The sequence below is a fragment of the Humulus lupulus genome, chromosome 2 (genome assembly GCF_963169125.1).
Source record: "Humulus lupulus chromosome 2, drHumLupu1.1, whole genome shotgun sequence".
In the NCBI taxonomy this organism is placed as follows: domain Eukaryota; kingdom Viridiplantae; phylum Streptophyta; class Magnoliopsida; order Rosales; family Cannabaceae; genus Humulus; species Humulus lupulus.
Window position 1 is genome coordinate 137,343,229 of NC_084794.1, and position 144,179 is coordinate 137,487,407.

Sequence of the window (144,179 nt, forward strand, 5' to 3'; positions counted from 1 at the left end):
CTCCCTCCACATCTCAGTAGTGTAGAATGGGGAACACAGTGAGTAAATGTTAAAATCACGGTCGATGGCTGCAGCCATTGCATGAACACAAGGTATCCCTATAATATGAAACATGCCACAGGAGCATGATTTGGTCATCAAATTCACCTCACCATCACCATTTGGGTATACCATATGAAATTCGAACTATCCAAGAGCGTGGACTTTCAAGTACCTTGCATCAGCTGCAATACTTGCCAAATCTTTCTCCATTAGTAGTGATAATTTGGATTTTCACTTCTCTACCTCATCACGTCGCCAAGCAAACAATGAATGAAGTGTAAAATGAATGAACTCCACAAAAGTAGTGACTGGGAAGGTTCTTGCATCTCTGGTTTTGTTGTTAAAGCTTTCAGCGTAGTTGCTTGTCAATATATTGTATCGATTCCCAGGAGAGTAAGCACGAGTCCACTTATCGAAGCCAATACCCTTGAGATATTAACCTATGGCAGGATCCATTTGCTTTATATTGTTAAAGAACCTATGAAATTTTGACTTCTGAAATGCATATGCTGCATTCCACATCTCCGTGTGACAGTGATCAGTATTGAACTTAGCGATTACATTCATACTTATATGATGGTAGCATGCATCGTGGTAGGCATCAAGGAAGACAACCTCAAGAGCATGAATAATGCTAGCATGCTTGTCTAATACAAAAGCTAGATTATCAACAACTTTAATGGTTTCCTTCAATTTCATCATGAAATACTTCCAAGAATTGTGATTCTCACTGTCCACCAACGCGAACGCAATTGGATAAATGTGGCTATTCGCATCCAATGCAACAACACACAACATGTGACCATCATATCTCGTCTTTAAGAAAGTGCCATCATCACATATCACAGGACGACATGATGTAAATCCCCTTCTACAAACTCCAAGTGAGAAGAAGTATTAAAGAAAGCAACCATCCTCTATGACAAAATCGGTTATGGTACCTATATTCTTTTGTTGCAGAATGTGCAAGTAACAAGGTAACTTGGAGTAGGATTCTTCAAGTGTCCCCTTGACATAACTGAATGCCTTCTCTCTTCATCTCCATGCCTTCATATAACTCATATCGATCCCAAAAGATTTCTTCATATCCTCTTTTATGTTGTTTGCCATGTAGCTAGTGCCATCAGTAGCATATTTGTTCTTGATAAGGTGCCCAATGACCCAAGGTGCTGCTTGACGGTGGTCTTTCTATCACACTTCTAGTGAGCACGTATGTACACTATTGTAAACAGTGATCTCAAACATGGAATACCACACTACTTTTTCCCTCTTAATCTCCAACCACAGCCCAGATCCTTGTAGGTGATATACCACACATCAATACCAGACTTCTTTGCCACAAGCTCAAAATTATTCTTCATTGCGAAGAGAGCCGCTTTGGTTTTCAAATCTATCTTGTTCTCAAAAGTGTTCCCAAGGTGTATTTCTCCCAACAGTGCAGTAGAATAAGAGGTATGTGATTGAGCAGAAGCCATAATATCTTCTTTAGTAAACATGGGAGCACTCCATCTTCTGTGATCTTCTGTTGAAAATATTGGAATGTTCCCTTCTATTCCACAAGGACAACTAGAGTTGGTCCCTAGTGTCCAGAGTCCTTGACTTGGTAGGTTCACTCGTGCAATAGGGTGTACTGCCTGTTCTTGTACTTGTTCTACTTGCAAATCATCAAACTTATCAATCGACACTTCTGTACTATAATACGCCTCAACATCGTACCCCAACCCCTCATTAAATTCAGCTACCATATCTTCATTCACATAGGTGTCGTATTCATACTTGTTGTCCCTCAGGTTGCCAATAGGACCTCCCACAGGATCTCCCTCAAGTCCAATAGTACTCACAAGATCAACACCAACAGTACCCACAGGTGCACCCACAAGATCTCCTTCTGGAACAAAAGTGCGCACCTCACTATGAACTTTATTAACACTAGGATCGGGAGTGGAATATGGATCTGAAATGACAATCTTTTTAATAAGAGTGAGACACAAGGCAATCCTTTTTTTCTCTATTACTCCTAAGAATGCACAGACACCAGGATCATTTTGAACATGAACGAGAGTAAACGGTTGGTCACCGAATGTGAAAGGAACCTCTGATTTCAACTCAAACATCCTTTTATCAACACCAAGTTCCTTGTGCAATATGTCAAGAAGTTGCAAGTATGTTATGTCATTCTCCATCGGTATCACTATGCATTGAGCATCCTTAAAAATACACTTCCTCCCTTTTATTTCCCAAACACAATTGTAAGATAGAAAAACATAAACAATGGAACCTGTGATAAAAAAATATTATTAAAAAAATAGTCATTTTTTTTAGATTTATCTATCAAGCTCTATCAAGCTTCTACCGAGCTGTAATCGAACCTACATCGAGCTCTATCAAGCTTCTATTGATCCTACATCGAGCAACAAGTTTTTAAACCAAACACAACCCTAACCAAACATTTCATCGAGCCCCAATCGAGCACTAATCAAGCACCATATATCAAGCCACAATCGAGTAGCATCGAGAACTTAACAGAACCTACACCATCTGCATATTATTGAACCCCAATCGAGTTTTCATTGAGCACATATCAAGAAACTACTAAACCAAATAGTCTAGGATCCAATCGAACCCATATCGAGTTCCTATCGTGCACCATTAAGAAATAAATTCTATACATATCCAGCTATCATCGAGCCACTATCGAGCTCACAACTTAACCATCTTCTACATAGTATCAAGCACCTATCAAGCTATTATCGAGCTCCCATCAATATGCAGAAAACCCAGAAAAATGCATATCGCAAAATCTCTCTAACAAACCCAAAACACACACCAATATGAACTCAGATCTGTTCGTAATAGCCAACAAAAAAAGTAAACAAACATTACCTAACACAAAAAAAAATGAGAAATATTCTTACCCATTGTTTTTCTCCTTCAAAATCCCTCAAAATGGATGTTGCATTTAATATTGTGATCTTTACAGAGACAATAGAGATGGCTAACAACGATTTTAGAAAGAAATGAGGCACAAACCGTGGGTTTTGGTGATGGTTTTGTGAGAGAGAGTGTAGAGTCCAAGAACTTTACTTAGCTAAGTTAGATAGTAGTATAATAGTAATAATAGTATTGTCTTTATAACTGTGGATTTTTCGTTCAGACCGGGATTTATTTGGACACTCATAGTAGTACTTGTAGATTTTCTAAGTTTAACCTATAGTTTAGGAATATTAATTTTAACCTAAGGTTTGATTAATATGACTGATATTGAGGATAATATTTATTACACTATAAGGTTTAGATAAGAACCAATAAGATAATAGCACATGTTATGTATAGGTTTATTAATGATTAAGTATTTTGAGGATTAAATTTATTAAGGGTAAAATTTGAATACTCTAAGGTCAGTCATCAGCTTTGAAAACGTTAAACGGCTTAGTCAAGGTTGTTTACTCAATTCAAATTAAGCTAAAAATGTGTAATTTCGTGTTTAAATAATCAGCGTATGCCGACATATCACAGGTATAGGGGGCGATATATCGCAGCACGAAGATACGAAAAACCCGAAACGATGCACGACTGCCTTGGGCATACTGGCCCAAGCAATATATCGCCCCTCTCAGCATAATTTGAAATTTTTTGAAATCGTTTTCCATTCAAACCTTCAACCTCTTGATAAGTCCAGCACCTTTCTGAACGAGTCTTCAGCCTCTGCTGAACGATAATTCAAATTATTTTCACTTAAAAAGCCATTATTTTTATTCAAGTTAAATAAGATCTTTCATTCCTAAACTCTATAAATAGGACCTAGTACCCAGCCATTTATTCATCTATTACTCTAAGTTCAGAGGCTGCAAGTCGCTAGGTGAGTGTGAGAGTGTAAACACTTGGGTTGGGAATCATAAGCTTGATCATCATAAGCTTATCAAACACTTGGGAAGTAAGGTTTTATAGCATTTCGGGTCAAGGTTTAGATTGGTCTTATAAGCCTTCAAGGTATTTCCACACTCTAGTTCAATTGATATTATTTTATTTAAGTTCTCATAGTCTTCTACTCAGCCTTCTAACCTTATTCTTTATTTTGGTTAGGAAATCTAAGAACTTGCACATAGGTTTTTGGTAAGTATATTCTCAATGGTATAGTCCTTCCATTATTTTCATCCCTTTTCTTCAATTTACTCACCCTGTTATAAATGGTTTTTAGGAGTGTTCCAAAGTCCCAACTCTGTCCTCATATCCCGGTATTTTGGTAAGGAAAATAGGATAGAATTTATATGTTATATGCTTTTATATGTTATCTTATGATTTTGTGTTATGAAATATGTTATGATAAGTATGATTGTAGACTTGGGCATATGACCTGTATGACTAACAAGCCCCAAATAGATTATGGGCATATGACTTGCTTAGCTAGCAAGACCCCACTAACCTATTGGGCATATGACTTGTTTAGTTTATGGGACGCCAAGTAATAATGGCCATTATAGTATGTATGTGACATAAGTGTTATAGTATGTTTTATGTTACCTTATGAATTTTATGTGTATGGTTATATGTTAGATTTTCCTTGCTGGGCATTAGGCTCACTCCTTTTTGTTTATATGTGCAGGAAAATAGTCTTAGTGGCGGGAAAGGTTCTTGGAAGCTTGGAGAATGTGTATTGAGGCGGAATGGATTCAAGAGCAGAGCGTTTCGATTCGAGGATGTAGTTTGTTTCTTATGGTTTTTACATGTATTTTTCCGCATTTTATTATGTAAATCTCTTTTTAATTATGTCATGTTTTGATTTTAAAACAATGGGATCCCATATCCTAACTTGAATTTTATGTAAGTTTAACTTTTATTTTTTACAAGTTTCTTAATAAAGTTATGGTATTTTTCAATTGTAAAATTTTATTAAGGATTAGTGTTTATGTATAGTTTTCGTTAATGGTCCAAAAGTCTAGAGTAGTTGGGTCATTACAGAGAGAGAAAGAGAGAGAAGAGAGAGGAAGAGAGGGAAAATGTTTTGGTGTTCTTGATATAACGAGAAGGTGAATAGTCCTAGTATTTTTTTGTAATATGACACACTATCATGAATAGATAGTGAAATTTCCCTTGTCATTTTAGAATGATTTTTATCATATATGATACATGATAATCATTAATGCATGGATTTTAGATCTTGATTTTATTATCTATGTTACTTATTCTTCCATATATATTAAAATTTTATTTTACTTTGAGTATTTAACTATCATATCATAACTAGAATATTGAAGTGCTTGGAATCATAAGCTTGAATATATATATATATATATATATAATGAATGGTTATCAAAAAGTGTAATATGTAAAGTCCAAAATTATTGTTATGTTACGAGGAAAAGCTCCAAAAACTCACATGCAGACTCGACTCTGGGCATAGGCCGGCTTGGAGTGTGCCTAATTCCCCACACAATGAGTCCTCAAAATTTATAAAAATGTCATCTTTCTACATATATAAAGATCCCAAAATTTTGAAATGTGTTACTTTATATATACTTTTTCAAAAAAATAACATATTTTGTATAGGGCCTCCCACAAGCCACGGTCGACCCTGCTCACATGGTCTATAGAACTAAAAGATAATAATTTTGTTCTTACCAAACAAATTTTCTCATTAAGACAAAGAAAAGAACACTACAAAAAATGTTTTTGCTAGCATGTTTTTTCACCGGAAAAAGTCGTTTGGCCTTTGCCGACACATTTAAGCATCAGGAAAGGGGGATGGAAAAGCTTCATCAGTACTAAGATTTTTTCCAACACAAAATGAACTACGTTGGAAAAAATATTTTTGTCAACGCAATTTTACACTAGCAAAAGTCATACCCTTTGTCGGCGCAACATCACACCAGAAAAAGTCTACCTTTGGCCAGCGTAAAAATGCACCGGTAGTAGTCATCACTTTTTCTTGGGAAAAATTGTGCGTGCAATAGTTTGATAATTGCGCCGGCAAATGTTTGCATTTTACTAACGCAAAATAAAAGTTTTTTTTAATTTGATTAAATTATAAATATTAAATCATTTATTATTTAATAATTTTAATCTAAATATATATTTTTATTATATTAATTATTTTTAAAATAAATGAAAAATATATTTGTGCTAAATTAAAATTAAAACTATTAATTAGTTAATTGTCTCCACTAAACATAAAAAGAGGTAGTCTACTAAATTAAAACTAATTAAGAGACACATTGTCTGTAATAATATAAACTTGAAATAAAGAAAAAAAAGTCTACAAATGGGTACTTGTGTCCTCATCCCTGCCCCTATCAGCTGCATCATCGTCATCGTCATGATCCTTTTCTGGCGAGTCCACAGTAAAATCAGGAGTCATAATGTCTAATCGCTTCAACAAAACATTGATCAAGGTCTCCTGACGCCGCAAACTACTCTCAAGTCCTTGATTATGCTTGAGTATTGCCTCAATGTGAGGTGGCACTTGCTCAGACATTTGTGAAGATGAGGATGAAGGTCCTGCCCTCTTCCCACCAATTGCCTTAAGCCTAGTCAATGCCCCAAAACCTTTCTTGTAGCGTGAGTGGGGCCTAAGGACATCAGTGAAAATGTCCATATCAGGCGGGAACTCATTCTCGACGTGATCACTAATACATGAAGTAGTAGATGAGCAGGTGTACTCTGCGATGCTTAACGCTCGGTCATCTCAGTCTGCACAATAAAAAACACATATATTAGATTCCAATATAATATTATAAGAAAATCCAACTTAGAAAGAAAATAACTAACAATATGAACATTTCTAAAGCAAACTTATCGATTATTTTGTTTCAAAGTAGAACTTTATTATCTATCTGCCAACACTCCATCATAAATGATGTTAGTTGTTATAACTTAGGTGGTCATAAACATGTGCAATGATGGATTTGGAGTCGTGTCCTCCTGGTATGGGCATTTTTGCCTGAGCCTCTTTATTTCTCTTCAATATATACTTCAAACACAAAATATTACTCATTAATTTAGATTGTAAAATTATAATAAAACATTAATTTAAAAACTAAACTATACATGATGTGCATCAGAGCCCAATAATCGCATAGAATTGCCCAATCAGGAGGAGTAACACAAGTATAAGGTTTGGCCTTTGCTCCCTCGTTGTCCATGTCTCCCCAACCTTACACAATTGCTTCTTCATCATATGACACCATTCACTCAGATGCTTCTGCATCAGCCTTCCCATGGCATCGTTGATTTTGAATTTGTTAAAATGTTATGGAGATGGGAAAATAATAAATTAAAATTTCTTCAAAATTTATTAAGATACTTACAAATAGCCTACACCGAATAACTTCTCGATCAATTATCGTTACTTGTTCCCAAGTTAGTGTAGTTGGGGGTATGGTCTCACACAGATAATGAGCCATGGAGTTATTGAATTACTTGTTGTACGTTTGAACAACTTTACCAGTTTGTTCATCAAACTCAACTTTCAAGTGGCTAACATTTTTGGAGGCGAGCTCCTTCTCAATATTGGCGCCATAATATCCTATCTTTGACAAAAATACATATTCATAATTACCAAAGAAAATGTAATTAATTATTATCTTTTATTTTCAAAACAACAAATTATGATGTATTAAGGAAGAATAAATTATTATGTCTTATGCAATTTTTTTTGGCTTATGAGTAAATTAGTAATATTATATTATAATTAAACTTTTTCACTTAATTATTTAGTTATTTATTAATTAATTACAATATTTTTTAAATTATTTTATGATTTATTACTTTTATTTTTTATTTATAATTAAAGTTTTACTTATTTAATTAGTTCAATTATATTTATTTTTTAATTACAATTAAACTTTTACTTAATTAACCAGTTAATTAGTAATTAACAACAATTTTATTTTTAAATTTATTACCATTTTTACTATTTTTTTAGTTCTAATTAAACTTTTACTTATTTATTTAATTAAATAATTATTATTATTTTCAATTAAAATTAATTTAGAAATGTTTTTTATTTGTTTAAGTAATTAATTTGTCAAAATTACTTAAAGATAATAATTAATTTTTTCATTAATGTTAATTTTTCTAAGTCTAATAAAATTTGGACATCATAACGATTATATTTTTAACTACCCCAAAATTTTAAAACCTACAAATTACACAGAGAAAAATCCAAAATATTCTTAGAACATGCAAAACATAACAAATAACAATTTCACACAACAAAATATAAACTTCATTCAATACACCATTTCACAAAACAAAAACAATACTTATGCTAATAGTTTTTATTTAAATAAATTATACCATATTGTAATTTACACCCAAAATCATATGTATACATAAACATATATACACATATTTATCTAAAAATATATATATACAAAATCTGTTTTTTTTTTAATAACACCAAAACATCCTACATATACAACTTTTTAATACAAACTTCCCAAAATAACGCATTTTCACAAATAAAAAATTATAATATTAAAAACATACTGTGCGCACCAATTTTATTTATTTATTTAATTAATTAATTATTATTTATTTGTTGTTTGTATGTTATTTTGAATTGATTTTCTAATTGGATTGTTTTTACTTGTTTGAAATGTTTGAAATTAGTTGCTTTGTGAATTATTAGTTTACTATAAAGTTTAAAATATAAATTAAGTGTGACATAACATGAGAATGAATGTTGAGACTTTTTCTAGCATTGTCTTGTGTGTGCACATGTAGTAGTGACCAAGACACCCAAATTTTCTATCTTTAGAATCATTTGAATATTAGATGTAATAATTGGATTATATTGCAATCAAGGTAAAATGAATAATTATGTTGTTTCTATTTTTAGATTATTTTCCTTGATTCAAGCCAATAGAAATTTCCTTGATCATTTCTCTAGATTTTTAAAGTTACCTTTTTCTTGTAATTATTTTATTAATTGGAAAATAAAGGAATTGATTGTTTCCTCTATGAGTGCTAGCTGAATGTGAGAGTGTGCAAGGTATGTGTGGGTGTTGGTCAAGCCTTAGATTATCCATTTGTAGTGGTTTCTAGTTTTATAGATAATTTTGTAATGCCCTACTAATCAGGACTGTTACACTGTGTATTTTAAACAGTGCTAGACTCTCTAAACGTGTGACTAAATGTGATTAACGATTTAGGGTTAAAATTTTTGGTAAAAAGGAATAACTATTTCATTACAACGTTTAATTCCATACATGGGATCCCAAAATAAACATTTAAAAGATTATTTACAACTCAAAAGTTACAACAAACCAACATAAGCGAAAAAATAGGGTTTGTCCCTAGTTCCTCTTAGAAACCCCGACCGTGGTGGTCAAGCAGCCGCATATGTACACGTCGCCACCGAAGCTCTCCAACTCATGGGTAGTCCAGCTTTCCTTTCCTCTTACCTGCACCACACAGCACCTATGAGCCAAGGCTCAGTAAGAAAACCTCACAAGGTATAACAATATACTCAAATATTCAAAAGCCCTAAACCCATGCTTCACAGATATCAGATACATTCATTCCCATCATATAACATATAAACTGATTCCACAATTTACATATAAAATATTCATTTAAATCATACAATTGATTATTCGGCCTAGGATATCAGTCGTGCTGAGCGGCCCAACTGAGTGAGGTGCATACTCAAGCACCCTGCCTACAGTTCATGCCGAGTAATGGGGACCACACCCTCATATTGGACGTGTTCTCAGTCACACGGTCCAGAAAACAATCCTACCGAATGGCCCAACTAAGTAAGTGTGTACTCAAGCGCTCAACTCTTTGCTCATGTCGGGCAAGTGGGGACCACAGCCTCAGATTACGCTTGCCTTTCGGTCTGCGTTCTACACGCATTGCTGAGCGATATGCGTACTTAGGCATTCAGCTCGAGGTTCTTGCTAAGTGAGTAGGGACTACACCCTTATCGAGGACTCGCCTTTACGACCTACGTTCCACATCCATTGTCGAGCAACCCAACAGAGCAACATACGTACTCAGGCATTCCGCTCGCGGTTCTTGTCGGGCGAGTAGCGACTACACCCTTATCCATGACTCGCCTTTCGACCAACGCTCAGCACGCTATTGCTACCCTTGACTTATAAGTCAATGCTTTCATTAGCGCTCAGCGCGCTACTACTGCCCTTGCCTTATACGTCAATGCTTTTCAATAAGATAATTCAAACAAGCATACATCATTTAACAATTATCCAGAAACGGAGCATTCAAACATGCTTAATCAACAATCACAGGCATAATTATAATCATGCTCATTCACAAGGGCCTGAGCCCTAATCATAACTATGTCTAACAACTGGGCCAAGCCCTAATGACATATATCAGGTATTGGGTGCAATTTTCTTACCTGTGGTCCAAGCACAGGATAGATAGAACGACCCTCAAACATGATCCTGCCCCGAGCCGTAGCGGTAACCTAGTCACAAGCATAAATAATATACTCATTAAGATTCAATCCCAAAACCAAACTCTGGGACCAATCTGGAGCTCTCAAGTCTTCCATTCCCACCCAACGGGGTGGTGGAACCATCCCCCGAGCCCTCAAAAACTTCCCAAGCTCTAAAAATGGGGTTTCTGAAGTTTTCATAGGGCATGGGCGCCCAAACAAAATAGAAAGCCCCCAAGAACTCCCCTGCATAGCGCAAGGGCACCCATTACACAGGTAGCAGTGCCCAAACCTAAACAGAGAGCCCCCAAGCCCTCCTCTGCTTAGCATAGGGGCACTCAATGCAAACCCAAAATTATGGGTTCCGTTTTCCACAATTTCTCCGACCTAAGCTTGACAACCTCTGACCCAAGACCCCTAAGGGTCACCAAACCCAACTCTTGACTCAATTCTAACAACACCTTGACCCACAAGATGGTTATCCAAGTGACCATGAGCTCACAAAGAACCTCAAAGCTCTCAAAAAACAAGAAATGCCAAAAATCACACTTTGAGTTCTAAAGCTCATTCTCTAACCAAAACCAGAAATCAAGAGCTCCAACTCATGATTCAAACCACCACAAGCCCTTAAATTATTTTATAAACCAATTCCTATCCTCAAATCAATCTTCAAACAACACCAAAAGCACCAAAAATAAAAATGAAGATTCAAAATCCATTTATTCTTAAGAACACCAAGAACACATCATGAACTCAAGAGGAGGTTGAGAAATTCTTACCTCAACTGCCCAAATCAAAAAATCCAAGGGAGGAAATGACAAAGCTAGCTGCAATCTCCACTTCCCCAACCTTTTACTCTCCCTTCCATGTCTCCAAATTCCAAATGAAAGCTGAAGTTGCTCCTTAGCTCCAAAACTCTTCCAAGAAGGTAACCAAGAATAAGAGAGAAAGAGAGAGAATAACGTGAATGAGCCAGAGTGCTCTGCTTTGTCCAACTTAACTCATCCCAATGGTCAAAATGACCAATTTACCTTCACCCAAACTAATGTCCCTTTAACCAAACCAAGGGCATTTTGGTCTTTTCTCAAGATTCCCACTAATCTCAAATATCACTCTATTTCCCAATTAATTCCAATATTCCCAAGTGATTACCAAAAAATTCCCATTACCTGATAAATTCTGGTAATGTACCAAAATACCCCTAGGCTAATCCCGAGCTGGGTATTTTGCCCTGTTGTGACTAAACTGCTACTTTTCTCACTAGGATCGCCTTATGTCGAACAACCCAAATGTATTCACATAAAAATGTGGTCTCAATCAATATGCACATATATATATATATATAAATATGCCCTCAATTGGCCAAGATTACAAAAATGCCATTCTTATAAGAAACGGGCCCACATGCATGCTTAATACACCTAAACATGCAACACATAGTCATATTATATTATAACTCACATAATTCATATAATAATTCAATTATTGCCCTACTGGGCCCCTAATCAAGGCACTAAGCCTTATTATGGAAATTGGGACATTACAAATTCCATCAATCATTAGATGTCATTTTGCGTGATAATAGAAGAGGGAATCAAGGGAACTAATTTGTCTATGAATGGGAATGAGCTAGAGGGGCAGGGGACGACTAGGATAAGGATTTAAGTGTTTCGTTTCCCTTTTCTTTTCCTTATTTTCTTCTTCGTCCTCTCAACACCTTAGTGTTCGCCCAACTCCATAGAGAGAAGTTTGTCTCTCATTTCGTTCTTGCCATCAACACTAGGGAGGCTAGGGTTTTCAAATCCCAAGGAGGTAGCGGTAAAGGTATGATGGTAATCCTTTTTTTTGTTTTGTTTTTCCCATCTCTTTTTCTTCCAAGATTTCTAAGATATGGATATTTGGGGTATTTCGCATCTAGGTTCTTGTGATAAGTGGTGAGGGTGTCAAGAGACACAATTCTTGAGTTTTGGCTAAGCATGGTTATCAAGAGGTATTGTGAATTGTTTAATTGGATTTTTGTCTCATTGTGTTTTTTGATGATTGTCCTCCATTTTGTTAAATTCATAAAGACATGAAAAGGGTATATATATCGTTTATGTATGAGTAGTTTTCTATGAAGAATTTGTTTATGAATATGTGTATTCATGCATGTGGCATATGCATGTGTGGTTCTTATGTTTGTGCGTGTGTGTGTTTGGACAAGCATAAAGAGTTAAGAATAAACATATGAATGTGGTGAAGGATGTATAATCTTATTTAGGTTATATGATTTTATATGTGAGTAAGGCATGTAAGTAAATATGGATATGTGTTGCGATGTATATATATACGTGTGTGTGTTAAATTTGATGTTTTGGTAATAGAGGTTAGCATTGGAATATGGTTGTTCTTTAAATCATGATGTTTGAGTAATCAAAATAGAAATTTAATTAGACACGTGCATAGGGTTTCGGCCTAAGGTTCTTTGTAGCAAGTTTTATTTTTCTTATTTGTGTTACTTTTGATCTTAGAAGCATGCTAAGGATTGAATTGTTCAGATTATGTTTAGAATTTCTTTCTTGGAATGCATGAAATGGTAGAAACATGATAGATCATTGTTTAAACATCATTAAAGGTATATTTTAAATAAATATTGCTTGCTGTATTTTTCTTATTTTTGTTGTTGTAATTAATCAAAGATTTAAAAAATGCACTAGTTATGCCTGAAAATTTTATTTTAGAACTTTGGTAAATAAGTGATATTTTTTTCACATTTCAATTGGATTTTATTTAATTAAAAACATGCAGTTTTTTTATACTTTTGTGAATGAAAAATATGTTTTGTCCAATTATGTGAATTTAAACAAATAAAAGGTTTGCTGAAATTTTTAAGTTAATGAAGGAAAATGTCTTTTAAATACAATATGTAAAACACATGCTCAAAAAAATTAAGCTTTAGACTTTATTTATGAAAAATGAGATTTTACGTACTTTAATTATGGAACATTTAATTAAAAATAATGCAGTTTTTGTTTTTAAAATAATGAACTAAGTAGCATCATTTTTATGATACTACATATTTTATTTGAGTAAAATGATGGAATAAAGAGACTTTTTCAACTTAACTAAAGTTATGATATTTATAAAAATGTGGTAACCTTGAGGAATTATTGTTTTAACAAAGTTAAATATGTAATTTTTTATTTATCCATAGGGTAAAGGGAGTGAGTACCAAAATTGTAACGCCCTAACTTCCCTAATATGTCTTGGTGCCTTGATTAGGAAGCCAGGAAGCAATAATTGAGTTAATTATGTGTCTATGAGTTGTGAGCGTGTTATTATGTGAACTATATGAATTGTATGATGTTATAATTATGCTTGCATGTTAAGTGTATTAAATATACATGTGGACCCGTTTCTTATTAGAAGGGCATTTTCGTAATTTTGACTTGTTGAGGGTATAATTGTAAATATATATGATTTATAATTGTGACAACATTATTATGTGGATATATTTGAGCTATCTAGCATGAGGCGATCCTAGTGAGCAAGTTAACGGAAAAGTCACAATGGGGTCAAATACCCAGCTTGGGATGAGCTTAGGGGTATTTTTGTAATTTGGTAAATTACTGAGAATTGCCGAGTAACGAGAATTATTGATGAGTATTTGGTTTGAAAGATTTATTTGGGATTATGAGGGATAATTTGAGATTAGTGGGATTATGTGGGGAAAGGGGCAATGTGGTCATTTGACCACATTAGATAGCAATAGGCAGTTGAACACTTAGTCATGTTCAAGCACTTTCTATTGGGTTTTTGGAGCATTTTGGAAGAGCAATCAAGGAGAGTTAGTCTTGTGGAAGGGACTTGAGGTTGCTAGGAGTATTTTCACTTAAGGAGTTCGGATTTTCTTGGGAAAATTCAGAGGTAAGACCCCCTATTTTGGCATTCTAATGGTCTTCTTATGTTCTTTTAATTTTTGATTCCTAGTGGTTAGTTTATGGGTGTTTTGGGGTGAGGTGAGAGTTGAGTTTGGTATAGTTGAGCTTTGTTGGGTGTTTTGTGATTGGAATCTTGCTGGAAACACTTGCGTTGGTTGAATTCGAAGTTAGATTTTGTAGGAAATTGCAAGGTTGGGGAAGAACACCTATGTTCTGGGATCAATTTCTGTTTTTGGCGACCTAGCACAACCGCGCTAGGTCGGGTGTAACAACGCTAGTGTCCTAGAAAGGGGGAAATTGAACTTCAATTTGGGGCTCAAGTTGAGGGGCGTGACCGCGCCAAGGGTTGGCCCAATGCCCTGGAAACCCCAAACTTTCTATGGGTGCAACCATGCCAGGTGCCTAGAATGGCCGATTTGCTTAATTTTAAGAATAAGGCCCGGGGGGCTCGAGAATCCAGTTTTGGAGCCCACTTGGGGGCTCGGGGGACATTTGTAGTGCCTGTTATCTAGGAATAGGGTTCTAAGAGTTAGAGTTTAGATTGGGACTCGGGATCTGGGGTTGATTCCTGATGAACGTATACTTATTGTTTGAGTAGGGTTCTACCAAGCTCGAGTCAGTGATAGCGCTCTGGATCATTTCTTTATTCATACGAAGCTCATGATAAGAAAACTGCACCCAATGCGTGAGATATGTTATTAGGGCTTGGCCTAGTTGTCAAATGTAAATATGATTATTGCTTTGCCCGGTTGTGAAATGTAAACATGATTAGGGCTCGGGCCCCTGCCAATAAGCATGATTATAATTATGCATGTGGATATTTGATTAAGTATTCTAGAATGTACTGCATTTGTTTATATGATTAATGTACTATATGTATGATCATTCTGGATTGGAAGCTCAGCCTATAAGCCGTGGTCGACACTATGCGTGCGGAATACAGGCCGCTATGGCTAGGCTACCCTGGGAGAGTATTATGCACTTGACTGGCTCGGACGCCACTTGAATACATAGAAGTATGATACGCACTTGTGTTACTCAGTGCTTAGTTACAGTTATTATTGCTAAGCATGATGTTTATACTATGTTGACTATCTGAATTTGCTTAATTAAGTTTTCTTGTTGAGTCGTGGATCACGGGTGCTATATGGTGCATGTAAGGGTAAGCAGAAGCTTGGCCAAGCATGAGTTGGAAATTGTAACGACCCGAATTTCCTAATAAGGCTTAGGGCCTTGATTAGGGGGCCAGGATGGCAAGTCTTGGAATTATTTGATTATGTGATATTTATGTGTATCATTATGTGATTATGTGAGTTATATCATAATATGACTTGATATGCATGTTTAGGTGTATTACATATGCATGTGGGCCCATTTCTGAGTAATTGGGAAATTTTCATAATTTGGCCTGTTTAGGGTATATTTGGCACATATGTGGATCTGTATGGTGCTTTATCATTATTTTGTTATGCTAGGGTTACTCAGCACAAGACGATCCTAGGAGCCAAGCTAGTGGGAAAGTCACAACAGGATCCATACTTGACTTGGAATGAGTCAAGGGGAATTTTGGGTATTTAGCACATTACCGGGATATTGGTAAATGGGGATAAATATTTGATGATAAATTGGGAGTTAGTGAGATCAGGGGGAAATTCTGAGAATTTTGACTATTTTACCCCCGGAGCGTCTATGGGACCCCGAGCATTAGGATTTGCTTGAGGTTACTTAAGTTTGAAGTAACCTGTTAAGAAACATAAAAAGAACGTTCAGAATGTTCGCTCCCTTCTATTCCTTTTTCAACACCTGATCGCATTTTCGAAGGAAACTTGAGTTTTAGGACTCAGATTCAGGCAAGGATCGAGGCATAGCGATTCTAGGGAAGATGTGAAGCTTTTTAGCTGGAGAATTTAGTCGGGAAACGACTCAATCTAAGGTAATCCAAGTTTTAAGTTTTGAAGTTTTTAAGCTTTGATTGGATTTAATGTTTTGATGAATTTTTGGATGAATTGAAGCTTGGGTTTTATTGGTTAAGGGAGATTAGGATGTTTGGGATTTTTTATTTTGAGATTTGGAGATGTTTGGATAGGTTTTTGGAAGGTTTTCAAATGAAGAAATTGAGGAAAAATGGCTCGGTTGAAGTCGGGTCGCGGCCCTGTTCTAGGGCACTACGGCCCAACCTTGATGAAGAGGATAAAGTTGGATGATGGCCAGATAGGGGCGCAGTACAAGGTAGGTGTGCTGTGGCGCAAGGTGCAGGCAGAGAGGTGGTCTGGCTTCTGTTTGAAGGTGGGCTGTGGCTCAGGGTTTGGGGCCGCGATGCTTAAGGGTAGTTTTGCCCAAATTTTGTTTTTAAGCGTGCGAACTTAATTCTAAGGGCCTGGGATCGATCCTACTACCTAGTTGAGTAGGATTCGACGTCCCGGAGGCTAGGACTTGGTTAAGAAGTATTTATTTACTCATTTTGATGGGGTTTTATATTATGGTTGTGACTAGGTTATCGCTAGGGGCTTGGAAACAAGATCGTGCTTAAGGATCATTTATTTGTAACCTGTGCTTGGACAAAAGGTAAGAAAACTGCACCCAGTATGTGACATGCATGGTTATTGATGAGGCGTGTTTAGTGCTCTATATGTGGACATTGATTTCATATTAAATGCTTAGCAGTATTGCTTATCTGTGAATGGTACTGACTTATTAGTCTGAAACGGCAATAGTGTCAATATAGATTGTGAAGCTGTGGCTTATTAGTAATGTTCGGTAGTAGTACTGAGCACTGGTCATATGATATTGGCTTATGAGTCAAGAACAATATTAGCATGTTTAACAAAAACTGAAAATATTAGATCTAATTGACATAAGCATTATCATCATAAGCATGAAATGCTTGACCGACCTTAAGTTGGATGAAAACTAAAAACTCTTGTCTAGTCTAAAGGCTAGTGACATAGAGTCAGGGCTATAAGCTCAGGTGACTGAAACGTCACATGGATAGGAGGGCATGAGACCTCAGAGATAGACTTATCAGTCATCTACTCAGAGATAAAATTATCAGTCATCTACTCAAAGATAGACTTATCATTCATCTGTACAGAGATAGACTTATCAGTCATCTATTTTGAGATTGACTTATTAATCAACTATTTATAAAAAAACTTATTATTTGTCTACCTCAGAGAGACTTATCAGTCCTCTACCTCAAAGAGAGAGACTTATTAGTCATCTACTACGAGCGCAGGATCTCACAATTATTGTTTTGTACGTGTATGCATGCATGAATAGGGCTATTATTGCTAGACATAGCTATTATTATTTAGTAACATGTTATTACCTGTTTATGATCATTTTTAAGTTTTCTTGTTGAGCATCAGCTCACAGGTGCAATGTGGTGCAGGTAAAGGCAAAAGAAAGTTGGACCATCCTTGAGTTGGAGAGCTTAGGTGACGATGTGTACATATGCGTCTACTCGACCACCAGGGCCGAGGGTTTAAAGAGAAAATAGTGTTAAACTTTATTTTTTCGCTTATGTAGGTTGGATGTAAATCATTTTAGCACAGTTTAAAATGTACAACGTAATGATCCCTGGTAGTAGGGCATTACAAACTTGGTATTAGAGCAAACCAAGGTTAATGGTTCCTGAAGACAAGCTAGGCATGTACACTCTTCACTAAAGAAAGCTTCACTCAGGGTATGGTAACTATTTATGTAGCTATGTGCTTAACTGCTTAAATAGAATGTAAATGTTTTACCTACATATTATATTAAGGAGCATGAGATCATGATAGGGCCAGTCTTTTGATTATTGATATGATTATATAATTACATGCTCCGTGAATATATATGTGATATTTGCATGCTGGAGTTAGAGACATGGTATGTATGTTGGAAGAGTAGGGATTATGATTGATGTATTAATGCTATGGGCATGTTTTTAGCACTACAGGGATTATAGTATGACCAATGCACACATGTAGTATGTATGTTGGATTGGCCTAGTCTTATTTGATATTGAGACAAATGTTTTGTTGTGATTCTAGACTCATTGTAAAGCACACCGCTATTTATTTTTCTTTTGCTATTGGACTTGATTTTGATATTATTTTATTTATTTATAGTCCCGTCCCTTGGTAAATGGTCGAAATATTTGTCTATGGAACACCATTCCATTTAAACAAAGTAGGGGATAAGATGTCTTGCACCAATCTAGCCATGATGTTGTTGAACCATGTTCCATACTTATACATGGATCTTCCAGTCGTTGGATCAAACTGCAATTGCATATGGGTAATCCCCTTGGATCGCAACTTTGTGATCTCTCTCTCAACATTAGCACCATAGTAAGATCCTCTTACTTTTTTCTTACCCTAACTGTTGCTAGATTCTGGAGCTGACATGCTACACATTCAAATCATCATTAAATATTATGTAATTAATATGTTGGCTTTTAGTCATTTGTCTAATAAATAAATACTTCATTAATAAAAAAGAATTTGAAATGAAATTTATTGGATTAAAAAACAGTTTACAAGATTTGTTTGTATATTACAAGTCACCATCCTCGTCATCATCATTAACCACAACATGATCATTTTCTCTATCACTATCAACAAGTATATTTTCTTCCTCATTATCTCCATTGTCAGATAAACCCCCTTCATTACATTCATCATCATCAACAACAAAATTATAAGAGGTTGTGTCGACTAATTCATTAAAATAGTGTACTTCAGTTGGATTGACATCATCACTGTTATACTGAACATTGTCTACCCATAACTGGAATCCAGAAGAATTATCTTCTTACAATATTGGTATATCATTTGCAATGTCAATCTCATCGACATCTATGTCTAAAAAAACCTACACATTCCTTGGAATATAAGTGTTTACCAGTCTCTAATCATCCCTGTTTTTGTCGTCTTTTAGATAATGCACCAATTTTTCTTGGGATGCAAGTATAAAAGGATCATCCTTGTAAGTTACATCATCCACACTTGGAGCCATAATACTACTATTCTGTGTTTTACGCTTTAGACCCAACTATGAACAATATATTTCACCCCATTAACAATTATACCCAGATAGGAAAATACGGTAGAACTAGCTTTGTTTGCAAGAGCTTACAATTCATCTGAGACCCCTAAAGGTGTTGACTATCGTAGTTGATTGATGTACAATATAAAAATACAATTAAATTGATAAATATTTATTAATGAATATAATTTTAAGAAACTAATGAAATACTAACCCGAGTTTTAACAACTCAGGAAACTCAACTTCTTGTTCGTGTTGCATATTCGAACCACCTTGTCTTTTTAACTTATTCATATGCTCATTCATATAATTCTCGATTTCAGTACAATTGTTCAAGATGTACCATTCGGCATTTCTCTTCAACTGTGAGTCCATCAGTGTAACTATTCTTTTGCCGAAAGGACAACCGATGACCTTAAATATAGATTATTTTCGGTTGGGCCGAGAGTCAACCCGATCATCATTCCTTTCGGGTCAGTTGAATATTGTTTAAATACCTCGTAATTGCATTGAGTAAAAATTTATTTCCTCATTCATGACGTAAGCTTTAACAATTGAGTCTTTGGGACATGCATGATTTCGAAGATATCGTTTGTACACCACCATTGACCGTTCTATTGGGTACATCAAGTGTACAAGGTCACCAAGAATTGCCTCTTCCGGAAGATGAAGAACTAAGTCCACCATTACATCAAAAAATGCAGGAAGAACAATCATCTCTAATTTGCCCAAGATAATTATAATATCTTTTTGCATCTTCTCGAGATCTTTAACATTCAAATTTCGAGAACATAGTTGCTTGAAAAAGAGGCACAACTCAGTAATCTCCTTCCAGACTTCTGTTCCCAAAAATGGTTGGACACTAGCTAGAAACAACCAATGAAATAATACATGACAATCGTGTGAGCTAAGCCCTGAAATCTTACCATCGAGAACATTCACATTCTTTGATAAGTTTGCAACAAAACCATCTTTAAATTTAACTGATTTCTCAAACTGACCTGATTGACACTCCCCAGCATTAAGTGTGAAAGACGCAGGGGGTTTCTTCCACTTGTTCCCATCCTTATATAGATGAAGATTATTTCTAATTTTCATATTAGTTGGATCAAATCTTGCCTTATCTGTATCTTTTGATTTTCCATCGATACTTAACAAAGTACCCAAAACACTATCACAGACATTCTTCTTAATATGTATTACATCCAAATTTTATCTAAGTGACAAGTTTTTCCAATATTCAAGTTCAAAAAGTATGTTTCTCTTTGACCAGTTAAGCTCAGTTTGAGACTGTTTATGCCTCACACCCCCATATTCTTTGTGTTTCCCTGGTTGGGTTTTGAATATTTTTCATTTATTCCAAGATGTCATCCCCCAAGTAGCCCTTAGGTGGAGGTCAGAGCTCATTGTTACCATCAAATAATTTAGGTTTATTCCTCCATTCATGATCCATATCAAGAAATCTTATGTGCCCAATATATGCAATTTTACTTCGGATTCCTATCGAAGGAGTTTCCTCATAACATGTCAGGCATGCCTTATATCTATTTGTGCTCCAACCAAACATCATAGCATAAGCTAGAAAATCATGAATAGTCCACATGACGGAGCACGCATAGTGAATAATCAATTATTATATATGTTTACCGAGTTTTTCAGAAACTATAAATATATTGAGAGATAAGAGCTAGAAAGAAAGGCTAAGAAATGAACAAGATCACAGTTTTTACGTGGTTGGGGCGTTAATGAGTTGTAGTCCATGAGTCACTAGTATTAGGCTTTAGTGAGTTTAACTATGGAGGTTTTCTACAAGTTCAATAGCGTTTATGCATACAAGAGAAAATCAGGGATCCCCACTATAGTGAATTAATGACCTTATTTATACGCAGTCATGTGACTTGGGCCAGACTAATCCGGGCCCAATCAGGATATAATTATAAGTGCTCGCTAATGGAGCCATAATACAAGGGTGTAACATGATTATAAGTTGTTAATCTAGGCCCATTGAGTCGACTTAAGGGTAGTAGAGCCTTACAACAACCCTTTGTACATTGGCACAGACTGATCTGCGTGGGCTACCAGAAGGATCCTGGGGACAAGATTTGTAAGAGTAGTGGCAGTACCGTTTTCCTAGGAACATTTTACGTTCCATACTTACCCGATTCTGCAGGTTAGTTAGGGAGACAAGCTGTTGGATTTCTCGGGGACACGTCAGCTGTAGGAAGGACTGAGCTTTTTCTACCCAAATACCTAATATGCGTTCATTTAACGATGCCCATGTTCATTTACCAAGACCCGGGTTCATTTACTAGGGTGGACATCGTAATACAATAATAGATCGGACATCCTGATGCGGGCCAGAGCATTGGCGATGGACCTAGAGACTTCGCCTGGATCACACTCGATGGGATCCATCTCCTAGAATTGATTGTTTGCCACCATAATCTAAATCCCAGAGGATAGGGATTGGGTACACCCGGGAAGGTGGTTCGAGCCTGCATCCCAGTTCTGGCCTCCTTACTATGATCATGCTACTCGCTAGTTATTGGGATCGGCATGGTTCAGGGAGATAGGGTTCGATTGGTCATTGTTCACTGGGCCCTGGTTGGGCCCGAGCCTCTCACGAGAGCCCATGTAAACCATCTAGCCATGCCACATGTCCAATGTGGAAAATATGGATAACAATATGCATCTCGCGTCTCAACATTGTCATCCCACAATTCTTTCAAATTTGCAACTATAGGCTTCATATATACATCAATATCTTTTTCAGGTGATGTACAACCTAGAATCGATAGTGCAACATTAAAAACTCTGATTTCATGCACTTCCAAGGAGGCAAGTTGTATCCGTGGTAAGTTGTATGGGACTAGAATAACATGGCACAACTGTAAGAGTTGCTCTAGTTACCAAATGGATTGAAACCATTTGTAGCCAAACCCAATCTCACATTTGTGGGTTCTGAAGCAAAATATGTGTACGACTGATCAAGCTGCTTCCACGCCTTACTATCAGCAGGATGTCTCATCACACCATCTTCATTAGGCCTCTTAGAATAGTATTTCCACCTCATATCCTCTGCAATATATTGAGAGCTATACATCTTCTTCAGTCATGGTATCACTGGAAGGTAACACAATACCTTATGGGGAACTTTCTTCCCTTTCCCACTAGAATCTTTCCAACGACATTCACGACAAATAGGAAAAAATCTCAAACTCAAATTCTCTTTCCAAAAGAGTGCACAATCATGTTTCCAAGAATCTATCGTCTCATATCCTAATCTAAGACTTCGCAACTTAACTTTGGACATTGCATGTTTCCAAGAATCTATCCTCGTATCTTTGGTGAGATTTTTCCCACAAACATTGCATCAATTAAAAATTTGAGAAAACCATCAAAATAATGGTTGCCACACTTATTAATCACTTTCAAATGCATGAGCTTCACTAAAAAGTTCAAAGCCGAATACTTTGTACAACCAAGGTATAACTCACTTGACATCTCCCTCAACAAATTATTGTACTTGTCAAAATTATTGTCATGATCTATGTGGGGGGGGGGGGGGGGGGGGGGGATCATTAAATCTTCCAGTTGGAGCAGTACTTGGCTCTCTGTCGATGTCGTCTTCTGCTAAAATATTAGCCAACACAGCTACCATCTTGTCACCATCCTCCATTGAGATTGCATCTGGTTCCCTACTTATCGAGCATTCCCACATTTCTTACACAGACAATGACTTAGACCCCAATAATCAATGTGATTATTAGTAGCTTCAATAAACTTGAAGACACCATTTTTATATTCAACTGATAGGCGATTCCGAGCACTCAGCCAGCTTCGGTCAGGTGGCATCTTCTATAAGAACAATTTCAAAATTTTATAATTTCAGTTAATTTATAATTAACTTTTATCAATTAGTTAAGTCACTAAAAAGTTACTAATTAGTATTTAATTTTTAATAATTAATTAATTAAATCTCTAATTAATAATTTAACACATCAAAATTTATAATCTCTGTGTCTATATCACTATCATTGATGAGGGTGGTCTACACCCATCAATCATAGGAATATCGAGATAGAGATCATAAAGTAATTGATTAGTTTAACATATAATTAAATTCCTTTAAAATTAAAAGTTCACTTAATGACTTAATTTTGACTATTCCAAAAAATTTAAATCACGTACTCAGAAAATTCCAGAACATTCACAATTACACATAAAATATTTTTAACTCATCAATTACTATTAATTTATATTATGACTACCAATCACATATTTTCTAAACATACACATAAAACTATTTATATTTTAAATTTACAAAATCCAAACATGATAAAAATTTATAACATAGATGCATAAAATATACAAATCACCTACAAAAAAAATACAAAATACATATTACTTCACAAATGAAAATTTATGATATCTCCTTGTTCAAAGCAAGGCAACGTCAGTGGCGGACTCAGACCAGAGGTGGAGTTGCTTGGGACACATATAGAGAGTGTATTATATATTTACATAATAATAAAAAAAATAGTACATTAAAAATTAAAAATACCTTTTTGTGGTGGCTGCAGTGGGAGAGTCGGAGGCTGGCGGTGGAGGCTACGGTGGGCCTCGACGATGGGTGTGTAGGACTCGGTGTAGGGGTCTCGGTGTGTAGCACACACAATTTTCTTTTTAGTTTAATTCATTTTGTTTTTTGTTTCATTATTAATTATTAAATGTTAGAATTTTATTTTTAATTGTTTGAATTGTTTGGTGAGGAAATATGTGAATTTATTTTGTTAGTTGTTTATTTTAATTTGTAAGTAATTGAGTTTTGATTGAATGCACCAAGGTGCATGGTAAGTAGTGATGCACATGAACTATTGTGTGTGTGCATGTGCATGGTGAGGATGCAATAGATGATCATGTATTTTCTCATTTTATTATTTATTTATGTATTCTATTAAAAAAGAGGAATAAGAAAGGAAAAATGGCAAGGATTTGTAGCAATTCTAGGAAAGTTAAAATTGGAGTAATGAAGTTTGAAAGGCCTTGAGTTGGCCAAGTATGAGAGATAGAGAAGGAGAGTGTTCAGTCAAAAAGGGCTAGTGAATGTTTCCATACTTATTCATGTCATCTTTTCCTTGAATTATTCTTTTTATTATTTATTTGATTTTAGGAAAAATTAATGGAAATGGAAATGAGATTGTTACCCATTCACATTACGAGGATAGGGTTAGACTATTAGGGTAAATAAAAGGAAAAGAATCATGAGCTTGAACTCATTTTGGCTTGTGGCTGCCGAGTTTAGAGAGAGAGAGAGAGCAAGGGAGAGGGCATGAGAAAGAGAAAGAGAGAGAGAAAGAAGGAGAAGGACAAGAGGAGTAGTGTTTCGAAACCCCTAGGTATGTGTTCATGTATTGGTGTTTTGAATCCTTAGTTATGAATTCTCTTCTTCTTAATTCTAAGAGTTTTCTCATTTCTTTTTCTATGTGGTTTCGAAAACCCCTAGGGTACCCAAGGTCTCTTGTGTTCTTGAACACAATCAAGGAAGGTAATAAAATGTTTCTCAATGTCTTGTTGTTTTGATGATTGTAATCTCTTGGGTCATGTTTTGGTTTTGTTTCATAAGAATGATTATAATCTATGGAGATCTCAATGTTTGGTTATTTTGATGATGTTGATATGTTTTCGTTCTTGCATGAATTTTTCTAGATTTCTGTAGAGTCCCAGAACTTTGCTTAGCTAGTTAGATAGTAGTAGTAGTAGTAGTAGTAATAGCTAGTAGTAGTTATAGTATGTTTATTACTGTAGTTTTGGTTCAAGCCGAGACTTAGTTGAACACTCGTAGCAACACTTATAGATTTTATAAGTTTAACCTTATAGTTTAGGAATATTAATTATAACATAAGGTTTGATTAATATCACTGATTATAAAGATGTCATTTATTATATTACAAGGTTTAGATAGAATTAATAAGATCATGACACTTTTCGTGTGCATGTTTATTTAAGGGTTTAACTATAGTTTAAATAAAAGAAAGTTCTAGAAACTCTAGAATCTTCCAAGACCATTAAGAGCATGACACTTATCACAATCTTGTTTATTTGAGGATTTAAGCATTTTAAGTAAATAATTCAAAAATATAAGTTTCTAGAAGCTTTAGACCCTTACAGAACTTGATGGAATCTAGTATTACTCAGTCAAACCTGATTAATCAATTCAAATTATGCTGAAAAAGTGCAATTACGTGTTTAATATATTCACGTATGCCGATATATCGCAGCTTAGGGGCTGATATATCGCCTACGGAAGATACGAAAAACACATCGATTTTGCACGAACGATCGAACCAGCCTCGGGAATATTGGGAGAGGCAATATATCGCCTATAGGGGGCAATATATCAGCCCCACCTATGTATTTTTGAAAGTTCGGTTTTTAATTTTAAAAATAGCCTTAACCTCTTGACTTGCCTCTAAACCTTTTTGACCGAGTTTTAAGCAACTGTAGAATGAATATTCAAATATTTTTCAATTAATATTCATTATTTTATTCAAGCTAAAAGAAGATATTTTCACACCTTGAACTCTATAAATAGGACCTAGTACCTTGCCATTTCTCTCATTCTTTAAGCTGTGTTCAGAGCCTTCAAGCTGCTAGGATTACTATAGAGTGATACACTTGGGTTTGGGAAAGAGAGATATAGAGTGTGTTTTTAATATCGAGGTTTAGATCAGTTCTAGTACATACAAAGGTATTCTTATTCTTAAGTTCATTTCTATATGATTCTTTAGTTTCTTTTAGTTTTCTTTACTCAAATCCTAACTTGTTGTTTCCATTCTTGGTTAGGTATTTAAGTTCTTTGAACTTAAGGTTTCTTTTCGGTAAGCTTCTTCTTGGTGGTTTAGTTCTCTTCTTTATCATCTCTTATCTTTAGAAATACTCACCATTTTTATTGTTGGTTTTAGGAGTGTTCCAAATCCCGTCCTTGTTCTCAAATATCCCGGTGTTGGTAAGGAAAATATAATAGATTTTGTATGCTTTTATGTTTGATATGTTTATGCTATGATATGTTTTTAGTTTTTAGCACATGATTTGTTTAGATAACAAATATATAACTTGTTTAGATAACAAGTCCCAATAATGTATTCCTTGAGCATATGATTGTTTAGATAACGAGCCCCATAAATTTATTTGACTTGTTTAGATAACTAAACCCCGTAAATTTATGGTCATATGATTGCTTAGCTAGCAAGCCCCAAGAAGTATGATGGCCATTATAATACATGTTTTTATAGTCATATGTTTTGTAGTCTTATGTTTATGTTTTATGCTGTATGTGCTAGTAGATATTTCTTGCTGGGCATTAGGCTCACTCCTTTATTTTTAATGTATGCAGGAAAATAGATATGGGCAGAAGGATTCGTGGTAGCTCGACTTGTGTATTAAGAATGAAGGGATTCAATGAACTGCATGATGGTTTGAGGATGACATTATTTTATTTTTAGTCTCTTTAAATTATGTTTTTATGTATTTTCCGCATTCATCTTTGTAAACAATGTCCTTTAGTTTAAAGTTATGTTTTATTTTAAACAATGGGATCCCAAACCGCTCATTTATGTATTTCAATATTTACTTTGGAGTTTTTAATAATGTTGTTAATATTTCTTATATATGTTTTCTCAAAAATAGTAGCTATGGCTAGTAGTTTTAATGGTCCAATGTCATAGAATTAGTTGGGTCATTACAGTTGGTATCAAAGCAACGGTTCATTCGCATGAAGTTCTCCTTGATACACACGCTCAAGCTCTGAATCTAACCGCCAATGTAAGTGTTTATGTTATAGTTAATATGTTTATATGTATAGCTAACATTTTTAGCCTTTATGTTTTCAGTTAAGAATGAATGGAGTCTTGACTTATGAGGATATCTTAGCCATTAAGACCTTGAAAAGAATTAGAGAGCCAAGAAACAGCGTAGGAGTGCTAGAAATAATCACTCGGATATTACTTTTTTTCCACAAGGAGATAGGTCACCTCCAAGCAACTAAGCAAATCATGATGAGAGCTACGGAGCAATATGTTTTAGTGATTAGACTTTTTAAAGATTATCCTACTGTAATTGCAACTTTAGAAGATATATGGGAGACAATAGATGATGAAGATGAATTATCAGTAGCTATGAGATATTATTTTCTCATACTTAGGTTTACCTCTAAGATGGAATTCCAATTCACAAATGAGCAAAAACATATAATTTTTACGAATCTTCCGCGAGGGCATTTTGAGGCTCAAGATAATGATGACTACGAGGAGATAGATGATGATATGTTAGATGAAGGATCAGATGTAGAAGATCTTGATTTTTAGAATAGATTAGTTTCTTTATTTATTTTATTTATTTGCATTTATGATTATAAATAGTGAAAACCTTTTTCCAAATAAATATCATTGTTATTTTCATGACATGTAAGAGTTTGATTTTTCTTTTGCAATCATAATAAATAATAAATATAATAAATAATGACTAAGTTTGGTGAGGGTGGATACAAATCAATGGACCAGGTTCCATATTGAGAGTTAGGGGGCCATAATAGTGGGAATGATTTTACTGATCCCAGCCCTCCCTCAATATGGTTAACTTTGGAACAGCGACGAGTTTCGAGCCTGAGAATTTAGTCATATAGGATGATTAGAAACTGACTTAGAAAATAATAAAGATGGCTTATTTTTCTAAGTATATAAACCCACTCTAATTATAAAGAAGGCTTATATAATTTTCATAAGAAATCATAATTAATAGGTCTGAGTTATGTTTGCTTAGATTAAGTTTTTTCCTTAGAGCCTATTAGGGTAAAGTTCTAACATGTTTTTCTCAATTGTTAGAACTCTACTGAAGATGTGGCTTAGAAGGTCTGCTTGCACCAATTTCAGTACCTCCAATGCCGCTCCTGAGAGCAATGAAGCACCTCCAGTTCGCAGAAGGGGAGTGCGTGCTACTGCTAACCGAAATGTGCCGCCGCCGGTTGACAACACTACGGAAATTGCCAGACTACGACAGCAAGTTGATGAATTATTGCAGCAATAGCGACAACATGCTCAACCTCAGACTCAGCCTCTGCCTCCGCCGCAACCATAGCCTCAGCAAATGGCCCCAGTACCCCAACAAGTTGGTCCATATAGGGGATGGCCAATGGCGAACTATGCGTCATACCCAGCTCAGCACATGGAATCAATTTATGAGCAGTTTTGTAAGCAACATGCTCCAAAATTTGAAAAGAAAACAGACCCCTTTGAGGCGGAAGAATGGCTAAGGAATGGGGAGTCGATCCTAGCGCACATGAATCTCGGCAACGCAAACCGCATATCGTGCGTTTCGTCTCTGCTTAAGAAAGATGCTAGAATATGGTGGGACTTAGTTTAGCAGACTCACGATGTCACCACCATGACTTGGACCAGATTTGTGGAGTTGTTCCACAAAAAGTACTATAATTCGGCAGTCATCGCTTCAAAGGTCGAGGAGTTCGCTGGTCTGAAGCAAGGGAATTTATCAGTAACAGAATATGCTCGGAAGTTTGACTGATTAGCCAAGTTTGCACCAGAAATGGTTCGAACTGACTTTCTGAGGGTGACCAAGTTTGTTAGAGGACTTTGACCAAAGATTGAGCTAGGGGTTAAGCAATCAAACTCGGGAAATACTACATATGCCGATGTTCTAGAAACGGCAATAAAAGTAGAAAGGCTACATGTGAATGTTAGTAATGAGGAGGCCAGTAAGCCTAAGCCTAAACAGCAAAGACAACCTCAGAATAGTTGGAACAACATCCACAATAACAACAACAATCAGCCTAGCAACAATAATGGTCAGAAGAGAAGGCATCCTGACAACAAGCAATCTGACAACGATAAAAGGGCACGAACGAATAACGGAGGTAATAGGTCGGGTTATGTAGAATACCCACAATGTGCTAAGTTCCAAAAGAAACATCCTAGTGAGTGTTGTGCAAACACCAAGGGATTCTTCAACTGTGGTCAGGAAGGTCACCAAAAGAGGCAGTGTCCCCAACTCCAGCCAGAGGGGAAAAGGGAAGACAAGATGGTTCCGACTAGGGTATTTGCCTTAACCCAAGGAGAAGCTTATGCTAGCAATAAAATGGTCACAGGTCAGATTTCTATCATCAATAATATATGTTCTGTATTATTTGATTCGGGAGCCACTCATTTGTATATCTCGTTAGGAATGATAGAGAAATTAGACAAACCTTGTGAAAGATTTAGAACTAGGTTTGTAACTGAGTTGCCTTCGGGCGAAGTAGTCCTATCATCACGGATAGTACGAGGCGTACCGATCAAGATTGAGGACGTAGAATTAAAAGGAGACCTGATAGAACTGGAGATCAAAGACTTCGACGTGATACTAGGCATGGACTGGCTAGCAAAACATGGCGCAACCATCGACTGCAGATGTAAGAAAGTGATATTCGAGACTCCCGATGGTCATAGATTATTCTTTATGGGACAAGTTTCAGGACTACGCACTCCGCTTATATCATCTCTCAAAGCTCAGAGGATGATAGAAAAAGGATGTCACACATTTTTATCCAGTGTCACGGATGTGGTAAAGGAAACACCACTAAAAGTTGGAGACGTCCGCATTGTAAAAGAATTCCCAGAAGTATTTCCTGACGACTTTCCAGGGTTGTCACCGACTCGAGAAATTGACTTCAATATTGAACTAGTACCGGGCACCGAGCCTATCTCCAAGGCACCATAACAGATGGCACCTACCGAACTCAACGAGTTATAGACGCAGCTACAAGAACTCATAGACTTGGGTTTCATTAGACCTAGCCATTCGCCATGGGGAGCACCGGTTATATTTGTGAAGAAAAAGGACGGAAGCATGCGAATGTGCATAGATTACCGCGAGCTGAATAAGGTGGAGATTAAGAATAAGTACCCGCTACCTCGGATTGACTACTTGTTTGATCAACTCCGAGGAGCGACCTTGTTCTCAAAGATTGATCTACGGTCTAGGTATCATCAGCTCAAGGTATGGAAAGAGGATATTCCCAAGACAGCCTTTAGAACTTGTTATGGGCATTACGAGTTTTTAGTTATGTCTTTCGATCTTACCAACACTCCAGTCGCGTTTATGGATTTAATGAATAGGGTCTTTAAGGACTACTTAGAGAAATTCATCATAGTGTTCATCGACGATATCTTGGTGTACTCAAAGGACAAATTCCAGCACGAGGAACATTTAAGGTTGATCTTGTTGAGACTAAAGGAGCATCAACTTTACGCCAAGTTCAAGAAGTACGAATTTTGGCTTTCAAAAGTAGCATTACTTGGGCACATTGTGTCCAAGGACGGAGTTGCAGTAGACCCATCTAAGGTAGAGGCTGTGAAGGAATGGCCAAGACCAAAGAACGCATCAGAGGTAAGAAGCTTTCTGGGATTAGCAGGTTATTATCGAAGGTTTGTAGAAGGCTTTTCTAAGATAGACACTCCGCTTACCAACTTGACCCGGAAACAGCAAAGGTTCAACTGGACTGATAAATGTGAAGAGAGCTTCCAGTTTCTTAAAGATAAGCTGTGCTTAGCACTAGTACTTTGTGTACCGACACCCAACGACAAGTTTGTAGTCTACTGTGATGCGTCTAAGTAAGGGTTGGGTTGTGTGCTGATGTAGAATGATAAGGTGATAGCCTACGCCTCAAGGCAGTTGAAGGAATACGATCAACACTATCCAACACACGATATGGAGTTGGCAGCGATGGTTTTTGTGTTAAAGATCTGATGCCATTATCTTTATGGAGAACTGTGTGAGATTTATACAAACCACAAAAGCTTAAAGTATTTCTTCACTCAGAAGGAGCTTAACATGAGGCAACGCAGGTGGTTAGAACTAGTTAAGGATTATGACTGCAAAATCCTATACCATTCGGAGAAGGCAAACGTAGTTGCTGATGCACTAAGTAGAAAAAGTTATGGAAGTTAAGCAGCATTAGCTGGAATAGAAAAGCTGCTACAATAAGAGCTGATCAGTGCTAGTATATAAGTAGTCATTGGTAAGCTGGCTAACTTGTCTATCTAGTCAAGTTTGTTATAAGAAATACGGATTGGGAAAGGGCATGATGACCCATTAGTAGCACATATGGATGCAGTTAGAAAAGGTAAGGCCACCGATTTCTCAATATCAGGACAGGGGTTATTGAGATATAAGGATCGGGTATGTGTGCTGAATGATTAAGGGATTAAGATGAAGATTTTAGACGAAGCGCGCAGTACCTCGTACTCAGTTCACCCAGGGTCGACCAAGATGACTCACGACATTAAGGCAATATATTGGTGGCCAGGAATGAAGAAGGATATAGCGGAATTTGTGTCTAAATGTTTAGTATGCCAGCAAGTGAAAACAGAACATCAGCAGCCTGCAGGCTTATTGCAACCACTTAGCATTCCATAATGGAAATATGACGATATCTCCATGGATTTCGTGACGGGTTTGCCATGAACGAATAAGCAGCATGATTCGGCTTGGGTAGTAATAGATAGACTAACCAAGTCAGCTCATTTCCTACGTGTTAAGACTTCATACACAGCGGATCAATACGCAGACATTTATGTCCAAGAAATTGTACGACTTCATGGAATCCCTAAGACAATAGTATCCAATAGAGGATCAGTGTTTACATCGAGATTTTGGGGAAGTTTGCAGCAAGCCATGGGTACCAAGTTAAGTCTTAGTATAGCATTTCATCATCAGACAGACGGTCAGTGCGAGCGTGCCATACAGATTTGAGGAGGATCATGGAGTAAGTATTTCCCGCTAATAGAATTCTCCTACAACAATAGCTACCAGTCAATGATCGAGATGGCTCCTTATGAGTTACTTTATGGAAGAAGTTTCCAATCGTCGTTACTTTGGGACGAGATAGGAGAAAGGCAACTTCTTGGTCCCGAAGCTGTTAAAAAAGCTCAGGAAGCAGTAGCGCTGATTAGAAAGTGTATGCTCACTGCTCAAAGTTGTCAGAAAAGTTATGCCGATGCCAAGCGGCGTGATGTGGAATTCAAATTCAGAGATCAAGTCTTCCTAAAGATATCTCCAATGAAAGGTGTGAACCGGTTTGGGAAGAAAGGCAAGCTTAGTCCCTGGTTTATAGGTCCTTTTGAGATATAGGACAAAGTGAGAGCAGATGCATATAGATTAGCCCTACCGCCAGCTCTAGCAGATAGCCACAATGTGTTCCACATCTCGATGCTGCGTAAATATGTCTCAGACTCATCTCACGTCCTCAAGTACGATACAATAACACTCCAGAAAGACTTGAGTTATGAGGAACGACCGGTTAGCATCCTAGATAGAGGGATAGAGGAATTACGATCCAAAACTATTCTGATAGTCAAAGTCCTATGGAGTAATAGTTCTGAAAGGGAAGCAACGGTAATAGGACATGTTAGCCCGGTATCCGGAATTGTTTGGTAAGTAACTTTCGAGGACGAAATTCTTTTTAATAAGGGAGAATTGTAGAGTCCCAGAACTTTGCAATACTTATAGTAGTAGTAGTAGTAGTAGTATGTTTATTACTGTAGTTTTTGGTTCAAGCCGGGACTTATTTGAACACTCGTAGCAACACTTATAGATTTTATAAGTTTAACGTATAGTTACAGAATATTAATTATAACATAAGGTTTGATTAATATAGCTGATTATAAAGATGTCATTTATTATACTATAAGGTTTAGATAGAATTAATAAGATCATGACACTTGTCGTGTGCATGTTTATTTAAGGATTTAACTATAGTTTAAATAAAAGAAAGTTCTAGAAGCTCTAGAATCTTCCAAGACCATTAAGAGCATGACACTTGTCACAATCTTGTTTATTTGAGGATTTAAGCATTTTAAGTGGATAATTCAAAAATAGAAGTTTCTAGAAGCTCTAGACCCTTCTAGAACTTGCTAGAATCTCGTATTACTCAGTCAAACCTGATTAATCAATTCAAATTATGCTGAAAAAGTGCAATTATGTGTTTAATATATTCACGTATGCCGATATATCGCAGCTTAGGGACCAATATATCACAGCTTAGGGACCAATATATCGCCTACGGAAGATACGAAAAACACCTCGACTTTGCACGAACAATCGAACCAGCCTCTGGAATACTGGGAGAGGCGATATATCTCTTATAGGGGGTGATATATCGGCCCCACCTATGTATTTTTGAAAGTTCGGTTTTTCAATTTTAAAAATAGCCTTAACCTCTTGACTTGCCTCTGAACGTTTTTGACCAAGTTTAAGCACCTGTAGAACGAATATTCAAATATTTTTCAATTAATATTCATTATTTTATTCAAGCTAAAAGAAGATATTTTCACACCTTGAACTCTATAAATAGGACCTAGTACCCAGCCATTTCTCTCATTCTTCAAGATGTGTTCAGAGCCTTCAAGTTGCTAGGATTACTATAGAGTGATACACTTGGGTTTGGGATAAAAAGCTTTATAAACACTTGGGAAAGTGAGATATAGAGTGTGTTTTTAATATCGTGGTATAGATAAGTTCTAGTATATCCAAAGGTATTCCTATTCTTAAGTTCATTTATGTATGATTCTTTAGTTTCCTTTACTCAAATCCTAACTCGTTGTTTCCATTATTAGTTAGGTATTTAAGTTCTTTGTACTTAAGGTTTCTTTTCAGTAAGCTTCTTCTTGGTGATTTAGTTCTCTTCTTTATCATCTCTTATCTTTAGAAATACTCACCATTCTTATTGTTGGTTTTAGGAGTGTTTCAAATCCCATCCTTGTTCACAAATATCCCTGTGTTCGTAAGGAAAATAGGATAGATTTTGTATGATTTTATGTTTGATATGTTTATGCTATGATATATGTATGATATGTTTTTAGTTTTTAGCACATAATTTGTTTAGATAAAAAACATAGAACTTGTTTAGATAACAAGTCCCAATAATGTATTCCTTGGGCATATAATTGTTTAGATAACGAGCCCCATAAATTTATATGACTTGTTTAGATAACTAAGCCCCGTAAATTTATGGGCATATGATTGCTTAGCTAGCAAGCCCCAAGAAGTATGATGGCCATTATAATACATGTTTTTATAGTCATATGTTTTGTAGTCTTATGTTTATGTTTTATGCTATATGTGCTAGTAGATTTTCCTTGTTGGGCATTAGGCTCACTCCTTTATTTTTAATGTATGCAGGAAAATTGATATGGGCGAAAGGATTCGTGGTAGCTCGGCTTGTGTATTAAGGATTAAGGGATTCGATGGACTGCGTGACGATTCGAGGATGACGTTATTTTATTTTTAGTCTCATTAAATTATGTTTTTAGGTATTTTCCGCATTTAGCTTTGTGAACAATGTCCTTTAGTTTAAAGTTATGTTTTATTTTAAACAACGGGATCCCATACCGCTCATTTATGTATTTCAATATTTACTTTGGAGTTTTTAATAAAGTTGTGAATATTTCTTATGTATGTTTTCTCAAAAATAGTAGCTATGTCTAGTAGTTTTAATTGTCCAATGTCATAGAATTAATTGGGTCATTACAATTTCTTGAAGGGCATATGCAAATTGTTGTGATTGTTTTATTTCACATGATGAGTATATTGTTTGTTAATAAGACCCATGAGAATATTTGGGAGATTATGTGTTTGATAATATCTATGTGGGGATTTTTATGTTTATGTTGCTATGATCATTTTGAAATAAATCATTTATGTAAAGGTATGCAAAGATGTTAATAGGGGCATTCTAGGGCATAAGTTTGTATTTTTGTCTACTCTATGTTAATGATTTTTCTTTTCTTGTAAACATGCAAAAGAGATTTGAGTTGTTGTGTGGGCATATAGGGTTCGGCTATGTCATGTCTCTACAAGAAAAAATACTTTTAATAACACCGAAAATGTGTTATCAAAACATACGATAACACTTTCTGATGTGTTAAGACCGACTATGTTATCGTAGGTCAGGGTACTTTACATAACACTTTATCAGTGTTATACAGATGTGTTATTGTACTGTCAACGATAACACAATTTCTGTGTTATTTTAATATATAGATAAGTGTTGAATTATGTTATTTATAGTCGATTATAAAACACTTTTTTTGTGTTATACTACACTTTAGTATAACACATTTTTTGTGTTATACTACACTTTAGTATAAACACATGTGTTATATTAGCTTAGAGAAACATAATCTTTTTTTACTTACACAAAACTAGGAAAACAAATATGAAAGTTGAAGCCAAATAAGGTAACATAAATAGATTTTTATTAATTACTCAAATGTAATTACAATATTTAGTCTACTGGTCTAGGTTTAAGAAATCATATTACAACATAATTTATGCCCAATTCAGATTCCTTTATCACTAAATACAAAACAAGAAATGTATACAAAAATTAGTGAAATACATTCTTCCATTCTAAAGGCCTCAACTACAAATGTTGTCAAGAATTGCTCCAAAGAAATCATCTCAATATACCTGCACATTGTAAAAAAAAAGTCCTTTTATTATTAAGAACATAAGACTTAAGCTAGTTTCCACCTGTAAGCATATAAAGTTTAAATTAAATTCGTCAATATCCATACTCAAGAGCCTTTTCTTACTTTCTTCTTCATTCTTCTCTTCTTTAAAAAGTTCCTCTGCTCCAAATCTCAAGATAGCTGAAAGCTCATTCTGCAATGGTGTAATAGAAAATGGCAATTAGAGAAGACATGAGAGAGAAAAATAGTATAGAAACTCTACATTGCATTTTTTTAAAAAACTAAGTTTCCTGCCTAACCCTACAATATTTGGGGACCAGAAAACTATAGCAATTGCAATTGCAACGTAGGTACCCAAGAGGGACTCAACCTTGTGGAAGCAAACCACATGCTTGACCATTGGAGCAACCCCTCTTGGGTTACTCTACATTAAATTTTGATGTACAGAGAAAGAGAATTAGGGGCCTGGGAAAGGAGTTGAAAGGCCAGGGGAAAGATAACCACAACTAATCACCCACTGATAATCTACTTTATCATTTTTTAACAGAAAAAAAAAATTTGTACGTAATCCAACTAATTCAAGAAACTATTTCAAAACACCCCCATAGGACCCGTACCTTGTTAAAATAACTCCCCTTCTTTGCTTCTTTCTTCTCCAATCTGCCTTCTGCATTCAATTTCTGGATCACCAGGTGGTCAAGAACCTAAATGATACATGTAGAGATGTAAGTAAAACTTGTGAGAGAAAAAAAAAGGCATTATTAGACTCTATAAAGCAAACAAATTTCTCAAGAATTTGAAGAGAATATCATCAACCATCTTTTTCTTAGCTCGCTCCAAGATATCTTCCTCAGCACTTTTGCTTGTGACAAATCTGTAGATGTTCACAACTTCTTGTTGGCCGATTCTATGAGCTCTACTCATTGCCTGAAAATAAACGCATTAATTAAGTAAAACCATTTTCTCTGATTATATTCTGCAATGAAAAAACCCATAAAAAATAACATAAAATACCCAAAAGAAATTAAAAAATTAAAAGGAGATTTCATTTCAATCAAACCTGTAGGTCATTTTGAGGGTTCCAGTCCGAATCAAATATGATAACTGTATCTGCTGTTGCAAGGTTGATACCTAGGTCACCTGCCCGAGTTGAAAGAAGGAAGCAGAAATCATCAATACCAGGTGCATTAAAATGATCCATTGCTTGCTGACGCAGTTCAGCCTTATTGCTGCCATCTAGCCTTTGAAATTGAAACCCTCTATATGACATATATTCTGCTAGTATATCCAACATTCTTACCATCTGCAATAAATCAGTATTATTAATTTAACCATCAGCAAATACTTATCTGGACATTGAGTAATACAATATACTGCGAAGACATAATCACAGTCTTAGATAGATAACTCCCATACTACAATAGTAAAGATACAGGAACACTGAAAATCGGCAACATGCCTTTTATTTATCTGGATATATTGGCATTATAATTTTCTTCAGTATGAAAGAAAACTAACATGGTCATCAAAATGAAGATAACAATTAAAAGAGCGTAGAATAACAAGTCTCGCCTTTTCAAAATAAGTAAAGAAATAAATCACAACTCTCACAAAGTAACCCAAGGAACCAAAAAACCATACACTCAGAAAAACAATAACTTATTTTATCAAACCAAACTGAAGAAATAATCTGAATTGGCCAGCGGCCATGCAAGGAGGAAATATGAGAAAGGGAAAAGAAACACAAACAAACATAACATGGGAGAACCAAACAAAACACTCAATCTCAGACACACAATCGAAGAACCAAACACTTGAATCTTGTCTCAAGTAACTAAGAATTTAATGCTATCTAACATTATCTTCAAAATCTACAAAGATTTCTATTATTCCTCTCCAACCAAGTATCCATCTACTTCCTAATTCTGAAGCCTTAATTACTAAATAACTGCGGCTGGATTAGCAAACAAGCCTGACAAAAAAAAAATAGCCCATTTAGGAAATGAAAAATAAAACTTACATAGATAATTTATATATTTATTGACATAAATGTCCAGTTGGGGATTCCATCAACTTCTAAGGTCTAAAATAATAGCATACTCCACAAATGCTAGTACCATAAATAAACTTACAACATTTCTTCATGCTCAATTTTACTTATAAATCATATACATGACAAAGTCATAGCATCAAGAAACATAATTCCAGATACTGTTCTAACATAACAAGTTAACTACAAGTTAAGTTTTGTTAATTTTGACAAAAGAGCATAGAAAAAAAATTCTTATACTGCTTTGATGCCTACAAAAAACCATCTACTTTGGATTCCTCCATTGAATGTCGAATGAAAATATGAAACCAGAGTGCTTTGAAGCCTAAAAAAAACCATGTACTTTAGGATTCTTTTACTGAATGTCAAATGAAGAATGAAACCAAAGTGCTTTGATGCTTACAAAAAATCATGTACTTTGGACACCATGGTTCAAGAACTGGACATAAAGTGAGGAACACATAATTCATAGAGAGACATAAGCATGTTGGTGTAACATGCCAATTGAAAAAAGACATGCCATTATTACAAAATAACAGAAGAACAATGTTGCTAATACTTGGAACGTTGGTACATCAAAAAATTATGGCTTTAATATTAACGTTACAAGCATTTTGGCTTGCTTAGATACAGAGTGCCCTATGACTACGAGACACTACAATTCCTAGAATATAGTAAGAAAAATGGTAAAAGTAAATAAAGAATTATATCCAAATGAAAAACAAAGCAGACGTTTAAGCACAACAAGTGTTGCACTCTAATCAAGCTTCATAGCTTCAAGCAACCTCTCAAAAAACATATCAAGCACAATAGCATCTTAAACAAACCTGGGAAAAAATTAAAACACGATGCTTTGTCTCATGCAACCTAACAAGTAGCTTATCGAGTATAACTAACTTCCCACTGCTCAAAATAATTCTCTCAAGTTTACTGCTATCATTGGTTCTTGAGTCGCCACCATAACCATGGTCTGCACTCTCAAACAGGAGGGGTGATTGCAGCACTTCTTCAACTCAACCACAATATTTAAAAGTGAAACCTGAAAATAATTATTACACAAATGTTTCAGCAATTGCTTAATACGAAAACTAGAACCACACTATGATGTTGATATGGAATGGTGAAGTTTTATCCATGGTAAACTTATGAGTAATAACATATCAAATTTCCAGTAGACACTAACAGAACATGGACACTAGAATCACAATACTAGCATTGCTAAAGAATATTAATTTATTAAAACAAAAAACTCTAGAAAGAAAAATCTCTTCCACCAATATTAATTTGACATTTCCATGGAAGCATTATGTTATACATAAGAAGTTACAAAGACACCCATAAAATATGTACATTAAATTCCCTGTCAAAGCAAATTCAATAATAAAACCAAAATCAATTGAAAACCAACAGGATAGAATAAATCAAAAAGAGGAGTTCCAGAAGTAAAGAAAGGCAAATGATAGGTCCCAGTACATTAATAGAATATAGATAGTAGAAAGGTTTGTGGGTAATTGTAGTGATGGATAGTGGATGCGCTAAAATAGTCTAGTATATACAAAGTAGAAGAATGAAGGAAGCATGATGATCGTACTGAATTGAGCAGTAGCTCTTGAGAGTGCTCTGGGGGTGAATTCCACCACCACTTGTGGCTAAAAATGATCAAACTAACAAAAGAAGCAATTGGGCAAGAGTTGCTTGTGCTTTTTCCCTATATTCAAAGTCACCCTGTCTCGTATCATATACATCATTGGGGTTGGCTCAATAGTCCAGCTTTTAACGGATCATGCCTTTATATTTTGGCCAAAAGTCAACTTTTCTTTAAAGAAACATCAACTTGTATTAATGCTAAAATAATACAAGAGTAAAGTGAGTGAGAAAACACCCAGATCATCAAACAAGCAAAAGGAGAAGAGCTAAACTGTCACCCCTACTTATGATAAACCACATCCATCAAAAACTACCAATAGACATATAATACCTCTAAATTCTTCAAAAAATATTTGCAACACATAATACCTAATTCCCACGAACTCCTTTGTTCAAGTCATGGAAGTTGCGTTCCAATATCCACTTATAGTACCTAAATGAAATATGTTAGCATCAAACATGCAGAGAGTAAATTGACTGATATTATAGAGATTCCTGTCTATAAATTAACAATAGAACTTACTGTTTCTGAAGTGGAGACATCTCAACCCTAAGAATTCGCTCAATTTTTGGAGGCAAAGATTTCTCTACATCCTTAATAACTCTTCGGAGAATGTGAGGTCTTAATTCCGTATGAAGATTAGCAAGCTATAAATATTCAAATGCAAATATTACTTTTAGAGTACGGACAATCAGCCAAAAAGAAATAAAGAGCAATGAAATCAATATTAAGTACCTAATCATAAATATTCTATGATGACTAAGCAAGATAAGTTGTATACCTCATTCTCATTAAAAGAGCCAAGATTCTTGTAATTCTGAACAAAATCATCTTTACTCCTGAACTTATCTGGATCAAGGAAATGAAGCAGGGCCCTACAAGAAAACAAAAGGTGAATATGGAAAATCAATAAGCATGAGTAGGAAGGTAAGACAAGTTAAGCGAAGCTTCCCTCATCGACACAATAAAAATTTATTCAGAAAAATCGTGATAATAATTCGGCTTTCCTATATATTTTTCAGTCTCAAGATCTACTTCTTAAGCTGTTTCTCGGAGCTCTAACAAGGTCAATAAAATGGTGGTCTAAAAAATTGCAAAAGTATAAAGCAGGCAAGTGAGGCACCTGACATAACAAGGGTTAGGATATTTATATGTATATATATACATATAAATCTATATATTGTTTATTTTATTTCAGGAAATCAAATAATCAATAAAGCAAGGGTTTTCAAGAATTTATCCACCTCCCTTTTTCTATATTTCCATAATCTCCTTTCTAGATTATTATCAGTCACAATATAAGCTGTAATTGTACAACTATGTTATGCATTTTCTTGTTTATAATAACAAAATTTTATTGAAGAATTCAAATAAGAAGAACATCTGGGAATTGAAGCTAATTCAGAGAATGATTATGATAACTAAAATGTAATAAAAGCCAAGAGAAGACAGAAGAGTCAACAACATTGTAAGAATAAAAAAGAATAGTACTTGAAACAGGAGTAGTTTAGAAATATATTATTAAAATGATATCTAGACACCAGATGAAATTGATGATGGTTCCACTATAACAGCTAACAAAACAGTTGCCCAACATCAAAATTTTAGCATATCTAGAAACTGTAGCTGCTTCAACCTCTCCACACATAATTAAAGATGCCAAAAATTATCAAATAGAACATAAGAAATTCAAATTTAATAATTCAATATTTCTGCAAATTTAAACATTAAAGGAATTACTAAGCACAGAGTTTAAACCCGTCCAACAGCTAAAAGATTTGGTATATGTGCTCATAATCACAATTGGTGGAGGGAGAAGAACAAAAATTATTCCCATACTTCCCACTTCCCAGGCACCATAATCAGCTCTAAACATAAAACTCCAACAAGCTGGACTGTTTTGTTAAATGGGTAATCACATGCATGTATAGCAAATTAACAACAATGCAGAACACATAAAATCTTATATGTCTGTGTTAGTGAAAAAGAGAAATTATTTACCACAACTCTTCCACACTGTTCTGTAATGGAGTACCAGTAATCAACAACTTGTTCTTGGTGCTAAATTCATGTCAATCACAACACTAGCAAATGGTAACAAACTAAACTTGAAAAGGAAAGATAAAATGGGCAGTTGTAAATTCAATTGCCATGGTTAACCTACTGAAAGTGTTGTATACAACTGTGCTTCACTATTTTTTAACCTGTGTGCTTCATCAACCATCAGATAGCACCACTTGATCTTTGAAAGGACAGTTTTATCTTTCAGAACTACTTCATATGTAGTCAATAGTGCATTAAACTTTATTGGCCTGCCAACATTTTTGTTATTGTAGAATTCATGCTGCTGACAAACCTGCATCCAATAGAAAACTTTTAAGAAAAAATGAGGCACTAATTATGATAGCACTAAAAGAGACAATGGTCACATGTCCGTGACCTCCTCCCAAGTTATTAAAAAACCCTCACTTATGATGGGCACTTTTTGACATAGAAAAAGTAATCATAATGCAGCATGTAGACTGTTACTAATATTAAAATATTTACATTAAACATCTATGTGACATATACCGATATACATGTAATGGAAAAACTTAAACTCACCTCTCGACTTGCACGAGTACCAACATATACAATAATATTCATCTCAGGTAGCCACTTCCTAAATTCTTTTGCCCAGTTTGACAATGTGGATAATGGTACAACAACAAGAAATGGCCCATGGATATGTTGAGCATTCTGTAAAGAGAACAAACAAAACCTTGATCTCAAGTCTAGCTCTAAAGAAAAACTCATGACCTCAAATTTCAAGAAATTTTCAAAATAACTACATTTACACCTGTAAAAACCCAAGCATGGATACTGACTGAACAGTTTTACCAAGACCCATCTCATCAGCTAAAATAACATTAGTATCATTTCGCCAACTGCAAAAAGAAAGAGATTTTAAACAGATAACTGCCAAAGTATAATACTTTTACGGTAACACTTAATCATGGAAAAACAGTTCCAAATAAAATGACATACCTATTAACAAGAAAATTCAGACCCTCAAGTTGATAATCACGCATCTTTCCTCCCCTCAACCATTCAGGCTGCTCATCAAGCTTCCATAAACTTGCTAAACATTAAAAATGCACCCATTATGTCTGTTGCATATGAAAAACCAAATTCTAGACAAAGATACAATGTTTAAAAGCATAGTTGAAATAAAAATCATAGTAGAAATAAGCTGTGTTTAGCAAACCAATGTCTGGAGATAAGTGCACAATTAAAATGTACTCCTCCCACGTATAAAATAAAGATAGTATTTACATTACTAAAAAGTTTGCCTATATTTCTTTGTATAAAATACCAACGTGTTCTTTATATTTCATATTTTCTATCTGAATAAAACTGGTTCATTAAAAAAATAATGAAATGTTTGCCAATACAGAAGAAATGGCAAGATCACAAAGTTGATGCATATGAGCATCAAAATGGTTGTATTTACCTACTTTTGTTCATATTTAGTAGAAAAGAATGACATTGGAACTTTCATAGGCCACTCAAATTTGAGCACACCATTGTTCAAGTTTTTAAAACTCCAAAGAAATACCAACCTTTGCTCTTTTTGTGCTGGGGATCTACCAATTTCCCCTGTATAGAAATTTCAGCCTCACGGGCCTGCTCATAGATGACACACTACAAGCATTAGTAAAATATAGAAGCACCTTCTACTTGAGTGAGAATTTGTGTCTGCATACAATCAAAACCTAGTGAAGTAAACTACCCAATGAGCTCAAGGCCAAAACAATGAAGAAAATCAACCCTGAAAAGCAAGAGCAGAAACAACACAAACTAGGGATCCAAATGCATATTCATCTGATGCTAACAAATGATGCATTGCATGATAGCCTTGGTTGAGGATCAAAATGCTGGATAAGCCTACACAGTTTTAGGAATGTAAAAGGCTCAAGGGTAGAAAACTACTTATGGAACCATCGGTTGACATCTAATGCAGTGAATACATACTTGAGCAGAATACCAATATTTTCCATAAAAAAGAAAAATAAAACGTTCCTATGTCAATTTTTGTTTTCTTTCAATCAATTGTTAGAAAGATACAGTTTTTCAAGACAGAGGCTCCGGATAATGAAAATCGCAAGCTAAAACTTAAATTCACATGCATATATGCTATGCACTTAAAATTAGTAAAGAGAACAAAAGGGCTAGGAACAAGATGATGATGATAATGATCAAACAATTATGTTGTTGTGACTTTTACAATTAATGAAAACAATTTAAATGTCAGAAAAGTACCTGGCATCCATATATGGTTTAAGATCAATTATTCCTCAGAAAGTAACATGGCCATTCAATTTACTTAAGCGACCCCGAGCATCTTGGCTGAACCTCTTAAGATGAATGGTCAAAATAGGCGGAGCTTTATTAATAAGGACCCTCTTAGTGGCATCCCTCTTGACCTTCACCGATTCAGAATTTAATTCATCATCACCATTTTCCTCAATTTCAGGGTTCGGGGCTAATATCTTAGACTCGCTCTGCTGAAATTTATTGCCGATAGATCCAGCACTACTAGCTTCGTCAACACAGCATGAATCTATTGCTTGACCAATTAAACTTTCTTGCTTGCAAGTGTGAAAGGAGCCTGAAGAACCTGATTGCTCTTGTGCATATTTCATCACAAGAAATATAGAAAAAATAAGTCTTAAATACGGAAAAGAATTCTTAATCTTCTCGTAATTACCAAGAATAAGAAAACTATCAGTAAGAGTCTTGCTCAATACCTTCAGTGCTTCTAAATCAGATCCAACTGTAGTAATTTCTTCTTGAATCAGAGAAACCCTTGACTCGAATTTGGTGAAGCCCTTCTCAGGATTTGTCTTTCGTGAAGGGGAGTGAGAGACTGAGAGAGCTACTAGCCTACGGGAAAGACCGAGAGAGATAGACCGAGAGAGACCAGGAAGAGAAAGATTGAAGAAATGGGTAAGGGGAAATGGGTACACGGGAAAGGTAGAAAAAACTTAGTCATTTTGGCAGTATTTTATTTTACTTTGCCGCCTGAAATTTTTCACATATACAATAACTCTTTTTAAATACTATTATAATGATGTGTTATGGTAATGGGTGTTTGGTGCAGTGTGTTAAGTTTAGGGTTACTTTATTTTATCTAATTATGGCCATTTTGAAATATTAAATGATATTTAGGCTTGTTGAATTTCTTTTATTGCTTGAGATTGTAAAATTGCAAAAATTGTTTAAAAGAGATTAATTTATGCCATGAGTCACGCTATATGTTAGAATGAGAAGAAGGATAAATTTTGTACATGTGTTATTGCACGTGTTTGAAAAACCCTATAATTTTATGAGAGAATGCATGTTTTAAAGGATAAGAAAATTTAATACACATGTTGTGAGTAGATTAAAATGGTTTAATAGTATTTTTTTTTAGTTATGAATAGTATTGTCTACTGAATTTTGTTTAGTATTATGGTAAATTTCTTTTATTAAAAAGGAGATAAACATATGTTTTGAAAACTCATGCCTTAGAATTTATGTAATATAATGTTTGCTCAAATTTTTAGGTTCATGGATGTTACAGCATGTATATAGTTGTCAATTAGTTAACAATTAGAATAATTGTAGAGATCCTAATTGACATAGTTTCCTAAGATAGCTATACTAGTTTGTACATAAATATGTATCATTTTTCAATAAAAAGTAAATGAATACAATTCTTTTCAACTCAGATAACATGGTATCAAAGAAGAGTCAGGTTCTAGGTTCGAGATTCAAAATTCGAAATTAGAGTTCATCACAAATTGGGGTTTGCAATTAGGGTTTAATTTTCTTTCATTTTTAGGGTTCCTATTTCGGAAACCCTATTTAGAGTGTTCTTTTGTTCTCACCACCGACACAGAAGGACTGCCCAGTGTTAGAGAATATTATTTTATTGCTCAATGGAAAAGTGGAAAAACCAAAAAATACAACTCTATGCAAAAATACAATGGACAAGATAATATTGATTAAATAAATATTACAACTCAATTGCTTCAAAATACAAGTAAATAGAAAGATGTAGAAGAAGAAGATTACAAACTCAATACTATAACAATACAAGTAAATAAGAAAGAACAAGAGGAACAAAAGAATGAAAACACAAACTAACTCTCACACAACCAAAGTGTAGAGTAGTGGGGATCACCAACTTGACACAAGGTTCAAGACCTTTGTCCAAAAGCTTATTTCCCCCTATTCTCTAAGCACTAAGGGATCTCTCTAGGAAATAGCTCTCTGGAATTATCAAGCCTTTTGGTGTATTTTTCAGCCAAATGCTTTGTGGATGAAAAATGGTGTGTCATACAAGTGAGCATTAGGCTCCTATTTATAGAGTTTAGAGACACCCTTTGAATTTCAAATTCCACCAACCCCATGGTTGTTACCAATGATTAATTGGGTGTTTTATGGAATTAAAATAGAGATTTGGGAGTTACTTGGCTGTTGGAATCGTTCAAAATTGGATAAAAACTGAAATTATATGAAGTTGTCAGCCATTAGGGCCGCAGCGCTTGTTCTAGGCGTCGCGGCGCTCAGTCAAGTTCAGCCACTAGGGCCGCGGCGCTTGTTCCAGGTGCCGCGGCGCTCAGTTAATTTCAGCAACAAATTTTTTCAGTTTTTTCCAAAACGTTCCAATTTATTCGCACTTGATTTTGTAACTTCCATACACAATATGGGAGTTAAAATCATATCTCTATCAGCCATTTTTCATATGGCTTTATGAAATCCAATCTCAAATGTGTAACATATAATATACACATTATTGGGTAATATTTGGGAGTTACAAATTTGTAACTGATTTTGTAACTCCAAAATATGTCACATTTGGACACACACATGTGTCCAATTTTGTGACTCTCAATAATATGTTACAAGATGTGACAAATCACATTTGTGTGACAAATCACATTTTGTCACATTATTTAATCTAATATTATATTATATGAAATAATATAACATTCCCCCACTAGATTAAATAATCACTTTTTTGTAACACTTATTTAATCAATCAAACATTATATTAAAATATAATATTCCCCCACTTGATTAAATAATCACTCTCTATAGAAACCTTTGCATTGGTACATAAAGTAAAATGTCTTTCGACTTGAATTTTACCTTAGTGTAATTATCACAAAGTTTGTTGAAATTTTGGTTGCTGAAGCATTGAACCACTATCCCTTGATAACAAACCGGTGATAACACACACACCTTTGTTGTGTTCACTTGAGACCTCAATGTCTCGCTTTTGCACCGTTAATGGCCATGTGCACATTCCATTCATAGACTTTTCTTGAGAATGACTCCTGATTCTCATGAGGGGCGGCACCACCCCTAGGTCTATATAGGTAGAACTCTTACAGTATTTTGTTACCGTAAAATACTTGTCTTTTCAAGACTGAGTTCTATTAAAAAACCTTTCGGTTTTAACCCTCTTTTTGGTAACACACTAGAACTCATATCTCAGATGGGACAAAATTTGAGTACTACTATCTATTCACTTGATTGACTTGTTATTACCTATTGAACCTAATACTAGTTTGGTTACTAGTATTAAGATAGGTTACCATCAACCGTGAATCTCTTTCGGGAGTCTAAGTCCCACCCCTTGAGATAGTTTGGTTAATACTAGTAACCAAACTAGTATTAAGATAGGTTACCATCAACCGTGAATCTCTTTAGGGAGTCTAAGTCCCACCCCTTGAGATGTAGAAATGATTCCATTTGAATCATTTCTTTTCTCATGTATGCATACTTAGACACTCTCATTATTTTATTCAAACTTTGTTGCTAGCCATAGTTTGATTAAAATAGTTACCCCTTTAAAATAGTGATTTTGACCATAGTCAACACCCCCACTATTTTATAGTTTTATATCCAAGATAAACATTTTCCTTGAATATTAATTCTAGAAACCTCTTTGTTTCTAAAATTCTCCTTTATGTTTAAATTGATTCCTTCTTGAATCAAAATATTACAAACAATGACTTTAGACACCAAACATGTCTAGATTTGTTCATTCTATACACATATAGCCAATATGATTTAGAATGTGGAATTCCAAATCACCTATTTGATAGGATAACCAAATTAATCAATTGATTAACAACAAAATAAATTGATTAACTTTGGAGCATCACCCCCACATTTCTCACATAGTGATAATCAAATATCGCTTTAAAATAGAAATCTCTTCATTTCTAATAAGTCATTTATCCTCCAAGATAAATCTATGCCTATGATTCTCAAAGTTCATCATGGGTCCTTAAGCTTCATGATAAACACTCAATAGATCAAGATAAAAAACCTCAATGTTTATCTTGATTCATTTACTTGCTAAAGCAAGGCACACTTATTTGAAAGTAACTTTCACTTAGTTGCTTTCTTTTATATATTTCACAAAATAAAATGTGAACACAAGTGTAATGTGAGAATTTCTCAAACAAATAATCACAAATTTTCAATTTTAGTTGTCTAAATAATCTCAAAATCACTTAAACAACTTTTGGGTATTTCTTAAGAGTCTTTGAGATTCTTTTGAAAACACCAATTTTACATCCATTGTTTTCTCATAAAAATCAAAATGAAGATGTCAATTTTAAAACACTTTAAATCAAAGAAAATAAACCCTCATTGATTTATTTAAACACTTTGATTTCTTTTGTTTAAAATTATCTCCTCATTGAGATTAATTTAAACATATCACCATCTTTTACCAAAATGAATAAAGTTCTCTTTAATTCATCATTGGTGTAAAGATTCAAAATTGCTTCTCCAATTTTGAAAATGTCTCCTCATTGAATATTTAAGAATTATTATCACTAAATAATTCTCAAATATATTTTATTTGACCACACTATAGATTATAACTCTATTGAGTCAATATGTCATCCCACAATTTTTGAATCCACTTTGATTCATTTTCCTTGCAATGGCAAGACACAACCATTAAAAAATGTAACCCCCTTAGGTTCATCTTTTCTTATCTCATAAAAATGAGATGGTCAACACTTAAATGAGAAGTTTAATTTCTAAAATAATTCTCTTTATTTACCAAATAAATGGTAACTCATCACATTGCAATGATAATCATATTTACATTATTATCACCTTAATAATCATATTATATGGCATGTCATAATAATCATGATAAATCTCATGTATGTATCAATATACATTTATATATTAACATAATTATGTCTCAAAGAAATTTCACACAATTTGTCAACATATATCCATCATATTAGCATGCATTGTTAATCTCATAATGATATTGTAAATATATCACAAATATCATACAATATGGCTCTTTATTAATATGAAAACATGAGTTACAAATATCATACACATATGATTTCACATTTCTATTGATTCACAAAAATCAATATATAGGCATGTCATATAAAACTCATAAATTTTCATCTCAATAATTTATCATTATCTCATAATAAGACAATTCTATAACATGCTTATCATATTACCCAATAATCTACTATATTATTTACATATTAAACACATATAACAAAAACTCAACATATTGAATTATCTTCTAATCTAACCATTATAAAACAAAGGAGATTAGAAAACAATGAATCTCATTTATAAACTTTTCTTCTTCTCATTTCTATCACTATATAAAAACCATTAGATCTTCTAAGAAAACCAAAGAAGAGCATTACCTTATCTTACCATCTTTTCAAAGTTGGATCCTCATATGATCTCCATGGTTTCTCCTTCCATTGAAAAGGAAACTAAGCTTTTGATTGTTAAAGAATATTATTTTATTGCTCAATGGAAAAGTGGAAAAACCAAAAAATACAACTCTATGCAAAAATACAATGGACAAGATAATATTGATTAAATAAATATTACAACTCAATTGCTTCAAAATACAAGTAAATAGAAAGATGTAGAAGAAGAAGATTACAAACTCAATACTATAACAATACAAGTAAATAAGAAAGAACAAGAGGAACAAAAGAATGAAAACACAAACTAACTCTCACACAACCAAAGTGTAGAGTAGTGGGGATCACCAACTTGAACAAGGTTCAAGACCTTTGTCCAAAAGCTTATTTCCCCCTATTCTCTAAGCACTAAGGGATCTCTCTAGGAAATAGCTCTCTGGAATTATCAAGCCTTTTGGTGTATTTTTCAGCCAAGTGCTTTGTGGATGAAAAATGGTGTGTCTTACAAGTGAGCATTAGGCTCCTATTTATAGAGTTTAGAGACACCCTTTGAATTTCAAATTCCACCAACCCCATGGCTGTTACCAATGATTAATTGGGTGTTTTATGGAATTAAAATAGAGATTTGGGAGTTACTTGGCTGTTGGAATCGTTCAAAATTGGATAAAAACCGAAATTATATGAAGCTGTCAGCCATTAGGGCCGCGGCGCTTGTTCTAGGCGCCGCGGCGCTCAGTCAAGTTCAGCCACTAGGGTCGCGGCGCTCAGTTAATTTCAGCAACAATTTTTTTCAGTTTTTTCCAAAACGTTCCAATTTATTCCCACTTGATTTTGTAACTTCCATACACAATATGGGAGTTAAAATCATAACTCTATCAGCCATTTCTCATATGGCTTTATGAAATCCAATCTCAAATGTGTAACATATAATATACACATTATTGGGTAATATTTGGGAGTTACAAATTTGTAACTGATTTTGTAACTCCAAAATATGTCACATTTGGACACACACATGTGTCCAATTTTGTGACTCTCAATAATATGTTACAAGATGTGACAAATCACATTTGTGTGACAAATCACATTTTGTCACATTATTTAATCTAATATTATATTATATGAAATAATATAACACACAGCTGCCGACAAACCAGACCCCGCCATCTGAGGTCCAAAAACGCCGCGAGTGGAGCCCACGCGCTACCGTAGCCCACTGCCCAGTCTCCCATACGTCGATGGGTGCATGCACGTGCGTCGTTCAGCCGCTGTGCTTTCGACTCCGGTTGGTCCCCACGTCCTTCTCGACACTTTTCTGCCCAGTTTGTGTTCTTCTCCGGTCATTTTCAAATATGTTTTTGTTCTGATCTTGTGTTTAGAAAGTTCCTTTTCTTGGCTTTGTTTAAATGTTTTCTCCATATTTGCTTTTGAGGTTATGGCTGAGACAAAATCCGTCGTATCTGATGTGGTTCCCGTGAAGTCTAAACTCGCGGACCATAAACTGAATGGTTCAAATTATTTGGATTCGAGTAAGACTATCCGGCTTTATTTATGAAGTATCAACAAAGATGACCATTTGACTGATGATCCTCCTAAAGACAAAGGTGATTCGAAACAAGCATGGCTCAAGGAGGATGCTCGCTTATTCCTTCAGATTCGAAATTCCATTAATGGTGAGGTAATTGGTTTGATCAATCATTGTGAGTTTGTTAAAGAACTAATGGATTATTTAGAATTTTTGTATTCTGGAAAAGGGAATCTCTCCCGCATGTATGAAGTTTGCAAAGCCTTTTACCGTGTGGACAAACAAGACCAGTCCCTCATAAACTATTTTATGACGTTCAAGAAGACGTATGAGGAGCTTAATATGTTGCTGCCTTTTAGTCCTGATGTGAAGGTTCAACAATGCCAACGGGAGAAGATGGCTATTATGAGTTTTTTGGCTGGCCTTTCGTCTGATTTTGAGTCTGCTAAGTCACAAACTTCTCCGGTTCTAAGATCTCCTCTCTCAAAGATGTCTTTAGTCGCCTTTTACGCACAGAAAGTCCTCCACATGCTCCAGTTAGTGGTGCTTTAGTCGGTCGAAATAGTACTTATGCTCCTGGGAGATCAAATAATCATACTGGCAACAAGGGAGGTGGCTCGTACGGATTTGAAACTCGAACGTCGAACTCTGGAACCATTATGTGCAACCACTGTAAAAAGCCAGGCCATACGAAGTTTGAGTATCAAAAGCTTCAGTACAAAAATAAGCAAAAACACTTGGCCAACGTTGCCTCTACTGATGATACCTCTGAAAAATCAGTCCTTATTTCTACCGATGAATTTGCCAAGTTCTCACAATATTAGGAATCACTCAAGCCTTCATCTTCTTCTTTCACTGCTATTGCTAATTCAGGTTAATCCAATGCGTGTCATCTTTCCTCATCCTCCAAATGGATCATTGATTCTGGTGCCACAGATCATATGACAGGTTATTCTAATCTCTGTTCCACTTTTCAATCACATGCTTCCACTCATACCGTTACTTTAGCTGACGGGTCGTCATCTTGTGTTCGTGGATCTGGCACTATCAATCCTACCCCTTTGCTTTCTTTGTCCTCTGTCTTACAATTACCTAGTTTATCCTTCAATTTGCTTTCTGTTAGTCAACTCACTCGTAATCTTAACTGTTGCATCTCATTTTTTCCATTATTATTTTTTATTTCAGGATCTTATGACGAAGAAGATTATTGGTAAAGGACATGAGTCCGGAGGCCTCTATGTTCTTGATCCACTGCCATCAACTTCTATTGCTTGCTCTAGTGTCACTTCCACTTTCGAGGCTCATTGTCGATTGGGTCACCCATCTCTTACTTTGCTCAAGAAGCTTTGTCCTCAGTATAGTAAGGTGTCTTCGTTAGATTGTGAGTCGTGTCAATTTTCCAAACACCATCGTCTTAGTTCGAGTCCTAGAATTAATAAATGTGCTAGTGTCCCTTTTTAATTAGTTCATTCTGATGTTTGGGGTCCTTCACCTATTTTTTCTAAACCTGTATTCAGATATTTTGTTACTTTTGTGGATGATTATTCTCGTGTAACTTGGTTATTCTTAATGAAAAATCGTTCTGAGTTTTTTTCTATATTTTGTGCATTTTGTGCTGAGATCAAAACTCAATTCAATGTTTCTATTCATACTTTGCGAAGTGATAATGCCAAAGAATATACATCACATTTATTTCACTCATACATGGTTCAGAATGGTATGCTTCATGAAACTTCTTGTGTTGATACTGCATCTCAAAATGGCGTCGCATAACGTAAAAATAGACATCTTGAAACTGCATGAGCCCTCTTATTTCAAATGAATATTCCTAAACTTTTTTGGGCCGATGCCGTTTCTACAGCATGTTTTCTCATTAATCGCATGCCATCTTCCGTTCTTAATGGTGAGATTCCTTATAAGGTCCTTTTTCCCAATAAGTCATTGTTTCTAGTTAATCTTAAGATATTTGGTAGTACTTGTTTCGTTCGAGATGTTCGTCCGCAAGTCACTAAATTATATTCAAAGTCATTAAAATGTGTATTCCTTGGTTATTCTCATCTTCAGAAAGGGTATAGGTGTTATTGTCCCAGTCTTAACAAATATCTCTTCTCAATTGATGTTACCTTCATGGAAGACACACCTTACTTTCCATCCACACCTATTTCTACTAGTCAGGGGGAGGATGATGATTTGTTGGTATACTCTATCACATCTTCTGATCCTGTCTCAGCCACAAACATAGCTCCAATCAGGCCTCCTATTACGCAAGTCTACTACAGGTGTCCACCTCCTGATTCATGTCCTGCACCTGCTCCTTCGTCATCAGATCCGGTCCAAAATGATGATCTTCCTATTGCCTTGAGCAAAGGTAAATGTCAGTGCACTTACCCTATTTCTTCTTTTGTTTCTTATAATCACTTGTCATCTTTGTCTTGTTCTTTTATTGCTTCTCTTGATTCTGACCCTATTCCTAAAACGGTTCGTGAATCCATATCTCATCCTGGTTGGCATAATGCAATGATAGAGGAGATGAATGCTTTAGATGACAATGGTACTTGGGATTTGGTCAATTTACCTTTAGGGAAACGGACTATTGGATGCAAATGGGTATTTGCCGTTAAGGTTAATCTGGATGGGTCAGTTGCTCAATTGAAAGCTCGTCTTGTCGCTAAGGGCTATGCTCAAACTTATGGAGTGGATTATTTTGACACTTTTTCCCCGGTTGCGAAATTGACATTTGTTCGATTGTTCATTTCAATGGCAGCAACTCATCACTGGCCTTTGCATCAACTTGATATAAAGAATGTGTTTCTTCATGGTGATCTTCAGGAGGAGGTGTATATGGAGCAACCTCCTGGTTTTGTTGCTCAGGGGGAGTATGGCCGAGTTTTTCATCTTTGAAAGTCTTTGTATGGTTTGAAACAGAGTCCCCAGGCTTGGTTTGGTAAATTTAGTTAGGCTGTTGAAAATTTTGGCATGATGAAAAGTAAGTTAGATCATTCTGTGTTCCACAAACAATTAGAATTTGGTATCATTTTGTTAGTTGTGTATGTGGATGATATTATGATTACTGGAAGTGATACTGTGGAAATCTTATCTCTCAAGTCTTTTCTTCCTACTCAGTTTTATACAAAGGACTTAGGGATGCTAAAGTATTTCTTGGGTGTTGAAGTCACAAGGAGTAAGAAAGGTATTTTTTTGTCTTAGAGAAAGTATGTTCTTGACTTGTTAACTGAGACAGGAAAATTGGGAGCAAAGCCTTGTAGTGCTCCAATGACACCGAACATGCACCTTACAAAAGATGGAGAACTATTTGAGGATTCTGAGAGATATTGAAGGTTGGTTGGAAAGCTGAATTACCTTACTGTGACTAGTCCACATATTACATATTCAGTGAGTGTTGTCGGCCAGTTTATGACATCCCTAACAATTCATCATTGGGCAGCGTTAGAGCAAATTTTGTGTTATTTGAAGGGAGCACCAGGACAAGGTATCTTATATGCAAATCATGATCACTCTCATATTGAATGTTTTTCAGATGCAGATTGGGCAGGTTCCAAAATGGATAGAAGATCCACTTCAGGTTATTGTGTTTTCGTTGGTGGAAATTTGGCTTTTTGGAAGAGTAAGAAGCAGAATGTTGTGTCAAGATCCAGTGCATAATAAAAATATAGGGCTATGGCCCAATCTGTGTGCGAGATAATATGGATTTATCAGCTCTTCACTGAAGTAGGTCTTAAAACTTCAGTACCCGCAAAATTATGGTGTGATAATCAAGCTGTCCTTCATATTGCATCCAATATGAAATTGATTGTCATTTTGTCCATGAGAAAATTCAGCAAGGTTTGATTTCTACTGGGTATGTGAAGACAGGAGAACAATGAGGAGATCTCTTCTCAAAAGCGTTGAATGGGGTTCGGGTTGATTATCTTTGTAACAAGCTGGGCATGATTAATATTTATGCTCCAGCTTGAGGGGGAGTGTTACAGCATGTATATAGTTGTCAATTAGTTATTAATTAGATTAATTGTAGAGATCCTAATTTACATAGTTTCCTGAGATAGCTATACTAGTTTGTATATAAATATGTAACATTTTTCAATGAAAAGTAAGTGAATACAATTCTTTTCACCTCAGATAACAATGGAAAAAAGTCTCTTTAAAATAAAAGATATAAAATATATATGTTTGATTAATTTAGACCTTAGTCCTTATATGTGAAAAAATGCATTTTCCCACACTTTTAAAAATGTAATTTCTTATTCTTATTAATGCAGTTTTTATTTATTTATTAATTACTATTATTTGTAAATAATTAATTAAGTAGAGCTATTTTTAAAATGGGAATAAGAAATTTATTTAAGTAAATGGGAGTATAAATTGTACTGTCCAACTTATTTTTAAAATTTATGACTTAGATGTATGATTAGTGCTCAAAAATATCATTTTACTGGTTTTAAAAGTTTAAAATAAATTAACTTTTAATTAATATTTTCATGGATTTATTGCAATATATTTTATGGGGAATTCTTCTATAGGGGCTTCACTTTAAGCCCTATCGGTAGGGCTTTTAGTGTTTCTCGACCTGTGAACAGTTTTTGGCGCGACTTTTTTTTATGACCGTGTATATTGTAGCTATTTAGAGCATCCTGCAAATTTTCATAAAATTCCGAATAGTTTACAGTACCGAAAACTAGGTTCAAACATGTTGTTGCACACGTGACTAATTTTTTTTATGCGAGTGGAAAACAACATGTTTGAACCTAGTTTTAGATACTGTAAACTATTCGGAATTTTCTAAAAATTTGCAAGATGCTCTAAATAGCTACAATATACATGGTCATAAAAATAAGTCGCGCCGAAAACTGTTCACAGGTCGAGAAACACTGAAAGCCCTACCGATAGGGCTTAAAGTAAAGCACCTGTAGAAGAATTGTCCTATATTTTATATTTGAAAATATTAATTTTAATTTAATTTGTGTTCAATTTTAAGGAAATAAATTTATTTTAATACAAAGAAAAAGAAAGAATAAAAAAATGGCATTTTCGACAAATTGTAGGAAGCCCAAGTGAAAATGAGGCCTGAATCAGGCCCATTCCGGCCCAGCTTCCCTTCCACTCCAGCCGAGCCACTCAAGCCACTCCAGCCTAAAACGCCTAAGCCACGCGAACCAAGCTGAAACCCCTACCAACCGAACTGCCATGCCGCTTGCCACCTGTAGCCACTTCACTTGCCATGCCTGACACAGCGGGCCCCACTCCGGCTAACGCACTCCTTGCTGAGCCACTCTAGAGACACCATTTGTTCCACTCACCTGGGAGCTGTCCCCCACGCCCCAACACCATCTCTGCCGAGCCAACCAGCGCAAGACACGTGTCAAACGTGTCTCCCTCATTACTGCAACTTGTGTCCCACTTCCATCAATATTTGTAGCCATGTTTCCCACTCTTTTGTACACAATTTTACACATATTGGGTCTTATTTTCACTATAAATAAAGAGTCAAATGTAGGGAAAAATCATTCAATGGTGGAAACAAAAGTGGAGAGTAGAGTTAGAGAGAAATACACTTATTTCCTTTTTTTTTTAATTTCTTTTGTACTTTTTGAGTGGAAACAATGCTTATTTTAGGTTAAATTCTCTTGAGGAAAGGCTAGAGCGAAGTTCATGTTTTACATTATAATGTTAATATATTGATTCTTTTTTGTTCTTCATTTCTATATATTTGTTTCAATTAAAATTATTGGTGTCTTTTACATATGTCTAGTCATGCTCTTCTTATGTAATTTAGGCTCTTGATTTAATTTAGGATATTTATTATATTATATGATTTTTACTGCATTCTGCCATTGGTATTTTGTCGCTCTAAGGTATATAATATGATAAGTTTTTAAAATTAGAAGTTAGTATAATTTAATTAAGAACATATTTTTAGGTGAGCTTTATTATATGTATTTGCCAACTATAATTAATGGTGTAGAATTATAATTGAGTAGAATGAATCAAATTTATTAAAATATAGATATGTTTGCATGAATGAAACTTGTGCCTTCCATATTTTATTTCAAATTCTAATTCTTTAATTTAGTTTATTTACTATTTAAAAATTATTTTTTTTGAAGTTACACTATTTCTAAGTTCATTATTTCTAATTTACTAATATTTCTTTTTACTTGTATTTTACCTCTCTTTGGATACGACATAGCCTGATTACTACTGTGAGCGCTTAGGAGTTTCTTGGGCGATGTCAATTTTTGGCACCGTTGCCGGGGAGGTAATTTTACAATTAAAGGTTTGCATAGTGAATTATTTTTATTTTAGAAAAAATATATAATTTTTTTAAGTTTTTTTTCCCACTAATTTTCATTTTTAGTTTCTTTTCATTTATTCATGTTTGTTATTATTTTATTTTATTTATTTATTTTCTCTTACTTTCAGATTTAGGATTTTATTTTCTAGATTTAGGCTTTTTTAAAAAAAAAGCATAAAACTTTGAATCAAAAAATTTTAAAGCATAAAAAAAACAAATTATTGAGAACATTTGTGTAATTTTGGAAATCAGTAAAAACCAAATTTGTTTTGTCTTAGAAAAATTGGTTGTTAAATAAGGTTTGTATTAATGTTACCCTCCAACCTTTTCTAAGAACCTCCGAGAGTTCTAGAAAAGCTCTTGGGCCTAAAATGGTACCTTGGCAGCCTTCCTAATTGGCCTAAGAACATTTTTTGTGTATATTTATTACACTATTAGACACTTACGCTTATAATACTTACAAAAAAAATATTACTCCACGAAAGAGAGACGCACTAGGGAGATTCGTGAGACAACAAGTAGAAGCTTTAGAGAAATCTCCTATTTCATCATCTTCTTCCATTCTTTCACATTCACCCAATTCATCAAGACTTCCTAAACCACCCACGATAGCTCATCAAGATGAAGTCCAACCAATAACGCTACAAGATTATTTACATCCTACATGTACAACCACACCTTCATGCATAATATATCCCAACAATATTCCGAATTTTGATTTCAAACACGGGATGATTAACCTCTTACCAACCTTCCATGGTTTGGAAAATGACAGTCCGTTCGTGCATATATGGGAATTCAAAGAGGTGGTGCCTACATTCAAAAACTGAGCTGATGTCACCAACATTGTGAGATTGAAGTTCTTTCCTTTCTCTCTCAAAGACAAAGCAAAAAGCTTGTTGTATTCCCTAAGGCCTAGATCTATCAAAAAATGGGACGAAATGACAAAAGCATTCTTCGCAAAATATTTTCCACCCTATAAGACTAGCAACCTTAAGAGGAAAATCTCTACCTTCATCTAGAAAGACCATGAAACTTTCCATCAGGTCTGGGAGAGGTTTAGAGATTTGATAAATCAATGGCCACATCATGGATACGAAAGCTGGCGTCTGGTCAACTATTTCTATGATGGTCTAACAACCGGACAAAGATAATTGGTACAAATGATGTGCAATGGTGAATTTCTTCAAAAAGATCCCAAGTACCTCGACGATCTCACTGAAAAGTCCTACACATGGAATGGACCGAGTCCGATGGACAAGCCACGATCAACAAGAATCTACCAATTGAGGGAAGATGACAATATCAAAATCCACATTGAATCATTGAGAAAACAATTCGAGGCTTTCAAAACTCAAAAAGGTAAAGGAATCCACATGGTCGCAAAAGTCGAGATACGAGATCCATGCTTCATCTGTGGAGGGACGTAACATCAACTGGAAGAGTGCCCTGCTCTTGGTGAGTTAAGAGGAGGAAATGAGGAACGATGCAATGCTTTAAGTAATTACAAAAAAGCCTTATAACCCTTTCTTAAACACTTATAATCCCTGTTGGCGCAACCATCTAAATTTCAGCTGGAAGGATTCAAACAAAGCATCTGGGTGCCAATGGAGGCCTGAGCAGCAACAACCACCAAAAGCGTACATTGCTCCTCAAAATAACACGTAGTCAAGGAATTCTCTTGAGCATACCTTGAAAATGCTTGTAGAAACACAAATAGCCTCAACTCAAGAGCTCATATCTTGTCTCACACAAATGGTGGAGGAAATGAAAGACATAAAAAGCCAAATGACAAAGTTAGACACTACTTTGACAATTCAAGAGCATTGTAGGCTTCTCACTCAACCTCTAATCTATCAAAAAGGGCAACACATGGCACAAACCTCCTCTTCTACAGATACAAATCTCAAAGAGGTTAATGCCATCACTACTCAAAGTGGTCAAAGTACAGTTTCATTGTTAACTAAGACAACGAGTATGTCAATGTCTGCTCTAGATGATGATGTGCCAATAAGCATTCCAGTAAAGACACCATTTCCTCAAGCTTTGAAATCCACTTGAAAAGGTATTGCAAAATCATGGTGAAATCCTAGACCTTTCAACACAAGTGAAGATCAACTTACTATTGTTGCATGTGATCAAACAAGTGCCAGCTTATGCCAAGGTTATCAAGGATTTGTGCACCGTTAAAAGAAAGCACCATGTCAAGAAAAATGCGTTCATGGCAGAAAAAGCTAGTGTGGTAATTGACTACAAGACACCGCCTAAGTACAAAGATCTTGGTTGTCCCACCATCTCATTTCAAATTGGGGAACAGGAATTTGGTCAAGCACTTCTAGACTTAGGAGCAAGTAAATCTCATGCCATATTCAATATACTTGCAATTAGGTCTAGGAGAACTCAAGCCCACATCTGTGGTGCTACAACTGGCCGGTCGATCACTCAAGAAACCTTAGGGAATAGTTGAAGACGTTCAGATTCAAATTGAAAATTTCTATTACCCCATTGATTTTCTCATCTTGGACACTCAATCTGAAGTGAGTATAGAGTCCAAAATTCCCATCATTCTCGGTAGACCTTTCCTTGCAACAGCAAATGCACTCATTAACTGTAGGAATGGTCTCATGAAAATCTCTTTCGGGAACATGACTCTAGAAATGAATGTTTTCTGCATTGGCAAACAACCACCTGATAATGATGAGTGTTTCCAATCATATCTGATCGATACACTCATTTAAGAAGATGTCAAATTGAAATACACTTCTAATCATTTTAATCACCTCTTCCAAAATTTTGAAAGTTTTGAGCCCAGCGAGTCTGAAATCAACCCTGAAAACATCAAACACTCACAAGCTAGAAGAACCATGTTTTGGAATCCAATCTTTGAGGAACTCCCTCAAGATCGAGAAACACCAAAACCCTCCACTAAAGAAGCTCCTCAACCAAAGTTGGCCTAACTTCTTGATGGCCTTAAGCATGTTTCCCTGGGAGCTGGCAACACTTTTCCTGTCATAATATCTTCCAAGATCAACGCCACACAAGAGCACCAACTCATCAATGTGTTGCAAGAACAAAGATGGGGCTATACCATGTCGTGACCCTCAAAGAAGATTAAACCCAACGATGAAGGAAGTAGTTAAGACTGAAGCCTTGAAACTTATTGATTCTGGAATAATCTATCCTGTTGGTGATAGTAAATGGGTTAGCCCAACTCAGGTTGCTCCCAAGAAATCATAAATAAAAGTGGTACACAACGAGCTGCCATGTTGCCTGCCACGCTTGACACACCTGCAGCCACTCCACCTACCACGCCTAACGCAGCGGGCCACACTCTGCCTGACGCACTCCATGGAGAGCCACTCAAGAGACGCCACTTGTCCCACTCGCTTGGTAGTTGTCACCCACGCCCCAACACCATCTCTGCCGAGCCAACCGGCATAAGACACTTGTTAAACGTGTCTCCCTCATTACTGCAGCTTGTGTCCCACTTCCATCAGTTTTTGTAGCTATTTTTCCCACTCTTTTGTACACGATTTTACATATTTTGGGTCCTATTTCCACTATAAATAGAGAGCCAAATGTAGGGAAAAAAATCATCAAATGGTGGAAACAAAAGTAGAGAGTAGAGTTAGCGAGAAATACACTTATTTCGTATTTTTTTTCTTTCATGTCTTTTATAGTTTTTGAGTGGAAACAATGCCTATTTTAGGATAAATTCTCTTGTGGAAAGGCTAGAGTGAAGTTCATGTTTCACATTATAATTTTAATATATTGATTCTTTTCTATTCTTCATTTCTATATATTTGTTTCAATTAAGTTGATTTTCTTCTAATTTTTATTCTAAGTTTATTGGTGCCTTTTACATAAGTCTAGTCATGCTCTTCTTATGTAATTTAGGCTCTTGATTTAATTTAGGATATTTATTATATTATATGCATTTTACTACATTCTGTCATTGGTATTTTGTCACTCTAAGGTATATAATATGATAGGTTCTCAAAATTAGAAGTTAGCATAATTCAATTAAGAACCTATTTTAAGGTGAGGTTTATTATATGAGTAATGATATGTGCACCCAAGATATGCATCCAAACATTATACACAGTGATGTATCTCTATTTTTTAAAATAATGGGTCCCAGTTTTAATAAATGTGATTGGCTAAGCTAAACTGCCACATCACTGTGTGTAATGTTTGAGTGTATATTTTGGGTGCACATATCATTATTCTTATTATATATATTTTCCAACTATAATTAATGTGTAGAACTATAGTTGAGTAGAATGAATCAAATTTATAAAAATGGTAAATGAAGTATGTTGCTGAATTTTGTTTGAAAATGGCAAGGAATAAGCATGTAGAAATTATCGTTTTAAAACATTAAAGTTTAAGAACGCTCTCACATATGCATGTCGCATGCAAATGCATTTTTACGTTCAAATATATGCCTATTGTTTAAACACATGACTTTTACTTTGTAACCATGAAGGGTTAATAGGTATAATTAACATTATTGTTTTACGATTTTATGTGGAAATGTTGTATTTTTGCAATTATTGAGCAATTTATTCCACGCGTGCGTGGCCCATGCACACGTGGGGTTGTGTGTTGGGCATGAGTAGTCTTATGTGATTCTAAGAAATGAACGTTTGGTTATGATTATAGGCTCGTTGTGATGTATTGTCATTTTTGCTTTGCTCGAACCTGAGGTAAGGATGTTAGATAGAATTTTCATGTTTATGCTATGAAATGGTAAGACTTGTAAGTACAAGAAATAATGTACTATGTAAATGATGATGTTATGTTTTGATGATAGACCAAGTGATATGGAAAGGTAGAATTCTATCTTGATATGTTATGATAAGTAATATGCAGCATGTATTTTCTTTGCTTTAATGTGAACAGGATTACATGTGTTTGTATGATGAATGAAAAGATAAGGTTGCTAGCATGTTGAACGCAATGCAACAAAGGAGTTACTAAGGATATGATGTAACTCAAAGGGCGGACGTGCCGAGGTTATTTAAGGACCTGAGATCCTGTTTACCTCATAGAGGAGGTTTTACCAGTCCAGTTATATTGGTTACCTCAAAAATGTGACAAGGACAACAGAGGTGCCATGATCACAAAGAGTATGCTTATGTTGTATGTATGTGATGTATGACTATGTTTCATTTATGATTATGAAATATGACCTGTTATATTGTACATGTATTTCTTGTCTTTTCTTTGATTTTGTTGTACTTCCTTACTGGGCTTTTAGCTCACCTCCTTAGTTTCCTCCTTTTAGGTAATAAATAGGATTTCTCTCTAGCACGCACAGTGATGTGAGGGGTTTCGACGTCTGAGTATGGATGGGGTGAGGGTTTCTTATGAGCGAACAAACGATCAATATGAGCGCCGAGATTTAAAGAACTTATGTTGTGAATTTTATTTCCAATTACGATAGTGGGACTTAATTTTTCTAAATATTGCATAAAGACACATTATTTTATTTTTAACTATTGGGCCCAAACTTGCATGTTTTATCAAGGCCCCACTGAGTTTTTCCTGAAAGTGGTATTTTTCTATTACGACAGTGTGTATTGCGTGGGGGTTTCCTGTGAACAAATAAACGATCAACATAAGCGTCGAGATTTAAGGAAACTTTGTTATGGACTTTATTTTTAAATACTCCAGTGGGACTTAAACTTTTATTTTTCTTTAAACATTGCATATGAATAATTTATTTTTATTTTAAACTATTGGGCCCAAACATGCATGTGTTTATCAAGGCACCACTGAGTTAATTTTTTAAGTGGTAATTTTCTAATTATCTATGAGATAATTGACGTTTTTACAAAATAATATAATAGGGCGCTTTACACAGTGACAGGTGTGGGGCTCGGGGAGGAGGCGATTGATGGGGAGGTTTTGGTGGTAGGGGAAGTGGGTGGGAGGGGCTCGGTGTATGGGTCTCGGCAATGGGTGTGGGGCTCGGGTTCTGTCGACGTGGAGGGCCTCGGGGGGAAGGCAGTCGGTGTGGGGGCTCAGTGGTTGTGGCGGTGGGTGGGATGGGCTTGGTGGTGGGAAGAAAATGCGGAGGGAGAAGGAAAAAAGGAAGAAAAAGAAAAAAAAAATGGGGGAGGAGGCAGACTGGGCCTCTGATATCATTAACACTTTTTCCAGTGAGTTTAGGCTCGTCGAAAAAAGTATAATGCTCACCGGTAAAAGTCTCCATTTAAACCTTAAATCAAAATGACATGTTTTGTTTAGTGAAACCTTTTTTTGATGTGCAATGCACTTTTCACGGCGCATAATGGCTCACCAGCAAAATTCCGTGAGACCCTTGCCGGCGAGGTTCACCTACCTCACCAGAAAAAGGTTCAATGTGTTAATTGAGGCAGATGAGACTTTTGTCGTCGCTTTATATCATTGGGAAAAGTTTTCTCTCTGGCAAAAGTTGCATTAACCCTAAAATATATTACTGATATTTGTAACTTCAAAGATCTGATAGATAATTGTATGGTTCATTCAGTTCAAAAATACTCATCAATTCATAGGGTTGGAGTTGATCAGAAATTTATGGTGAGATCGAGATCAAATATTAGAAATCAAAACACTTTAACATTCAACATTCAATAAGAATAGTGGTACTTACTTTTATTGTTGATATTTAAACACTCGAAACTCAATCAAACCATTTATTACGTTTTATCTAACTAATAATTCGCTAACGTTGGAAGAAGTTACTAATTCGTAGTTTGATTAACAAAGTTACACACATATCATAACACTTTAAGTGCTAACAGTTAATAAGAACACTTATTAATGTTAGAGAATATCTATCTTAAAACACTATACGTATAATCAAACCATTGATTAGTTATAAAATAACATTTAATTAGAAAATGTTACTACAAACTATGATACCATGGTGTGATCAGCACCGATCAAACCAGTTTAACTTCAAATAATTAAGAAAATACTATTAATAAGTTTATATGTTAATCTCAGAACAATCTGGAAGAAATTGATATTTCCAAACTCAAAACATATAAAACGATGCAAGTTAAACGAAAAATAATGTCTACAAGTTCAAAAAAAAAATTGATAATTCAAACTAAAAAACTTTTGCCGGCGCAAAATAATATTTTTCCTAACGAGGTTAAGACAATTTCTAGTGAATGTTGGAGACTTTTCTCGACAATATACACATTTTCCCCACCAAAATTTTACACAAAACTCCCACTTAAAATTTGATTACCCTTTGTCACCGCGTTTGGTAAACAGCGTTGGCAAAACAATCTTTCACCGACGACAAAAAGCGCCGATATAAAATCGGCCTTCCCCCGGTGAGTATCGATAAACGCATCGACAAAAGTGAACTTTTTCTGATGAAACAGTGAGACACTAGTACAAAATACTCTTTACAAGTCACATTTTTAGGACACACACCTAAATGTAAGTCCTAAAAAATTTCTCTAGAGATTTTAGGACTCTAATTGAGAATCCTTAAAAATCACATTTTAGGACTCGCGATGAGTATCTTAAAAACATATGTGAGTCCTAAAAAACCTGAATAGAAAATTTAAGAGTGGTGATGTAATGCCCCAACTCCAGGGACCGTTACGGTGCACATTGCAAACAGTGCTAAACTCGTTAATCGAGTCACTTTGAGGTTCTGTTGTGACTGACAAGCAAGTCACTATGGGGCTCGGTTCCCATAGTCGTGTAACGAAACTGTTACCTAGCCTTTCCTGCAATGGCTCTAATCAGATGAATGACTGATGGGTAGTCACTAGCTTAAACAAATGAGTGACTGTTGGGTAAGTCACTAGCTTGAACAGATGAGAGACTGAAGGGTAAGTCTTTAACTCAATAGATGAGTGACTGATGGGTAAGTCACACAAGCGCTTTTAGTTTTCACCAAACTTCAGGTCGGTCCGCCATTAATGCTCTTGTTGAGTCATCTAATGCAGAATGTCGATTAGATCTAATCTTTTATCGGCCCAGCGTTCATGACGCTTATGCCGTTACTTGCTCCCAGGTCGGTAACACACAACCAATGCCAAATCTGAGTGATCAGGGCCATGCACAAGTAAGCAATGCTACCAACATATATCATATGTCTAATATCCAAATACAGGACATTCAGCATGCTTACTCAACAATACTAGCACAATTAAAATCATGCATACACACAGAGGCTCAAGCTCTGAACAATCTCATATTCAATATTCATAGCATGCCCTAATCATATATTTCTCGTGCACCACATGCATCACACTTAATCATCCAGCATGCCTCAATAATAACCATATGCAAATGAGCAAGATTTCTAAGCATTCAATATGCTATCAATGTTTACCTTTAAACATCCAACATGCATCAAGAATAACCATGCATGTCACATATGGGGTGCAGTTTTCTTACCTTTGGTCCAAGCACAGGTTACCAATAAACGAGCCACAAGCACGACCCTGATTCCAAGTCTCTAGTGATAACTTAGGCACAACCATAATATAAAACCTCATCAAAATGAGTAGATAAATACTTCCAAACCCAACCCAATCCTCTGGGACATCAAATCCCACTCAACTAAGTAGTAGGATCGATCCCAGGCCCTTAGAGTTAAGTTTCCATCACAAAAACACACTTTTGGGCAACTTTTCCCTTAAGGGTCGCGGCCCTCCAAGGACCATGCCGCGGCCCGCCCCCCTGGCAGAGCCTCCTCCACCTTCATCAAACTAGGGTCGCGGCCCAACTTCGCACCAGCCACTTTTCTTCGTTTTTCCACTTTTAAAATCTTCCAAAAACCTATCCAAACATTTCCAAATCCCAAAATCAAAGTTCCCAAACATCTCCATGATCCAAAACCCATAAAACCCAAGTCTCAATTCAATCAAAAACTCATCAAAACACAAAATCTAATTCAAGCTTAAAAACTTTTAAAAACTTGAATTACCTCCAATTGAGTTGTTTCTAACTAAATCCTTCGGTTAATAAGCTTCTAATCTTTCCTAGGATCACTATACCTCGATCCTCGCTTGAATCCAAGTCCTAGAACTCAAGTTACCTTCGAAAATGCAATCGGGAGACGAAAAGGAACTTAGAGGAAGAGAGAACGTACAGAACGTTCTTTTTATTCTTTTAAAAGGTTACTTCAAGCTTAAGTAGTCTCAACCTCATCCTAACACTCGGAGTCCCGAAAACACCCCCAGGGACAAAATAGTCAAAACCTCCAGAATTTCCCCATGATCTTACTAACTCCCAATTTATCACCAAATATTAATTCCCATTACCCAATAACCCGGTAATGCTCTAAATACCCCTTGACTCACTCCGAGTCAAGAATAAATCCCGTTGTGACTTTCCCACTAGCTTACCTCCTAGGATCGTCTTGTGCTGAGTAACTCTAGCATAACCAAACAATAATAAAGCACCACACACATATCACATATATGCCAAATATGCCCAAAATGGCCAAAATATGAAAATCACCAAATTACTCAGAAGTGAGTCCACATGCATATTTAATACACCTAAACATGCATATTATCAATTAATAACATAATAAAGCAATAATGGCCCTCCCAGCCTCCTAATCAAAGTCCTAAACCTTATTAAGAAATTTAGGGCATTACAGGTGACTTTTAAGGGCTCACTTTGGGTGTCCTAAAATCTCTTTCAGGACACCCAAAGTGAGCCCTATTTTTTTTTTAATTAAAATTGGGTGAAAAAACTATAAGTGGGTTGAATTGGGGGCTGCTTATACCATTTTCTCAGCAAGCAAGAGAAAAAAAAAAAAGAACCTTCGAATTAGGGCTTAGGGTTTTCAACGAAAACTTTGGGCTGGTGAAGGCGACGGCGCAATGGATTTGATGGTAGTGAAGGCAACATTGGTGGCTGGGGTTTGAGGGCGTCAACGCCGGCAACAGTAGCATGCTGGGTTCTCGGCAGTTGGAGGGTTCTCGGCACCCTTGGGCTTCTCTTCTCCAGTAGCGGCACTTGGGCTTCTCGGCTCCGGCAACGGCATTGGGGTCTTTGCTCTGGTGGCGGTAATGTCTCTCTAGCACAGGTGAGTCTTTCATAAATTTATATGAGGAAGAAATTGTTTGATAGAATCTAGATATATGATGAAATCTAAGTTCGTTTCCATGTTTGGGTCTTAATTTTACTTTTGATAAAATCTGACTGTTAATAGGACTAAATATATATGTTCATAGAGTGTTCCAAGTACTAATTAGTTAAGATTAAGACTTAGTTGAACTGAGCTTACAATTTTCCTAACAAGAGACTTTATTTTTTTATTTTTTAATGTTAATTAGATGTGCTTGGTATGTAAATTATTAAACTTGTAGAATGTAGGCAGGTGGAGCTATTCTTGGATCCATTGTTGGAGGATCTGATGTTGAAAACGTGAATGGTGCGCACAAGAGGTAGCCACGAGAAGTGTTTTAGGTCCCAACTTTTCTAACTTGTGCAAATAATTTACTTAAGAGATTACTAAACTTTTTGAATTATGATATTATGTATTACATACTTCCAACAAGCAATTAGTAGCTTTAGTTGCTAATGATAATCAAATTATGAAGAAAGCATGTTCATTACAAATTATATAGCAACTTTGTAATTTATAGATCACAACAATTATATCATGGTAACATTATTTTGATTGAATAATACATGCTCTTGGTCGTTTTTGTGGTTAGCTTATCCATGTAATATACATAATTGTTTATATAGTTGACAGGAGATGAAGAGAATATAAGGTTTATATTTTCAATCTAATTTTTTATTTTTACCAATTCTAGTTTTGTTGTTTTGCTCCTCTCTCTCTTTATTTAAATATATATATATATATAATTTTTTATATGTTCTCTCTATTTTTGTTTATAGAGTCAAGTGCTTATGATTATCATTAATTTAGCTTTAGTTTTTTTTTTTTTTGCATTTTGATTTCAAATTAATGCAGTTTTTAAATTTTATTTCATCAATCAACAATTCATAGTTAATTTTGCTTATGAAATAGGTGGATCCATTAATATCAGCAAGAATTGGATCTGGAGTATGTTGAGAAAGTAATGCATCTTCTTCATAGGATACTATAGACCTAATTGGTATAAATTATTACCATTATAGTTTTATGCTCTACATTGTGTATCATTATATCATTTTGTCTTGCTTTTCAAATATATATATATGTATATATATATCACTTTATTTTGTTCTCTTAAATCAATTTTTTTTTAATATACTTCATTTTTTAAGGGTGTGGTGCTGATGCCTTGGTGATGTGTTGTGGAAGTGTGTGTGGTGATTATTTTTGAAGAGTTATGCACATGTGGCTCTATTTGAATGCTCATTTATGGTTTTGAAAGCTTTAAGACTAAATGATAAGTTGCAACAACATTTCCATAAGGTAGTTTCTTAGGTCTCTACTTTTCCTCTTCTATTTTGCATTTATACATGATAAGCAGGCCTTACATTTATATAAATATAGGTAGTAGTAATAGTCATGATAAAAAAAATATTGGATTTCACATGACACTTTTGTTTCATCGTTTTCATTACTCAAGATTGAAAGCTTTCTGCAAATGTTGTACGCTAATGTGGTTCATTTATATTATCCTTAAACAGACTTTAGAAATATAAAAGGATAAAAAAAATCATGATTTTGAGAAAATAATAGATATGGTGCAGAACAATTATTGAAAAAAAAACCATTTTTCTTTTCTAAATGAAATGCTTACTTGTATGTCTATCTTGCATGGCTTTGCGTAATATATTGACTCTGTTTTTCTTTCATTAGATTCTTACAGTTACATATTCATCAATTTTGCATTTTCTTTTATGTTTTATTGACATGATGTATTAATAGTTTATTCTATGTTACGTTTCAAAGTTATAAAGGATGGCACGCTTAGTATAGTTAAGTCTTTATGTGTTGTTTTATGGTTCAATATAAATTTCTTAATAGTCATTAGCTTTTTTTTTCTATGTACTCCGTTTTGTTTTATGGTTCAATATAAATTTCTTAATAGCCATTAGCTGTTTTTCTATGTTTTCTATGAGTCCAAAGAATGGTTGGTTTAATTATAATAATGTTGATAATAATGTTTAGGTTAATATTTGAATTGGTCTTAAAGTATTGGGTTGGTAGCAAATTACAAGAGATATGTTGTATTTGATTGATTTATTTTTAAATTAATCTTTTAGAATTTTGAATAACTTTATAATTTTGTTTAAATATCTTAGATATTCATCCGTAGTGAAATAGGTTCTTGGAATTCTATGTGTTGCGGTGATAACGGAATATTGAAAACTTGCATGTCTTAGTGAAGTAGGTTATGAGAATTTTGTGTGCTGCGATGATATATGGATGAAAACATGTGTGTTGTTTGATTTATTTGATTTGTTGATGTTGATTGCGACAGATGGCTAGGCAAGTAAATTAGGGGATATGTTGTCCGATTTTTTGTAGATTTTTTTTATATTTAGTTTAGTTTTGTATGTTTATTTTATTTTCTTAATTTGTATTTTTTATTAAAGCAAATATGCACAATATAGAAAATGCATGCTTATTTTTTTTTACTTTTTGGGGTGATGCTAAGAAAGATTTTATGATATGTTTTTGTATTGGTGGAAAGATGTCATTCAGTGATGATCATCATATGTTTTAAATATGACGTAGGACATAAGTCTAATGGTGTTAAAAATTTATTTTAAGTTTACTACAACTATTTTTTATTCTACTAAAGACTAAAAACTTTGTAATAACAATGTTTTTTTTTAAATGTTTGGTTTTATGTCAAATTAAATATATATATATTGTAAATATGTTCTTTTAAGATTTTGGTTTTTGATGGTTTAATGTGCTTATGGTTGCAGAGAAAATGTAATCAAATGGGTCGTGGAGTTAGGCATTTTTGTTGTAGCAACGTCAATATGATGCTACAACATTAATTTTGAGCAAGCTCTCTCACTTACTTTTGCTGCAACAAAGTTCGTGTAATGCTACAACAAAGTTTCAGTAGACAAGGACATCTCTCCGAGAAATTTAAATTTCTTTTAAAAAAAATTGGCGTTTTTTTAGTATTTTCTTTTCAAATTTCTTTTAAATACATATTAGGCACACAATGAGATATATTTTTTAAATCAAAATGAAAATTGTAGCTGCATTTTTTTTAAAAAAAAATTACGTTTAAGGACATGCAAACGAGTCCTAAAATCTTAATTTAAAGACACTCAATGAGATCTTTTAGGACATGTATTGCGAGTCCTAAAAACATTCTTTTAGGACTTGCGAAGAGAGTCCTAAAAACTTATTTAAAGGCACTCAACGGGATCGCGAGTCCTAAAAGAATGTTTTTAGAACTCGCATTGCGTGCCCTAAAAATATTCTTGCGAGTCCTAAAAAATATCAGTTTTTAAGGCTCTTAAACAGAGGATTCGTGCCCGCGAGTCCTAAAAAGCCTTTTTTGTAGTAGAGAGACTAGATGGGGGAAAGTAGTGGTATATTTAAGTAGAGTATATATAATGCCTTATGTTATTTAGTACATCGTTAATTAATCCCAGACTTCGATCCAGACTTGGTATTTTTGAGCTTAAATATAATGAAATTATTGCAAAATTAAGAAAATATTAATAGAAATTATGAATGAATAATATTTGGTCGTTCATATATAGGGTATCTGTAATTTACAGTGTATACTCTGTTGTGCTAAGCACATGCCACTGAGTCATGACCCACAGTTACAATACGTACAAACAATAGCGCACAAGGACTTTTATTCATATCAACCTGTCCTTTAATCGAATTTCACTATTTAATCAATAAATCTCAACTCAAACTATTTTATTGAGAAGAGAATTAGTATCAAATTTATGAATATCATATATATATATATATTTATATATTGTTGAAATTTTACATTATTATTAATCTTCCACAGACTTTCACCACCAATATACATACATATATATATATATCATTTATACATATATATATATATGTACACTCAAATTAGTTAGTTATTTACTAAAACTTTTGATATAAAATGAGAAAACGCCTTGGCTTACTAATTAATTGATTATCTTGAGAAAACTGGTTCTTCTGCTATAGTCTCCAACAATGGCTTCTTAGACCTACTCATGGACACCCTATGCAGGAACTCCGGCGCCGAGAAATCCTCTATATCATCCAAATTCAACTTCGGACCAGCCGCCGCCACCCGTTCCTCCTCCTTCTCCTCCTCTGCTGCCATGTCATATGTCCGCCAGTTCTCACCGAACTCCGACGGCAAAACCCTAGTCTTCCGGCCACCTCCGCCACCGCGCTTGGTGGCAGAGTTAGCGGCGAGGAAAATAGCGCCCATGTCGGCCGCGGTGATGGGGGAATTGACTCTCTTCATGGGAAACATGATGTAGACGCTAGCCAACTCGAGGTCTTCGTCGGCGTTGAGCGGCGAAAACCGCTGACCGAGCCGCATGGAGCGTACGTTGACGACGAAAAAGCTCGGCGTCTCAAGCATTAGCTCGGCGGCCTTTACAGGGCCGTCGAAGCGTCGGACTTCACCGCCGGGGAAGATGACTTTGGTGGCTTTGCAGAAGTGCTTCCCACCAGGGCCTGACAGAGTACATGAGGCGTAGTTTCCCATGCTATAACCAAACACTGAAACAAACAAGATCACGTACGTTATGTAATTATTATTATTAACTTCTGCTAAGTTCTAGGGAGATGGAGAGAGCCGAGAGGTGGGTTTGGAATGGATTTTGGGATATATTTATGTGGTTATATTTGAAGGGATTAGATGAGTCTGATCTAATTTGCCAGAGAGACGAAATAATAGTATTACGTGGTGGTGATATATAGGATCTATATCATATATGGATGGACTTGGTCTCTTTGCAAGATATATATATATATATTGATGGTGAGATTTGCTATATATATGAGATATAAAGATACGTTTACAACTTAAAATGGGTGTTGTTAAGGTGGTGGTGGTTGTAAAGATTTATACATATAAAAATAGAAACCGAGTCTTTGGAAATACTAATGTGAAAGAATGCGTCTAGTTTATTGAAAAGTAAGAATTTTTTTTTTAATTAGAGTATATGGAAGATTCTAAGGAGTAGAAAGGAGCCAGTTGTATATTATGCATTGTCGTTTGACATTTTATAGTTGAGTTCCGCGTTCTGCTTGAACAAAATAGTTGCATATTGACAAAAATACATAAAATAAAAAGGAAAATGTAGAGAAGATGCATGTCATCATTTTCCAGTTCATGACTTGCACTCTATGCTTATATTATATACGTGTAAGCAGTCACGTACCTTGGATTATATAATTGACCTATATCATTTTATTTATTATCAATCATTCTTTTCTTAATATACGTGTTGACCCACTTATTTGGTTCTCTCTTCCTAACATTTTCATTTTACTTTTCTTTTTTATCTTCCGTATCTCTTCTATATAATAAATGTACTATTAACATAAATTTTTTTTGTTTTAGCTATTTTTTATTTTTTTTATGGTTAATTTTAACGAAATATTTTTATATTTAACAGAATATTTTTATATTTAACAGTAGTTTATAAATATTTAAACTTAAATAAAATAAAATAAATATTTAAAAAATTAAAATTAGATATTTTTGAGACATTTTACAATGATAATTAATAATAAATAATTAAACAACTTAAAATATGATATTTTGTAGATATTTTATCATTATAATTATTTTAAAATAATAAATAATTAAAATATGATATTTTTGCAATATTTTAGAATGATAATTATTTAAAAATAATAAAATCATATTTTTTATAACTTAAATAAAATTTAATTAAACTTAAACTTAATTTAATAATATAATATTAAACATATAATATAATATACTGTGAATTAGCAACAAATTATTATTTTTAACAAACTAGCAATAAACATAAATTTAAAATCCACATATAATATTTAATATTACATTAAACATATAATATATAATCTGTTGTTGTCACTCCCAAATTCAAAAACTAGAACAAACATAAACATAAACAAAAATAAATAAATTATTTAATTAAAATATAATATTTATTTCAAAATTTATATGATATTAATATAAATTTAAGAAAAATAATTAATAAATTTTATAAATAAAATTAAGCAAACTTACATATTGCACGTTGCTTGTATTTAGTAAATATATATCTCTTCTATATAATAAGTGTGTAGATAACGGAAATTCTTGGCTTTAACGGTTTTTTATTTTTGTAATATTAACTTTAATAGAATATTCTTATATTTAACAGTAGTTTGTAAATACTGAAATTTAAATAAAATAAAATAAAATAAATAATTAAAAAAATTAAAGTAGGATATTTTTTAGATATTTTACAATGATAATTTTTTTAAAATAATAAATAATTAAACAAATAAAAAATTATATTTTTTTAGATATTTTTCAATGATAATTATTTAAAAATAATAAATAATTAAAAAAATTAAAATATGATATTTTTTAGATATTTTACAATGATAATTATTTTAAAATAATAAAATTATTTTATAACTTAAATAAAATTTAATTAAACTTAAACTCACTTATTAGAATAATATCATATTAAATATATAATATAATATACTCTCAATTAGTAATAAATTGATTTTTTTTTAAAATAGCAAGAAACTTAAATTTTAAATACATGTATAATATTTAATATTACATTAAACATATAATATATAATTATCAATCCAAAATTCAAAAACTAGAATAAACATAAACTTGAACAAAATAAATAAATTATTTAATTAAAATATGATATTTATTTGAAATTTATATGATATTAATATAAATTTAATAAAAATAATTAATAAATTATATAAATAAAACTAAGCAAATATATATATATATTTATAGGTTTTTGAGGATTAGTTTATTTGATCCTTTGCTTGTGTGTATATGTTTTTGCTTCTGTTTTCCGTGATCATGTTTTTTCACAAGTCAATAGTCTAAGTTTTACTTTTAATCATATTAAATAAATAATATATTTTACAATTCTTCTCTACCAACTTCTTTTTAATTTTTTTGCTGAACTCTAGAGAAAGCTTTTTTAATTATTAACTTTGATATCAGAGATCAGTGTGACTAGCCACCGTATAAAATTAACCTCAATTTGTGCTTTATTTGGTTCTCAATTGTATAGTATAGTACTAGAGCAGTTGTTGGTTTTTAATTTATTGGTTGATATAATTAGTTTTCTATTAAAAAATGATTAATTAAGGCCGTACTTCGTACTATGTTTTAGATATTAAACTTACAATAATCATATAAATTAATATATATCATATAATTTAGTATAATTTTTTTTTGCCTCTAATCACAAACAATAATGATTATCAATTATTTGTTGATCTATATATATGTGTTTTATGCCAAAAAAAAATTAAAAATATTATTTTACTCGAATAACAGAAGTTTTATACAATAAAGATAATAAGAAAAAAAATGTCCTCTCTTTGAAAATGAAATTGATTCTAATACTACATATAGAGCATAAAATATCTTAAATGTTTAAATGTAGACTTTTCATAAAACAGTTCCATATATTTAAATAATGCATGTGAGTTTTGAAATTATAAGCATGAACAGTAAATCATTGTGTGACATGACATTAATATATATTAATAAGATTATTATGTATTCTTGTGAGAGTGGAAGGTGGTGGCGGTGACGGTGCCGGTCACATCCATTATATAAAGTGTATAAGCTTTAATGAAAGGGCAGCTCATCATCACATCGTCGCTTATTATATATTTATATAACTTCTCTCTCAAACCATCACAGGATTGATATCTTATTCACTCTTAACCACTCTTTCAATACTCTTAATTATCATTAAGAAAATTTGAGTTTTAATGCAATAAGTAACACTTCATTCGAAAAATACCTTATTATTATATAACTCTTGTTTTGGTGCTACTAATACTGTTACTACCCAAAATACCCCTGGCATAATTTTTCCTCTCTTTTTCTCACAGTCTTCAGTCTTTATCTCATATGTTTTCCCTCTTTATCTCTCAAACTCTCGTACACACAAAAAAAGCTAGCCACCATTAATTTGCATTTCGGATCTAGGGGCAAGTTGTGAGTCCTTTCAAGTCAAGAAACTTCATTTTGGATTTCGGATCTAGTGAAAAAAATCATATGGGTAAGTATATATTTGTTATATGTAGTGAGGAAACTTGTATGATTACATTACTTGTCTTATTTCGAACAGTTCTGTGTATGCCTTCATGTTTTATTGCAATTTTTCACAGAATGAATTTTGGATACTTCGTGCGTTTTTTTTCTGGATTTTTTTCCTGGATCGATGAGTTTCGATGAAACTCGATAGGTCTCGTGTGTTGCATGCATGCTGGCTCGATGGTCCTCGATGGACCTCGACGTGCCTCAATAGTGTTAGGATGTCAGTACCTCGATGGTACTCGATAAAACTCGATAGGTGTATAAGAGTTTAATTGGATTTAATAACTCGATTGTACTCGAGAAAACTCGATAGGTGTATAAGAGTTTAACTGGATTGTTTGCCTCGATTGTACTCGATAAAACTCGATAGGTGTATAAGAGTTTAATTAGATTGTTTGCCTCGATAGTCCTCGATTGTACTCGATAAAACTCGATAGGTGTATAAGAATTTTATTGGATGGTTTGCCTCGATAGTCCTCGACTGTACTCGATATGTGTGACCTCGATAGGACTTGACATATATTGATAGAAATCGATATTTTCTGTTTTATGTTGTAGTTTAACTTTTTGACCTTTTTTTTTGTAGATTCGACTGTTTCCGTATTTGTTGCATTCAATGGTGTTTGGGAACTCGAAAATAGGGGTTGGATTTTCAGAGATGCTGAAAATCAAGTTCTGCCCGTGGAGAAGGGTGTGACATATGAGCAACTGCTTGACATTCTGTACGATGAGCTTGAAGTGGATAAATGTGTGCATGACTTGAAAATTGAGGTCCCCTACACATGCCTATCACAATCCGTCAAACCTACCGTTATAAAAAATGATAGGCATGTGTGTGATTCATTGGGTTAGCATCGAAATCTGTAGAGAAGCTCATTCCTCTATGTGTCACATTGATTAAGAAGGGAGGTGTAAGAAATGCATCGACTTTTGCCAGCGTTAATAAAGAAGTTCGATTTGAAGAGAACATTTCTCCTCCATGTCATGGTTTCAAAGGAACTCAAGGTGATGTTGGAACATGTGTTCCCGAGACAAATCCAGATGTCATAGTCCATGATGATATCCCGGTTAGAGATCCTTCATATGTGCATGACACAGCGGAGTACGATCCCTATGGCTACGAACCTTATGTCAACGACGATCCTGTTGCTGATGCAACAGATCTTGGTGGGCCAGATGTTAGGGCAGATTTTCCAACACAGAGTTCAGATGTTATGGTAGATGATGAGCGCAGAATAGAAGACCGGCAAACACCTGGGACCAGCAGTAGTCGTCTAGGTCCAAGTAGAACCGATGATAGTTTTAGATGGAGTTCTCCATTTGACTTAGGTGAAGATCGTAGAATATGGAGTGCTCCCATGTTAACCAAAGAGGATATAGAGGCCTCACATCAACATCATTCCTCAACCAGCAAAGCTTCAGGAGAATTGCACCTTGGGAAGTTCTTTCAGAACAAGCTTGAATTGAAAACCAAAGCATCCATATTTGCGATGAAGAATAATTTTGAGTTTAAGGTGAAGAAATCTGTGACTGATGTGTGGTACATTACCTGCAAGGATCTTGATTGTGGTTGGAGATTGAGGAGTAAGAAAAAAATGTGATCTGAAATGTTCGAGATTATTGTATACAACGAAGTACACACTTGCTCACAAGAAATTCGAGATAAGGACCACCGTCAAGCATCACCGTGGGTTGTTGGGCACCTAATCAAGAGGAAATTTGCTATCAATGGTACTCGGTGGCAAACAACATAAGGGAGGACATGAAGCACCATTTTGGGGTTGAATTGAGCTATGAGAAGGCGTGGAGATGCAGAGAAAAGACTCTTATGTATGTCAGAGGGACACCTGAGGAATCATACTCCAAGTTACCTTGATACCTGTGTCAGTTGGAGCATAAGAACCCAGGTACAATTACTGATTTTGTAGCAGAAGATGGTTGTTTCTTATATTGCTTCTTTTCCCTCGATGTTTCTAGGTGTGGTTTCCAGTACTGTCGTCCTGTAATTTGTGTGGATGGCACATTCTTGAAGAATAAGTATGGTGGCCACATGCTCTGTGCTGTTGTGTTGGATGCAAACAACCAGTTGTTTCCAATTGCGTTTGCATTGGTTGACAGTGAGAACCATAACTCTTGGACTTATTTCATGAGAAAATTGAAGGAAGCCATAGGGGACGTTGAGAAACTTGCTTTTGTATCGGACAGGCATAAAAGCATTAATCATGCTTTGGAGCTTGTGTTCCTAGATGTGTATCACGGTGCATGTTACCATCATATCTGTATGAATGTTGTGGCAAAATTCAAAACTGACCACGTGCAAGACATCATGGGGTGTGCAGCGTACGCATTTCGAAGAACGGAATTTCACAAGTTCTTTGAAAAGATTAAGGTAATTGATCCGCCTATTGCTCAATATCTAGAGGGAATTGGCTTTGAAAGGTGGAGTAGTGCTTATTTTCCTGGTAACCGATACAATATCATGACGAGTAACTACGCAGAAAGCTTTAACAATAAGACCAAGGAGGGAAGGAGCTTTCCAGTCGCCACTTTTCTTGAATTCATAAGATTCACTCTTCAGTCTTGGTTTGCAGATAGACGTGAAAGAGCTGCAAAAGCAACAACTGTGTTATCACCTGAGATGGAAAAGGATTTGAAGCAAATAGGTGATAAAGCAATTTTTTTAGATGTCCAAGTCCTTGGTTATCACGAATTTCTTATGGTCGATGGTAATGGTGATGGTGAGGTGAACTTGGCCACAAAATCATGCTCTTGTGGCATGTTCCAAACCATTGGGATACCCTGTGTACATGCTTTTGCTGCAAACAGAAAAAGAAGCATAAACATTTACTCATTGTGTTCCCCTTACTATAGAATCAAGGCATTGAAGGACACTTATAAAGATACTATTTACCCTGTTGGGAACGAGGATGAATGGGTAATCCCTGATCACATCAGAGATACGGTTGTAGGCGTCCTCGCTGAGAAAACCCCTGTAGGAAGGCCCAGGAAACAGAAAGTGGGTAGGTGAAAGACAAATCACTATGCTTCACGCGGGGAAAAGATTGTCAAGCCACGTAAGTGTAGCAGATGTTGTGGTAGTGGGCACAATAGGAAGTCATGTAAGGCTAGGATTTAAAATATCGTGTTATGTAATTATTTAATTGATTTTGCTGCATTTATCATATGGAATACTTCTTCTAATACTTTGTGTGTTTGGATGTCGAGGCAGACACATTATGTGAATTTAATATTTTTTTATTTAATAACTTTTTCAAAAAATATTGTTTGATAAAAAATAATATACAAAACTAATTATATGCCATACTATATAAGATGTGTAAGACAAAAATGTAAAGAGCATCACGGGGCCAAATTCTGATAGCACAGGTCCACACACCACTTGGTCCTGAAATGCTGGATGTTCTCATCGATAACAGTATCGAGTGGTAGCCTAGCAACCAGATGCTCGATATGTTTGATGGCAAACATACCACAATCCCCACTGCATATAATCGATTTTGTGTCAAGAGAAGATAAAAATAACTTTAATTTTCAGATTTCAAAATCCACTAATTAAATAGGGGAATACCTTGTCTTAGTCTGAGGACACTCCTCTGGAGGAATATGACAATATGAGAAAGGCTTTGCATTCTGCTCAAGATATACCTGGAGGTCCTCATGGTCGTCAAACATGCCAGAACACCATAACAACGAAGGCAACAATAAGCACCAAGGCTTGATCGCTTCCTCCATCAGAGCGGGACTGAGCATGCTATGGTTGGAATCATAAATGTTGATGCACCACGTTGGAATGGAGACTTCAATGGCGATCCAATGTGCGGCTTTCTCGATGTGCAAGGCAAAATATACTTCACTCACATTTTGCCATGATACAAGGAATTGATTATCATCACCCTTCAACATTCTCAACACATCGTCATCCCATGTATACTTAGTGCCGGTCTCTCTGAAATGATTCCAACGACCTAGGCACACCTGGGGGAAGTTGGTGTTCATGATCGCAGCATCCTACCGAAATGCAGCATGGTAAAAGTGGCGTCGGCGGCGTAGCATGTGCAAAGCGGCATCAATATGCTAAAAAACATAAAAATTCGTTAGTACCATCAATATATTTTAAGATTGAATTGAAAACATGAATGTAATTTACATACCGAATCCCAAAGCCAAGTCTAGACTGTGTGCAACTATAAGAACCATGCCACACCGTGCGTCCCAGTATACACGTTGCAGCCTCTCTTATTGTCGATCTTCCCAATGATCCACTTATGGAAGCTCTTCTCCTGCTGTGGGTCACACTTCCTTAGTGGTTCAGCAACTAGCCCCTGTTTATCTAGTCTGATCTTCTTTGTTGGGTCAGTGAAGTCATCAAAACGCTTGGCCCTGCGTTTCTTCCTGACAACTTCAAGGCCAGCTGTCTCCTCGGACGGCAGTACTCGTACACTGGGACTGTCAGCATCACTGGCAGCTACAGATGTCTGGGCCTGTGGAGTGGAGGGTTGATCACCGCGCTCGTAGTCTGCAGGCAAGATATCAGACTCTGTATCTGATTTTACGTCGGTGGATCGACCTGAGACCAGTGAAAGCAGCTGCGCCAACTGAGCCATGATCGTGGTTTGATTCTGTAGTAAGGTTGCATGGCCCTTCTCAACCCTCTTGAGCCTCTGCATCGATTTCTCATAATCAGGCTGGGCAACTTGACTAGATGAAGTTGCACAGGCCTGTGAAGTGCCCTCCTCAACCCTCGGGACATCCTCATAAAAAATGGAGGCTTCCTTTGCAACTTCTGCTAGCTTCTCTGCCTCCTTCTCAGGTACAACTACTTCATCCACTGCAGTCCCAGCCTCCAACTTAGGGAATAACCTGGAATCAACTTCTGGGAGGCTATTGTAGTAGACTACCTCACCGGGACGTGGCTTCGGCATGGAAAATACCACTAACTGCATGGTTGAATAACATGTGTCAGAAAAACTTTAATAAAATAAATCGTTAATCAATTAATTTATGACATTTAACAAGATAAAATGGAACTTACTCGACGATTGGTGAATATAGGAACCAACAGAGCTGTCGAAATAGTGATATCAGTCTTCGTAGCCCAGCTGAGCATCCTCGGAATTTAATTCCCACTGTTCTCACCGAACTTACTCTCGAGAGAAGGCATGGCCTCAAAAGCCCAGTAAAGAAGCGCGGGTGCATAGCAATTGAAACTATACTTCGCCTCCTTCTGTTTTTTGCTTGACCCCTCTTTCTTCTTCTCCTCATAGTGTTTCAATTGCTTCTTCATGTCCTTTTGAAGGCCTTTGCTAACCTTCTTAAATGACAACTTCCCCCAAGCATACTTTAAAAAGTAATCAATATCCTCAACCATCCTCAGGGAATCTCCCCATATTGTTGTTGTCTTCTCTGGGGCATTCAGTACCCCCTCTATCAAATAGCACAAACCTAGCTTAAATGCATCTTCTGGGTTTGTGGAGGCCTTCAATGCATCTTCCAACTGACCAAAACTAACCTTCGAATCACCATTAAAATATTCCTGGATGATCCGATCACTTGAAAGATGCTCTTTCAATTCATCTGGGGACGGTGATTTCCCAAGATTTACCCCAGTAACTAAGGCAAACTCTGCAATACAAAATCTACATAGAGTGTTGCCCAGGTAGAACTAACCCTCTTCAGGCTTCTTACTTTCTACCTTACGCAACATTAGCTGATGCAGCAGAACCCCAGAAAATCTAAATGGTTTTTCCTTAAAGAACTGTCCCAACGGGCATGCCTGTGCCCTTTCAATAAGACCATGCCTCTTAAACTACTCTATAAGGGTATCCAAGTAGGCACTACCCCTATAAATGACATGGCCAGGAAAGTGTTTCTCCAATGGCACAATAAGTTCAGGCATTTGGAAAAAAAACAAAAAAAATGTTAAAAATGTAAAACAATCTGGTAAGGCAGTTACTATCGAGGCAAAAACAATCGAGTTCTATCGAGTCTTATTGATGCCTATTTAGGTGGGTTCCAAAATCACAAAGAATAATATCATCGGGTTACTATCGAGTCTTATCGAGGCCTATCAAGGTAAGGCAAAAAAACCAAAGTTTAGTCATATCGAGTCCTATCGAGGCCTATCGATTCCTATCGAGGTGGGTCCTAAAAATCCCAAAGTCGTGTATCATCGAGTCTTATCGAGTCCTATCGAGGTAAGGCAAAAAAACCAAAGTCTAGTCATATCGAGTCCTATCGAGGCCTATCGATTCCTATCGAGGTGGGTCCTAAAAATCCCAAAGTCGTGTATCATCGAGTCTTATCAATTCATATCGAGGTATGTTCTAAAATTCCCAAATCCTTATATCATCGAGTCCTATTGAAGCCTATCGAGGTGGGTCCTAAAAAATCCCAAAGCCGTGTCTCATCGAATCTTATCGAGTCCTATCGATTCATATCGAGGTAGGTTCTAAAATTTCCAAAGCCTTGTATCATCGAGTCCCATCGATTCCTATCGAGGCCTATCGAGGCACAGTCTAATCCATTCCTCATCCTATACTATCGAGTCCTATCGATTCCTATCGAGTTTCATGAAAATATCGAAAAAACCCTGATTTCTTCATTGCCAGCCCTGATTTATCCTATGAACAAAAATCAACAAAAAAAAACCAGGCACATACACATATTGCAGATTAAAAATGAAATCCCTCACCTTCGCTTTCTTTGAGGTTGTTTCCTAAAAATTTGGTCGGCTTGCTCGACGTTTTCTCCTTCCCCTTCTCCGATCGTCACCCTTTGGGAGCCCTTGTTCGTGGTCGTGGTCGTGGAAGACAATTAAGGTTGGGTTCTACGGATTCAATCAAGACCTATCGATTTCAAAGTTTGCTTGGTTCGGGTATTTTGGGAGAGAATGCGGAGAGTTTGAGAAAATTATGCCAGGGGTATTTTGGGTAGTAACGGCATTAGTAGCACCAAAACGAGAGGCTTATAGGGATAGGATATTTTTCAAACGGAGTGTCACTTATTGCATTAAAACTCAAATTTCCCTATCATTATCATGATCATGTTTTGCTATCAGAATAATTTTCATTATTTCGACACAAAAGTCACATTAACCTAAAATATACAGAAATGGAGAAACATTTAAATTGTTAATTATTGTCGAAAAAGTTTCTAGAGAAGATTAATATCATTTTCTTACCATCACATACTCGATGTCTGATTTAAAAAAATTCTAATAATAATCTTTTATTTTATAAAATATACCAAAATTAATTTTACACATATAAAATATATATATATATATAATTTATTATATTTTGAAGTTGATAGTAAAAAAAATTGACAAAAAATAGTTAAATTATATTAATAAAAAATAAATTGGATAAAAGTGCCATATGAGATCTAAACAAAATAACTAAACTTTATTAGTTCTAATAAGACAATGGTTAAAATATCCTCTATATTGAAATTAAAAAAATATATAACCTTTTATTTTTATTTTTGAAGTATGCTGGAGGATAAGCCCATGCTTTTGGCACAGAGTAAAAAAATACTAGTTAAATCCTCTGAAGGAAAGGAAAGCAGCAAAAACAAGCAAAAAAATGCATCCAAGACTAAATAAAATTCCCTTTGGGAGTCCCACCACGATTAGGCTCTTCCGGATGAAGGAAGGAATGGGCGAACTCACGGATAAGTCGACCCATCTCCTGTGTCAAAATTGTATCGTACTACCATAATTAGATGACATGCATATATGTCATCGTGTCTAGAGGCACAATACCTTGTGGGTATCTCATCCTCCTTGGGTTGTGAAGGAATACATCGATGAGGTCTTGATAGTCTTGGTACACCTCCTCGGACCAACGACGTCCCGAGATTTGCCCACACTCGAGAAGTGAGGGAAAAAATAAAGAATGGTCGAGACTAGTTCCCTCCCCTACGTTCTTGGCATAATAGAGAACGATTGAGGATCTACCTTGAGGCATGGAGGATGACTCGATCCCCACCTGAAGCTTCGCCTCAAGCTGTTCAGCTTTCTTCACCTTCGTGGTGACCTTGATGGCGAGGATGCTCTCTACATACTCCTCGCAATGGTGTTGCATATATTTGAATTGCGCCTTAGCCACCACGTATTCCATGTGGAGCCTTACCTCATGTCGTGAATTCTTCAAGTCCCAAAAGTTGGTGAGGACCACCGAACTTATGCTCTGCCCCTCCTGCAGTGGCCCGTACTGCCAAAGGTGGGCATTAGTGATGACGAGGAAGGTGAGATCCAGCTCCTCATTGCAGAGGATGTTCATTATCTTAAACATTTCCTCTAAAGAATTAACGAAATGTGTACAGTGGAAGCGACCTAAAATGAGATATTTCAAGAATAATGATCAATTACGAGTGGGACACCATCAGATGAAGCGACTCGAGGACAGAAGCACTTATCAACCCTAGGGAAGTGTAGAAGCAGGGTGGGATTGGTCCTTGTAATGCCCCGAATTCTTTGATGTGGTTTAATGGCGGGATTAGTAGGCCAGGAGGGCCATACTTGTTTAAATATGCCATTAAGTGATAATATATATATGTGAATTATATTATAATATGATGTTAAATGCATGCATGTGGGTCCACATTTTAATTACAGGGGTGTGATGGTAATTTGGCCCGTTGAGGGTATAATTGTATATTTGTATGCATGTCGGTGATATGTTGTTGAGACCACATTATAATGTGGGTTTGTTCGAGCTATTCGGCATGAGACGATCATGGATTATTGATTAGCGGTCTAGTCATAACAGGTCTAAGTTCGGGGCTCGGGATGAGTCTCGGGGAGATTTTAATGATTAGAGCATTACTGTAACGCTCTGGACAACCAAGACCGTTACACTGTTTGTTTGAAGTAGTGCAAGACTTGCTAATCAAGTCATTTAAATCATAATGTGTAACTAATGGCATAACAAGCTAGGTTAAAAAGAATTTTGGTTATAAATGATTAAATTTTACTAAAATACATGTTTGATACATGGGATCCCAAAACAAGGTTTAAATAACGTAAATATAAAATTCTTGTTAACAAATAAACAACCAAGCCACTCTAATGGCAAAATACATAGTTTAGGTTCCCGTTCCTGTACAAATCCTCGACCGTGGTGGCCGAGCAACTGACAATGTACACCTCGCCCCCAGAGCTCTCCAACCCATGGCCAACTTGCCCTTCCTGCACCATGTAGCACCCGTGAGCTGAAGCCCAGCAAGAAAACATAATATCATAACATAGCAGTATTAACAGCTAACAGTTCACAGAGCACAGTCCAATAACCACAAAGTACTATTCGGTTCCATCGAGCCAAAAAATTCACTCAAGGCAACACACTGATCAATAACCATTAATCCAGCTCCAGATACTCATTAAGTCACAGAAAATAATCCACAATAAACACATATAAAGCAATAACTAGGGTTAATGCCCGCAGGCCGCACCCCCTGTTTAACTCACTGCCTTTGGCTCGCTTACGCCAACTCCAGTGACATGCCCACTGACTCCGTCCAGCTTAACCGAGCTCAATGATTAATAAGCTGTCCTCGGATACCAGTGTTCGAGCCGCGCCATATGCGCAAGTGTGGATTTTGGCACCCTTAGGCCTTTACCACATGTCCCCGTGGCATAATACCACCTTATGACATTCATACGATTATAGGGAACTCTTAGTCCCAACATATTCACATGGTTTATTATGATCACATAACAATACATTCAAATATAGGGAACACTTAGTCCCATCCTATCCACATACACAGGTGCAGTTTCTTACCTTGATTCCAAGTGCTTTAATTAGAAAGGACGACCCCCGAGCACGATCCATTCCCGAGCCCTAGCTTATTACCTAGTCACAACCAAGATAATGGATTCCATTAATATTCACATATAGGTTTTCGGGTACAAAACTAGCTTCCGGGAAAGCAAATCCCACCAAGCAAGGTGGTGAAATCGATCCCGAGCACTTTAGGTATGATTCCCATGCTTTAAAACTCCAAATGTTCAAGTATACATCTAAGGGCTGCGGCCCTTGAAGCCTAGCCGCAGCCCTGCACCAAAACAGAACATAAGCCCTTCCTGGAAGAAGACACGTGCCGTGGCCCTTGCCTTGGGCGCCGCAGCTCTTGCCCCAGGCCGAGCCTCCCTGGCTCATCTTCAAGCTAGGGCCGCAGCGCTCTAGAACAGAGCCGTGGCCCTTCCCTTCGAACCCAGAATTTCCCCCATTTCTAACATCCAAAACCTCATCCAAACCCATTATAAACAATACCATTAACACAACCCAATTATCCCAACACTCTAGCATGCTTCCAATCAGTAAAACTCAACAGAAATCTAGGCTAAAACCCCTCAACACCTCATTTTAATTTATGAAACTCTCACACCCAAGGACTTCAAAACCAGTCAGAAAATCTCAGAAATTCAAACATTAAAACCTTAATTCCAAACTCACCTTTGCTGCAGAATCAATCCCCCAAATGAAACTGAGCTAACTCCCAAGCTCCAAGCCTCAATTCAACCCTTAAATGTCAAAATCCACAATCACTTCAAAACCTAGCATAATCACAGAATTTAACTACCATAAACACACTTATAGCTTACCTTGGTGTTGATTCTATTCCTTGGATGATTCTTGAACTATGCCCCAAAGATCCAGCCTCAATTTCCAGAAATTCCCAGCTTGTTTCCCTTTAGATTTCAGTGTTCCTTTGCCTTGTTTTTCCTTAAGAGAGAGAGAGAGAGTAGAGTATAGAGCTTAAAAGAGTCGATTTATTTTCCTCTAAGGGTTTCCTTAATTTTATCTTATCTGCTAATTAATTCCCAAGGCTCGGGGTGCCGGAACCATCCCCGAGGTGAAAACAGTAAAATTCCCCAATATTCCCGCCTAGACTTTCTAACCTCAAATATATTTCCATATATTTATTTTCATAACCCGGTAGTCTAAATAACCACCCGATACCTATAATATCCCTGACTTATCCAAAGTCAACTATTGAGCCCCGTTGTGACTTTTCCCGCTACCTGCTCCCTAGGATCGCCTCGTGCCGATCGTTACAAATGCACACACCTGCACACGTATATATATATTTATCAATCTACCCACATAATAATGTGGTCTCAACAATTTATCACACACATTCACATTTATGCCCTAACAGCCAAAATTACGATTAAGCCCTTACCAGCCAAACAGGGCCCGCATTACTTATCCAATACCCATATTCATGCTTTCAACCATTAATTCTCTTAACCTCCAATTGTGCCCTCCCGACACACTAATCAAGGCCCTAAAGCCTTATTAGTAATTTTGGGTCGTTACAGTTACCGGGAATTAAAGGGTAACAGGATATGAATTATTGGTGTTTGAGATTATCGAGAATAGCGGGAATTGGAGAGCATTAATTATGATTAACGAGATAGGTGGAGAATACCAATTTTTCCCTTGGGAGCCTTTAGAAACCTTAAATTGACCTAGGGGTATAATGGTCATTTCACCCCTAGGATAGATATAAGCCATTTTAGGCTGTGAAAGATGAGAAAAATAGAGTAGGTTCTTGAAGCTTTCTCGTATCTTCTTTCTTCAGTTTTTCTTTGGGATTTTTGAACCATTCTTGAGGATTCAAGTTTGGGAAGTAAGCCTTGGGAGTTTGGGAGTGTGTTCCTCCATTGAAGAGCATCATAAGCTGAGTTTTGGGTAAGTTTCTAACCATTGAAATCCCTAGTTTGCCCTGTTTTAGTTCTGTTTTATAGCTGAGATTTCTAGGTTGAATACCTGGCTTTGTTGGGAGTTTTGGCTAGGGTTCTTATGGTTGTTATGTTTAGGGTGTGTTAGGATGGTTTTTGGGTTCATTTGGCATCAAAAATGGGATTTGGAAGCATTGGAAACATGTTAGAATCGAAGGAGATGAAGAAGGAGGTTTCAGGGGGTTTCTGGTCTGGAGGTAGCGCTTTAGCGCCCACCTTAGGGCGCTACAGCGCTACTTAGGGGGCATTTGGGCATGTTGGGGGTTCTGAGAATAGCGATGGGGCGCTAGGGGTCAGCGCTGTAGCGCTACTCTGTTCCTTCAAAGTCCTGTTTTGAGTGTTTTTAAGGGTTTTTGACTTGGGGTTTCAATCCTTAAGGCCCGGGATCGAATCTACTCACCATGTGGGCATGCTTCGAGGTCCCGAGAGTGGTGCTTAGGTTAAGACCCTATCCATGTTTATTTTCAGTAATGGAGGTTATAATTGGTTGTGATTAGGTAACCGCTAAGGAATCAAAGGTCGATCATTCTCAGGAGTCGTTCTTATTATTATTTCTCGCTCGAACCAGAGGTAAGAAAACTGCACCCCATATGTGACATGCATGGTTATTCATGAGTCATGTTGAATGTTTAAATGTGGACATGGATTGATTATTGAATGCTTAGAAAATCTTGCTCACTTGTGCATGGTACTGACTAATTAGTTAGATTTGGCAAAGGTGTCGGTATCAACTGTGAAGTTGTGACTCATTAGTCAAGTTCGACAGTGGTACTTGGACTCATAAGTCAGGACAGCCTTAGCGTGTTCAACGCAAGCCAATGAAGATTAGATCTAATCGACATCTGCATTGGATGACTCAAAGAGCATTAATGCCGAACCAACCTCAAGTTCGATGAATACTATAAGCGCTTGTGTGACTTACCCATCAGCCACCCATCTGTTAAGTTAGAGACTTACCTATCAGTCTCTCATCTGTTTAAGGCTAGTGGCTTACCTAGCAGCCACTCTTCTGTTTAAATTAGTGACTTGCTTGTCAGTCACTCAGTATGGTTTTCTAGAACCTCAAGTGATATTCACTCACATGTTTAAGAGCTATAAGCTCTGTGTGATTATAATGATAATCACTTGATAATGTTTATATTCAATACTGTGCTTTCTTGCTGGGCTTTGGCTCATGGGTGCTATGTGGTGCAGGTGAAGGAAAAGAAAAGCTCACCCAGCCTTGAGTGGAGAGCTTAGGTGGTGATGTGTACATATGTGGCTGCTTGACCACCACGGCCAAGGAGTTCTCAGAGGAACTAGGAAGTTTACCCTATTTTTGCCGCTTAGGTCGGCGGGCTTGTAATTTTGAAATAGTAATGACATTTTTGAGTTGTGAATAACTTGTAAATGTTCTTGTGGGCCCATGAACAGTTTTATGTAATAAATAAAACATATCCTTTCCTTTTTGTTGTTTTTCACCTTAGCCTATTAATAACACTTAGAACACGTTTTTAACCAAAGGACTCGGGTATCGGGTCAAATTTCTGGTTCATCGTTCACCGTAATGGTTCTGGGGTAACCAGGGCGTTATAGTCCTCGTCGGGAAACCCCTTGCCCAGAAGAAATGGTCCTTGTAGTCCTGAGCATGGTTCTCGTTGTGCATGGAGCTTTGTACCCACCCCTGGGAATGTATGCTTCATCATGGTGTAGTACCCATCTTGGTCCCCCTTCCTCAGAAACTATCGAAATCTGTAGACGTGGAGTATCTCTGCTTAGAAGGCACATGCCAGTTTTGTCTCCTATTCATAACGTAAAGCCCGGCCAACACTCGATATCCATTCAGGGACAGCTGGAAAGGAGTTATGTCGATGAAATTGAGGAACTTGACATAGTACTGGTGTAGAGGCAGGGTTGCACCAACCTGAAGATGAGAGGCACTCCAGGGCCTGAGCCCATGAATGCTCTCATGTGCCCTTTCATCCTCCCGAGACAAGCGCACCACCATCTCACGGGTGTCCACCCCATAGTGGGTGAGAATTTTTCCAAGGCCCCCCGGTGTCAGAGCCTTCTGAGGATTGCCTATCCTCGAATTTTCCAGTGGTGTAGGGTTTGTCTGTTGGCATCAAACCCTCATTGGATGCTTCCTTTGAGATGCCAACGCGAAGGGGTCTTGTTGTTGCGGGACCGATTCCTCTTGCACCACGAGGGCTTGACTTCTTCTAGCCATTCGCTTACCCTTCTCAGGGTGTTACTTAGCTTCTCAAGCCATCTGTAGAATTTCAGTGTCGAAGGCGTAGAACCCTTGTGTGTGTAGTTGGTGGAGGTCCTCGAACATCTGAAACAACAAACCAAGTAGTTAATGCTTTGGCCTGAAGAAAGATGGGTCAAAACGAGAATCCCTAAGACTATTGCTCGGGATGAAGAGATGTAATGCCCTGGATAGCCAAGACCGTTACACTGTATATTTATAAAGGTGCTGGAGTTGCTAATCAAGTCATTAAGTTGAAAATGTTCCATTAACGCTACTCATGAACTAGGGTTTAAAATGGTTTTGGTCATAAAAGACACATTTCATAAAATTAAACGTTTTTGTACAAGGGATCCCAAAAGAAACAACATTTGAAAGTCAGTTTACAAAATTTCAAGGTATAAACCACTGTTGGCCACTCCAAGGGAAAAATAGCCATTTATGACCCTCCTGTTCTTGTCCCTTCCTCAACCGTGGCGGTTGAGCAGCTAGTCATGTACATTCTGCCTTCAGAGCTCTTCGATCAGGGCTGGTCAAGCTTACCCTTGCCTTTACCTACACCACGTAGCACCCGTGAGCCAAGGCCCAGCAAGAAAACATAACATCATAGCACAAGCATTGATAATAATCATATAACTCTTAAAGCATGTTTAAACACTTAATAGTTTCTGATAATCACATAACTCATAGACATGATCATGAATCCATAAGCTACTACCTAGCCATTCAGCAATTCATATTCAACAGTTAACAATAACAATCAGATTACACAGTAAATGGGGTTGACGCCCTTAGGTCGCACCCTCTGTTTACCCCACTGACTCTGTTCCGCTTAAACCAAGCTCAGTGAATATTAAGTTGTCCTCAACTACCAGTGGCTGAGCCGTGCCCTGTTCACAAATGTAAACCCTAGTACTCTTAGGTTGTTGGTTTACTATTCTCATGGCATAATACCAACTTTCATAACGCATACAAGAATAGGGAACCATTAGTCCCTTATAAACTCACAACCGAGTGCAGTTTTCTTACCTTTAATTTCCAAGTGTTCAGATCACAAGAAATGCCCTTCGAGCGTAATCCGTTTCTCGAGACCTAGCTTTTACCTAGTCACAACCAAGATAAGGGATTCCATTAACAATTGTAAAAAGGTTTCCAGTTAAAGTTCTAGCTTCCGAGACATCGAATTCCACCAAATACGGTAGTAGAATCGATCCCGAGCATCCTAGACTAGGTTCCCGCACTTAAAACCTCCAAAAGGCCAAAAGTTCCCTTAAGGCCCTTAAGACCCATGCCGCAGTCCGCCCCCTGAAACAGAGGCTGGGCCTCCCTTAACACAGACACGCGCCGCGCCGCGACCCTGCCCCGGTGGCGCCGCGACGCTCCCTTACCTAAGAGCCTTCCTGGCTCTTCCTTACCCAGAAAAACCACCATTTTTAACACTCAAACCTCACTCAAAACCACCCAAAACCATCCTAATTTCACAACTCAATTATCACAAAACTTCTAACACGTTTCCAGCAACATAATCTAGCAAAAACTTAGCCTAGAAACTCATCAAAATCCCACTTCAATCTTTGAAACCCAAAAGCTTAAAAACATCAAAACCAGTCCAGAAAACACCAAGATTCAAACATTATATCATAAATTCGAGCTTACCTTCACTGAAGTACCGATTCTCTAAGAAATTTTTGAGTTAACTCCCAAGTTCCTAGCTTCAATTTTAAAACCCAAAACCTCTTAGAACTCAATCAAAACCACAGAATTTAAATAACCAAGAGTGTGATTCAAGTCTTACCTCAACCCTGGTTGAACTCCTTAGCTAAATACTAAATTAATCTTCCAAAACTTAAGCGCAGTACACTGAATTTCCAGCTGAATTTCCTTCAGTTCCAATGGTTTCCCTTGAGAGGAAAAAAAAAAGAGAGGAAAGAAGAGTGATAAAACTGAGAGAAGGAGAGGGTCGGTTTAAGTTTCTTCTACCGTTTTCTCAACTTTACTTAGTCTAACTTTAGTTAATTAAGTCAATCCTGAGGCTCGGGGTACCAAAACGTCCCCGAGGGAAAAAATGGTAAAATTTCCCAGTATTCCCACCTAGGCTTCATATCCTCAAATATATCTCCAAATATTTATTTTCATAACCCAAACCTCGATAACTATCTAATACCCGAAATACCCCTTGACTCGACCCAAGCCAGGTATTGGGTCCCGTTGTGACTTTCCTGCTAACTAGCTCCCTAGGATCGCCTCAAGTTGCATACTGCAAACATATCCACACAATAATGTGGTCTCCACAATTTATCACATTTATACCCTCAACGGGCCAAAATTACAAATATGCCCTAATATCTACACAGGGCCTACATGTATACTAATTCTCATAATCATGCATCTCATTTATTCATATAATCATATGAGCATGCTCATCACATAATCATGCATTAAATAATTTAAATCATACATAAACCAATTATGCCCTCCTGGCACGCTAATTAAGGCCCTTAAGCCTTATTAGCAATTTCGGGTCGTTACAAGAGATAAAATAAATTCTAAGAACGTGGGGTGTCCTCGGGGCCAAAGAGTCGGCATTGGAGAACACCACCGGAATCTTGGAATTTTCTAGATTCCGGTCGAATGCCAAGAAAGGAAAAAGTTTCCTAAGGTGTGCAGTAGGCCATTTTCACCAACTCTAACAGCAAAATGTGCCTAAAAATACCTATAAAATGTCAAAATAGCCCCTCAAGTACCATAAGAAGCCCATTCCTAAGCATGCATCTAAACTCTCAAATGAAACTCGATGTAAACGCGAATCCAAACACTCACTAGTAAATAATTACTTTAAATATAGTGCCAATAGGTGCCAAACGAGTTCAAACGCTGAAGAATCGCTTTCTGTTTGCCTAGAAATAAGACGATTCTCGCCAACTGTCCAGAATTGCAGAGGAAGCTCAGGAACGGTTGAAGGACTGGGAAGCTTGAGAGAGAAGAGAGAGTTTTGGGGATTTTGAATTTTCGAATGGTTAAAGTGCCTACTGAGAGGCGGTTCTTGAGTTTTTATACTCACAAAACTTTGGGTGGAAGCAATCGAGAATACCTATGACGTAGCTAATCGAGAATAATCCAACTGTTAGAATCTAAAAGGCACGGATCGTGATCATTAGCATCGGAAAAGGATGGTTTGTGATAAAATATTTTTAGGCTTGTTTATAGTCTAGTTTTTAAGAAGGTTTCCATTAGTTTAGGGCTATTTTATTGCAGATTTATGCTTGTTTGTTTATGTTTTAGGTTTTTGAAGCTAAGATGGTGAAAAGAGATGAATGAGGTAAAAGTGGAAGAAAATGGCGCAATTTGGGAGAAAATCGAGTCATTTTGGAAGCAAGGAGTTCAAGTTAAGTCACTCTGATTAAAGCCCCAGCGCTAGCACAATAGCGCTATAGAGCTAATTGGAGTATTTGACGGCCTTTTGTTTCTGTAAGTAGCGCTACAAAACTAGCGCTACAACGCTAGTTGATTTTATTTGGAGTCTGATTGTAGCACTATAGCGCTACAAACCTAGTGCTACAGTGTTAGTACATGAATTTTTGATGGAATTCGGCTCTGTTATCAGTGCTACAGCGCCCAAAACCTAGCGCTACAGTGCTATTGACACGACTTTGCAATCTTACGCCACTTTTAGAAGGACAAAATGGTGTTTTCACTTGGGAGCATTGGAAAACTATTTGAGTGACATTAATCTGCGAATTTGAAGAGCCTAATTAGTTTTATAAACCCTAGATTTAGAAAATCCTACTGTGACTATTGTATTTAGATTTCTTTTTCTGGTTTATTACTTTCTAGATTTTTTCTTCATCTTATTTTCTTTCTTAGGTTATTTTTCATGAACAATTATTTGAATTCTATTGTCATTATGTTATCTATGAACTAAGTCCTTTATCTAGGGATTAATGTAGTCGCTTGAATTTCAATTTAATTTTATTATGATGTTCTATTGATACTTTTTCTCTATTCTAATCTATATGATGTTTGCCTAATGCTAGTAAATACTTGATCACTATTTACTTGATTTAATGATTTTGATTCAAAATTCGAAAGATGAGAATTGTATATGCTATCATTATATAGACATAGGTTGCATATCGGACGAAAGTACCTGTATGACTTATGTAGTAATTAGGTTGCCAAGCTTAATGCCTTCTATATGTTTAAGTTTATCACAAAGATGTAGAAAACCTGCATATACAATGAGATCTTATATCTTGAAAAAGAATAGGAATCGATTTATGTTAACCTGCTATTAGAATAGGAAAAAGAAAATTTAGAATTGATTCATAAAATTAGTAGAATGAAAAGTTGATGAAATTAATTCCCTAGGCTTTTTGTTATTGATTTTTCATTTATTGATTCATTATTCTATTTACAGTTAGTTAAATTGTGTTCGTAGTTTAGAATCATTCATCTTAATTTTAATCACCAAATAGAAATTGAAAAGAAATTATTGGTAATTGGTTAATAGTCTTTGTGGGACAATCTCTGTTCTTACAAAATTTATTACTTGACACGACCACGTATACTTGCGTGCAGATTTAAGAGATTAAGTTTTTGGCGCTGTTGCCAGAGACTATTTAATCAGTCTCAAATATAATTGATTCTTGATTCTAATTTGGTATATATAATTTATTTTCATTTATTTTCTTTTTTCTTTTATTATTTTTTTCTTTTCTATGTTTGTTGTTTGTCTTGTGAGGAACTTGAGATGTCTCATATGCAAGTCCTCACGAATTTTGTTCAACTTGACTTTGAGCCTTTATACAAGGCATGGTGGAGATACAAAGCTTCGCTAATGAGGTTCCCATACCATGGTTTTTCCAAAGAGTGTCAATTAGAGGTCTTCCTTAATGGGTTGAATGTCGAAGCAAGAGAATAGGCAGAAAAAGGAGATGGTACCACCAATTTCTACCAGGTATCTGTGGATGAAGCCTATTGGATGTTGGAAGACATGGCGGAATACAATGAATGGTGGTATTGGAATTGTTCAATGAGGAACCAAGGGTGGGAGAACAATTATAACAATATGGAGCCAACTTTTAACGATTGCACTCAAGGAAAAAATGAGGAAAATTGAGATAATTTTCAAGAAGTAATTATAGAAGAGAAACCTCACCAAGCGGCTCAATCAAGTTCATTGGAGGTATTGATGATGGAGTACATGGCTAAAAATGATTCCTTAATTCAACGCCAAGATTCATCATTGAGAAATTCGAAAAATTCAAAGGGGAAAGAACAAAGTGAGGAGGTCAATTTGGGGAGTGGTGAGGAGATGGAGCTACCAATGGAAGAATTTGAACATTGAATGGGGCCCTCTTCGATCCAAAGTAACAAAGAAAAAGGGAGAGAAAATAGTAATGTCCAATGTTATCTCTACCCAAGATGTGGATAAGTTGTTTGAGAAAAGTAGTGAAAAAAGGCTAAATCCACCATCACACTCCATGCAAGAAATACTCGATCCTCAATATAGTGAGCTAATGGTAATGGAAGAGTAAACATATGACGATCCTTATAGGCCACCACCATCTCCACCTCCATTAGTGTAGTGCCCTGGATAGCCAAGATCGTTACACTGTGTGTTTATAAAGGTGCAAGACTTGATAATTAAGTCATTTAGTTAGAAACATGTTACTGAAACTATAATTGAACTAGGGTTAAAAGATTTCGGTCACAAAAATTACATTTCATATATTCAAACATTTTGTATATGGGATCCCAAAAGTAATAATGTTTAAAAGACAGTTTACAAAATTTCAGGATAAAAGTACAACAACTAGCCACTCTAAGGGCAAAATAGACATCTAGGCTTTTCCCATCCTGTACCACTCCTCGGCCGTGGCGACTGATCAGCTGACTATGTACATTCAGCCCCAAAGCTCTCCAACTTAGGACTGGTCCACTTTGCCCTTGCCTTTATCTGCACCACGTAGCACTCGTGAGCTAACGCCCAGCAAGAAACCAGATAATAGAGTATAGTCATTAAACAATCAATTTACAAATTAACAATCAGACAACTCATAAAGCTTAGCCATATACTCAACAATCCATAATAGTTACATCTCTTGGCATTCAGCATACCATGTTCATCAATTATCATTAATAACCAATTCATATATTAACCAGGGTTGATGCTCTTAGGTCGCATCCCCTGTTTATCCCACTGATTCCGGCCCGCTTAAACCGAGCTCAGTGAATATTAAGCTGTCCTCAGCTACCAGTGGCCAAGCCGCGCCCTATGCGCAAATATTGATTCCGACACTCTTAGGCCGCTTATCATATGCCCCATGGCATAATACCATCTATGACATCATACATATATAGGGAGCACTTAGTATAACGCCCTAAACTCCAGGGACCGTTACGGTGTGCCTTATAAATAGTGCTAAACTCGCTAATCGAGTCATTTGGCCAAAATCGTGTAACTAAGTATGATTAGCAGTTTAAAGATTAAAAATATCGGTTAAGATATAACGTTTCATTAGAACATTTACTGTATACATTGGGATCCCAAAAATATAATTTAAGGGTCTATTACAAGAAAATATTTACAACCTGCCGATCTAAGCGGCAAAACAAGGTTTAACCCTAGTTCCTCTTTCAACCCTCGACCGTGGTGGTCGAGCAGCCGCATATGTACACATCGCCACATAAGCTCTTTAACTCAAGGATGGTCCAACTTTCTTTTGCCTTTACCTGCACCACATAGCACCCGTGAGCCGAAGCCCAGTAAGAAAACTTAATATGCTCATGATCAGTAATAACATGTCATCAAATCATAAGGCGCATGCCTAGAAAATATAGCTCTATTCATGCAGGCAAATAAGTTCAAGTAATGGTGGGTATCCAGGATAAGGAATCCTGCCCTCCTGAGTGGATGACTATCAAGTCAATCATAATCAGATAAGTGATTTAACACTGGTGGTTCCGGTAACCATGCTGGGCTTATAGCCCTAAACATAAGAGTGACAGTTGTAAAAGTCACTAAGGTCGGTTCTGTTCCCTCTATAAATAAGTGATCCTTTCACTAGCTTAAATAAGATAGGTATCTGGCGAAACAGTCACCAGTATAAACCTGCTGAGTGACCACAGGGTCACCAACATGGGATTTCGCTCCCTTAGCCATGTGACAAAACAGTCACCTAGGCCTTTGGCCCTAGCCCTGAGTAACTAGTCCTAGACTAGTCAAGTGCTTATAATTTTCATTGACCTTCGAGTCGGTCCAGCGTTAATGCTCCTAGATTCATTCAACGCTGATATCGATTATATCTAATCTTTTATCGACTTGGCGTTCATGACGCTCATGCCATTTCTGACTGTCAGGTCAGTAAAACGCGACCAGTGCCGATTCTGAATAGTCAGTGCCATACACAAGTAAGCAATGCTACAAAACAATACAGGGCATTCAGCATGCTTACTTAACAATTGCTAGCATAACTAGGATCATGCATAAACCCAGAGACTCAAGCTCTGATCAATCTCATATTCAATATTCATGGCATGCCCTAATCACATGTTTCTGTGCATCACATGCATCACATTTAAACATCAAACATGCATCAAGAATAGCCATGCTTGTCATATACATAGGGTGTAGTTTTCTTACCATTGGTTCGAGCGAGAATAAGAACAGGAACGACCCTTGAGAATGATCAAACTTTTAATCCTTTAGCGGTTACCTAATCATAACCAAATATAACCTTCATCAATGAAAATCAACAATAATAGGGTCTTGACCTAAACCCCACTCTTGGGACCTCGAAATGTACCCACACGGTGAGTAGATTCGATCTCGGGCCCTAAGGATTGAAACCTCGAGCCAAAAACCCTTAAAAACACTCAAAACGGGATTCTGATGAATTAGGGTAGTGCCCCAGCACTGGGGCTCTACCCACTAGCGTCCCAGCGCTCTTCACAGAATCAAAACTGCCCCAAGCATCCCTTGGTAGCATTGTAGCGCCCCCTTGTGGGCGCTATAGCGCTACACTCAGCCTGAAATGCCCATGAACCTTTCTCCTTCAACTCCTTCATTCCCAACTTGATTCCAATGCTTCAAAACATCAAATTAAGTCCCAAGTGAACCCAAAAACCATCCCCACATGTCCTTGGCATCACAACCCCAAGAACCCTAGCCAAAAACATCCATTGAAACTCAACTTTCCAACTCACAAACCAGTTGGAACTCAAATGGAAAAATAAAGCAAGAACTAATGCTTTTATGGCTAGAAACTCACCTTAATCTCAGCAACACACCCTCTTCAATGGTAGAGCATAACCCTAGATCATCAAGACATGATTCCTTGGTTTGGTTCCTCAAAAAGAGCTCAAAAACTCAGAGAGAAAAAGAAGGAAAAAGATGTACGGGAGAAGAGTAACCTTTGCTCTGTTTTTGGTTCACTTCCATAGCCTTCTAATGGCTAATTATAAACTTAGGGTGACAAGACCTAAATGCCCTCCAGTCTAAATAAAAGCCTTAACAGCCACCAAGGGCACAATCGTCCTTTCGCACCTATTTCGTTAATCATAATTAACACCCTCAAATTCCTGTTATTCTCCAAAATTCTCAAACACCAATAATCCATATCCCGTTACCCTTTAATTCCTGGCAACACTCTAATCATTAAAATCACCCTGAGACTCACCCCGAGCCCCGAACTTAATCCCGTTATGACTAAACCGCTACTTGCACTCAAGATCGCTCATGCCGAATGGTTCGAACAAATCCACATGGTAATGTGGCCTTATCAATTAATCACAAACATGCACCAAAATACAAAATTATGCCCTCAATGGGCCAAATGACCAAAATGCCCTTATACTAAAATGTGGACTCATTTGCATGCATTTATCATCATATAATAATATAATTCACATAAACATGCCTATAATCATTTAATAACATAATAAACCAATTATGGCCCTCCCGGCCTCCTAATCAAGGTCCTAAACCTTATTAGGAAATTTGGGGCATTACACTTAGTCCCATCATTAACACATAATCGGGTGCAGTTTCTTACCTTTAGATTTCAATAGCTTGATTAATGAAACCAACCCTCAAGTACGATCCCGTCCGAGCCTTAGCGTACACCTAGTCACAGCCATAAATTAGTATCATCACCAAACTTCAATTCAAAAAACTAGCCTCGGGACTAATCCCGAGCCCTCGGGAAGCCATAATTCCACCAAACAGGATGGTGGAATCAAACCCCGAGCCCCCAGGAAAAAACCCTAAGAAAAAACCCAAAAAAAATCCTCTTCTGGAAACAGGGTAGCGCTACAGCGCCACAAAGAGGGCGCTTGTAACGCCCTACTTCCTTAGAGCCGTTACTAAGTGAGTTTTAAACGTGCATTTAACTCGCTAATCGAGATTTTTAGGTCAAAAGTGTGATTTAATCATAAACAGTGAAATAAACTTTGAAAATAATACATTTACTACAAATCATTGAGTGTTTGACACTTGGGATCCCAAGATACTATTTAGAAATATTTACAATATATAATTTACAAGTTTGAGTCGACTAGACGACAAAATCTATGTTTTAATACAACCGTCTCCCAAAACCACTGGCCGTGACAGCCAGGCAGACTAAACATGTACACGGCGCTTCACACTCTCCTTACTCATGGTTGGTTGACTTTCCTCTTGCCCTTACCTGCACCACAGAGCACCCGTGAGCCGAAGCCCAGCAAGAAAACCCTCACAAGCAGATAACATATGCATAACAAACACTTAGCATATAATCAGGCCACCAATGGGCTAAACACATACGGCCATGTCGTCCAAGGCGCTTTACCAGGCCCTGGGTTCGCGGTCCACACCGTGAGGATATCCCAGGTATCCTATAGGGTCTCACCCTGGCAACTCGCACTCCACGTGCTCAACGCTGCTTCCGGCCCCTTGCTGTACTCGGTCTTGCACCCAATGTGCCAAATGCCGTTCCCAGCCCCTGCCGACCTCGGCCTGCGCCGTTCCCGGCTCTCGCCGAACACTCATTTAATCGCATTCATAGCCTAGCAAACATATACTGAATACTAACAAATTCAATCAAAGGGCTACGCCCTGCAATTCAGACATATTGGGCTTAGCCCTGCATACAAGCTCTATGGGAACAGTGGTTTTCTTACCTGTATCCCGAGCTTTCCGATGCACCAAGGCCGCGAGTACGGTCCTCTAACCCGAGCCTCTCCGGAGACCTAGTCACAACACATATAAAACATCCTTTAATACTAACCAATCCAAAACCACTTCCCGGGACCAATCCCACACTCTCAGAATCCCCAAATTCCTAAAACAATTCATCGGAAACATCCCCCGAACCCCCATAGCAAAAGCTCAAAATTGCAAAATTCCATGTTCTGAAAAATAGCCTAGCGCCGCGGCGCTGCCCTAGAGGGCCGCGGTGCTCCTTCGCGAACCCAGAATTCTGAGTTTTCCTTTGCATTTTCCCCGAGCCAAAAACACTCCCAAATCAACCCCAAAGCATACCTAAGTCCCAAATTCAATTCAAAACCCCACATAGACCATCTAACAACTCAGAAACATCAACAACAAGCCCAAACACACAATCAAATCCCCAATTCACAAATTGGCTTGAAACTTTATAAAACTTAGACTAACAAACCAGAAACTTGATTTAAGGCAGCTAATACATAATAGAGATGCATAAAACCCTTACCTCAAGTAGAAATTCGCCCCTGAGCCTTCTCCAAGTCCAACTCCAAGCAAATCCCTCTTATTCCCAAACTGAATCTAAGCAAGCTTCATCCCCAAGAATCCACCAAACAGCCACACACCAACTTTCAATTTTCATACTAACACTCTAAGAAAATCAAGCTTAGAAACTTAACAAAACAAAGATAAATCCTTACCTCAGAAAAATCTTGGTTTATGATCAAGTTTAATTGCCTCCAACCACTTGATTCTCTTCCTAGGTCTCTCAAGTTTCAGCTCCCTTCTTCCTTTCCCTTCTTTCTAGTTTTCTCCTCAAACTTTAAGCCAAAACAGAGAATGCATAAGTGTTAAAACGTGAATGACTTCTCTTCTCAGCCGAGGTTATCTAAATCCTTGCCAAAAGACCATCTTGTCCTTCCATCTAATCCCTTTTCTAACTAAACCTCAAGGGCACCCTAGTCATTTCTCATCCCTTACAAATATACCATTTTATCACTTAGGGTAGTTATCCTCACTGGTTACCAATGGTTACCCAAACCACTAAAATACCATTAACCAATACTTACAAATCCCCAACCTTAAGTTATAATATTCCCAAAATACCCCTAGGCTCCTCCCGAGCCGGGTGTGAAATCCCGTTGTGACTTCTGAGTTATCTAGCTCTCTAGGACCGTCTCGGCTCGTGCATCACATTATTATCACCACACTCACACGGTACAAATCACATAATAAAATTATCACATTTATGCCCTCAACGGGCTAAAATTACCAATTTACCCCTATCATGCAAACAGGGCCCACATGCATATTTATACCACCTAAACATGCATTCTAATCACATATTCATTTAAATTCATGTAGTAGCATATTAATTCACTTATTGCCCTCCAGGCATGCTAATCAAGGTCCTGAACCTTATTAGCAACTTGGGGTGTTACAGCGCTATAGCGCTATAAACAGAGCCAACAGGCGCCCAAACACCGAAACCTAGCACTGTAGCGCCCAAGGGTTAGCTCTACAGTGCTAGTTACAGCACCAAAATACCCTCTATTTTCTTCTTTGATTTTCCTTGAACCAAAACTCACCAAAACTCCTCGAAACCTCAACCATACACAAAAATAAGCCCACCATCCCCTTCATCTCATCCTACACAACCCAACAACCTAAAACTTAGCCACATGCACCATCAAACAAGGAAAAACAAGAATTGCACCCAAAATTCAAGAACTCAACCTTCCAAGGCTTAATTCCCTTAGCTTCCATCAAAAACCAAGTTCAGAATTCAACTCTAATAAAGTTAAGAAGCTCAACAGAAAAATCTTCAAACCTTACCTCAATTGAATATTTGAGTCTTGATAAATCCTTTAGCTTCACCAAAGATCCTAACCCCAAGCTTCAGCCTAAGCTTTCCTGAGTCAAAGCTTCAAAATTCCTCAAGAGATGGTGAAGCAAGAGGAAACCGAATGAGAGAAAAAGGGAGAGGTCAAGTGTTCTGTTTTTCTTACTTTCTTTCTTCCTTCTGTTTCTTTAATCTTTTATTTCATTCTAAACATTCCACTATGTCCATAAAGGCTAAATATCACTTATCCCTTATTAAACCAAATGACCATATTGCCCTCCCAATTATAGCTAAGCCTTTAAGACACCCTAAGGGCATTCTAGTCATTTGCTCCTGATTCCCGCTAATTCCTTGAGTGTCCCTAATAATTACAGCTTAATACCCGACACCTAACTAATCACCAATTATTTTCCTCAATGCAAAATAGCCTCCCATACATTTCCCAAATTCCCAGAAATACCCCCAGACTCCCCCAAGTCGGATATAAATCCCCGCCGTGACGTTTTCGCTAAACCGCTCACCAGGATCGCCTTGAGTCACAAGCTGCAGATATATCCACATAATAATGTGGTCTCAACAATTTATTAAAAATATTTACATTTATGCCCTCAACGGGCCAAAATTACGATTATGCCCTTATAACCTAATCATAGCCTACATGCATACTAGTACACATAGTCATGCATCACATATATCCAAATAATCATATAAGCATGCTTATCACATAATCATGCATTTAATCATTTAAATCACACATAATCCATTTATGCCCTCCCGACACACTAATCAAGGCCCTTAAGCCTTATTAGTAATTTTGGGTCGTTACAATTAGCATCATTCATTTGCATCCATCATGCTTATATTTCCAAAGAAAGTTGATCATTGGAGCTCATCAATTCCAAATCTAGCCAAGCTTGAGGGCATTCACAATGACAACCTTCAAGTTGTCTTATATGACGCTTATTATGGGCGTCAACCCCTTATTGATGCATCGATGAATAATTTTATATTTGCAACCTAAGGAGGATAGCAATGAATATCACTAAAATGGAGCAACACATTGGATTACAGGGAAGTTTTCTTTTCCTTTTCTTTTATTTATACATTGGGGACAAAGTTCAAATTTTAAGTTTGGGGGAGGGATTTATTTTTAGTTTTATGTTATTTGAAGTGTTTTTCAGTTTGGTTTGCTATTTAGATTGTATTGAGTAATGTTTTAGAGTGTAAATTAAGTTGATGATAATTTTCATTTTAAAATGATTGACTGTTATGTTGTATAATCCAAAGGAAAATTTGATGTGCTTCTGAAAAAAAATATGTGTGCTTGGTTAGAATACTTTATTTTTTTTCACTGTGATTTGTGATTTAGAGATCTATTGCTCATAAATTGCAAATGTTATAATTGAGTTATGTTATGCATGTCGAATTTGGATTTCGGATTGAAAAATATTGAAAAAATTCTAAAACCTGTTTGCTTACTATTTGAGAGGAAATTTGAAACAATGCACATTTAGGAAAAGGATATAGGAAATTTTTGGACTAGTTGTACCTTTCAAGCTATCCCTATTAAATTTTATCCTTAGTTAGCCCTTTTATGCCTTATAACTGTTTTCTTGTTAACACATTTTTTGAGCCTAGCTGTGAATTTGATTACCATTTATTCTTTTGACCCATACCATGAGCATAAAAACTATTATGTGTTGAGAGTGAATGTGTGATGGGAAGTTATGTATAACATGTTATTCAGAAAAATTCTTGTGATTAAGAAAATTAAATAGAAAAGAAGAAGAAAAAAAGTGCGAAAGGATTACACTCCTAAACCATTAGTTGTTGAAAAATATAAGATTGGGGGAGTGTAATATAAAAAAAAAAAAAAAATTAAGAATGAGTGGTTTGTTAAAATTTCTCAATCATTGCACAGAAAAAGGGGTAACAAGGGATAAGTGGTTTGAAATTGCTTGGAAAGTTTGTTTAGTTGGAATGCTTGTGGTATGATTAAGCCTAAAATATTTATTTTTTTTATCTACCCGTACCTAAGCCTTCCATTACAACCCCTATAGAGTCCTATTGATTCTTATTTGTGCATTTGTTTATATTAATGGAGAATAGTAAGTAATGCAGGCATATGAAATAACTTGGTTATGTGGTTAGTTGGTGAGAATTTGAGGTGCATAAAGTGGTTCAATTATTTTATTTGTGAGTTATGAGTAAATGAGCTTTGGCGTTAATAAATTGCAGTGAAAGGATAAAGTATTTTGACTGAAAATCTAGATTAATATTTTAAATAGCATACTTATTTTCCTAAGAATTATATGTGCATAGCAGTCTTGAGTGTTAGAATTGGTTGGTTATGTCAACTTGGTTTGTTTAAGTTTGAGTCTAGTTAGATTCGTTACTTGAGGGCGAGTAAATGATTAGTTTGGGGGAGTTTGATAAACGAGTTTTAGGCTTGTTTATAGTCTAGTTTTTAAGAAGGTTTTCATTAGTTTAGGGCAATTTTATTGCAGATTTATGCTTGTGTTGTTCATGTTTCAGGTTTTTGATGCTAAGATGGTGAAAAGAGATGAATGAGGTAAAAGTGGGAGAAAATGGAGCAATTTCTGAGAAAATTGATTCGCTTTTGATGCAAGGAGTTCGAGTTAAGTCACTGTGATTAGTGCCCCAACACTAGCACAATAGCGCTATAACACTAATTGGAGTATTTCAAGGCCTTTTGTTTCTGTAAGTAGCGCTACAGCGCTACAAAACTAGCACTACAACGCTAGTTGATATTTATTTGGATTCTGATTGTAGCGCTATTGTAACGACCCCAAATTCGCTATTAAGGCTTAAGGGCCTGGAGTAGTGTGCCTGGAGGGCATAATGGGATTCTGTGTGTGACTTTTATGAGTTTAATGCATGATTATGATTTAATGCACGTTATATGACTATTTGAATAATTTTTATGCATGGCTATGTGAATCAGTATGCATGTAGACCTGATTGAGCATATTTGTAATTTGGCCATGTTGGGCATGACTATGTTGATACCTGTGATCTATGACTCGAGACGATCCTAGAGTGAGCGGGTTAGCGGAAAAGTCAAAGCGGGAATCTATACCCGGCTTGGGTTAAGCCTGGGGAGTTTTAATGAGAATTTGGAAATATATTGAGGTTAATCTTGACGATGAGGAATGTATATTTAATGATTAATCAGGTTTTGGGTAGCGAGCGGGAATTATTAGGAACACTTGAGGAATTAGTGGGACTTTGGGTATTATGACTAAAATGCCCTTTATGGGCATAAAGGTTTAGAATTATTAAGGGAGGGCATTTTGGTCTTTAGGCTTGTAAGAGATGATTTAAAGAAGGGCTTTATACTTAGTGGATTTAGTAGAGAAAAGTTATAGGCTGAAAAGAAAGAAAGAAGAGAAAAGAAAAGAGAGGAAAAGCTGAAGGGTTTTGTCCAAGAACGGTTTGTGGCTCTCCCAACCTTTTTCCTTCATCTTTCTTGGAGTCAAGCTCAGTGGAGAGCTAGGGTAGGCTGAGCATCAAGGATCCTAAGCTAGGCTTGAGGATTGGCAAGGGGTTAGCAAGATCACATCAGAAATTGAGGTAAGTTCTTGGGGATTTTCTGTTTTAGGGCTTGACTGGTTTGGATTGTGTTTTTGAGCTAAATGGATGGGGTTTTTGGGGAAAACAGGTCAAGGTTGTGAAGGTGTAAGCCAAGGTGGTCTAGGGTTCAATTCAAGGTCGAAATTCCACCCACGGTATGATTTCTAAGACTTGATCCTTGATTGTTTGAGTAAATTTCTGGTTTTTGGGTTCATTGTGTTAGATTTTGAGTTTTGGGTTGCTTGAGCTTGGGATTGAGTTCATGGGATGCTTGGGATGAGTGTGAGGTGTGGTTATGTGTGTTTTTGGGTTTGGAAAAGGTTTGGGCAAGATTGGAGTTGAAATGGGAGAAGAAAATTGCAAAATGCGATTTTGGGTTTGGTCTGGCTGCAACTAGCGCTATAGCGCTAGTCAGGGGGCGCTGTAGCGCTAGCCCCTGTTCTGATGGGGTGGTTCTGCTTGTAGCACTACAGCGCCCTCTTTTGAGCGCTGTAGCGCTGCACTGTTCACAGAGGGGATTTTTTGGGCTTTTGTGAAGGGATTTTGACCTAGGGTTCGGGGCTCGATTCCGCCACTTTGTTTTGGGGATCTAGGACTCCCCGGGGGCTCGGGATTGGTCCCGAGGCTAGGTTTTGGGACTCGAGGTTTGGTAATTACTTTGACTTATGGATTTTTCTTAGGTAAGCGCTAGGGCTCGGGTAGGATCGTGCTCAAGGAGTCAGGTGATCAAGGCTACCGAATCTAAAGGTAAGAAAACCGTAACACCCGAGAATAGGGCATGGGCCCACTGTGTGATTGCAGGGCACGACCCTAGATTGTATTGTGTGCAAATGTGTAATCTTAGATGAACTATTGTATGTTGAATGATTATTTCAAAATGTGTTATATGTGTGATTATAATGGAATGAACGGCTAAGGCCGAGAGCGGCGTAGGCCAGGTACGGCAGTGGGGCCGGAAGTAACGCTCAACACATGGGATGCTATAGCCAAGGTGGGACCCAAGGGATACATGAGTTATCCTACGGTGAGGACTGAGACCCCAAGCTTTGGTAAGGCCTCTGGGGCGGCATGGTCGTGCTTGTTTAATCTGATGGTTTTCCTATTTATCTGTGAATTATGCCAGCTATATTATTTGCATATGTTATGTACTATTTGGGTTTTCTTGCTGGGCTTCGGCTCACGGGTGCTCCGTGTGGCAGGTAAAAGCAAGGAATCAGTCAACCGCCCATGAGTATGGAGAGCGTGGGGGCGGCGCGTACATGTTCGGCCTGCCCGACTGCTTTGGTTGGGGGCATTTTGTAAATGGCTGTATTAATCCATTCTTTTGATAGTTAACCTGGTGTAAATCTATTTTTGAGTTGTAAATATTTTGTAAACCTTATTTTGGGATCCCAGATGTTTGATACTTAACGTTTTCAATGAAACTAAACATTTTCAAAGAGTACAGCCTTAAATTCTGATTTATTCACACTTTTGGTTTTAGAAACCACTTAGAGTCAGTCAAAAGCACGATTTCTATTTCTAAACTCACTATGTAACGGCTCTAAGGTAGTAGGGCGTTACAGCTATAGCACCACAAACCTAGTGTTACAGCGCTAGTACGCAAATTTTTGATGGAATTTGGTTCTGTTATCAGTGCTACAGCGCCCAAAACCTAGCGCTACAGCACTATCGACACGACTTTGCAATCTTAAGTCACTTTTAGAAGGAGAAAATGGCCTTTTCACTTGGGAGCATTGGAAAACTATTTAAGTGACATTAATCTGCAAATTTGGAGAGCCTGATTGGTTTTATAAACCCTAGATTTAGAAAAGACTGTTGTGACTATTGTATTTAGATTTCTTTTTCTAGTTTATTACTTTCTAGATTTCTTCTTCATCTTATTTTCTTTCTTAGGTTATTTTTCATGAACAATTATCTGAATTCTATTGTCATTATGTTATCTATGAACTAAATCCTTTATCTAGGGATTAATGTAGTCGCTTGAATTTCAATTTAATTTTATTATGATGTTCTATTGATACTTTTTCTCTATTCTAATCTATATGATGTTTGCCTAATGCTAGTAAATACTTGATCACTATTTACTTGATTTAATGACTTTGATTCAAAATTCGAAAGATGAGAATTGAATATGCTATCATTATATAGACATAGGTTTCATATTGGACGAAAGTACCTGTATGACTTGTGTAATAATTAGGTTTCCATGCTTAATGTAATCTATATGTTTAAGTTTATCACGGAGATGTAGAAAACCTGCATATATGATGAGATCTTATATCTTGAAAAAGAATAGGAATCAATTTATGTTTACCTCCTATTAGAATAGGAAGAAAGAAATTTAGAATTGATTAATAAAATTAGTAGAATGAAAAGTTGATGAAATTAATTCCCTAGGCTTTTTATTATTGATTTTTCATTTGTTGATTCATTGTTTTGTTTACAGTTATTTAAATTGTGTTCGTAGTTTAGTATTATTCATTTGGTCGTATAGAACATCTCACCGAACTGTAATAGGTCATACGCCATTTTCGTTAACCTGTGGGTATGAAGCCAATGTACCCATTGAATTAGATCCACCATTGCATAGAAGCCAAGCCAATGTAACAAATTATTAATGGAGTCTTTGGACTTGGTCAATGAAAGGCGCGAGCAGGCTCAATTACGAGTTAAAGCTTACAAACAAAAGGTCGCTCGTTATTTGAACTCTAAAGTGCGCGAGAGAAAGTTTGACGTGGAAGATTTGGTACTTAGAAGAGTTTTTCTTAACACTCATGATCAAGCTGCTGGATTACTCGGACCAAACTGGGAAGGTTCGTATCAGATTGAAGAAATCGTTCAACCAGGCACATACAAACTTGCTCGCTCAAATGGAGACCTCATTCCTCGCTATTGGAATGGAGAACACCTGCGCAAGTATTATCAATAAACAATTCTTTTTAAATATTTGGCTTGTATTAATTTTACTTTTTACAAGTTTTTGAACAAGGGCTAGTCAGTTCGGTGGTTGGTTGCTTATAAGTGGAAGATCAATTTTTGATCACTCATACAGACACGAATCTTGTCCATTTTATTATGAGAAATAAAAGGAACTATGCACAACCAGTTATTCTCGCCAATTATTGTATTTCTTACAAGTATTTGTTCATTACATGAGTTGTTTTGCTATATTATCATTAATTATTTATAAGTACATGAGCAGTAGTGTTCGAACAGATATTGGTCAATGGCAAGTGACCGAGAACCTTATACTCCTCGATCACTTGGGGGCATATAAGATACTAAGCGAGCAAAGCATATGCATATCATATTCATATGTAAACACACGAGCAAAATAAGGGAAAGCTTAGTACGACACTTAGAGTATTTTAAAAAAAATTTAGTTAATTTTACGAAATCATAATGAGGTGTTATGCTAAGTTTGGTCATACGAGCAGATGTTATAATAGCAATAATAATGTGCAACTATTGTAATATCAAAATGAAATGTCTTACACCACAAGCAATTGCTGCTCGGATGTAATTAAAAATATTAGAAGATAAATAAATCTGCCTTAGGCAGAAAATTGTCTCAACACAACGAACATGTTGTTTGGGTGTTTTAGTTACATAAATAAACATAATTATTATGCGGCTGAAGGGGGTCCTATTGAGGCTGTTGAACGATTGAAGGGTCGGCTTCTTCTTTGGCACTGAGATTCGTGAGATTCTTGGGCACTTTTCTCCTCTTCCAGGCGAGCAGCGCACTTGGCAAGTTCTGTAATGCCCTACTTCCTTAGAGTCATTACTAAGTGTGTTTTGAATGTGCAATTAACTCGCTAATCGAGGTTTTAGGTTAAAAGTGTAGCAAAACTGTAATAAAAGCCATATAATTTGAACACATACTCATTCATTGAAATTATAAAGCGTTATACATTTTGGATCCCAAAATTACTGTTGAGAAATATTTACAACTCAAAATATGATTTAAGTCGACTAAACGACAAAACTCTGATAAATACAAAATAACTCCCAAAATACCCCTAGCCGTGGCAGCCAGGCAGGCCAAACATGTACACGTAGCTTCACGGTCTCTGTACTCATGGTTGGTCGACCTTTCCCTTGCCCTTAACTGCACCATAGAGCACCCGTGATCAGAAGCCCAACAAGAAAACTTAACAAAACAATCAACATATGCACATCTATCAATCAACATATAACAAAGCCGCCAACAGGCTAAACATATAGCGGCCATGCCGTCCCAAGCGCTTTACCATGCCCTGGGTTCGCAGTCTATACCGTGAGGATGACTCCTGAATCCAAAAAGGGTCTCACCCTAACGGCTTGCACTCCGCATGCTTAACGCCGCTCCCAGCCCCTTGCCGTACTTGGCCTTGCACTCCACGTGCTTAACACCGTTCCCGGCCCCTTGCCGTACTCGGCTTTCTGCCGTTCTTGGCCTTCGCCGTTTCCGGCCTTTGGCATTCATTCATAGATAAGCATACATAGCATAATATCAATAACTACTTAAACATATACCAGACATAAAAAATAGGGCTACGCCCTGCAATTCAATCACATAGGGTCGTTCCCTGCAATACAAATTATAGGCCCACGCCCTGCTCTATGGGTACAACAATTTTCTTACTTGTGTCTCGAGTTTCTTGAGCACCGAAATCCCGAGCACAATCCTCTAACCCGAGCCTCGTTGAAAACCTAGTCACAACACACAAGTAACACTCTCGTTACTAACCATTTCATAATTGTACCCCAAAACCGATCCCGTGCTCTCGGGACCTCCTGTTTCCCCACCCAAGGTAGCGAAAGCGTCCCCCGAGCTCCCTGAGCCAAAACCATAAAAACATAAAATCCCACATCCTGAAAATGGCCTAGCACCGTAGCACAACCTTATTGGGGCTACGGCGCCCAACAGGGCTCCCCTATCCTGATTTAACCCAGCGTCGTGGCACGGAAGAACAGAGACGCGGTGCTCATACGTGAACCCAGAAAACTAGGTTTTTTCTAACATTTTTCCCGAGCCAAAACTCATCCAAATCACTACCAAAGTACCCCCCAAGTCCCAATTCGACCTAAAACTTCAAATAAACAGTATAGTAACTCAAAAATACCAACAACAAACTCAAACACTTAACCAAACTCAAAAATCACCTAGTGGCTTAAAACTCCACAAAACTTAAACCACACCAGAATATTTACTTCAAAATCAATGGAATTCTTACCACAAGTAGGGATTTGACCTAAAATGCTTTCAAATCCAGTTCCAAGCTAAAATCCACAAATTCCTAAGCTTAAACTTCACAAAAATTTCATCCCAAAGTCCACCAAGAAAGCATAATTCAGCTTACTAATATAACACTTCTAGCAGAAATTCAATAGTGAAAGGAGTTAAAACTTACCCTTGATCTTAGCTAAGCTTATGAACACTTGAATTTCTGGTCTAAGTTCCTTCAAACTCAAGCCCTATGGTGAGAGAGAGAGAACCGAATGGAAGAGAGAGAGCTGAGAGAAATTTATGTTCCTTTTTCCTTTTTGTGCTTTTGTCTAAGTGCCTCTAGAACCCCTAGCTCCCACTGAGTATATCCACTTGCCAAAATGACTGAATTGCCCCCTTAAGTTAACCTAAGTCCTCAAATAACACAAAGGATAGTTTAGTCATTTGACATTTCTCGTTAAATCCTCGAGTACACCTAAGAATCCCCATTAATCCCGGCATACTCAAATCACTACTAAATTATTACCCGATACTTAATAAATCCCAAACCCATATTATATATCCAAAATACCCCTAGGCTCCTCCCGAACCGAGTATTTGACCCCGTTGTGACTTTCTAGATAAACTGCTCCCTAAGACCGTCTTGGTTCGTGCATTACAAATATATCACCACTCACACGTGGTGTCAATCACAATATACACAAATATTGCATATATGCTCTCAGCGGGCTAAAATTAAAAATATGCCCCTAGCAACCAAATGGGGCCCACATGCATGTTTAATTCACCTAAACATGCATTTCTAATCACATACTTATCAAATTCACATTTTAACACAATAAATAAAATATTGCCCTCGAGACACGCTAATCAAGGCCCTAAGCCTTATTAGCAAATTTGCGACGCTACAAGTTTAGCCTGTTTTACCTACTCAGGAAGGTAACCAAAATTCGCATCTTGATTATTCTTTCAGAACATGTAAAAGTAGTTGAAGGTGGCTCCTTGGAACCTCTCCAAGTTTTGGGAATTTTTCTCCTCGAGCTGTTTTACTCACTCCTCCAGACAAGTGGCCTCCTTCATGCTAGCCTATCGATCTTCTTGCAACTTGGCTGCCTCCTTATAGTTGGTCTCGGAGGCTTCCTTGAATTTGTACTTAGCTGCAATAGCCTTAGCCATATCTTCTTGGCTTTTCTTCAGCTCCTCGGTTAAAATAGCAGCTTTGTTTTCAGCCGCCTTAACCTTAGCCTCCCATGGCTTGATCTCCTCGAAATGCTTTAAATCAACTTCCTAAGTGTGCACCAACCATTGTTCATGGTCAGAATTGTTGGGGTTTTATGCCCTAATTAAAACCCAAATCCTTTGTAATCTCATTCTATTATCAATAAAAGAATAGAAATCATTTTTTGACCTGGTTAATCACTTTGCTCACATGTTTTATTTTCATGATTATTTGTTTAATATAAACTTCTATTAAATCCCGGGCATATAGCTAATCTTATTTATAGTGACATAATCACAGTGGAATATAAATATGATTATATGTTCAAAATAAGTTAGTCCTAAGATTAGTCAGTGCACCGGATTTACACTGATTTGCCAATCTACGATATGATCTACTTACACATTACAATGTTATGTTCTTTCCAGAACATTAGCAAAGTAGATAAGATCGGATGTATTTGTTACATCGGACAGGACCGATATTGACAGTTGATAAGATAAGTAAACATACCATTATTATCTATTCTAGTCATATCATATAGTTAACCATAGGTCAATTCAATCTCAATTATGAGTGGTTAGTATTCTAACTGATTGTATTATTTGAGTTCTTTGACTTGTTCATTACCAGCTTACCCTACGGACTAGCCCATACTTACATCTTGGGAACTCGGTAGTATAATTGAGTGGGAGTGTTAATCATAGATATAAACATCTATAGCTTCTGATGAAGAAGTGAAACGATGATTTCCTTTTAGTTTGATTCAAGGTGTTAAATGATAGAGATTTCATTTCAGTAATTAAATTAGTTCTGGGCCAATATAAGGAAAACATGAATAGGGATTAGGTTATCCTGGACCATGTTAGATATGGACCAATATTTTAGGAGTTAGGTTTTGAAACCTTCGGATGATGCGAGTCTGAATTAGGACTGGGCTTTGAACCTTGCATCCCTTTAGGTTATGAACCCCCCGGACGATATGGGTCCGGGTAGGACTAGGCTTTTAGCCTTGCATCCTTTTTGTTGGGAGTTGGGTTTTGAACCCCCTGAAGAATGTGGATTCAGGTTAGGACTGGGCTTTTAGCCTTGCATCCTTTTTTTTTGGGAGTTGGGCTTTGAACCCCCTGGACAATGTGGATCCGAGTTAGGACTGGGCCTTGAGCCTTGCATCCTTTTGGGTTTTGAACCCCAGTCTATACAAATCTGGATCTGGACTAAGCGCCAAGCTTTGCATCCTTTCTTGTTTTTAATCCTAGATCTTTATAGATGGTCTTACTCCCTAAGTGATCGAAGAGTGTAGTCTTGGGTCACTTCTTCATGGCAAAAATTAAATACGGATGTGAACTTTTTTCCTTTTCTTACAACATTTCGTATGGTGTTTTCTCCACACTATTTTCATTAAAAAAGAAATGGTCCTGGGGCGTACATTGCTTGAAATTAAAAGTTGTAGAGAAAGCAGAACCAGGTCCTCCCAACTACTGATAGTACTGGCAAGATGTGTTATGTGTTCCAGACCCTTGAAACCTCAGCTTTGTCTAGCCGCTTCAAGAAATATGTTCCCAGACATACTTCATTTTGGATCTCATAGGGTCCGTCCTAGGTTTGTCCTAGAACCCCCACTCCTAGATCTTGAGATGTAGGGAAGACTATTCGCAGGACTAGATCGCCGGTTCCAAACCTCTGACTGTTAACTTTTGAGCTAAAGTACCTTGTGATATTTCCTTGATACATCTTCATTTGCACTTGTGATTCTTCCCGGATCTCTTTGATGAGATCCAGGGATTCTTGGAGTAAATTGTGGTTTTGGACGAGATCATATGTATCTCGCCAGTGAGATGGGACCACCATTTCTACTGGGATGATTGCTTCCCATCCATACACCATTGAATAGGGAGTATTTCTGTTAGATGTTCTTTCTGTGGTCCAGTAGGCCCATAGGACGCGGGGCAACTCTTCTGGCCACTTTCTCTTGTAGGCTCGTAGCTTTTTCTTCAATGTCCCCTTCAAAATCTAGTTCAGAATCTCTTTTTTCCTTTGTGCTTGAGGCCTTGCGATTACGGAGAAGCTTTTGATAATGCCACATCTATCACATAAGTAAGTGAAGTGGATGCTATCAAATTGCTTCCCATTGTCGGATTCAATTTTGTGAGGGAGGCCGTATCATCACACAATGTTGTTGATGAAGAATTCTAGGGCCTTTTTCAAGGTGATGATGCTCATAGGTTCCTCCTTGACCCATTTGGTATAGTAGTCGACGGCTACGATAGCATATTTTACTCTGCCCTTCTCGGTCAGGAGGGATCCTACCAAATTGATTCCCCAAACTGCAAAAGGCCAGGGACTGGTCATTAGGGTTTTCTCCGTTGGAGGGGCTCGTGGGATCTTCGCGTACCTTTGGAATTGTTCCTATTTTCAGATGTAATCTACATAATCCTTCTTCATTGTTGGCCAAAACTATCCTTGCCTGAAGATCTTCTTGGGCAAGCTGAGTCCAGATGTGTGATCACCACAAAATCCTTCATGCACTTTATGCATGATTGCACTCATTTCGGTCTAAGATACGCATCTGACATAGGGCATGGACAACCCCTTGTGATATAGTTTTCCGTCCATCATGCTGTATCTGGGAGCCTGGTACTGAAGTTTTTTGGCGGCAGCCCTGTCCGCGGGAAATTCTCCAATGGATAGGTGTTGGATGAGAAGGCCCATCCAGGATGTAGAGTAATAGATGACATTTATGATTGTAGGAGCTAGAATACTGGGGGCAGGTAAATGGTCGATCAGGACTACCCCGGATAGTTTCGCTTCAATGTTCATGGCCAATTTCGCCAATGTCTCTGCAAACATATTCTGTTCCATGGGGATTTGGCGGATGAAGTATCTCTTGAAAGACTGGAGCAACTCCCAAGTTAGTGTCACGTAGGTGACCATCTTCTCCCCCTTTGTTTGGTATTCCCCCGAAATCTGCCTGGCCACCAGTTGGGTTTCGCTATGGACTTTAATATTTGCTGCCCTACCTCCTGGGCTAAGCATAATCTGACCAGCATGGCCTCGTGCTCAGCCTCATTGTTTGACGCCTCTAATTGGAAGTGTAGGGCACTTTGCAATTGCTGACCGTGAGGGGATATCAAGATGATTCTGGCACCGACCCCATTTTCATTGGAGGCTCCATCTACAAAGATCTTCCACAAGGGCATTATGGGGTCGATGGGTTCTTCATCTTCAGTTATCCTGGTGCATTCTAATATGAAGTCAGCCAGGGCCTGTCCCTGGATAGAATTCCTGGGGATATACGCAATGTCAAATTGGCTAAGCTCCATGGTCCACTTCAAAAGTCTTCCCGATGATTCGGGTTTTTTTAGTACTTATCATAGGGGATGGTTCGTCAGTACCTTGATGGCATGGGCCTGAAAGTATGGTCTTAACTTCCTAGAGGCGGTCAATAAGCAAAATGTCAACTTCTCGATCAAGGGGTATCTGGACTTTGCGCCCAACAACTTTTTGCTTACGTAATAGACCGGGAGCTGGACCTTTCCCTCTTCTTGCACTAAAGCAGAGTTGATGGCGTGTTCTGACACTGCCAAATATAGGTATAATGGCTCCCCATCCACTGGTTTTGATAAGATTGGTGCTTGGGCAAGATGTTCCTTCAATTTTTGGAAGGCCTCTTCGCATTCGGTCGTCCATTTGAACCTCTGGTTTCTACGAAGTACGTTGAAGAACGGGATGCACTTGTCTGTGGACTTCGAGACGAAGCGGATCAAAGTTGCTATTCTTCCCGTCAAGCTTTGAATGTCTTTGTGCTTCCATGGCAATGGCATCTCGATCAGCACTCTGATCTTGTTTGGGTTGGCTTCTATTCCTCTCGAGCTTACTATGAAGCCCATAAACTTCCCGGATCACTTTTTGGGGTTCAGCTTCATCCAATACTTCTGGATAATGGAAAATGCCTCTGTCAAGTCATTTTCATGTTGAGTCGAAGTCTTGGATTTGACCAACATGTTGCCTATATAGACCTCCATGTTCCTCCCCAGTTTGTTCTAGAACATCATATTGACCAGTCTCTGATAGGTGGCCCTAGCATTTTTAAGCCCGAAGGGCATGATGAAGTAGTAGTATATGCCCTTGTCCGTCTAGAAGCTGGTGGTCTGCTACATGCATCAAAATCTGGTTGTAGTTGGAGTAAGCATCCAGATGTTGCATCCACCATCTGGTCGATCCGGGGCAAAGGGAAGCAATCCTTTGTGCACATCTTGTTGAGGTCCGTGAAGTCGATGCAGGTCCTCCATGTTCCATTTAGCTTCGGTACTAGCACTGGATTGGCCAGACGAATGGGATATAAGGCTTCCAGGATGAAGTTGATTGAAGACAACTTCTTGACTTCTAACTTGAGGGCCTCTGCCCTTTCCGTCCCTAGGGGCCTTCACTTCTGCCGAATAGGAGTCGCATTTTTTTCAATATTTAGAGTGTGACATATGATGTTGCAGTTGATCCTGGTCATATTTGAATGAGACCAAGCCAGGACACCCTAGTTCTCCTTCACCCGAGCAATTATGGCTGCCCTGACCTCCGACTTCAAGTTATTCCCTACCTGGATCACTTTGGTCAAATCGGTGTCACTAATGCACACCTCCTCAACTTCCTCCATGGGCTCTAGTGCCCTATCTGCCTCTATCCGCAAATCCAATTTGTCATCCTCCCAGACCACCCTCCGTTTTGGTTGTGGTAGCAAGATTGTATCAGTGTTTTCTTCTTCCAGAGGCTCTTCGCGGACCATGAAAATTAGTCGAGTGGAGATGTGATAACACTTTTGGGCGCTCTTCTGTCTCCCCGTATAGTTTCAACTCCTCCATTATCACATGGGACCTTCATGCAAACGTGGAAGATGGAGGTGATGGTGCCGAAGTCAACTAAAGCGGGACGGCCAAAGATCACATTGTACGCAGTGGGGAAATACACCACCATGAAAGTGAAGTACTTGAATGAGCCCTGAACCTCATTCCCCAGCGTCGGGGGGAGTTGAATCTTGCCCATTGGGAGCAAAGAATCCCTGTTGAAGTCGTAAATCTGCGTAGGGTAGGATGCTAGGCTTGCCTCCGTTAGCCCAATCATCGTGAAGGATGGCTTGAAAAGGACATTGACGGAGCTCTCGTCGTCCATTAACACTCGGGACACTCGTTTGTAGGCGAATTGGGCGCCAATGACCAAAGGGTCATGGTGCGAGAAGTGAACCTTTCGGGCATCCTCTTCAATAAACGTGATGGGCAGGTTCATCAGCTTCAGGCGCTGGGCCCGAGTTTGGACCAATGCGCATACCTCATGGTCGTGATCGAGCTCATTGAGGTATCTCTTATGATCATTCCGAGACGGTCCTCCCAGGTGTGAGCCCCTGATATGGTGGCCATGTGGCCATCTACTCGAGGAGTTACAGTTCCAGGAAGAAATGGCATTTTAGGCCCAAGAGCCATTGGGCCTCCAGGTGATTGCACTATTGGGGCTCCCTGAGGGGCCTGTGCTCCCGAACCTGGAGCATACCCTCCCTGAGGAGTTTGGTACGATGCCTGTGCACCCAGGGCCAAAGGTTATCTGAGAGTTGATGAAAGCCCTGGAACTCATGTTGGCATCCTGACCCATTGGTGGAGATATCCCAGTTTGATCAGATTCTCGATCTCGTCCTTCAGCTGATGACATTCTTCAGTTGTGTAGCCTACGTCCTTTTGGTAGGCACACATTTTGCTGGTGTCCCTTAAATTATTTCCCTTTTTGAACATGGGGCTTGGTTTTCGGTAATGGAGTACATTGCCCGTCACAAGATAGATGTTTTCTCAGGTGTCCACAAAGTTAGTGTACTCCGTGTACTGGGGCTCGTACTCCCTCTTTCCCTTCTTCGTGGGCTCAGATTGGTTCTGACTCTTGTCCGATTTCTTTCCCTAGGAGGGGTTTATGCTTGCCTCAGTTGCTTCAGACTGAGGCAGTTAAGCATCGCTAGGAGCAGCACTGTACCTGGTGGGTGCCACTTCGTACCTAGAAAATAGGGCTGATGGAGCCGGACCATAACTTGTCAAAGTGGGCCATAGACCGTCAGGGTCATGAATGGAATCCCAAGGGTTCCAACGGATTTGAACACTGCTAGGGGTGTAGGATAGAAATTTGTCGAATATTGCGCTCCATATCCGGGAAATGTTTGTGGTGTCGACTGGGTTGCTGGCTACCACCCAAAGGCTTGGAATTGAGCCTCCTCCCAATTGATGAAACCTTGTGCCCTCTTGATGAATTCTTCAAGGGTGGCCGCCTTGCTGTGTTGCATGTCATCCCAGAGAAGGGACCTAGCTCTGATTCCGGATTGGAGAGCTACCAGGCGTAGTCTGTCATTCACCTTTGTTTTTAGGCTTCCTCCGTGAAGCGTTGGATGTAAGCCCTAAGCGTCTCCGTGGGATGCTTTTTGATGTTGGCCAGCGCATTGACTTCCATGATTAGCTTAATGGCAGCCACAAACTGTTTACGGAAAGCTAATTGCAATCTAGACCGAGATTGGATCGATCCCATCTTAATTCTTTTCCACAAGTCTTCTGCGGGTCCAGCTAGAGTGATTGAGAAACACATGCATTTGCCATTGTCACAGAGGTGGGATACAGTCATCAGGCGATTATAGCGGGACAAGTGATCGCTAGGGTCAGTGTTCCTAGTATAGGCCGGTATGTCTGACATCTTGAACCCCTTGGGTAGCACGACGTCTAGTAATTTCTTGGCGCATGGTTCTTTTTCTTCTTCTTAAGAATCAGAACCTTTGCCTTCTTACTTCCGAACTAGGCAGTCCGTGGCCTTTTTAAGAGTGACCATCTATTCCATGAACTGCCTGGCCATTCCATCATTCAAGGGTACTTTCTCGTTCCTCCTGTCTTTGAGGTTATTCCTCAAGTCGCCTCCTTGGGGGCGAATCTTTTCTTTGCGAGCTTGATCCTTTCGGGCATTGAGGCTGTTGTGCAAGTCCACTCGGGAAATTTCGTCTCCCAAACTGATTGGTTCTAGCTCTTCTCCGTATTTGCACCCTTTGTGATCTTTATTTACAGAGGTACTGGGATAAAAGCATCGTCCCTGATCATCCTATCTGGGGACATTTCGAGGCTTAGTACCCTGCAGGTGCTTCCCCTGCAGATCGTTCAGATGATCCCATCCTGGGACAAGAATCATCCGTTCTTTCCTATGGAATTGCCTTGGTTTTTGGAATGGGGTGAGCTCTTTTTGGGGGTTTTGTTTTTTCAGCGGGATCAACCATTTTGGCTTTCCCTTTTTCATGAGCAGGGTTCGACAGGCCGGCTCCAGGAAGTGGGAATGATCCCGAATGAGGAATAAGGGTAGCACCATTTGGTACACCAGTCCTTACAGGTGGGACAGTGGCTGCATTCCTGGGGGAGGAATGGTTGAAGGATTGTCTACCAATCCTTAGGTAGCACTAAAGGCCTACAGAGCCAGGAGGGACTCTTGCATTTGGCAGATGGCCTCTTGTTGTTCAACTATCCTGGTTTCTTGATCCAGGACCTGTTGTCTCAGACGGACCACCTTTGGATCCTCCTGTTCCAGATCCATATCCATATCCTTCTCGTCAGGATCAACAAGGATTTCGACCTCGTGGTCCTCATACTCCCCTTCGTCTTCCTCGTAATAGCCTTTGTCGTAGTCACCCCCATCGCCGAAGTTTTGGAAATCGTCGGGCAGAGGCCCCTTATAAGGCGTATCCTCGGGTTGGTCTTGAGGAAGTCATTGATTGGGCAATGGTTCTCCATTGTCTTGTTGTTGCTGGTGAGTAGGATCAAACACGGTATGCCTGGTGTTCACTATTTTCGCAGATGATCAAGGTTGACTCAAGCTTTCTTCAGCCCTTAATGAAAACACCAAAATGTTTAGTGAGTTTTTCAAAAACTAGAAATATGTTTTGAAATAAGAGCTGGAAAGAAAGGATAAGAGATGGACAATCACAATTTTTATGTGGTTGGGGCGTTAATGAGCCTTAGTCCACAAGTAACTAGTATTAGGCTTTAGAGAGTTTTGACAATGGAGTTTTTCTACAAGTTCAACAAAGTTTTTGCTTACAAGAGAAATTCTGGGGGTCCCCACTACAATGCCCAACTGGTTCTATTTATAGGCAGTCAAGCAGCCTGGGCCAGACTAATCCAGGCCCAATAAGGATATTATTGCAATTTGCTCGCTAAAGGAACCATAATACAAAGGATGTAACATAATTAGATGTTGTTAATCAGGGCCCATTGGGCCGGCTTAGGCGTGGCCGAGCCTTACTGTAACGACAAAAAAATAGCTAATAAGGCTTAAGGGCCTTGATTAGCATGCTGGGAGGGCATAATTGGTTTATGTGTGATTTAATAGTTAAATGCATGATTATGTGGCGTGCATGATTATATTAGTATGTGGATATGTGAAATGCATGTTTATAAGTATTAAATATGCATGTGGGCCATGTTTAGCTTATAAGGGCATATTTGTAATTTTAGACTGTTAAGGGAATAAATGTGATTATATGTGATAATTTGTGAGACCACATTATTATGTGGATATATTTGCAGTATATGTCTCGAGACAGTCCTAATGGGCGGATTGGTGAAATAGTCACAGCAGGGATTTATGCCCAGCTTGGGGGGTATTTTTTGGAATTTAGAAAATATATGAGGGATTTTTGGATATTGAATAGATAATTGGTAATTAAATTTGATGACGGGATTGATTTATAAATGTTAGGAATACTTGAGGAATTAGCGGGAATTGGGAGGAAATGACTATTATACCCTTAGATTGATTAAAAGATTAAGTGTTATGTGGGAGGGCAAAATTGTCTTTTCTAAGAAGGGATATGTTCAGACTTACTTAGGAATATATCAGAAAGAAGTAGAACTCCTCTGCTCCTTCTCTTTCACGATTTCTTTTCTCTCTCCCTCTCTCTCATTTTGTGTCTTGAAGTTAAGGAAGAAGGGTAGTGATTTAGACATTGTGGTCTGATTCTTGGAGGCCAAATTGAAGGGGAGGACTTGAGCTGGGAATCAAAGCTAGAAAACAGAGGTGAATTCAAGGAATTAAGCTGAATTGGTGCATGGATTCTGCTCGGAAGTTGGGTCACAATTTGAGGTAAGAACCTTGGTTTCATCCTTGAATTTTGCTGGATTTCTGGGTATAAATTAGTTGATGAATTTAGTTTAATTATATAGAATTGAGCTGAGTATTATGAAGCTTAGAGTAGGTTCAATTCTGGGTTTTGAGTATGTTTTGAGTGATGGAGTCTAGTTGAATTGAGATAGTAATTAAAGGATATTGCTGAGGTTTTTGGTGTTTAAAATGAGTAGTTTAATCTTGAACTTGTCGCTGGTTTGGTATGGAATTGAGGAGATTTATTGGGGGAAAATTTCTGGGTTAATCTTGGTGTTCTTGGCTGGGAGATATATGGGAAAAACCTAGATTTTCTTATTTCGAAGGGGGCACACCTCTGACTTGGGGGCGCGCCACGACTCACTAGGCTAAGTCGTGACCCGCCTCCCCTTTGGCGTGGGTGCTTGCTCTCTGACTTGGGGGCAAGTCGTAACCCACTAAGCCATGTCGCGACCCGCCTGGGGATTTTAGCCTTAGAATTATTTCTAGAATTGGTAAGGGTCGGGGGTTCGAACCAAGGCGCTTGGGACAATTTCTACTACCCGATTTAGTAGAAATTGAGGACCTAGAGGCTAGTTCTGTCTCCTAGGTATTTTATTTTGATTGGAGGTTGATGGTTACCCATTGGCCCTTGTGACTAGGTTTATTGCAAAGGCTCGGGGCTAAGGATCGTGCTCGGAACCATTTCACTTTCTCTGCTCGGAATTAAAGGAAAGAAAACTGCACTCTTCTGTGGCTGTGTTGGGACTAAGATTCCCTACATTTGAATACAAATGTTGTATGATTTTGATATGTCATGTGAGCATGAAATAAACGGCCTAAGAGTGTCGGGATTGATATTTACGCACAGGACGTGGCTTGGCCACTGAGAGCTAAGGTCAGCTAGAAAATCACTGAGCTCGGCCTAAGCGAGCCGGAGTCAGTGGGTTAAATAGAGGGCACGACCTAAAGGCGTCGACCCTGAGTATTGTATGATGAGTATTGATATATTTTCCATTGCTAATATGTTGCTTATAGTTTGTTAAATACTGGGATGAATGACTTATGAATCATTGATTGTCCTCTCTGATTTGGTGATTGTTATGACATGCTGAATAATTGGTTAACTGTTTTATGGGTCATTTGATTGTCATCATTGTTATGTTATGCCATATGGTTTTCTTGCTAGGCCTCGACTCATGGGTGCTATGTGGTGCAGGTAAAGGCAAGGGTAAGATGGATTAACCATGAGTTGGAGAGCTCTGGGGGCGAGGTGTACATTGTCAGCTGCTCGTCCGCCACAACCTAGGGTTTTAGAGGGACAAAAAAACCTAAAATGTGTATTTTTCCATTAGAGTGGCCTTTGCTTGTATTTGACTTTTGGAAGTTTGTAAATTTTTCCTTTAACCCTACTTTTTTGGGGATCCCATGTACTAAACGTATATTTAAATGAAAAATTATCCATTTATGTCCAAAATCTTTTAACCCTAATTTGTTTATGACTTTAGGAGCACGTTTTCAACTAAACGACATGATTAGCAAGTCTTGCACTATTTTAAATACATAGTGTAACGGTCTTGGTTACCTTAGGCATTACACTTACAATTGCCCATGGTACATTAACACGGACTGGTCCGCGTGGGCTTCTAACGGGATCTTGGAGACAGGATCTATCAGAGTAGTGGCAGTACTGTGTCCTAGGAACAGTGTACGTTCCGTGTGTACCCCTTCTGCAGGTTAGTTGGGGAGATCAACTGCCAAACTTCTTGGGGACATGTCAGCATCAAGGAAGGCTAGCCTTGCCCTATCCGGACGTCTGGTCCAGGTTCGTTTACTAATGTCTCGGTTCATTTACTGGAGTACTAGTTCGTTAACCAGGACTCGAGCTAATTTTTCATGGTGGATATGGTGATGGTAAAGACCTCTCTTGGAGTCTTAATAGGATATGTCTTCAGAGAATAGTTATTCTGCTACCTTAATTATCATCCCGGAGGATGTAGGTTGTTCGTGGTCGGGAAGGTAATTTGGGTTTGCATCGCAGTCTCAGTTCCTTTATTAAGCTCGCGCCCATCGAACTTTATTGGGCTCGATATGATTTGGGCTATCGAGGTTTCCTCCTTCCTCGTTCATTGGACTCAGGATGGGCTCAGACCTCTTCCATGGGTTTAGGGACCCGTTTGGTCATGTCACGTGTCAAGGGTGGAAAACAGGGATAACATATACCATTATAATAAAAATATATACCATAGATTTTATTTTCACCATAATTGTAGTCAACTCTGTTATACCATAATACAAAACTCATATATACCATTCTTATCAAAATATATACCATAAGTTTAATTTTTTAATTTTTAATTTCAATATATGTTATAGCTAACTCTAATATACCATAAACAAAAATCAAATATACTGGGATATTAAACTTCTATAATCTAAACTTGTTTTTCAATTACTATAAACAATGTAGGTTGTGATATACATTAATATAATTAACAAATATGTTATAATTTTAAACTTATATACCACAAATATATATGTATAGCCAATAAAAATATATACACTACAAAATATAAATAAAGGATATAACATACTAATTAACTTATATACTATACAAGCTTTTTTTCATCAGAACAAGCTAATTATCTCTTATATATCATAGAACAAACAACAAATTGTAAAGAACGCCCTATTCTATTTATTTATAAAAACGTCGCTCAAATCACATGTATTAGAAAATACCATTTTAAGGAAAAGTTCAATGGGTCCTTGATAAAACATGCAATTGGGCCCAATAGATTGAAATAAAAATGTTGTCTTTATGTAGCATTTGGAATAAGATAAAATAATAATTCCCACTGATGTAATTTGAAACATAAACCATAACATAAGTTCATAATTATTCTTGGCGCTCATATTGATCATTAATTGCTCATATCCCACATCACTGTGCGTGCTAATGAGAAACCCTATTGCCTACATGAAAGGTGGAAGTAAGGGTGAATGTAAGGGGGTGAGCTAAAAGCCTAGTAAGGAAGTACAAACAAGTGCAACAATATTAAAGAAAACACAAGAAGACTATATTCAGAATGTAAACTCATGGCGAAACATATCGTAACCATATCATAGTCATTCATATTCATGTCAAATCCATACTTATAAATTATAATCATAATCATACATCATATGATCATGGCACCCCTATTTTCCAAGTCACTTCATGAGGTAACCAGCAAAAGCATAAAATAGTTAGACCTCCTCTATGAGGTAAACAAGATCTCAAGTCCTCGAATAACCTCGGTGCATTCACCCTATGAGTTACGTTATATCCTTAGTAACTCCTTTGTTGTGTCGTGTTCAGACAACTAACAACCTACTGTTTTTCATACAACATACAAGCAAGCATGCAACATTTCATATCACAACATAGAATTTCGTACTTTTCATAACACTTTAGCTTACCGTAGCTCATAATTTCCATAACACCATAACTCTAGCTATCATATTGGTTCATACGTTTCATAACAAAAATTCAAAGAAACTTTAGTTAACTTGCTTACCTCAAGTCCAAGCCAAAGTACAATGCGGGTATGTCAGAAAGAGCCTATATTCACAATCAAACGTTTGTCTTAAAGTCATATAAATTTACAAATGCCCAACATACATACTCCACATGTGCATCGGCCATGCACACATGGCACATGTTGTATCACACTGTCAACATTCAACAATTTCACATAAAATCATAAAAGAATAATCTCAATTCTACTAAATAATTCACAATGATTTCAAATCAGGAACCATGGATTTAATCAAATACTATATATTTGAGCGTAAAAGTGAACTTACATGTAACATGCATACGTGAGACTATTCTTAAAACTAGCGTTGAAGTTGGAATTATTTGTTCCTTTATTTTCTTGTCAATTTCACAAAAATTCAGCAAGCATAAAATAATTTGTCACTTTAATTATTACTACATTACTTCTATAATTCACACATTTTTCATCCACAAATGTCATCCATAAATTTCATCCATTTGTCATCCATAAACATACTTAAGAGAGGTGGTTCTAGGAGAATCTCAAAGTTTCAAGCTTTTTGATGATCTAGTGAAAAAAAAGGAAAGGGTTCTAGAGCTTTTATGTTTTTCCACTCATCTAAAATCTTCTACCCTAACACTCTCTTAAAAATCTGTATGTGCAACTATTGGGGATCGCTTTGAGTGTATAGAATCCGAGGAGGAAGTTTGAAAAAATAAGGAATCTCATCTCCAAGCTAAAATTACAAATGTATAGTTTTTGGTTGGTTCTTGAGTATTTTTTTTTGTTTATATTAGTAGATCTGGTTGTATAGACAATTTTATTGGTCTTTGGAGTTTATTTTATGCTTGAGTGTTAGATTGGATGATTTGATGATTTGCATGCATGCATGTGGCTAGGGTTTTTCTAGTTGTGTTTATTTTTGCTAGAATGTGTAGAAATGCATGCTGCCAAGTTTTGGTGTTCTGACTTACAATGGGTCAGATCGTACCCTAATCACTATATTTGTGGAAATAAATTATATGGTTGCATAGTTCTAGATGAGTACTTGAGTTTAGGCTTTGGAAAATCGAAAAAATGTGTTTTTAAACCTAAGTTATGAACCTTTTGGCATCTTGATGCAATATGGAAAATTTAAGGGCAGCATGCACTTCCAAGACTGTTTTGAAAATTGAACAAGTTTTACCGATCCAAAAGCCATGAAATTTGGTAAACTGATAGTTTAAATATGGATAAGGATGACATAAATATTTTAGGGAAAATGAAAAATGGTTAAAGAGTAATGGTATTTCAAAGTTTTCCATAATAATCTGAAAATGAAATTTCCGGGCAGCAAACACTGCCTAGATTGTCTTACATTTTTTGAATGGGTTCCCCAATCCAAAAAAATTATGAAATTTCCAAAAATACTGGCCTATGGTGTAAGAGAAATAATTTTTCTAGGAACCTTAAAAATCTGAGAAAAACTCCTAGGCAGCAGGCACTGCCGAGATTTCTTTAAATGTTTTAATTTGTTTTGCCATCCCAAAAATTATGAAACTTGGTAATAATTTTTTAAGATACGTATCGAGGCCCTGGTAAAATTTTATATTAAAATATGTCACGATTTAAGAGTAGTAATTTTTCTAGGTTGCCCTAGAAACGGGGAAAATTAGTAATTTTAAACATTAACAAAAAACGAGTTTTGGGAGGTTAGTTCTCCTAACCTAAATTAAATTTTCACGTGAGCTCTCGCCTAGTTCCCATCATTAGGATGCATAATACGTGAATAAGATCTTAAAGGGTTGTTTTTCGAGAACCTAACATAGAGTATGAGCTTAAAAGCACGATTTTTTTTCACGTTAAAATGAATAGTGAAAAAGTTAGGTTCGAAATTGGAAATGAAGTTGTTTTCAAAAAATAGCTAAAGTTTTGGATATCTAACCAACCCCAATTTAGCTTAAGGTTACGAGAATTCATTTTTACCATTTTCTAAACATGGGGGCCAATTGCCCTTTCTTTTCGAAAATGACGTAATAGAGGCCCTAGGATATGGATTAAAGATGGTTAAGATGGGAGTTAGGTTTTATAAAACCGTAAATCAAAAAGTATTATCGTTAATCGATAATAAATTGTAAAATGTCGAAATGCGGTATTTTTAGGTAAAGAATGGAAAACAATAAACTTTGTACTTGAGTATAAAGTGGGTAATTTTCTAATATTAAGAGTTGTTTAGAACTCCTTTTATAAGTAACCAAAATACGCGTAATACCATTGAGAGAGTCATCTACACATAGAATATTAAAATGCATAACAAGGATAGCATGTTGCGGTAAAGACGATTTTTCTCAGGAAACCGTAAGTTGATTAAAGCGGAATCTGGTCATCTGCACTATAAAGTGTATAAAAGAATTTTAGTATAGAGTCTTTAAGAGAACTTTATTGAATGTAGCTATAATATAATTTTAGCTATACAAGTATCCGATTACACTGTATTAATTACAGTAACCACGAAGGGGAAAGCGGATAACATAGTTAAAATATCCAGCTGGGAATTAAGGACTCCAAGTAAGTTACCCTTTCTCTTTCTTGGCTAAAACATGAATATACTAGTGTGTGCTTGCAGTAGATTACACTAGTTTTGTTTGGGTCATTAAGACAAGGGTATGCTTAATGCTTACTCTTGCAAGGCTTTGGCCTTCTGTTGCTAAATGGTAAGTAGGATCAAGTTAGAGCTAGAACCCTAATGTAAAATAGTCTGGGTTGGAGCCAGTACATGGTAAGTATATAGTCCGGGTTGGAGCCAGGACATGGTAAGCATATAGTCCGGGTTGAAGCAAGAAAAATGGTACAATAGTCTGGGTTGGAGCTAGAACATGGTAAGTATATAGTCTAGGTTGAAGTCAGAATAATTGTAATACAGTCCGGTTTAGAGCCAGGACAATGGTAATAAAGTCCAGGTGGGAGCCAAGACATTAACGATGGAATCGAGTTTAGGTCCGGATCCCTTGCTGATAATTTAATTGCTTAGTCATGATGTGTGTTAAATATATTTGAATATTCAGAGAATCTTCTGAGTGTAGGATATTATGATATGAGTGATATGTTGTATGATCTGGGAATTTTCTGAGTGCAGGTTATCGTGCTATGTGTGAACTTGGTTGTTAGAAACAACCAGAGTATTTATTTCGAATATGGTTATATATCTTGAATGTCTGGGATTTTCTGAATGCAGGTGGTTTTGATATGTTTGAACATTGGTTGTTGGGCACAACCAATGTTCTTGATTTTTTGTTATGACTATTATTTAGAATCTTATGATAGGGTTGGAATTTATCCAATACCCTATGACCTGTAGTTGCAACTACCTTAGGGCAAGCCGTTACTGGGTTTAGTATATTTTTGTGCAAGGCTATTCTTACTAAGAATTTTTGCTTACCTAGTTGTTTCATGTTGTAGGTAAGTGCAAAAGCAAAGTGGAGTAGTGAGCGCCGGAGTCTGCTTATGGATATGTACATGTGGCCAAACCTAGGGAGGTTTTGGATGGATCACTATTTTGAAATGAAAAAGCTGGATGCTGTTATTTCTTTTTTGATAATTGTTTTGTTAGATCTCTGTGGAAGAATGGTTATATTTTTGTTTACTAAACTAAAAGTGTGCGCATATGATCTTTTAATTTTTTTTTTATATATGGATTTTCGGTACAATGAGTTAAAATTAAAAAGTTTAAATTTTCGTATGATTTGGTCTTGTATGTTTGGTGGGTCGTGACAAGTGGTATCAGAGCTCAAGTTATGTACATTCTCCAAGATAGAACGACACTCACTATAAGTACTGTCTTTTCATACCTGTTTCCTTTGCTTTCTTTTATAACCTCGATTCTGTAAATTGTATACCTATAATAGAGAACCTACCCATGATCCTTACGCCTAGGATCGATTAGTATAGACACTTTAATGACGAGAATCCTTGACGCTTTGAGTACGATCAACAACATCAACGTGTCATTTGGAAATGGACGTAGTACATGACAAAAGTCTTTGATAGGGTCAATACTCGAGCGACGGAGAGTGCGATGTGCTGACACTTGGCTGAGAGATATAGTTTCATCGCAGACGTTGGCGTCTGGTTCGCTACACGTGTGATGACTTCAGTATGGATATCGAGCTAGCATTTGGGCCAAGGATCGACCTATCTCCATGGTTGATAGAATACCTTTAGACAAGACGGTAGAGCTAGAGGAGGATCCCGAGCAACTAGACGAGGATTCTGACATAGAGTTGGATATGCTGATGGATAAGATAGATTAGGATTTGTTGTGAAAGTCTTGTTGATACTTTCATAAAGACTTTGGAAACCTACTAATTTGTAGAACTTTTTAATAGTGGTAGCAGGCGTGTGTAGAAACCCCACGCGTAGTTAGGGTTCTCTTTTGTATTTATCGTTCAGCTAACTAAAATTTTACGGCATGCTCTATCATGATCATTTTTTATTGCTAGGTTATCACCTTGAATGCCATGACTTCCTGCTTTGAGTTGAATCATTATGATTTTTCATTATTTTTTCTAGTGCGTGGGAAACTTTTATAATAAAAGGTTTTAAAATTTGTTGTATAAAGACTCACGATGGTGCCTAACACTCAAGCCAGGGGAGGTGGAGCTGTTAATCCACTAGACCCAGCCGAGCAAGCGGCCGTTGACCAAGATGTGAGTCGTGGTCAAGGTAGAGGAAGAGGTGGAGGTTAAGGGAGAGGCCAAGGACAAAGAGCACAGCCGGAACCAAATCTGGCAACTCAGATAGAGGATCTGAGAAGGACTGTGTAGGAACAGAATGCAGTAAATGCTCAGATGTTGGAGAGATTGATGTGGAGATTCTTGGAAGCGCCACACAACCTCGCACCCATAGCACCTTGGGAAGAAATTCTCGAACAATGGGAATTTCTAACGCAAGAAGACCCACTGGTGGGAGCAAACCCACCAGCTGATGCATCTATAACAGACAGCTGAAACCGATCTCAGAACGGCTTAGCAGGAAAAATCCACCTGTGTTCGAAGGAACTTTGGACCCCCTGATGGCAGAGGAATGGGTTAGCGTGCTGGAGAGAATCTTTGACTTTGTGGAAGCTACCGAAAGGGAAAAGGTAATCTGTGTGGTGTATATGTTGAGGAAGGACGCCCGCATCTGGTGGGATATTGCTAGGAAGGGGTGTGACGTTGGGCAGATGGAATGGGTAGAATTCCCGATCTTCTTCAATGCCAAGTACTACAACCAGACGGTGATAGATCAGAAGGTGGTTGAGTTCACCAACCTAGTCCAAGGGTCGTCTAGTGTATAGGAGTACGTGCGTAGGTTTGACCAACTCTCAAGATTTGCTCTGGATCTTGTACACACTGAAGCCAACTGGGTACGCAAATTCATGAAGTGGTTGAAAAGAGAGATAGCTTAGTTCGTGGATGCTGGGAAGACAACCCCAGACACTTATGATGAAGGCGTAGAGCAAGCAATCTGCCAAGACTCCTGGTTAGTACAAGAAAAGAAGGATCCCTACAAAGCTGAAGGACGAGCATATGTTCCACATGATCGAGGAAGAAACTCTAACAAATAGAGCGGTTCTTCTGGGAGGTTTGCATCAACAGGCAATTGAAGTATGTGGAAGACCAATAATCCAAGAAACTCCCAGTTTCCTAATGGTGGAAATAATAAACGAAGGATGGAGCCACCAAGTCAAAGGTCGAACTTCAACAAGTAGCCAAGGAGAGAAAACAACTACCTGTCACAGTGCAACAAATGCAATCGACACCACCAATGTGAGTGCAACAACAACAACAGCTTCATCTGTGGAAAGATGGGTCATTTCTCCAGGAACCGCTTGACTCATAGTTAGAAGGGAGGAAACGACCAACCACAACCAGTAGGAACTGCACCACAAGTCTATGCATTTATCCAGGGTGATAAGGGAGCTGGGACTTCCGCATGGTGTCAGGCCAGCTTCCTGTGGCTAATAACTTAGCATATGCATTGATGGACACAGGTGCATCCCATTATTTTATTGCTGCATTTTATGTTGATAAGATAGATAGGAAGCCTGAGCCTATGGCAAATGTATGAGGTGTATCCTTACCTTTAGGGGAGGATCTGATGGTACGATCATGAGTTAGAGTCGTACCAGTCTAGGTAGAAGGTCGGGAGTTGACAGTGGATTTTCTAGTTTTAGATTTACATGAGTACGATGTTATTTTTGGTATGGATTGGCTAACCAAATACGGGGTGGTGGTGAATTGCAAACGAAGAAAGGTAACTTTTAACCCACTTGGTGAAGAACTATTTGTGTTCCAAGTCACATCCGGCGAGAAGAATTTCGCTATAATCTCCACAATGAAGGCTAGGAAATTGCTGGATGATGGATGTATCGGCTACTTGGCAAACGTAATAGAAAAGGATAGGGAGTCTAAGCTACCACCAACATAGGTAGTAGTGTTGTGAAAATTTCTGGAAGTGTTTCCTGAGGATCTTCCAGGGATACACCCAGATTGAGAAGTCGAGTTTGAGATCGATTTGATTCCAGATTTCAAAGTCCCCTTACTGGATGGAACCGATAGAGCTCAAAGAACTACAAGTGAAATTACAGAATTACCTTGATAAAGGATTTATACGACCAATTCATTCTCCTTGGGGAGCCCGGTTCTATTCGTGAAAAAGAAAGACAACTCCATGAGAATGTGTATAGACTACCGTGAACTCAACAAAGTGATGATCTATTCGATAAATTGCAGGGAGTATCGGTATTCTCCAAGATTGACTTGATATCCAGATACCACCAGTTTAAGGTCAAGAAATTGGATATTCCCAAGATCGCATTGCGAACTCGGTATGGCCACTATGAGTTCATGATGATGTCTTTTGGACTCACCAATGTGCCCACATCATTCATGGATCTTATGCATAGGGTACTGAGTGAGTATCTAGAAAAATTAATGATCATGTTTATAGACGGTATACTCGTATACTCACAAAACCAGGAAGAACATGCTCAACACTAGGAACTAATCTTACAGTGATTGCGTGAGAAAAAGTTGTATGCCGAGTTCTCCAAGTGCGAATTCTGGTTGACTCAAGTGATTTTTCTATGACACGTGGTGTCAGGAGATGGGATTGCATTTGATTCGGCCAAAATTGAGGCAATGAAACAATGGAAAGCCCCAAAAAATGCAAAAGAGGTCTGCAGTTTCTTAAGTTTGGCAGGGTATTATAGGTGTTTTGTGGAGGTTTTCTCCAAAATAGTTACGCCTATGACCGCACTAACCCAAAAGAACATCAAGTTTGAGTGGATAGACAAGTGCGAACAGAATTTCAAGAGTTAAGAACCAGATTAACAACTGCGCCAGTGCTCACTATCCCAAAAGGAACAGAGGGTTATGCTATTTATAGTGATGCATCAGGTCAGGGATTAAGAGCTGTATTAGTTCAACATGGGAAAGTGATTGCATATGCCTCCGAACAACTGAAAAATTTCGAGAATAACTATCCAACTCATGACTTGCAGTTAACATCAATAGTGTTCACATTGAAGATCTGGAGACACTATCTCTATGGGATCCACTATGACATATACACAGATCACAAGAGTCTGGAATATTTCTTCACCTAGAAAAATTTAAACATGAGACAACAGAGGTGGTTAGAATTGTTCAACGATTACGATTGTGATATATTGTACCACCCAGGCAAGGCTAATAAAGTAGATGATGCATTGAGTCGGTAGCCAATGGCTTATGTAATTACGGTGAAGAAATACCCAAAGAACTACAAACTGATATATCCACATTGGATTTGGAGATAGTAGTGGGAAGATTGGCAAAGTTATCCGTGAAACCCATGATCATGGAAGCGCTCTAATGGGCACAACTCCAAGATCTGTGGATCCAATGACTGGTGCATGAGACTACGAAAGACATGTGACCAGGGTTTCACATCTTGGAGGATGGAGTGTTGGGTTCCAAGGGTAGGTTATACGTGCCTGGTGATGAGGAGATCAAGAAACAAATCTTTTATGAGGCTCATAATACTCCTTATGCTATGCACCCGGGAACCACAGAGATGTATTAGGATCTCAAAAGATACTTCTGGTGGGTAGAGATGTAGCAGAGTACGTGGCACACTGTATGATGTGCCAACAAACCAAGGCAGAGCATCAGCGACTTGCAGAGTTATTGCAGCCACTAGAGATCCCTGAGTGGAAATGGGAAATGGTCACCATGGAATTTGTTACTTGGTTACCACACACTACGAAGTGGCACGATGCAATCTGGGTTGTCGTGGATAGATTGACAAAATCCGCTCATTTCTTACCCATTAAGATAAAAGACAGTGCAGATATATTGGCAGACTTGTACATTGCTGAGACAATGCAATTACATGGGGTTCCCATCTCTATAGTGTCTGATCATGATGGACGATTTAACTCAACATTCTGGAAGAGAATGAAAATGGGATTGGGAACTAAACTCAAGTTTAGTACTGCTTTCCACACACAAATGAATGGCCAGATTGAACGATAATTTAGACCTTGGAAGATATATTGAGAGCTTGCGTGCTAGATTTTCAAGGTTCGTGGAGTGTAAAACTTCCATTAATTGAGTTCGCCTGCAACAATAGCTATCATGCGTATGAGGCAATATATGAATGAAAGTGCCAATATCCAATCCACTGGCATGAGACTGGTGAGATAAAATTCTTTGGATCAGAAGAGGTGGACCAAGCTACGGAGGACATTAGGTCGATTTGTTAGAGACTACAGACCTCTATAGATTGCCGACGCAAGTATGCAGATCGTCGACCTTTAGAGTTTGAAGTTGGGGACAATGTACTGTTAAAGATAGCTCCACTGAGAAGAGCAATGAGGTTCGGGAAAAAGGGCAAGTTGAGCCCTAGGTACATAGGACCATTTGAGGTTCTAGAACGCATTGGGAAGTAGGATTACCGAATAGCCCTACCACCTACGTTTTTTAGAGTTCACGATGTATTCCATGTGTCAACCTTAAGGAAGTATGTGAATGACCCCACTCATGTGCTAAGTTACGATGAACTTAGCATAGATCCTAAGCTAAGCTATGAGGAAAAACCAATTACGATTTTGGATCGAAAAGACAAGGTGTTAAGGAACAAAAAAATACCTTTGGTAAAGGTGCAGTGGTGTAACCACAACATTGAAGTGGCGACCTGGGAGGCGGATGACAAGATGCAACAGTGGCATCCCCATCTATTTTGAGTTTTGGGGATGAAACTTTTATAAATTGTAAGTATTGTCACATCCCGTGTTTTGAAAACCCGTTAGTAGTCAGTTGGATCTAGTGAAGAATTGTATAAATTATTATTTCAATAAATAATATTATGTGAATTATGTTATTTCGTGAATTTTATAGCCGTTGTGCTAATTTGGTAAAGGGTATTGGCCTATTCAAAGAAAATTGTTCTTGGTCCAAGGGGCAAACCCTAATAACAGAAAAATCTCAGATTAGGTAAAATGAGGAATACTATGGCATAAAAATATTTGGCAACTGAGATTGTATAGTCGAGACAATAAAATTAAGAAAAATTGATTGAAAATTTAATTCCAATCTACCGGGGCTTAAGAATGGAAATTCTTGATTGCGCCTCTAAGGGTTTTTTGGTCAATTTGAGTAAATTAACAAAATTATGTGTTATGTGACAAAATTTTATTTTTGGTCACATTTATTTTATTTTATTTGGTTAAATTTAGAGAGTGAAATTACCAAAGGGCTCTTTAGTGCATTAGATGTGAGTTAAAAAGAACAAGGAAATTTTAGTCATTTCCAAAGGTGGAGAGAGAGTGTGATGGGCGGCTAAGCTATGCCCTAGTGTACTCAATTTTCTAGGACACCTACCCTAGGAAGAGTAAGAGACTTACCCACCCATTGTCTAAACCCCCAATAATTTCCCTCTTACACATCCAATCATTATTATTTTTTATAAATTTCCTTTTTCCTCAAGAAAACAAAAATAACTCTCTTCATTCTCTCTCCCCAAAACCAAGAGCTCCCCAAGCCTCCATGGCTGCATTTCCTTCCTCTCCTCAAGCTTGGACACTCACTCTCCATTTAAGGAAAGAGAAGTTCAAGGAAAACTAGTGTACAAGTAAGTCTGAAACCTTGTCACTTTGTTTCCCTTCTTCTTCAAATCTGAAACCCTAAGGGGTGGATATGCATGCAATAGATCTAATGGTCATACATGACATGGATCTTGTATTCTAGGGTTCAAGAGAGGGGGTTCTAGGAGAATCTCAATGTTTGAAGCTTTTTGGTGATTTAGTGAAAACAAAGGTATGGGTTCTAGAGTTTTTATAGAATCCAAGGAGGAAGTTTGAAAAGCTAAGGAATCTCATCTCCAAGCTAGAATTACAAAGGTAGTGTTTTTGGTTGGTTCTTGAGTATTTTTGGTTTATATTAGTAGATTTGGTTGTATAGACTATTTTATTGGTCTTTGGATTTTATTTTATGCTTGAGGGTTAGATTGGTTGATTTGATGATTTGTGTGCATGCATGTGGTTAGAGTTTTGCAAGTTGTGTTTATTTTTGCTAGAATGTGTAAAATATGCATGCTGCCAAGTTTTCGTGGTCTGACTTCCAACGGGTCAGATTGTACCCTACTACCTCTGTTTGTGGAAATAAATTGTACAGTTGCATATTTCTAGATGAGAACATGAGTTTAGGCTTTGGAAAATCATAAAAAGGTGTTTTCAAACCTACCTTATGAACTTTTCAGCATCTCTATGCAATCTGGAAAATTTTTGGGCAGCAAGCACTACATAGATTGTTTTGAAAAATGAACACGTTTGACTGAGCCAAAGGCATTAAAATTTGGTAAAATATTACTTTAAAAATGTATATGGATGAAAAAAATAATTTAGAGGAAAATGCAAAATGGTTGAAGAGTAATTGTTTTTTTTAAATTTTGTCCTAATAATCTGAAAACGAAATTTCTGGGCAGCAAACACTGCCTAGATTGTCTTACATTTTTTAATGGGTTTCCCTATCCTAAAAATTATGAATTTTTTACAGAAACTAACCTAGATAAGATTAAAGACCCTGGTAAAATTTCAAAAATAATTGAGCTATTGTGTAAGAGAAATAATTTTTGTAACAACCCTAAAAATCTGAGAAAAACTCTTAGGCAATGGGCACTGCCCAGATTTCTTTAAATGGTTTAATGGGATTGCCATCCCAAAAATTATGAAACTTGGTGAGAAATTTTTAAGGCATGTATCAAGGCCCTGGTAAAATTTTAGATTAAAATTGATCGCAAAAATGTGATGTGCAAGTATACACAATCAATTCAAGTAATATAGATAGTAAATAAGAATCGTTCCCACAGAGACTATAACCCAATTACCAATTATTGCTTTTCACTTTCTATTTGGTAAATTAAATTAAGATGAATAATTCTAACTACGAACATAATTTAAATAACTTTAATAGAACAATGAATCAACAGATTAAAAATCGATAATAAAATGCCTAGTGAATTAATTTCATCAACTTTTCATTCTATTAATTTTACTAATCAGTTCTAAATATCTTCTACCTTTTCTAATAGCAGGTTAACAAAAATCGATTCCTATTCTTTTTCAAGATATAAGATCTCAACCTATATGCAAGTTTTCTACATATCTATGATAAACTTAAACACATAGTAGGCATTAAGAATGGCAACCTAATTGCTACACAAGTCATACAGGTACTCTCATCCAATTTGTAACCTATGTCTACATAATGATAGCATATTCAATTCACATATTTCTAATTTTGAATCAAAATCATAAATCAAGAAAATATTGATAAAGTATTTACTAGAATTAGACAAACATTATATTGATTAGAATAAAGAAGAAGTATCAATAGAACATCATAATAAAATTAAATAGAAATCCTAGCGACTCCATTAACTCCTAGATATAGGATTTAGTTCATATCAGACATAATAAAAATAACATTCAGATAATTGTTCATAGAAAATAACCTAAAGAATTAAGATGAAGAGGAAATCTAAAAAACAATAAACCAGTAGTCTTTTCTTAATATAGGGTCTACAAAACTATCTAGACTGCCACGATTCACAAAATAATGTCACTTAAATAGTTTTCCAATGCTCCCAAGTGAAAAGACCATTTTGTCCTTCTAAAAGTTGCTTAAAATTGAAAAGTCGCGTCGATAGCGTTAGGTTTAGGCGCTACAGCGCTGATAATAGAGCCGAATTCCATCAAAATCCACCAACTAGTGTTGTAGCGCTGTAGCGCTACAATCAGACCCCCAACTTAATGTATACTAGCGTTGTAGCGCTATTTATAGAAACAAAAGCATTCACAACATCCAATTAGCGTTGTAGCGCTATTATGCTAGCGATGGGGTGCTATTCACAGTGGCTTAACTCGGACCCCTTGCTTCCAAAATAACTCGATTTTATCCAAAATAGCTCCATTTTCTCCCACTTTTACTTCATTCATCTATTTTCACCGTCTTAACATCAGAAACCTGAAACATGAACAAACAAGAATAAATCTATAATAAAGTAACCCTAAACTAATGAAAACCTTCCTAAAAACTAGACCATAAATGAGTATAAAGCTCGTTTATCAAAAAAATGTCACAGTTTAAGAGTAGTTATTTTTCTAAGTTGCCCTAAAAACAGGGAAAATTAGTAATTTCGAACCTTAACAAAAAATGAGTTTTGGGAGGTTAGTTCTCCTAACCTAAATTGAAATTTTATGTGAGCTTTCACCTAGTTTTTATCATTAGGACGCATAATACATGAATTGGTTTTAAAGGGTTGTGGTGAGAGAACCTAACATAGAGTATGAGCTTAAAAGCGGGATTTTTATTACGTTAAAATGAATAGTGAAAAAGTTAGGTTCGGAATTGGAAATGAAGTTGTTTTCAAAAAATAGCTAAAGTTTTGGATATCCATCCAACCTGAAATTAGCTCAAGGTTATGATAATTCATTTTTACCATTTTCTAAACACGAGGTCCAATTGCCCTTTTTATTTTTGAAAATGACATAATAGAGACCCTAGGTTGTGGATTAAAGATGGTGCAAATGGGAGTTATGTTTTATAAAACCGTAAATCAAAAAATATTATCGTTAACAGATAATAAATTGTAAAAGGTCAAAACACAATACTTTTGGGTAAAGAATGGAAAACAGTAAACTCCGTACTTGAGTAAAAAGTGAGTAGTTTTCTAAGATTAAGAGTTGTTAAGAACTCCTTTTATAAGTAACCAAAATACGCATAATATGATTCAGAGGGTCATCTAGAGATAGAATATTAAAATGTACATCACCGTGAGCATGTTGAGGTAAGGATGATTTTTCACAGGAAACCGTAAATTGATTAAAGCGGAATCAGGTCTTATGCACTGTAAAGTTTATAAGAGAAATTTTAGTATAGAGTCTCTAAGAGAACTTTACTAAATGTAGCTATAATAGAATATTAGCTATACAGGTATGTCATAGTTTAATTTGAGTACATTGTATTAATTACAGTAACCGCGAAGGGAAAAGCGGATAGCGGAGTTAAAAGATATAAGTGGGAACTAAGGACTCTAAGTAAGTTAGGCTTTCGCTTTCTTGGCTACAACATGAATATACTAGTGTGTGCTTGTAGTAGTAGATTACACTAGTTTTCTTTGGGTCATTAAGACCAGGGTATGCTTAATGCCTACTCTTGCAAGGCTTTGGCCTCCTATGGCTTAATGGTAAGTAAGTTCAGGTTGGAGCCAGAACCCTAACATAAAATAGTCCGGGTTGGAGCCAGGACATGGTAAGTATAGAGTTTGGGTTGGAGCCAGGACATGGTAAGAATATAGTCCAGGTTGAAGCCAGGACACTGGTAAAATAGTCCGGGTTGGAGCCAGGACATGGTAAGTATATAGTACGGGTTGAAGTCGGGACAATGGATATATAGTCCGAGTTAGAGCCAGGACAATGGTAATAAAGTCTGGGTGGGAGCCAGGACATTAACGATGGAACTAGGTTGAGGCCTGGATCCCTTGCTAATAATTTAATTGCTTAGTCATGATGTGTGTTAAATATATTTGAATATTATGAGAATCTTCTGAGTGTAGGATATTACGATATGAGTGATATATTGTATTTTCTGGGAATTTTCTGAGTGCAGGTTATCATGCTACGTGTCAGCTTGGTTGTTAGAACAACCATAGTATTTATTTCAGATATGGTTATATATCTTGAATGTCTAGGATTTTCTTAATGCAAGTGATTTTGATATGTATGAACTATGGTTATTGGGGAAAACCAATGTGCTTGATTTTCTGTTAGGACTATTATTGAGAATTTTATGATAAGGTTGGAATTTATCCAATATGTTATGACCGGTAATGGTAACTACCTTAGGTCAACCCGTTAATGGGTTTAGTATATTTGTGTGCAAGGCTATTCTTACTAAGCGTGTTCGCTTACCTAGTTGTTTCATGTTGTAGGTAAGTGCAAAAGCAAAGTGGAGCAGTGAGTGCCAGAGTCTGCTTATGGATATGTACTTGTGGCTCGACTTGGAGAGGTTTTTGATGGATAACCATTTTGAAAAGAAAGAACTTGAAGCTATTATTTCTTTTGGGATAATTGTTTCGTTATAACTCTGTGGAAGAATGGTTGTATTTCTGTTTACTAAACTAAAAGTGTGCGCACACAATCTTTTAAAAGTTTTTTATATGAATTTTCGGTACAATGAGTTATAATTAAAAAGTTTTAAATTTCTGCATGATTTGGTGTTGTATGTTCAGAGGGTCGTGACATTATAAAGGCGGACATGTCTAAGATTTTGGCCAATAGGGGTGCGAGGTAAAACATGGACAAGAGGGGTAACATGTAAGTGAGGAAAAGGAAAATAACATGTGATCATTGGACAATAGGGGAGCCATTATCTTATGTTGTATGCTTATTTTGTTGATCATTGGACAATAGGGGAGCCTTGATCATATATTGTATGCTTATGTTGTTGATCATTGGACAATAAGGGTGCCATGATCTTATGTTGTATGTTTATGCATATGTTGCAATTTATCTTATGTTTACGATTATGATTTTATAATGTACGATTATGCTTATGCAGTAAATAATCTCATGTTTATGAATGACTTATGTTGATAATGATTGCTATGAGAATAGTATGTTAAGAATGTATGAGATGTGTCGCTTATGCATGTATGTTGTGTTTATACTTCCTTACTGGGTGTTTAATTCACCCCCTTACGTTACCTTTTGCAGATAGGCACTAGGTAGACTTGTTTGGCACACATGGTTAGCTAAGTCAATTTTCCATAAAGTATGTATGTATGCTACAGGGAGCCAATGAATGAGGAAATGATCTGGAACGTCATAATGCTTTAGAGTCTTTCCTTTTGTTAATTTATCAGTGGGATGTAATTTATTTATTTTAAGACTGCATCAAATTCTTATTTGCTTTTTAAAATGGGATTCAAACTCTGCATTATTTTCAATAAGGGCCCACTAAGTTTTCAGTCATTCTATGAAATTTTTAAAGTTATTATTAAAATTATTATTTTAATAAAGATAGGAAATTAGAGGCGTTATAAATGGTATCAGAGACGATCGTTCAACTCTTGGCTTCAAGGTATCCCTTAGCATAAATACTGAAGACTGGGAAAAAGACTTAATTCACCATGTCGTAAGTTGTTTTGTTTTCTTTTTGTTAGAATTAAAAAAGTATTTCGTTATTCCTTCTAGTAGTAGAGTCACTAAGAATCAGATTCACTCTTTTTTTATGATTGAATCCTTTTATGTACTCTAGATTTCTATCATGTCGGCTAAAAGAGTAGTAAGGGGCAAAGGGAGGGAAGCTGGCACAAGGAAGAGGACAGGGCAGGGGTCACGGTGCTGCTGCTAACCTGAACATGGCTAGCATTTCTGAGGACCCAATACGTCACATGGCTGACATTCCCGAGGTATGTGTAGCACCTGCTGCTAACGACCTAGTAGGAGAAGTGGAAAGGTTAAGAGAGCAGTTAAGGGCGAGAGAGGAAGAATTGGTTGCACTGGGCAAGTGCCACATGCACCACCCACACTAGTAGTAGCACAACAGGTGCCAGTGGGTCTGGGGTACAAATCTAACCTGTGTATGAAAGATTCAGGAAATAATCCCCACCAAACTTTGAGGGAAAACTGGATCCTATGGAGGTTAAGGATTGGCTCAAGTCAATGGATGCTTTTTTTGAACATATAGAGCTTAATGACCGGGAGAGGATATCATGGGAATCCCATCTATTGAAGAAGGATGCAAGAATTTTGTGGGACGTCACCAGACAGACTCAGAACTTAGCAACTATGACTTGTAATGACTTCGTGTTGACCTTCAATAAGAAGTATTACAGTTCTGCAGCCATGGCCACCAAGGTCGATGAGCTCATTGCGTTGGTTTAGAGGAACTGTAACATCATAGAATATACACATCAATTTGACAAGTTGGCAAGGTTTGTAGCTGAAATAGTTCTGGCGCAAGTTATGAGAATCCAACGATTAATTAGGGGACTGAAACTGATGATAGGTAGAGAAGTTAAGTTGACAAGTGTGAGGATAGACATTTATGCTGAGATTTTAAACCGAGTCTTGGATGCAGAGTTCACGGACGACAATATTTGGAAAGATGGGGCAGCTAGAAGAGAAGCGAGGAGGAATCACTCGTGGCAAAGTGATAACAAGAGAAAATTCCATGAAGGACAAGGTAATGGGTCAAACAAGAAGCCTAAACCAGCAGCCTAGAGGAATGGCATCGGTAACCCTCATGACCGCAAAGCCGAGTTCCCATTTTGTCATAAGTGTAACCGTAAGCACCCGGGTGAGTGTAGGTCAAACACTAGAATAAGAGATTGTCCACAAATGAGGGCAAGGATAGGACAAAGAGGCAATGACAATCTTGTACCAGCCCGAGTCTTCGCATTAACTCAAGGAGAAGCCGAGGCCAGTAACACAATTGGGATAGGTCGGATCTCTATAGTCGGTAAGTTATGTAATTTTCTTGTTGATTCAGGAGCTACACATTCTTTTATTTATGTAGAAATGATAGATATCCTAGGAGTACCGTATAGGGATTTTAGTGAGAGCTTTGCTACAATGTTACCCTCGGGTGATGTAATGGCGTCAATTAGCTGTTAGATATAACAAATTACGAGGTTATTCTTGGTATAGAATGGTTGGTTAAGTATGGTGAAACCATTGACTATCGCAAGAAGATAGTAAAGTTTAAGCCAAATGATGGGAAACAGTTCACCTTTTAAGGTGACACAGTAGGACATCGTACACCAATAATCTCATCCTTAAAAGCACACAACATGATTCACAATGGAAGTCAGGCGTTTCTTGCAAACGTAGTGGATAAGAAAAAAGAAACCGAACTAAGGTCTTAGGACATTCACGTGGTGTGTGAATTCTCGGAGTTGTTTTAGGAGGACTTACCCGACCTACCTCCAGACAGGGAAATTGAATTTGTGATTGATTTTATTCCAGAGACTACACCCATATCAAAGGCACCATAGGGAATGGCACCAAAGGAGCTAAAGGAACTGAAACTACAACTACAGGAGTTGTTGGAAAAAGGTTTTATAGGACTAAGTTATTCACCATGGGGTGCTCTAGTGTTGTTCATTAAGAAGAAGGACATGAGCATGAGAATGTGCATAGACTATTGGTAACTTAATAAGGTCACAATCAAGAACAACTACGCACTACGACCAATCGATGATCTCTTCGACCAACTTCTTGGAGCGGTAGTATTTTTTAAAATCGACTTGAGGTTGGGATACCATCAATTGAAGGTGAGGAAGGAAGATATACCAAAGACTGTCTTTCGGACTCGGTATGGGCATTACAAATTTATGGTTATGTGTTTTGGACTCATAAATGCTCCAAAACCTTTCATAGATTCGATGAATCTAGTCTTCAAGGACTTTCTAGACAAATTTGTGGTAGTGTTTACTGATGACGTTTTAATCTACTCCAAATTTGAGGTAGAACATGAGTAGCACCTAATATTGATACTAAGGAGGCTTCAAGAGCACCAGTTGTATGCAAAGTTTAAGAAGTGGGAATTCTCGTTAGAGAAGGTGAGATTCTTGGGCCATATAGTGTTCAAAGAGGGAGAAGAAGTAGACCAAGCTAAGGTCGAGGTTATTCGGGATAGGCCTTAACCTAAAAATGTAGCAGAATTTAGAAGTTTCTTTGGAATGGTGGGGTATAATATAAAATTTGTTGAAGGGTTTTCTAAGATTGTTGCACCCCTAACAAATTTGACAAGAAAGAATTAGAAATACACTTTGATTGAAAAGTGTGAAGAGAGCTTTTAGACCATGAAGGATAAGCTTATATAAGCTCTAGTGTTGTGTGTACCAACCGAAGAAGGGAAGTTTGTAGTATATTGTGATTCTTCCAAGAATTGCTTAGGATGTATATTAATGCAAAATGGTAAATTTTTGACTTATGCCTCAAGAAATTTTAAAGAGTACGAAAAAAGATACCCTACCGACGATTTAGAGTTTGATGCGGTAGTGTTTTCACTTTAGATATGGAGGCACCACCGTTACAGAGAGAAATGTGAGATATACATAGACCATAAGAGCCTAAAGTACTTCTTTAATCAGAAGGAACAAAATATGAGGCAAAGAAGGTGGTTGGAGTTAGTAAAGGACTATGACTGTGAGATCCTTTATCAGTCAGGCAAGGAAATCGTTGTGGCAGACACCTTGAGTAGACACAATTACAGGAGTACCTCAACACTAACTTCAATAGAGGCACCACTCCATAAAGAATTGGTAGCAGCTGGAATTGAATTAGTTACGAGGACCTTATCCAGTCTAACTCTACAATCATCTTTACTTGAGTAGATAAAGGAGAATTAGAATCTAGATGAGGATTGAGTTAGGTAAGAAGCACTAATCATGGAAGGGAGTGAAAACAACTTCACTAAGTCTAAGGGTGGATTGCTATGGTATAAGGATAAAATTTGTGTGTCGGCAAATAAGGAACTAAAGGAGAGAATCATGTCGGAAGTTCATAGTACCCTTTACACCCTGCATCCATGTTCCACCAAGATGTATAGTGACTTAAACACATTGTACTCGTGACCAAGAATGAAGTGTGACATAGCGAAGTATGTGATGTGGTGTCTCACCTATCAAAAAGTTAAAGCCGAGCACCAGATGTAATGCCCCAAATTTTCTGATGTGGTTTAATGGCGGGATTCGTTGGTCGGGAGGGCCATACTTGTTTAATTATGCCATTAAATGATATTATGCATGTATATGTGAATTATATTATAATATGATGTTAAATGCATGCATGTGGGTCCACATTTTAGTTACAGGGGTGTGATGGTAATTTGGTCCATTGAGGGTATAATTGTATGCATGTCGATGATATGTGTTGAGACCACATTATAATGTGGGTTGGTTCGAGCTATTCGGCATGAGACGATCTTGGATTATTGATTAGCGGTCTAGTCACAACTGGTTTTATTTCGGGGCTCGGGTTGAGTCTCGAGGTGATTTAAATGATTAGAGTGTTACCAGGAGTTAAAGGGTAACGAGATGTGAATTATTGGTGTTTGAGATTATCGAAAATAGCGGGAATTGGAGAGCATTAATTATGATTAACGAGATAGGTGGAAAATACCAATTCTGCCCTTAGGAGCCTTTACAAACTTTAAATTGACCTAGGGGTAAAATGGTCATTTCACCCCTAGGATAGATAAAACCATTGTTGGCTGGAAGAAGAGAGTAAAACAGAGCAAGATTCTCCCGTACCTCCTTCTCTTCATCTTTCTTTGTGATTTTTGAACCATTCATGAGGATTCAAGCTTGGGAAGCAAGCCTTGGGAGTTTGGGAGTGTGTTTCCCTATTGAAGATCATCATAAGCTGAGCTTTTGGTAAGTTTCTAACCATAGAATTCTCTGGTTTGCCCTGT

The 144,179-nt window shown here is 37.0% G+C and overlaps 1 protein-coding gene, 1 long non-coding RNA gene, 1 other non-coding gene and 1 pseudogene across 3 annotated transcripts; all 4 read right to left on the reverse strand.

The window, feature by feature from the left end:
- Positions 1 to 35,752: 35,752 nt before the first annotated feature.
- LOC133816321 (uncharacterized) lies at positions 35,753 to 36,313 on the reverse strand. Its single transcript, XR_009885163.1, has 2 exons — positions 36,045 to 36,313; positions 35,753 to 35,919 (listed from the first exon to the last, which is right to left on the reverse strand). It is a non-coding gene; the product is annotated as an uncharacterized LOC133816321 (long non-coding RNA).
- A 118-nt stretch (positions 36,314 to 36,431) lies between these two features.
- Positions 36,432 to 44,304, reverse strand: LOC133814774 (protein CHROMATIN REMODELING 5-like; annotated as a pseudogene).
- A 13,888-nt stretch (positions 44,305 to 58,192) lies between these two features.
- On the reverse strand, positions 58,193 to 58,299 carry LOC133820629 (small nucleolar RNA R71). The gene has a single exon (XR_009887034.1). It is a non-coding gene; the product is annotated as a small nucleolar RNA R71 (small nucleolar RNA).
- Positions 58,300 to 70,853: 12,554 nt separating this feature from the next.
- Positions 70,854 to 72,347, reverse strand: LOC133816322 (uncharacterized). Its single transcript, XM_062248875.1, has one exon. It carries the CDS (start codon positions 71,843 to 71,845, stop codon positions 71,279 to 71,281), a length of 567 nt encoding a protein of 188 aa, XP_062104859.1. The 5' UTR covers positions 71,846 to 72,347; the 3' UTR covers positions 70,854 to 71,278.
- Positions 72,348 to 144,179: the final 71,832 nt, after the last annotated feature.

What these genes read in the sequence shown, in the direction of transcription:
- LOC133816322 (XM_062248875.1), bottom strand. Translation starts at nt 71,845, where the DNA reads ATGGGAAACTACGCCTCATGTACTCTGTCAGGCCCTGGTGGGAAGCAC.